The 122,802-nt window shown below is 46.4% G+C and overlaps 2 protein-coding genes across 6 annotated transcripts; one reads left to right on the plus strand and one right to left on the minus strand.

Moving 5' to 3' along the window:
- Positions 1-6,877: 6,877 nt before the first annotated feature.
- Positions 6,878-69,767, minus strand: LOC146352818 (stimulated by retinoic acid gene 6 protein-like). Its single transcript, XM_084834936.1, has 19 exons — positions 69,433-69,767; positions 57,025-57,106; positions 54,218-54,318; positions 52,659-52,789; positions 50,831-50,951; positions 44,552-44,597; positions 42,175-42,303; positions 40,773-40,843; positions 39,793-39,904; positions 38,363-38,504; positions 32,116-32,191; positions 29,332-29,413; positions 16,739-16,787; positions 16,521-16,638; positions 15,710-15,829; positions 13,632-13,795; positions 13,296-13,448; positions 12,349-12,432; positions 6,878-8,885 (listed from the first exon to the last, which is right to left on the minus strand). Exons 1-19 carry the CDS (start codon positions 69,456-69,458, stop codon positions 8,776-8,778), a joined length of 1,917 nt encoding a protein of 638 aa, XP_084691062.1. The 5' UTR covers positions 69,459-69,767; the 3' UTR covers positions 6,878-8,775.
- Positions 69,768-80,683: 10,916 nt separating this feature from the next.
- On the plus strand, positions 80,684-114,092 carry LOC146352819 (perilipin-3-like). 5 transcript variants are annotated; one of them, XM_084834942.1, is made up of 9 exons: positions 80,684-80,715; positions 82,033-82,122; positions 83,336-83,531; positions 86,121-86,182; positions 86,863-87,136; positions 90,166-90,371; positions 92,364-92,492; positions 101,028-101,217; positions 113,995-114,092. In XM_084834942.1, the coding sequence occupies exons 2-8, from the start codon at positions 82,057-82,059 to the stop codon at positions 101,169-101,171; spliced, it is 1,077 nt and encodes a 358-aa protein (XP_084691068.1). In that variant the 5' UTR covers positions 80,684-80,715; positions 82,033-82,056; the 3' UTR covers positions 101,172-101,217; positions 113,995-114,092. The 5 variants fall into 5 exon arrangements, with proteins under 5 accessions (XP_084691068.1, XP_084691065.1, XP_084691066.1 ...); XM_084834939.1 differs by lacking the exons at positions 101,028-101,217; positions 113,995-114,092 and adding an exon at positions 93,293-98,877 and having other exon boundaries at positions 80,684-80,733; XM_084834940.1 differs by lacking the exons at positions 101,028-101,217; positions 113,995-114,092 and adding an exon at positions 93,293-98,877 and having other exon boundaries at positions 80,684-80,733; positions 82,036-82,122.
- Positions 114,093-122,802: the final 8,710 nt, after the last annotated feature.

The following is a 122,802-nucleotide window of genomic DNA, read 5'->3' on the forward strand; positions in this document are numbered from 1 at the left end:
GCACACCTGGAACAAGGGCAAGAAGACGTCTAGGTCCATAACAATAATAAAGGCTGGACACCAGGACAAAGAAGTGCATCTGATTGGGCCAAAACATTGCACACACTCAACCTTTTCTGCTTCTGCCATCCCGTCTCTTCCTTTGCTGTTGGCATGCTTGCTTGAGTTACAGCCTAGGATTAATTCTCACACTAAAACAGGGTTCAGAGGAGGGCAACAAAGGTGATCAGGGAAACAAAGCCCTATGAAGAGAGACTGAAGGAACTGGCCATGTTTAGCCTTGAGAAGACTGAGGGGAGATATGATAGCGCTCTTCAAGTACTTGAAAGGTTGTCACAGAGAGGAAGGCCAGGATCTCTTCTCAATCATCCCAGAGTGCAGGGCACGGAATAATGGGCTCAAGTTACAGGAAGCCAGATTCCGGCTGAACATCAGGAAAAACTTCCTGACTCTTAGAGCAATACAACAATGGAACCACTTACCTAGGGAGGTGGTGGGCTCTCCCACACTGGGGGCGTTCAAGGCGAGGCTGGACAGCCATCTGTCAGCCACCTCTGACTTGGATTCCTGCATTGAGCAGGGTGTTGGACTCGATGGCCTTGTAGGCCCCTTCCAACCCCACTATTTTATGATTCTAGGATTCTACTGCTATCCATCACACAAACTCGGTGGGGGGGGGCTAGCCACTCAGTCTGCGTAGCAAAATCTGCAAAGTCATGTGGCACATTTTAAGATGCCACAGACCTCCTGGCTGCTTTTTCTATCACAGAGACAATCAGGTTCATATCAGAACAAAGCATGTCAAGTAGGTGTTTGTTTCAGTGTTCCCTAAACTTTTGATTACTGGCCTACTTTTTTCTAAACTAAACTGGGGGGCACACTTCACATTTACTGCTTCCAAAATTAGTTTACTGTTAGATGCCTCAATCTAGATCCAGCTACATGCATGAGTAGTTGTGTCAGAGCATGGAGGGGGAGGCGTATCTGGATGTGTGTATAATTGAAAGCAAAGCAGTGCGAACAGATGACACCAGATATGCAACTTATGCCTCTGGTTCCCAACCCAGGGAAGACAATCCATTTACTGTCTCCTTTCCTTCTGTTTTGGGGCACACACACACACACACACACACACACGTGTGTGAGAGAATAAAACTTACTGGGGTTCAGAAGAATCTACTCACTTTGTTTTTGCATAAATAACTGATCGATCTGGGAGAACCTCCTGAGACTACAAGGAGACAAGCTCAGATAAGTAACATGCAGAGTTAAGAATCAAGTGGCACCTGCAACAAAAGGTTGCAGTGTGGAGTGCCCCTGTTCAGTGTTTCAGACAGACAGACTGACAGACAGACAGGCCTTCTTCCAGGATACTTGCTTTCCTTTCCCTCCCCCCTCCCCACCAACAGACAAGGTGGCCACTGATCATGCAGTTCTAGTTGGGTGATGGGGGGGGGGGCAGTTGCCCCTAAAGATTTTTTTTCTGCTTCTGCAAACCTCAGGGTTCCCCTGAATAAAAATACCAAAAATCAAAAAAGGAACAGCTGCACCAAATGAATTCCCAATGTGTTTTGATACAGGTCTTTATCAAGGGAACTGAAGAATACAAAATATAAAATACATGATAAATGATATATACTGTACAACAAAGCATTTAAAATATAATTTTACATGTTTCCAAAAAAATTCTTGAATAATATGTATTAACTAATTAAAATCTTCAGAGCATGCTAAACTATCCTAAAAATATTAAAATCCTCTATATATAAATACATAGGTTTTATAATCTAACAAGTATTAAAAACATAATAAATGATTATACACAGAGACACACACACACGGCATTTAAAATACAAATTTATATGTTTCAACAAACTCTCTGGATACCCTAAAATGACTAGTTAAAAACTGCAAAACATATAAATTAGCTTAAAAATGACGAGATTCTCTGTATTCAGATACCAAATGCCCTCCTGCCATTCACCATTCCATTTGCCAGCAAGAAATTGGGGGGGGTAGCAATTTGGGGTACCCCTTCATGGATCACTGCCTTGTTGTGGTGAAGGGGTTGCTCAGTGAAGCCATAAGCTATGCTGTGCAGGGCCACCCAAGATGGACAGGTCATGGCGGAGGGTTCTGACAAAATGTGGTCCACTGGAGAAGGAAATGGCAACCCACTCCAGTATTCTTGCCAAGAAAACCCCATGAAACGTCTCACAAGGCTAAAAGATATGACGCCGGAAGATGAGCCCCTCAGGTCGGAAGGTGTCCAATATACTACTGGGAAGAGCAGAGGGAATTTCCAAGTAGCGCCAGAAAGAGTGAAGTGGCTGGGCCAAAGCCGAAAGGACACTCAGCTGTGGATGTGTCTGCGGGTGAAAAGAAAGTCTGATGCTGTAAAGAACAATATTGTTTAGGAACCTGGAATGTAAGATCAATGAATCAAGGTAAGCTGGAGGTGGTCAAACATGAGATGGCAAGATTGAACATCAACATCTTGGGAATCAGCGAACTAAAATGGACAAGCATGGGCGAATTTAATTCAGGTGACCATTATATCTACTACTGTGGGCAAGAATCCCTCAGAAGAAACGGAGTAGCACTCACAATCAACAAAAGGGTGGGAAAAGCAGTACTGGAGTACAATTTCAAAAACGATAAAATGATCTCAGTACGAATCCAAGGCAAACCATTCAACATCACAGTAATTCAAGTCTATGCCCCAACCACTGAGGCTGAAGAAACTGAGGTTGATCAGTTCTATGAAGACCTACAACACCTTCTAGAACTAACACCAAAAAAAGATGTCCTTTTCATCATAGGGGATTGGAATGCTAAAGTAGGAAGTCAAGAAAACACCGGGATAACAGGCAAGCATGGCCTTGGTGTACAAAATGAAGCAGGACAAAGGCTAATAGAGCTTTGCCAAGAGAACACGCTGATCATAGCAAACACTCTTTTCCAACAGCACAAGAGGCGACTCTACACGTGGACATCACCAGATGGTCAATATTGAAATCAGATTGATGATGTCCTTTGCAGCCAAAGATGGAGAAGCTCTATACAGTCAGTAAAAACAAGACCTGGAGCTGACTGTGGCTCAGATCATGAGCTTCTTACCGCAAAATTTCGGCTTAAATTGAAGAACATAGGGAAAACCACAAAACCATTCAGGTATGACCTAAATCATATCCCTTATGAATATACAGTGGAGGTGACAAACAGATTTAAGGGATTAGACCTGATAGACAGAGTGCCTGAGGAACTATGGATGGAGGTCCGTAACATTGTTCAGGAGGCAGCAACGAAATCCATCCCAAAGAAAAAGAAATGCAAGAAAGCCAAGTGGCTTTCTGATGAGGCTTTACAAGTAGCTGACGAAAGAAGGGAAGCGAAAAGCAAGGGAGAAAGGGCAAGATATATCCAACTGAATGCAGAGTTCCAGAGAATAGCAAGGAGAGACAAGAAGGCCTTCTTAAATGAACAATGCAAAGAAATCAAGGAAAACAATAGAATGGGGAAGACTAGAGATCTTCTCAAGAAAATGGGAGATATCAAGGGAACGTTTTGTGCAAAGATGGGCATGATAAAGGACAAAGAAGGCAGGGACTTAACAGAAGCAGATGAGATTAAGAAGAGGTGGCAAGAAGACACAGAAGAACTATACAGGAAAGATCTGAATGTCCCTGATAGCCATGATAGTGTGGTCACTGAACTTGAGCTGGACATCCTCGAGAGTGAAGTCAAGTGGGCCTTAGGAAGCATTACTGACAACAAAGCTAGCGGAGATGACAGTATTCCAGCTGAGCTATTTAAAATCCTAAAAGATGATACTGTTAAAGTGCTGCACTCAATATGCCAACACATTTGGAACACTCAACAGTGGCCACAAGACTGGAAAAGGTCAGTTTACATTCCAATACCAAAGAAGGGCAATGCCAAAGAGTGTTCAGACTACCGTACAATTGTGCTCATTTCACATGCCAGCAAGGTGATGCTCAAAATCCTACAAGCTAGGCTTCAGCAGCATGTGAACCGAGAACTACCAGAAGTACAAGCTGGGTTTCGAAGAGGCAGAGGAACTAGAGATCAAATGGCCAACATTCGCTGGATCATGGAGAAAGCATGAGAATTCCAGAAAAACGTCTATTTCTGCTTCATTGACTACGCTAAAGCCTTTGATTGTGTGGATCACAACAAACTATGGCAAATTCTTAAAGAGATGGGAGTACCAGACCAGCTTACCTGACTCCTGAGAAACCTCTACGAGGGTCAAGAAGCAACAGTAAGAACCGGACATGGAACAACCAATTGGTTCAAAATTGGGAAAGGAGTACGACAAGACTGTATATTGTCGCTCTGCTTATTTAACTTATATGCAGAGTACATCATGAGAAACGCCGGGTTGGATGAATCACAGGTCGGAATTAAGATTGCCGGGAGAATTATCAACAACCTCTGATATGCAGACGATACCACCCTAATGGCAGAAAGCAAAGAGGATTTAAGGAGCCTCTTGTTGAGGGTGAAAGTGGAGAGTGCAAAAGCTGGTTTGAAACTCAACATTAAAAAAAACTAAGATCACGGCATCTGGCCCCATCACTTCCTGGCATATAGAAGGGGAAGAAATGGAAGCAGTGACAGATTTTACCTTCTTGGGCTCCAAGATCACCGCAGACGGTGACTGTAGCCATGACATTACAAGATGCTTGCTCCTTGGGAGGAAAGCTATGGCAAACCTAGACAGCATAGTAAGAAGCAGAGACATCACCTTGCCGACAAAGGTTTGTATAATCAAAGCTATGGTTTTCCCAGTAGCAATGTATGGCTGTGAGAGCTGGACTATAAGGAAAGCTGAGCGCCGAAGAATGAATGCTTTCGAACCGTGGTGCTGGAGAAGACTCTTACGAGTCCCCTGGACTGCAAGGAGGTCAAATCAGTCAACCCTAAAGGAAATCAACCCTGACTGCTCATTGGAAGGATGAAGCTGAAGCTCAAATATTTTGGCCACCTAATGTGAAGAGAAAACTCCCTGGAAAAGACCCTGATGCTGGGAAGGATTGAAGGCAAAAGGAGGGGGGGACGGCAGAGGATGAGATGGCTACATAGCATCACCGATGCAATGAATATGAACTTGAGCACACTCCGGGAGAGAGCGGAGGACAGGAAGGCCTGGCGTGCTATGGTCCATGTGGTCACGAAGAGTCGGACACGACTTAACAACTGAACAACAACAAGCAATTTGGGGTAGCAGCAGTTTGAAAATCTGTTTTAAACTTTAAAGCAAAGCACCTTTCAACAGCCACTTCTTGACAGATGCCTCCATTTCCACACACACACACACACACTGCCCCACTCTGAATGGAGCTACTTCATGATGTTGCATGAGCTCTATTCCGATCTTCAACTGGGCCCATGTTATCTGGTCCCTCTGCTGTATCCCTGTGGGCTGTATCCCTGCCACCCATGCATTGCGAGGGGAAGGTCTGAAGAGATTACCTCTTCTACATGTGTAGCCAGCCCACATATGGTTGGGATGCGTGAGTTGGAACACTGTACACCTGGAGAGCAGGATCTCCTCTTCACACCTTCTACCCCAGTGCATGAACAGTGGTGGGCAGGGCTTATGGCCAAAGGGGCAGGGACAAAAATGCTAGAGTTACTAAGCAAAAATGCTTAGTTACTGGCAGTAGAGCTCTTACTGCCAGTAACTAAGGGCTCCCTTACACAGAGGCTTTTTATCCTGCAACTTTACTGGAGCTTCTGCTTCCAAATTCTTTGTGGGATTAAGGTCGGCCCTTTACATGCACTTCCCCCTTTCCCCCCAAGGATTTCCTTTATCTGCAAGTTCTATATATTTCATTATGCAGCCACTTGATGGCACTGTGGTATTGCTGCTGTTATATTGCAATTTCCTCTTTACATGGAGAAATTCCACTTGCGATATTTAAATAGCTCATAATCCCCGATCTTTTTTTAAAAAAACAGGATAACAGTGAGAAAGCATGGGAGAGGCTCTGGAGGTTGATGTAGAGAAGCCCTAAGTCTTAGGAGAGGCGTGTCAACCATTTGGGGGGGGCGGGAGAGAAACTGCACAAAAGTCAAGAAGCCACCAAACAGGGGAAAGGCAGTGGGGCCAGGGGAAGGGGGTGTAGCCAACTGGGGAACCCTGGAGGGCCATATTGGTACTCCAGGCGGGCTGAATTTGGCCCCCAAGCTTGCGGTAGGTATCTATCGATCAGCTATTATGTCACTATTACTATCTTTAGATGGTTAAGCCAGTATCAGTTTTATACACAATAGGAAAACATCTTGAATGTACCAAGCTCAGAAATGACCTGGCAGAGAAAATGTTTTTGGGGTTTTTTTTTTACAGAAGGGTCTGCATTTCCTCCATCCCTGAATATAAAGAAAAACCCAGTATAAAATGCTATTTTGTAGGGGTGTTTTTTTACACCTTCTCAACTTAGCAAAATCTGTAAGAAAGAAAATATGTCCCTGAGATGTTTTCAGCCTAAATACTGTTTTAAAAAATTGTGAGAATTTCCCCAAATTAAAATTTCTTGTAAAAAGTTGAATATACTTCTGAGTTAATGGCTCTAGAGCATGGTTTTATTTTGCTCAGATATTTTGAAATATTAAGTTGCATATTCTGTAACATTTGGCTGTGGTAACAATACTAATAGCAAGCAAATTGCATGATCAGATTGGGGAAGGCAGATCCAAAGCAACAGCCTTGCATCTCCTCCCTCTCCCTGTCTCATAACATCCAATAAACTAAAATGCACTATGTGATCCATTGCGCTGTAACGTTCCCTGCCCCTGCAAATGGTATCTCATGAAGTGGAAGGCTTTGTAGGGTTTTCTTTTTATTATTAATTGAATTCCAATATAATCAAAGAACAAAAGAATAGCAAAATATGAGAAATCCCCAGAAGTCAGACACCATTTGCTCCCCAAGCCAAACCTCCACCTCCAGTAATTCAATCTTTGGTAGTTACAAAAATAAGTGGAAAATGTCTGTGCATCCATATACCAGTTTAAATATGTCAGTTAAGAGAAGTAGAAGGAAGCATTTCCACTTGCAAAACAGATATTGCTTGGTCCTGTTTTATGGGAACGTTAGAGCCCTTAAATACTGTTTGCTCTCCAGGGGTGACTAAGGAGGATTGTTGAGGGCAGGAAACTTGAACTGGTTTTCCCCAAAAGGGCCTTTTCCTTTCAGAGAAACAACATTGCCCACAGTTTAGCAGGATATTATAAATGTTTCCTTGTCTGGATCCAGTCCTTTTATTATCCAGTCTTAACATTTGATCACGCAATCCAGAAAGGGTGAGGAGGAGGCCAGACTGGAACCCAGGACTTTAAAAGATACCAGAGATTAATTTCACTGCTCTTCCTAGTTCAGCTCCTGTTGGCCTTCTTTGATTCTGCAAACACAGGCCAGCTTCAAACCTACTTTGTCTCTTTCCCCCCAAACCTCCCAATATGGTGTTTTCCACTTATTTCCTCCTCCCTTTAACCCTCACTTTCCCCTTCCCTTTTCCCCAGCTTTCAACTTCCTCCCTGTTCTGCATTTCACATTCCTCCTGCTCGCTCTTTCTTTGGGAAGTACATGTTACCAAGGGAATCTTTCAGTCTACTATGCTGCCATCATCCATAAAAATCCCATATGCTGGGGCAGGACAGGGGGAATAAGCAGCCCTCCAGATTTGTTGGACGACAATCCCCATAATCCCTGACCACTGGCATGCTGGCTGGGGCTGATGGGATTTAGAGCACAACCACATCTGGAGGGCCAGTGGGTTCCCCGCCCCTGCTGTCAGCCTTTGCAAGATGGGCATATAAAATACACTTGCAAAGTATATAGACACCCAGAGTGTATTTGCTTTGCCTGCCCACCACCACCAATACATTGTTTTGATTGACAACAAAAATGATGTCATTTTTATTTTGTATTAAACAGAATGCAGAATAAGAAAGTGCCAGTGAAAAATCTGAAAGTGCTTTCTCACACACGCCAGCAATGAACATGGCAAAAAGATGCCAACTCGCATCCCATTTCAGTGAAATGTGCAGCAGCAGAACAGACAAGATGGTCATTCTCGTAAGGTCAGCTACACCAGTGCAGCAAGACCGGCTGCAGAGGCACCTGCTAACTAAGGCAGACATTTTGAGAACAACTGGCCTGAAGGAACCTTTGGAGCCCTGCAAATTCCAGCTCCAGATCACGGGTTTGGGAAGCCAATATGCCAATTTGGAACTCTTTGGAAAGCTTGCCAGTGCAATGCACTCTAACTTAGCTGCCCACATCAGGTGTGCTTTCATGCCAGATCAGTGTAGCCTGGGCAGGAGAAAACTCCCAAGTGTAGGAGGGGGAAAAAGAGCACATACTCATGTGATCTTCAGAGACTGTCTAAGTCTACCCAAGGACAATGGCTTGTACACGATTCGTTAGCAATTCCAGCAGCCAGACAGCCAAAATGTCTGGGGACCGGGGAGTGGGGGGTGGGGTTATGGCTTATAAGATACTGGAAATACATCAACTTAGAAAACAATGTGAAGAATAGGTCAGCAGGTAGCCCGCAATAAGTATAACTTGGGCATCTTTGTCATCATGCACACCTCATAACATCAGGGCTAGCATCTCCACAGGTCATGTCCCACCATCAGTCATTGTTTGCTGAGCCCAGGGAGGCTACTGTGTGTGCTCTGTGGACTTATTGTATGGCTCCACTTCAGCAGCAGAGAAAGTCAGGCAAATTAGTGCTGTCGCTAATCCATTGAATTAGGTCTTAGCTTCCTGATTTTCTGGAGAGTGGGGTTGTTCAAAAGTGTGTAGAGCAGCAGCCATCTTGTCCTGGCTTTGCCTGATGGCCTGGAATCTATAAGAAAACACCAGCATTTAATTTCTAACATATAGAGCACCTATATTACCCAAATGTCTTCCCTTGTTCATTACAGAACAACCAAGTAACTGAACACCCAGAGAATGTATTTGAAATTAGTGTCATGTGGTTGTTCCAACTAGCAAGCTCAATCAGGTACCAAGCCCCCTCAAAGTTAGAATATGGACAGGATAAGGGACAGGATAATTTCAGGATAATATGGACAGGATAATTTCTCTTTGTTTTTAAACCAGGATGGAATTTGGCTGAATATGTAGGTTGTCTGACTGGCCGGGGGAGGGGGGGGACTATCCTGGCCTGCACTGAACAGAATTTTAATCTGTGCAAATCAGTAGGTGACGCTTTTCATGGCACAGAAATAAGCATAATTGCCTAATAATGTTTACAAATCAAACTGCTATGAAAGACATTGGGCAGGAGGCTGATAAAAAAGTTGGCCGCCCTAAGAGTATGCAGCGGCCCAAAGACTCTTTGAACTGTATTTCAGTTTGTTTTAGATATGTGTCTCTGTGCGTGCTGTCTGTTCCTATCTTTGTATGTAAACGGTTTTTATAATGTATTTTTAAGGTTTTAATCTTTGTAAACCACACAGAGAGCTTCGGCTATTGGGCAGTATAGGAATGGAATAAATGAGTGGGTTTGTCTCTTGCTGTCCCAGAATTAATATTAGTGCATTTTTTAATTTCCTGTTCTTAGAATTGTGGGCTTGGGTTGTTGTTGTTGTTGTTATTTTAAAAATCTGGTGCAGAATTTGGGAAGGAATCGCAAACAGATGTGAAGCGGGGTCTCTAAGACAGACACCCCTCAGACCCAGTGAGAGTGCTGCGAGGAGACAGCCAGTCGGGAAGCAGGCCCCTCTAGGCCCAGCCACCGTCCACTGAGGAGGGAGATGCAGAGAGGAGCTCCCGGTCGGCCTTTCAGGATCTGTCCGGGCCCCATGACGGCTCGGGAACACGAGGGTGAGTGAGCCAGGCTGGAGAAAGCCCAGCTCTGTTTTCTCCTCCAGCTGGGGGCACGGTCAGACTAGCCTTCCCCCTCGCTATTGGCATTACCGTTCTTTCTGAGGATACAGGTGACATGTCTCCCAAGCTGTCAGAAAAGAGGCCTACAAGGCCCAGCCTGCCCCAGCCAGCATCTCTAACTGGAGCATTCTGGGTGTTGTAAGCCTTCTTCTGCCTAAACATGCATAGGATTGTGCCCCTAAGGCCTGAACTGATATAGTGCTGTTGCCTCACCTGCTTGGGAAGTGTTTTGTGACATCGCTGGTGACGGTGTGGAACCTTCCTCTCACCCATTACCTGTATCAACCCTCTCCAACCTGGTGACCTCCAGATGCTTTGGACTACAGCTCCCATAACCCCTCAGCCAGTACCCCTGCTAGCTCTACATTATTTTAACCACTTGCTTTATGTGCTGAAGCATACGTGCAAAGACCTTTCCTGTTTCCTCTCAAGATAGCAAATAGTTAATAATTCCTCCCTCTCCCCCACCCAGCCTCACCATGACTACCCTCCATCCACCAAGGCTACTCCTTCCCCACTGCAAAACTTGGACTTGGGATATTACGGCACCATTGCAGATTTCTGCTAGCGCTGTTTTTCTTTCCTGACAGGAACAGATGAGGACATTTCAGGGATGGGTCAGACACCACTTGAAATTGGATGTGTCATTTTCTCCTGGGCGAAGAAGCAGACCCACACTCCTTAACTTTATTCAGGCCTGCTGTCAGGCAAGGTTTTATTTTGTTACACGTTAACTCAACCTTTGGGAAATTGTTTTATATGTCTATGTGCATTGTTGTTGTTGTTCAGTTCTTAAGTCGTGTCCGACTCTTCGTGACCCCATGGACCATAGCACACCAGGCCTTCCTGTCCTTTATGTGCATTACTAATATAAATGAATTATAGTGTATCTAGTACTAGTCAATGGGAGAGCAATCCTAGACCAGGCCCCCCCAGCATTTTTGGACCCGTGGGGGCATTTGGGAATTTGAAAGCATGCTGTGGGCACCACCACAAAATGCCTAATCAGGGGGTCACTGCCTTTCGTGTCTGTGGATCTTAGGCTGCATCTTATTCAGCAAAAAAGTTTGCTTTGTGTCTACTGGACACCACATCGACTCTTTAATAAGGGGTTGTTTAATTCAGCTAATTGCTGCCAGTGCAATACAGCTATGCTTGTTTTAAACATATGTTTTGGCAATGTTCAGTCGTTACTTCTTTTTGCAGGGAGGTTATTACACAGAAAAAATTTGTACTGGAACAGTTTTTAATATTCATGGAGGTGCACACCCTTTTAAATTTTTTACCTGCTTCATGGAAATTAACAATGGTCAACGTGAATGGATTCTCTGCACCCTTTGGACAGCTAAAAGACTAATATTGCAACATTGAAAGGATAAAAACTCACCTCCTATAATACAATGGATTGAGAACCTTACAACACTTTCAATATTTGAATGGGTGGCATATAGACATCACCTTCAAATGGATACTTATTTGGATATCAGTGGGCCTTACTTCTAATTAGACATGCAAAGGATTGTGTTGTTACCTTTACAGTCCCACTAACAGGAACCTGGCATGGTTTTGAGACAGTTCAAAATCTGGCTACTAGGGAAACTAATATCCTTTCATCTTCTACAAAGGAGGTTACTCCTTTACCTCACTCAGAGCTTGATTTGCAGGTTGGCTGTGGTAGCTCATCCTAACGCCTCCATGGTCAGGAGAACGTGTCACCAACAATAGTAGATTACAAGTTTCTTCACATGACAGTGAGATGAAGCCCTGTAAGTCCACCCACATTCTCCATTAGTGGTAGAATGTGTACAGTTTTACTGCCCGTTAATGCTGTTGCTTTATAAAAGTAGCAGGGAACCTTCTCCATGTAAGAATGCCAAGCACCCCTGCACTTGTATTCCTGACCCTGGTTCTGCTTCTATGGCTGATTCACCTCTGCCTTATGAATGTCGTAGTAGCAACAAGCCCCTAAAAACAATCTACCAATGTCCTGGCATTATGATCATGGCAGGAACACACTAAATCTTACATAAAATTCTTATGGAAATTGTTATGTATGTATGTATGTAGTACTCAGCCAAGAGGCTTGGAATGGAACCATTAGCAGAGTGGTAGAGCACAGGCTTTGCTTGCAGAAAGTCCCAGATTCAATCTATGGCAACTCCACTAATGGAACTCAGGTAGTAGAACTGGGAAAGTCCAGGATCTTAGGTTGACTCTGACCCAATACTGGGCTCAATGGATCAATGGTCTAACTCAGTATAAGGCAGCTTTATATGTTCCCCTCAGAATATACTATTCAGTCAGCTTCTTTTATTAATTCAACAAGTTGTTTATACTTTACCCAAAGACTTAATATTTAACAATAAATATTCATTCCCCAACAAAGATGTAAATCAGAGGGTTGAAATTTTCTTTACCAGTTGTGGCATTTGGCAGGCACTCTGGAATATAAAGGGTCTCTTCACACCAAGGCGATTCATGTGTCTTGAAATTTCTGAGCTCTGTTTTAATGTAAAAGAGGTGTGGAATGTTAAGGGCAAGTTTAGACAAACGCAGGGTACTGTATGACCAGCTAATAGATACAGATAGACATAGACATATTTAATTCTGCTAATGGAAATCACACATCCATGTCTGACTCAACTTTGCAGAGGTTTCAGTTGTCTAAAATAGCCTTCACTGCACCCTGTTTAACGGAAGACACATACAAATGCCAGTTTAAAAAAGACACACACAAAACCTAGAAAACTGAAGACATGACAATGTTTTCACCCCAGAGAACTGGAAGTGATAAGAGTAAGGCATTGCTGCCTGTGGTGACTGACCAAAGGCAACAGTGAGACAAAAGAAATGTGTCTGAACATCAGAGGGAATGATCCCTCTCTTATACCAGTTACAACTCTCCTAAAAATTGTGCTTCTTCTCAAGCTGAAGTGTCTTGAACTACATCTGTACCAAGTTTCAGGTTTCTGTGGGAGGGAGAATTTGTAAGTCAAAAAAGGGCCATGAAGTATAGTCCAAAAGTAGTAAGGTTCTTCCACACAGTCTTGAGACACCACATTTGGTAAGCATGTAGCCCTCATTCTGGATACTACTCATGCCTGCAATTGGGACATCTAATGATCGAAGTGTAGGACATAAGCTTATCTTTAAAATGGAGGCCAGCACTTAGGGCCGGAACAAGCCGAGCTGTACATGTGAGGGAGCTGGAAGTGTCCCGTTGCCCCTTCACACACTTGAGTCAGCTTTGGACTGGAGGAGACCTGCAGTGAGTTGACTTCGTCACCAACAGTGGAGCTCCACTCCTACACTGCCCAGCATCCCAGTTTGCCTCCTGACTGCTAGCATCTCTGGTACCATTTACCTGTTCCCTTCAGCTCAATTATGGCAAGGTCTGCCGTGGCTATCTGCAGTTTTCTTTTCCTGTTTGCACTGTCAAGGATGTAGCAGAAGCAGACAAGGATGGGGTTTGTGTGGTAGTGGTCCAGGAACAGCATTTGAACCCAAGTACGGAATCCTGCAGTGAAATAGGGATCATTACCTTGTGCAGATCAAGTGCAGTTTTCTGTCTCTGCAGGGTTGAAGCCAGAGTCATTTTGTGGCCAGTGGATAGAAATGACCGGCTGTTCTGTCTGGAAAGCTCCCCGCAAAGCTTTTGAGAACTGCCCCTGTAAACCCTTATGAGATCCCAGGCACTTACCATTATCGCACAATTCAAAGCCCATTGGCATTACTGGCCTGTCTATCCGTCCCACCAGCCAGGCTCCCAGGACAATGCTGCGGAACAGTCTCATCAGACAGGACATCAGGCCCACCACCACAGAGTGGAAGAACAAAAAGTAGTTGAAGTTCATGAAGGCTTTCCTGCAAGGAGGAGAGGTCCCTGTTGAAACATTTCACCGTCATCTCCCCCTCCGCCGCGAATGTGGAGGCAACCCCCCCCCCCCAGGTGAATTTGTTTTTGGCCTGAACGAAACATAGTTGTGGGTGAAGTATAAGTCTTCATTAAGTTTAGATTTGAAGACAGATGCCTCTGCAGTCCAACTGTGCTAAAATATTCTGGAATGCTTAGCGATTGTTCCTGAAAGTAGTTTAAGGAGATCTATAACACAAGGTGTAAAGTACAGTATTGACTGGAGCTTCAACTTCTCTAAGTTGAAGAAGCTTTTTTGCATTTCTCCAGAGATAAAGAACTAAACTTGGGTGGGAGGCCGGATGACCTGACCCCCATCCAGCCCCCCATGGGCAGAATGATGCCACCCAGCACATCGGCCAAGGCAGCTTCACCCACTGGGTAGAGGAAGTCCCGATTGGAAAGCAAGTACAAGGGATTCAGCTGGCACTTGCAACAGTGTGCAGCTGGCTTCGCTCCTGTTTGTCATTCTCCATGTAGGGAACAAGAAAGAGGAAAGAGCACTTGGCCGGCACTTGCAGGAGCTACTGCAAGCAATGGCTGAATCTCCAGAGATAACAAGGGGATTCCTCTCCCTGCCTCCTTCCCAAGCTCCCAGTAGCCCCCAGGCCAGGGGGCTGGAGCTTGGGGAAGGGAGTGGGTGGGGCCCATGGATCTCCCTGATCTTAGTCTCCCACTCTAACCACTACACCACACTACTTGGTTTTATTGCCACCTGGTTTACAGTTCAGTGCTGCATCGTGGACAGTGGGTGTTTTCAAAGTAGCATGTATTTATCTGCCATTCAGGTTTATAGCCTGACTCTCAACTAAGAGATTCCTGGGGCAGCTAACAACAAAACCCAATACGAAACAAAACAATTATAGGCAAGAAAACCACACAAATCAGTAAAGGAGCTGCTTCTGTGGGCTGGCATCTTTCCCATGAGCCAGTTTCTGAGTCCACCTGCAGCTCCTTCATTCCCCTCTGCCTGAAGGGATGAGCCTGGAACCTGGACTATATCCCTGTTTCAAGGTCAGGGAACTCATGGCCCTACAAATATTGTTGGACTACACCTCCCATCATCCATGGCCATGCTGGCTGGGGTTGATGGGAGTTGGGAGTCCAACAACATCTGGAGGTCCACAGGTCCACCACGCTTGCTTTCTTATCAAAGGCGCTGCTGGGGCCAGACCATCAGGCACAGGTCTGGGCCCCACAGCCCCGAGTGCCTCCAAACAGCACCCAGAGCACATTTATTTTTTAAAACTCAGAACACAGGAGAGGTGAAGAACGCTGTGGAGTGAAGCCCCAGTTGCGCCCGGCACCTCCATGTCCCCAGAGGGCCTCCTCACGTGGACCCAGAGGCGCTCTGGGAAATAAAGGGGCCGGGTGCAACTGCGGCTTCACTGTGCAGCGTGCCCAAACTCTTCCTCAGCTGGAGCGGGGAGAAGGTGCTTCTGGCTCTGCTGCTGTATGGCAAGGGGCGGAGAGCGAGCTGGGGGCGAGTGGGCACGGGTGCAGGAGAAGACACTCGCTACAGAGCTTCCGGAAGATCTTAAAGTGCAGAGATGGAAATGTGGGAGTGGTGGGGCTCTTCCAGGTAACCAAGGCCCAAATCGTTTTGGGTTTTAAAAGGTTAAGACCAACATGTTGGACAGGGCGATGCTCTGCACACTTACCTGCGAGTAAATTCCATTAAACACCTTGGAGCTTACTTCTGAGTGAACACGCATAGGATTGTTTTGTAAAGGAATGCATGTGCAAATGAGTAATGCTAGCCTTTCAAGGGTGGCAAATCTTCCCAGCCTGCACAGTTTTGCTGGGTGGGAAAACATCATTCAAGGAACTGAAGAGCAGGAGGAGTATCACTTCCAGGCACTAACCTGTTGTCAAGCGCCAAAGGCTTCTGCTTGTCGTTTGGTGAAATCTTTGGCTGAAGAAAAAACCTGGCAGCAGCAATAACCTGCAGCTTCCTGATAACCATGACGATAACGAACGAAAGGCTGAGGAACAGAGGGCAAAGAAAAATAACTATTTTGTAGCCAAAATAAAAGGAAGGGGAGGGAAAGCCTATTGAAAGCTATATAAAGAGAATTGCATTGAGCTGCCAGCTCCTTACTCTGGGTCCCCAAAGTCCTGCACTGGTGCAACTTGTGGCAGGTTCCTTCTATCAATGATCAATTTCTTTAAAAAGCTAGGGCTGAAAGGGAGACTATCTGGAAATGGTAGAGAACTGTGGATTCAGCCAGAGCCTTCCATGCTTTTCTCCTTACAGGATTTCCTGCTGCCAAAGAGACAAGCTGATTTGAACTATGGGAACTTCTGAAGTGGGCAACTGGAGTTGTGTACACAGTTGTTTCCTGGACATGCACGTTCCTTCTTTGTATCCTGGCCTGCAAGCTTATCTTAGAAAATCTCGTCTGCTCTACATACCACACAAGGGATTTGCAATCACAGCCCATCCACATCCACAAGGCAGTGTTAAAAGGCAGGCGGATGATGGGGACAATTTTCCAGTGCTCCGCAGTCCACAATGACTGTGCAGTTGGTCTCTAGGCAGGCTGCCTTGCAGGAAAGGACAGTTGTGTGACTGGCTGCCATGGGCCTGTCTTGTGGCTGTGCCCAAAATGATCAGCCTAGTAGCTTCTTAGGGGTAGGGAGAGCAAAGCTGTTCTTATGATAGCTGGCACTTACACCACAGTTCCCCACTTGTCAAGAAGTTCCTTCCACTGACCATGCACCATGGGCAAGATCAAAATATACATAAGGATCATCCCAATCACCCATTGCACCAGATGCATGATCAGGTACCCTAGAAAAGGAGAAAAAAACGTTGTCAACCAAAGGGGGGGAAAGGGACACACACCCCCAATAACTTAAGCCAAATGCCCAGAATACAGGTATTCACATACCCCATAATATGTATGCAACTTGCCAAGAAATGAATTTTCCTAGTGCTACCTGTTGGTGTAAAACAATCAGAACAGAATTTTTAATGCAGGAATCCCAGAAACATAATGCAAAAACAAAACATACTCATAGGAAATCTAAGGGGTAAACTCAGCATGACAGCAGCATACCTGTACATCAGAACTGGGTCAATGTACAATGTTTTTCAATGCAAGAGGATGGAATTTAACGAGCAGGAGAAGATGGGGTACTGAACCCATCCTCCCATGAAATCGCTTTTCCACAGATGTTTTTTTCCAAACGAGGCTCTAGAAAGGTCTGCAGCAGAGAAAAATGGCTGGGTAGAAGCAGTTCCATGGAGGGGAGGGTTCAGTACCCAAGTTTGCTGCATCCAAATTCTGCCCCACTAGTCAGCTTTATAGGAAAAAAATTGCACAACCCACATTGATTCATTTTATTTATTTACTTGCTATATTCATATCCAGTGTGGGCAACTTGTGGCCCTCCAGATGTGGTTGGACTGCAACTCCCATTATCTCTCACCATTGGCTATGCTGGTTAGGGCACGCCAACACATCTGGAGGACCACAAGCTGCCCACCCCAATTTCTGCCAAAGTATTCAAGGCATGTGGGTCATGCCAGCGGAATATGTACTCTGCCCCCGCCCAGCTTTTTCACAAGACCGGCTGCTTCTTGCTTTCATTTCAGAAGCGACTGATATCCATATTAGTTGCTTACAAAATGCCACCATCTGGGGATCAGAAATACTCCGCATACTCTCAGTCCTAGCAGAACACACCTTCTGACTCTGTAGCGCAGGGGCAGGCCGAAGGTAGAACTAGATCTAGGCTGAATCTACACATAGTAGTTATACTGTTATCATAACTATTGGTACAAATGACACCAATGGGCACCAATAGTTATGATAACGGTATAACTGCTTTGTGTGGATTCAGCCCTAATGGCAGATTGCTTTTGATGGGCAAGGATTTCTGACTCCCAGTTGCTTAGCAATAGCAACAACAAAATGACCCTCCTCATACACACACCCCATCAACCCCAGCAAGCATAGCCAAGGGTCAGGGCTGATGGGAGTTGTAGTCCAACACATCTGGAGGGCACCAGGTTGGGAAAGGCTGCTCAACATCATCCCAAAGGCCAGATGGCAGCCCTTCACAGATCGGATTTTGCTTGGGGGTCGGCAGTTGCTGATCCCTAAATGAACATATTCTGCTAGAGGAACTTTTTCACCAGGAGAGTTGCCTTGTCTTGCCAAAAGCATGTCGGGGATGCATTTTAGCAGTTGGCAGAGCCAGAGCCCAAGTGGGCCACCCGCACTCTCTCACACAAGCTCTCCATTCACACTCACACACATCTAAGCACCCACTCTCCGCAGCTGATTCATGCAGGTCAGCTGGGGGGGAAGTATTTTCATCCCCTCGTGGCATGCTGAGTGGGAAGCATCACCCTCGCCATCCAATGCTCCACGAGGATGAAGATCAGGCCCTCTCCCCTCCTCTGCTGATCTGCACTGGATAAGCTAAGGAGCGGAGAGGGTCCAATATTCATCTCCATCACAGCGTGCTGGATGGGCAGTTTTAAACCTCTCCGTCCTGTGCACCAGGGAGTGAAGAGCTGGCCCTGACAGCAGGGAGGGAAGGGTTCATGGCCTGGGGGCCAGACTGGGGAGCCTCGCAGGCTGCAGTGGGCCTGAAGACCAGAGCTTCCCATCCCTGGTTCTAGAGGGCAGAGAGTTGTCTCCCAGCTGATACTACTTCTATTTACAAATGCAGGATGCCAGCTTACTCACATCCAGACGTCTTTGTGCACAGGAAATATACCTACAATGGATCTGCGTGTGTGTTGGGGAGTGGATATTAATATCCCAGATGACTGCTGACCAAGAAGTAAATCCAGCCTTCAAGTTAAATCCATATTGGGCCTAGGGGCTGTTCCAAGCCTCAGTCAAAACCGGTAGTTCTTGGCACAAGGCACTGTTGTCAGTGGCTGTGTTCACATGTCACACTAGCCTGTGGTGGGTGGCTAGACAAGCAGAGTGGGTTGTTTTGCGAACAACCCACCCTGAATTATTAGCACATCCACCAGACAATCAGGCAAACAACCCACTGTGGGTGGGTTGTTTGCCTGATCATCCCCCTCCCTCCCTCCCTCCCTCCCTCCCTCCCTCCCTCCCACCGCATCCCAGAGGACCTGGCAGCAGACCCATCTTGTCCACTGCCAAGTCCCCCTTCCCAGATCCCATTGTAACTGCGATCGGAACCCCTTTAAAAAATTTTCTGGCCCCATTTTGCACAAAAGCAGAGCTGGGAAAATAAAAAAATAATGTGCCCCTCCCCAAAATCAGAGGGCAGGGAATTTCCCCACACACACCATGGGACCTTGGGGCAACAGGACCCATGCTGGTGGGGGGGGATTCTCCCCCCTCGTCCGATTTTCAGGATGGGCACTGTTTTTTTTCATTTCCCTGGTCCCGTTTTGTGCAAAAACAGGGCTGGAGAATTTTTCTTTTAAGTGCCCCTCCTGAAAATCGGATGTGGGGGGGATCCCATCCCACCCCTCACCATGTGACCTCGGGGCAACAGGATGCATGGGGAGATTCCCCCCCCCCCGATTTCTAGGAGGGGCACTTTGAAACTCCAATGAAAGTCAACGGAGATTGTTCCCCATTAGATTCTATTAGAGTTTCCAAGTGCCCCATCCATGCCAGGGTGGTGGAGCACCCTGAGGTGCTCCCACACTTGGGCACACCTTCCCCTGCCCCACCCCACATCTCATTCACCCCCCAAAAAGCCATTTTACCCCAGTTTGAGGGAATGTTCCTTCCCATGGCTCGACTTCTTAAAGGCAAACCACGTGAAGGATAATTGGGGGGGAAATGTTTTTTTGGGGGGTGGAGGGGAGGTGTGCCCAAGTTTGGGACCTCCCTAGGGTGCTGGCCCATCCTGACACATAGGGGGATCCCACAGGTAAGTGGGTGTTTAAGACCCTTACCCTTTCTCCTATCTCGCTGGGATGGGAGAAAGGGTCTTAAACACCCACCTACCCGCAGGTTCCCCTTTCGTGCCAGGATGGGCCAGCACCCCAGGGGGGCCACACTTGAGCACCTATTCCTCCTTCTGCGTCACGCCTCCCCCCACTCAAAACACCATTTCCCCCCAGTCTGGGGGAGGGTTTCTTCTCACGGCTTGAGTTTTAAAAGTCAAGCCGCAAGAGGAAACCTTCCCCCACACTGGTGGGAAAAGGCTTTTTTAGGGGAAGGGAGGTGTGGTGTGGGGGGAGTAGCTGCCCAAGTGGGGGCAGCTTGGGGTGTCCCCCCACCCCGGCACAAAGGGAGGTCCCACTGGTAAGTGGGTGTTTAAGTCTGGGGTGGAAGGAAAACAGAAGGCGTCTTAAATACCCACTTCTGCTTTCCTTCTGCCCTGATCTTAAACACTCACTTACCAGCAGGATCCCCCTTTGTGCTGTGGTGGGGGGACACCCCAAGGTGTCCCCCTTGGAAACCCACTCCTCTCCCCCCACACCTCCCTCTCCCCAAAAAACCAATTTCCCCCCAGTCCGGGGAGGACTCCCTGAGGGTGCTTGGGAATCCACTCCCCCCCTGCCCACCCCTCCTTTACATTTTTTAATGTCTTCATTCTGATCTTGTGAAAGATCAGAATGAAGACATTAAATTTTTTTGTTGTGCCCCGTTTTTTCTGAAGAAGCGGGGGTGCCCATGTTGGACACCCTGCCTCCTCATTAGAAATAGGGTGCTTTCCCACTTCCACATAGGGATCGCTGCTGTCTCTGCCTTGCTTCTGACAGCTGTCAAAACTGACAGCTGACGGCAGCAAAGCAAAGATATTCACGATTGCTACGAGGTGGATAGCAGCTGTCCCTGTCTGTACCCCTGAATGTCTGGGCATCATGCAGGGGTGCTGGGGAGGGGGGCAGCCGGTTTCCTTCCATTTCCTGCTGCTGCACACATGCGCAGCAGCAGGAAACCAAAGAGAAAGAAATACCATTTTCTCCATGTGCGCAAACGAGGCTTCCCATTTGTGGACATTGAGAGAATACCCTTTTTTCCATGTGCACAAATGGGAAGCACGATTTGTGCACATGGGAAAAATTATGGGGAAATATAGGAAAGTTTCTCAGTCCTGTTTTTGCGCAAAAATGGTACTAGGAACATTAAAAAACAGAAATTCTTTACTCACCGATGAATTTCTGTTCTACTTGAGTGAAGGAGACCAGCTAGCTTGGGGAAGGCCCCACCTCCAGGGCCAGGAAGGCAGACTCCAAATTTGGTCTTCCAAGGAGGAGGGGCCTCCCCCTGTCTCGCAGTTGAGTTTTTCAAGCCGCTGCATCACATCAGAAGCCCCTGTTCCTGTCAACTCTCCATCAGTAGTTCAATTGACAAGCAAGCTGTGAAAGCAGCGTTAGTGCAGCTGCCTAGCCTGTGAGTCACCTAGAAGGAGGCTGGCCTGTGTGGGCCTAGCTGGCCTCCTTCACTCGAGTAGAACAAAAATTCACCAGTGAAGAAAGAATTTCCGTTTCTCTCCTTGAGTGCAGGAGTCCAGTTAGCTTGGGGATTTTAAAAAGCAGTTCATCCCCGGGTGGGCCAACAGACCCTCTAGCCAGCCCCTGCTAGGATTGTAGTGCTCTCTGAAGGACATGCCTGCCAAAGGCGCCATCTGCTGAGGCAAATAAGTTGATCTTATAGTGTTGTGTGAATGGGTACACTGACAACCATGTGGCTGCTTTGCAGACCTCCTCCATAGGGGCCCTCCCCGAGAAGGCTGCTGAGCTGGCCACTGTCAGGTCAGGTCCGGGACGTGAGTGGCAGGTGTCCTTGACTAGAACACTGGGCTGGGGTGATGGAGCTGAGCAGAGAACCAAGGCTCCTTGGGCAAGGATCAGACACTGGCAAGGTGTGGCAAGGCCAGAGGCAAGAGCAGGGTCCAGAGCAGGCTAAGGTCAATTTTAATAAATAAAATTACAGGCAAGGTGCTATAGGGCCAGAGGCAAAGGAGGCATCAGGAACAAGCAAGGGTCAAGTATCAGCAAGGCGTTGCACGATCGGGAACAAGAGGCAACTTGTTTGTGCTATCACCACAAAGACTCACGTTGCTGTGGCAAAGCTTGGAGGGAAGTCTGTGCTAGAGGACCTGCAAGCACCCACAGCCCCAGTGCTTAATCCTGTAAGTACCGCAGAGTGGACCAGGCCTCCTTCTGTATCTGGCCAGCAGGTGGCGCTGCAGAATTTCCCAGGTCGAGCAGATCCTGACAGCTATCCCTCCCACTGAGTGGGCTAATATCCCCTCTGGAACTGTTAAATTGCTGGAGGAATATGCCAGTATGATGCATTCGCATAGCCAGCAGGCAAGAGAGGCTACAGAAACCTTCTTACCGATGGAGGATGATCTAAAGGACACAAACGGGGCACTATGCTGCCTGTGGGGCTTGGTTCTGTCGAGGTAGAACTTGAGAGCCCGCCTGGCATTCAGCGTGCGCTACTCCCTTTCTTGGGGGTTGGATCGGTGTGGGCAGAAGGATGGGATGACTAATTCCTGGGCCCTATGGAAGTTAATCTTGGGGATGAAGGTAGGGTCCGGATGGAGGACTGCTTTGTCTCTATGGAAGGCACAAAGCTCCTTTTCAGCAGACAGAGCCCCCAACTCGGAGACCCTCTTGATGGAGGTGATGGCCAGGAGGAAAGCAGTTTTGGGGGTTAACACTTGAAGGGTGGCTGCCCCCAGAGGTAGAAACAGAGCCTTGGTTAATGCCTTGAGGATGACGCTGATTCTCCACATGGGGCACCTTCTGTCTGGGGGAGGATTCCTCAAGGAGGCAACCCTGAGAAATGTCCTAACGTGGAGGTGAGACCCCATGGATCCCCTGTCCAATTCCCCAAGGATGGACCCCAGGGCAGAAACCTGTCTCCTCAAGGTATTGGTTTTGAGGCCCACAGAAAGCCCTCCTGGTAGAACTCCAGGATATTCCCTATGTTAGTGGATAGCAGGCCCCTCCCCAATGACTGAGCCCATCTGAGTAAGGCCCGCCAGGTGTGCTCATACGACCTGTTAGTGAAGTCCCTCCTGGAGGTGAGAAGGGTGGAGACCACCCTGGTCAAGTAACTTCAGCCATCTAGTAGGTCCTGCTCAATTTCCAGGCGGTCAGTTTCAGGATGCCTGGGTCTTGGTGTATGATCAGATTCTGAGTCAGCAGGTTGTGTCGAAAAGGGAGACCACCAGGACAGGGAGTGAATGGCCTTCGGCAGGAGCATCACTGATGGGTTGTGACTGCACGCTATCTCTGTCTAGAAGGCCAATAGGAAGGATTGTAGCGGCCTTGCATAAAATCTTGCCCACTGGACAGAGTCTTGACACGAAACCATCATGCCCATCAGTTTTGCCAACTCCTGGAGACAGACCCTCTTCCTGGATTGAATCAGGGTTGCCAGTCTGCTCACCAAAGTCTGTCTGTCGATAGAGTTACGGTGTCCTTGGTGATGTCCAGGGTCAGTCCCAGGTGGAGCAGGGACTGTGAGGGCGAAAGAAAGCTCTTTCCCTTGTTGATGACAAACCCCAGGGTTGCTAGAGTCTCACTGATGTCCTGGATGCATCATTCCCTTGGTGGGGAGCAAATTACAATGTCGTCCAGATAGGGGTAGAGCTGGACTCCCTTTGCCTTCAGGTGGGCCACTGAAGCTAGAATGATCTTTGTGAACACTCTGGGTGCTGTGGCTAGGTCGAAGGGGAGGGCCTTGAACTGAAACTGTTTTGTTCCATAACTGACATGCAGAAACTTGTGATGAGAGGGTTTAAAAAGCAGTTCATCCCCGGGTGGGCCAACAGACCCTCTAGCCAGGATGGGGATGTGTAGGTAGGCTTCTGACAAATCCACCAAAGCCAGGAAGTCTTCTTTCCTGAGACTCTCTTTTATGGATTTGAGTGTCTCCATTAGGAACTTCTGTTTCTTTAGAAAGCAATTGAGTCTTTTAAAATCCAGAATTGGTCTGGTCCCACCATTCCTCTTTGGGTTTGTGAAGAAGACAGAGAAGACACCCTGTCCCCTCTCTCTTCCGGGTACTTTCTTGATGGCCTGAATCCATCGTAAGTGTTGAATTGCTGCAAGAGTCCTCAAATGTTTGGTGGGGTCCCTTAGGTGGGGAGATCTGAAGAAACACTCTCTAGGTGTCCGCTGGAACTCTATGGAATAGCCCCCTTCCACAATCTCCAATACCCAGCTGTCCATGGAGAGCTGCCTCCAAGTATTTGAGAAGTCTCGCAGCTGCCCTCCCACAGGAGGTGTTGGTGAGCCATGCCAGGCTGGGCTTCTTCCCCTGCCAGTGTTGCCCTCTGTGGTTTCCCAGCTTGGGCCATTTGGATTTGCCCTCTCTGGGTACGTAAGTGGAGGGGAAGGATGGCCTGTAGGGACAAAAAAGACTTGGGCTTCGACATTAAGTGCTTTGTCTCCTTCTTCAGTGGGTTTGGCAATGCTGTCTTCTTATCCTTTGTCTCCATCAGGATCTTGTCCAAGGCCTCCCCGAACAGGAGCTTTCCTGAGAAAGGAATGCTCACCAGGTTAGACTTAGTCTTGGCATCAACTCCCCAGTTGCACAGCCAAATATTTCTTCTTGCCACAACATTTGCTGCTGTGGTTCTTGCCTCCAGTTGAAAGGAGTCTAAAGAGGTGTCAGCCAGGAACGCTGCTGCCGGGGCTATTGGTTTATGCACCTCTTTTCCCAAGGTTCTTTCTTGAAGTAAGCCGTGCACCTTCATGGAGATCCCATGAGCAATGTCAGTTGACGTGACTGCGGTCTTGAAGCCTCTGTGGAATGCTGACTCAGCCCTCCAGTCGTGCTGGTCCGCAGGGAGCTTGTCATGTTCTGAAGTCAGAAGCGCTTTGGAGTTGTGTGGTGATGGGTCATCCACCCTTGGGGTAACCAGGGTTGCATGGCATCCTCCTGCAGACGGTAGAACCTTTCGCAGTGATGATGGTTCATCTTCGTCTTGGCTGGCTTTGACCGTTCCTTGCAAAGGATCCCTTCAAGGCTAAGTGGGAGTGGTGCAGCCGGATGTGAAAGGGGGGCTGCCGGGAAGGCCACTGCTGCTCACGCTGTCTTCGCCCGGGGCTGCATGGGTGGCGGGGCCTCTCCTAACCCATCAGCTCCAAGATGGCTTCTGGGGAGAAAAAGTAGCCTTGGGAGGGGTTTTCCCTGTGTTTGCCTCCTTCTGAGGTTTCCTCCTCGGTCTCCAATGTGCTCGAGATCCTAAAGGAAAGGGATCGAGACCTCTGGAAATCACAGCAGTAGGCGGGAGATGAAGAAGGAGATCTGTCCCTTTGTCTCTCCCCCTTTCGCCTCTTTTGACCTGGTGTGCTTCTTCTGGGAAGTGCCCCTCTCTCTTCCCCTTTGTTTGCTTTCCTTGGCATGGGCCCGAGGGGTGGGGGAGTGGCTATGCCCCTGTCTGGAATGTGTTCTGCTGTGTCTGTTGTTCCTGGAACTGGACGAGTGAGAATGCACGCGGATGCATGTGCAGGTGCGCCGCCTACGATGGGCCCTTCCCCTGGATGTACTCCTGTGGGAGCATCCTTTGGGCCCAGTCCCCGCTTGAGGCGAGTCCCCTGATCTAATCTGGCAAATCGCCTCTTCCAACAATTGCAGCATGGACTTTCCTTGCTCTAGAGCAGTGGTCTCCAAAGTGGGGATGCGTGCATCCCAAGGGGTGCGCAAGACAATCCATTGGGGTGAGTGAGCCGCCTGATAATTGAGCAGCCTCCTGCTGCCCCGATGAGCTGCCATTGTGTGCAGTGATGGTGGCAGCGGAGGCAGCAGGATGGGACGGGAGCCGAGAGGGAAGCTCCATGGCATTTCTCTCTTGGCTCCAGTCCTATCCTGCCTCTGCCACAGCCACGGAGAACAACTGCGCCAGTCTCTGCCAGGCACGGCAGACAAAGGCACAGTCGCTTCCTCGGCTGTGGCACTAGCGTAGCTGCCATCCTGCCAAAGGGGAGCAAATTTGCTCCAAATTTGCTGACCTTTTCTGTGATGACAAGCGGCTGTGAGTAGTATGCTACCTAGCAGATATTTTTGAAAAAATAAACACACTTAATCTGTCCCTTCAAGGTCAAAGTGACGTTTTAACAATGAGTGAGAAAGTAACTGCTTTTCAAAAGAAACTTGTGCTATGGAAAGAGCATTTTGAAAATGGATGTTTGGAAATGTTTCCATTGGTATGTGATTTTGTTGCCAAAAATTATGTGTGTCAGCTATAAAAACTCTAATATCTGCACAGTTTAAGGAATTGGAATTTTCTAATGTGTTTAAAAATCTTCCAAACAAAGATTTTCATTAGGTTTGAAACCCATTTGTTAAAAATATAAAAATGCAACACTTTCCAATTAGTTTGCAAGAACAACCGATTGACATCAGGGACGATGAAAGTTTACTAGCTGAATGTCAACAAAAACCTTTGCATACTTAGTGGATGGGATTGAAAAATGAGTATCATGATTTAGTAAGCACAGCCAACGATGCGCTTCTTCTATTTGGATCTACACATCTTTGTAAAGTGCCTTTTTCAGCTATGACAGCCATTAAAACCAAGTATCGAAATAAACTGAACTTAGAACCAGACCTTCGAATCGCTGTATCACAAAATGTTAAACTAAGATTTTCAAAAATAATGAAGCATATCGAATCACATTGCACTCACTAAAAAATATTACTAGTGAAAACAAAAGGGTTCTTTGTACCGTTAATAATTAAAAATTATTTTTAAAATATTGTTTATTTCATCTTTATCTTGTCCTTTTTTAATTTCTATTTTTTGTGTATGTTTTATAATGTACATTATATATTAGTACAGTAGTACACATATATCATTTATAAATAAATATACATATATTGGGGTGCGTGCTCAAAATTTTTTTCCTGATACAGATGCGTGATCAAAAAAGTTTGGAGACCACTGCTCTAGAGGAGTGGATGGAAGCTGGCCCTCTGGACTGGGCCTGTGGCTGGATCCCGACTGGGGAGCGCCCCCTGCCCCTGGTGAAAGCTCTGTGATGGAGAGCATGTGGGACTGGGAGAATCCATCCCCCAACCCCCTATTCCTTGATGGACCCACTGAGGAGGGTATTGCGCCTTGAGACCCAGCCCTAGCAATTGTGGGAGGGGCTGTACTGGCCGCTGGACTCACCCACGCAGCCTCTCCGCACTGCTCCGGTTCTCTTAGGAGAAAGGGGGGCCATTCAGAGCTGCTGCCGATCACAACGGCTCCACCACTGTTTGAGCCTCACTCTGCCTGCTTATGCGGCTACGGGCAGGAGGCCAATGTTACCACTGCCGGGGAACTCACACCTGTGCAACTATGGGGAAGAGGCCAGGAAGTTGGGGCTTCCTCGGTGCCTGGGTGGTGGCAGACGGAAAGCCTGGACAGGGGGGTCCTGGATCCTCAGCCCCTTTGCGATCCAGCACCCTGTGTGCCAAGGGAGTGGTCTCCTCCCGTTTTCTTTCTTCTCTGCTGTCTGTCTGTCTTTCTTTTCTTTTCTTTCTTTCTTTCTTTCTCTCTCTCTCTCTCTTTTTTTTTTTTTTTGCTCTCGCTAAGCAAGAGCTTGGAGAAAGCTGCCTCCCACCACAAGGCAGAAAATCAAACTGGTGAGCAGGAGGGAGGCCCTGCCTCCTCTGGAAGACTAAATTTGGAGACTGACTTCCCAGCCCCGGAGGAAGGGCCTTCTCCAAGCTAGAAGACCTGCTGCAGTCGAGGTGAGAAACCCGATTCCAATCAGTCCTGCCTTCAATTTTAAAAAAATTGTGGGGAGGAATTCTTCTGCTGATAGTAAAAAGACATACGAAGCATGCTTTCTAAAAATCCCAGGCTAATATGGGTAGTTCCCTTATTACCAGTTCTATATTAATGTAATACATAGCACTATTTTGCTTGTCACACCCACTGTGAATAGTTGTGTAGGAAGACAGCTATTAAGTACTAGAGACCAGTTTCCAGCTCTAAATTTAATAACTTAAAATGGTGTGACTGTCATCATATAAGCCCTCTGATGTCTTATTTGTTTTGCCCCACTGAAGTGATAACAAACCAGACTGTTCATAATCTTTCATTTTATTTCAGGTGTATCCCTAAATGCACAGGTGTAAAGGGTCCATGAAGCCTACAGCTAGACTATATCAGGTCTTCCTGGCTGCCCCTTCCACCCGTGGAAAGCAATGCAAAATGAGTGGGTGGGTGAACCACAATAAGCCTCTTGCCCTGGCACCCAGTGATATCATCAGGTGCAGACCCATTTTTGATTAGAAGCTCTATCCAGGGGGTCTGGAGAACTATCTCAAATTAGTCAACTTTTCCAGACCCCCCAGAATGTGACAAAATATCAAATATATCTTGCAGTTTCCCAGCATCTTTTTCATTTTGTTAACATCTTAATTGTAAACTCTCAATAAAACACTGTTTTAAAAATCAACATACATAAAATCATAATCTTTGGTACATTTCAGCTGGAAGTGATTTCTAGTTTCAAAATGCATATGCCAGAGCACCATTTCCAATATCAGTGCCACGTGGAGATCCCGGGAGGAAGGGAAATTTAGAGGACACTTCAAAGACCATCTCTTGAATATATTCAAGATTAAATTGCAAAGAAAAGCTGTGCATGTTATTGTTCTTTCTTATACTACATAATAACCAAAGATATAGATAGGGACCTTCTCATTGGCACCTCATATGTTCCTAGATGAAGGCCTGAATAGGGCTACTGGTGCACTTAATCGCATGTGTTCTAAACAGTTCACACAACTGCAAATTCACCCATATGTTGTGGAATATATGAGAGTCTTATCTGTACACCTGCTTATTCCCTTGCAGAAAGTGAACACACATATTTTGTAATTCTGTTATCTGTAAAGCACCTCTCAGAATTATAGCTTTCACCGTAAGCTACAGAGCAAATTCTAAAGGCTTTCAGAAAATCATAACTTATCTTATGAAGTGAAACTACTCCACAATGAACTCCATGCTTTCTGTCCATAGATAATCATATTTTTCTACATCGCCTTCATTGCTATTAATCTTGATTCCAACTCTAATACAGGGGTGGGGATCTTTATTGGTCCTGGGGCCAGATTGCCCCCTCTGGACCAATATGGTGGGCTGGATGACGTCAGGAGGGGCAGGGGCCCCTCCACTGATGTCATCTGCCCCCACCTCACCCGCTTACTGTTCTCTGTGCAGAGAGAGGGTCAGAGGAGTGGCTCCGCCAGGTGCCTGGCAAGTCGGGTGCCTTCTTACCTGGTGCAGGCTGTCCTGATGGGAATGGCATGCAGTGTGCAAAGGGGCACTTGGCCGGTGCTTGGAGGAGTGGCTGTGTATCTCCTTAGGAATCCCTGCAGGAGGGGTGGGGCTTGGGAGGGAAGCCTCTGTGGGCTGGATGGGGAACTCCATGGACCACATTAGGTCCTCAGGCTGGAGGTTCCCTATCCATGCTCTGGTGAAAGGAATGCAAACTGATGGTTGACTGGAACAGAATCCAGGTCAGCAGTGGGGCATTTTTCACGGACGAGGAGTGAGAACTCACCACACTTTGAGAAGATGACACTGTAGAAGATTCTGGCAGAAGGAAGTGCTTCTTGCCTGACTGCAATGACTTCATGTGTTTCCTAGGGTGGAAAGCAGTTAAATTGTTTTTAAAAGATCTTGGTTGCACTGGGACACATCAAAGCCCTCAGACCCTTCATGGCCTCCATCCTGTTTCCTCTACATCTGTAAGGCACTGGATGGTGTGTGAGTCTCAAACTTAGTATCAGCAGTCAGATACCTTAAAAAAGGGGGAGGTGCCCTGGTGCCCTCCAGATGTTTTGCACTAGAAGTCAAAACCCCACCCCCTGCCAACATGGGTTAGGGATTGTGGAAGTTGTTCAAAACATCTGGAGGACACCAGAACGCCCGTTTTAAAACATTACGGAACATTGAAAGATGGAAGTGGATCTTCCTTGCCTAGGACCCTTTTGCTGTGTTGTGAGAAAAACACTTTAAAAAATTGTTACATTGGTACCTATCAAAACCCTCCATGGCCTCCATCTCACTTTACCTTGAGCTCTACTGCTCTTGGGGCAATAGCTGTGTGTGTGTGCGCGCGCACACGCGTGCATGGGACCAATTGCATCGTGAGACCAATTGCATCGTGAGACCAATTGCATCGTGAGACATGGGACCAATTGCAACATGAGACCACATGAAAATCATCATCCATTTGCTGAGATAGCAAAGGTCTTGAACCACAGGGCGGCAGAAAAGGCCACTCTGTTGAATGGTCCTTTGCAGGAAGTTTCTCCTGTGTTGAGATGAAGGTTTATTGTGGAATCACCATGGCTCATTCTCTCACATTTTACGAAGTTCTACAAAACACTGACATCCATTTGTAATCCTCCTGTGTTTTCCCAGTGCTGCTTCTGTCTTTTTTCTTAATGAAGAAAGTTTTACTTTTTTGAGAAGTACGGAAAAGTAACTCAGTCTCCACAGGTATAGATGCCCTTAGCACTATTCTTCCATCTTTTTAAAGGGGCATTCTTTTGAGGTGGGCAGTGACTCTCGGCCAGACGAACCTATCATAACTTAGCACACATTCAGCATAATCTTTCCAGTGGATGCTACTTTTATCACATTTTTTAAATCGATCTTTTAAGTAGGGCAGCTATTGAGTTATTTTCCAAAAGAATTTCAAGATAAGAGTGAAATAGCACTTAATGAAAGAGTATCATAGCAATACAGCCCTATAATGCCGTGTGTGTGTGTGTGTGTGTGTGTGTGTGTGTGTGTGTAATGGTTAAATAAATACACCTTTCCAGCCACCAACATTTTAGCAAGGTAATTAATGGTGGTGACCAGAAGTAATTTTCTCATCATTTTTTAAAATTCCCATTATAAGTATATAGCGCTATACCTGTATAACACTATTTGAAAGTGTTTTAGCAATATTTAAAAGATTGATTAAAATCATAAACAGGTGAGAAAAATGGCACCCATTGCAAAGGCTATAGTTAATGTGTTCTGCGCTGTGATAGGTTCAGCTGTCTGATAAGTCACTACCAACATCAAAACGATGCCCTTAAAAAAGACAGAGGAGTAGCACTAACAGCACTGGTGTGGAGAGAACATAGTGGAATATCCGTACTATGTGGATTCTCTGATACTGTGGAAAGTCAATTGCAATTCTGCATGTAGTTTACAGCAGAAGTGAGAAGACGGTAGATGTCCAGATGTTTTGGACTTCAACTCCCAGAAGCCCCTGCTAGCATGGCCAATAGTCAGGAATTGACTATTGGCTGGGAGTTGAAGTCCAAAACATCTGGAGATCTACTTTTTTGCCCACACCTGGCTTACAGCAGAAGAGCAATGATTTCTTAGTGCCAGGTGGTATCTGGAAGCACCCATTTAGCTGAACAGTGTAGTTCTGTAAAGGAAGAGAGTGATCAGCATGGGAAACAGCTTGGTGTACTGATTTCGCAAAAGCAGGGAGTACCCTACCCCATAGCACATGGCTTGGAAGCTCTTAAAAACTCAGCACAACATTGGAGGCAGGAGCAGCCCAAGATGTTTTGCTGCCTGAGGAAAAGCACAAATTGTCGCCCCTTCCCATTTCATGTACAAAAGCTGACTGGACTGGCAGTTTAATCTTTCTTCAATCCTGGCAATGGGACAGTGACAATGGGGTAGCTTAGGGGTCACAGGGCAAGGTGTGCAGCACACAGCTCTCTCTTCCAATACCTTGCTGCCACCTCCCAGCATCTGCCGCCTAAGGCGACCAACTTACTCTGCCTAATGGTAGGGCCGGCCCTCATTGGAGGAAATTGAGAGAATGCGACGGAAAATAAAGAGTCAGAATGAAAACAGAAGAAAAAGCCAACATACAAGTTGTTGGCAGATGGAGCAAAATGAAGTATCAGCTAAGAATCATAGTTACTTCCGAAACTGAAATGGAGGAGGGAATCCCCATCCAAATGGGAAGGAGCAAGAGGAGTGTACAAGCTCACAGGGTACTCCCAATCACCCAAACATGGTTAGGCAATAATCAGTTTTAATTCTGCATGGGGCCTCTATAATCCAAAGAGAGCCAGTGTGGTTTAGTGGTGAGAGTGTTGGAGTGGGAGCCGGGAGATCTGGGTTCTAGTCCCCACTCGGCCATGGAAGCTCACGGGGTGACTTTGGGCCAGTCACAGACTCCCAGCCCAACCTACCTCACAGGGGTGTTGTTGTGAGGATAAAATGGAGAGGAGGAGGAGGATAATGTAAGCCACCTTGGGTTCCTCGCAAGAGGAAAAAAGGCGGGATATAAATGTAATAATAATAAATATATCCATACCTGTAGCAGACTAAGATGTTAAACACATAACTGGTGCATGTAACAGAGGAAACAACAGTGGTGACAATCCAAACACCTGTGGAACAAGCAACCATCACATGTATTTAGAGATCTTTTTCTCTAGCCTCCACAATACCACCCTAGCAGTATTCTAACCTCATAGTCATTAGAAAATATAAAATGATCTACACGCTCCACAAATATTTTTTCAGACTTTTTAAAACAAATGTGCATGGTAAATATTACTAAATGGTCTTCTAAATGTTGCTACTGTCTGGCCACCCTGAAATGCTGCAATCTCTTATATTTAATCATTCAATTAAAATTCTGCATGGGGTCTCTATAAGGACATTCCCAAACTTCAACACGGGCTTGATTCTTCAGGACAATCTGCTCAGGGAATATTTAGATGCCCCCCCCCCCGCCCCCAGGCCACATCATATGCCTTGGGATTTGGCCATGCTAAAGCAGTAGGGGTTGTCAACATTCGAAGAAAGAACTTGCCTTTCTAAACATGCAACACCCCCACCAGCAAAAGCAGCAGCACGTGCATAACTGAGAATGAGAATGGTTCCACATCCCAGTGGTCATGACAGTTCACGTAGAACAGAACTGGGAAACTCAGGCCCATAAACCAAATCTCACACTCTTTCCATCTGGCCCCCAGAAAATCTTCCTCAGCTACACATACTGTGTCATCTCTTGATTTGGCCTCTTAATTTACTTTTAGCCTGGCCTTTGACTGAGATATTAGGTTTATAAGGCATACATGCCGAATCAGGGTCATGGGCAATCTAGCACAATTGGGAGCAGTATGTAGGAGAAATGCAGTATTCCTGCTCTGTTCATTTTCCACTGGACACTTCCTCATTGGTGCCAGTAAAGGAGGAAGGAAGGGGACAAGACAGAAAACATGTGAACATGTCTACTAAGAAAATACCTGCATGCATATCTGTGAGAAAGAGAAAAGGAGAAATGTTGGACTTATCTGTGAATTTCTCTTCTTCTTGAGGGAAGGAGGGCAGCTAGCATGGTGAAAGGTCCCTCCTCCAGGGCCAGGAAGGCAGTATCCTGGCTTGAACTGCAGGAGGAGGAGCTTGACCCCTAACTCACCAGATAACAGATGACTGAGATGAGATCCACTGCTAACACTGAACTAAAATGGGGTTGGGGGAGGGGGACGACTGCAGAGAGAAAAATGCTGAGAATCAACATGAAACATACAATGGTCATGTTCACATGACACCCCAACCCATGTGGGTGACTTGCCATGCACTGTGGGTTGTTTTGTGAACAAACCACAATGTGTGGTTGGTGGGTCTGCCAGACAATCGGACGCACTGATCACAGGGAGTTGGTTGTTCCCTCCCCTCTTCCCCCTCAGTTCTCCAGCTGGCTCCACCTGGCATCGCAGGGGACCCGGTGGCAGAACCCATCTTGTCTGCCACCAAGTCCCCTGCTCCACCCACAATCTGGATTGCAGTTGGAGCCCCTTTCCCGTTGCCAGGGGCAGCCCCTTCAAAGTGCCCAAACTGAAGTGCTGTTTGGCTGCCGCTGCCACCTCAGCTCCCGCCAAGCCCCCCGTTCCCACTCAAGGATGACTTTCTGAATGAGATGGACTAGTGGATTTAGCCTTGTCTGCATAGCACTTGATGGCCCTGCAGACTTCCAGGGCATGCCATTCTTTCATGGGACAAGATGGTCATGGGCAAAATGAGGTTAGGACAAGCTCTTGCACTCCATGGAAGAATAGACTGATTCTTGGAATAAAAGATTGATCAGGCTGGAGAATATGCTTTTCTTGTTGAAAGATGCATAGCTCTTTTTCAACTGACAGTGACCCAATCTGGGTACACAACATGCCAAGGTGACCACTATCAGGTCAACCATCATCAAGGGGCCCATCTACATGGGAGGTTTTCTCTCATGCTGCTGTGACCAATCCACAGCCCACCAGTTGCATCCCTGTTGAAAAGCCACATTTTGTGAAAGGCCCTTTACTCATGCATATCTGTGAGATATGCTGCCCCTTCCCACCCCTCCCCATTCCCTCTTTCCCCCCATTTGCAACAGGGCTGTTTTCACAATAAGTGCCCTCCTTTTCCCGTTCATAATATCAGCAGCCCTGTTTCATACACAATAGTGGAGTACCCAGTTTGTACGTAGCGCACAATAAAAAATAAACCGAGCAGAAGGAGAAAGAGCAGACAGCCTGTATTTCGCAGTGGCGATACACCTACAACTTTGCAGTCGCACGATACACCTTCAACTAAGGAATACACAGATAGGAAGGGGAAAGGGTGGCCAGTAAAGCAAGGGAACATGGGCAGGGCTGGGAACAAGCGTCCCCGATCACGGAATCACGCTGAGTCACCCCTTCAGAGTAATGCAGCAGTTTGCTTTTTCCGTTCACAAATAGCAGCCTCTGATTCATTCATGTCTTCCCTTCAGAACAGTCCCATGTGTGTGATTTTCCTGTATGTTTGTGGGGAGGAGGAGGAAGCTTAGTTCCAGTCGGGGGAGGCAGCAGCCACAGTAGCCCCCACTGCTGACTCCAGAGCACTAGCAGAGGGAGGCAATTCCAGCCCTTTCCCTCCGTGCAGGACCTAGGTGCTTCTTGTCTGCCCGCCCATTGGCCTGTCCCCAGGCTTCAATTCTGCTGGTTCACAGTCGGTGGATGCGAGGGGGAGAGGTGTAGGGTAAACTATCCGGCATTACTCATCTCTTCCATTAAACTTCCCTGAGCAATGGAGCATGGAGAGGGGTGGGGAGCAAGCCTCTCTCATTGATTGAGCAGCATCTGTGGGGTCGATGATGTTCACTTCTACTATGGGACTCTGCCCATTCAACTGCAAAGTAAGGTGGATTACAATGCAGTTTGACCTGTGAAAAGCAGGTTTTAAAGTTGTGCTTACTCCACATTTTTTGCTTCGTGTGCTCCTGACAGACCAAAGCCCTGTTCCTAAGATGTTCTGTTAGGATAGGAGAAAGACTCGTTCCAAAGAAGCACTGAGGGCCACGCCTACATGGAGAATTGACTGAGAACGACTAATGAGCTCTTTGTCCATGTGACCGGAAATCCATCTCTTTGAAAGATGGAGATAGTGACCTCCATATCCTTGAGACAATGGAGTTGGGAGAGAGAGCAGATAAAGGTTGGCATCCAGCTAAGGATACACATACGCTCCCTCTCTTCCTGGGGAAGGTGACTGGAGCTACCAAAATCTTGGTGAAGACCCTGAGAGCTGTTGAGAGGCTAAAGGACAAGTCACAGAACTAAAACTGTTGGTCCCCGTTACTAAAATAGAGGAACTTGCAAAAATTCCGTAAGATGGGGATAAGCTTTGATGAGATCTACTGAAGCCAAGTGGTTCCCTTTTCGGAGACAGAACTGACCTGACCAGAGGGTCTACATGTGAAATGTATGCTTAACTAGGTTATGGTTGACATGTTATTGATCAAGACTCCCCATTCACTTTTCAATGAAAAATATGGTAGAATCCAGGATCCTTCTCTTCAGCAACCAGTTTAATTAACCTGATTTCCTGAAGGTGGAGATCCACTCTTGTTTAGCAACATTGCTTGCCACGGATACCGGTAATTCCCTTTGGTAATTTCTGGAAGTCCATGGATACCATTTGCTGGATCTCTTGATCACTGGTCAGGATCCTCCAAGCATCTGTGGATTCTGTGAAGTGACTGTGGACTACGATGCCCATGTTGGTGGGGAGAAGACAGGCACGAGGAGTTGGGTTTTTTGCTGGAGCACTGAGAGAGTGAACCGAATTTGGGCTTGTATTTCTCAGTCTTGAGCATGAAGTTTCTCAGGGGATTGTGAAAGATGAAGAGGGCTCAACAGATTGAAAGGAATGGGAGTGCTTAGCCTTCTTTCCCTCTTCCTTTACTGCACTGGGCTAAGCTTTTTTTATCTTCTGTTTCCACCAAACCACGTCCACAAGTCTCCAGAGCTTAAAGCCCCCAAAAGGAGCATGTGCCAGGTGCGGTTTTGGCTTGACATCCACTCCCCAGCTGTGGAATCAGTGTCCATTTAGTGGTGTCAGAAGCCAAGGAGCACACCTCACCCTGTGGAGGCTCCAACGAGGCCTGTGGCAGAAAAGCTGTGATGAGGGAGACCCGGCAGAGATTGTCCCTGATTGTCTCAAGGTTACCCTTTTCCAAATCCTTGTTAGCCCGAGTGAAAGCAGCCCTGGCAAGGATGGAGGCAGCGAATGCGGCTCCAAGAGGCATAGCCTTGAAGCAGCTTTCCCCAACTTGGCTGGGAAAGGCTACCTTAAAGTCTCTGTGGAGTGCTGGTCCTGAGGTTGTGTCAATCAGTAGGGAGCTCATCTGCATCTGAGGGAAAAGTGCACTCTCTAGGGCATCCGCCTTAGGGATAGACAAGTCTTGCATGGTATCCTCTGGAGAGAGCTGAGATCTGGCCCAGGAGCAATGGGGGGACTCGGCTTTAGAGAGGTTTAGCCATTCCTTTGGAGGAAGCTGTTCAAAGCATCTCTGGAATGGAAGCGAGGGAGTTCGGGGAGAGGCCACTGGAAAGGCAGGTGCAGTCCTGGTGGGGTTTCCCCATTTTGCGATTAACTGCCTGCTGTCTCCACTGTGCTGGCCAGGGGAAGGGTGTGATCTAGACTGAACAGTGCTGGAAGAGAGAAACCCAGGGGGAAAATGTTTGATTGCTTGCTCCCTGTAGGTTCTTTTGCCTTTGGGCTTCAAACCCAAGAAACCCTCTTCAAAGAGGGATCGCTGGGGCGTGTGGGACGTCGCTGGGCCCAAGGGAGAGAGGACCATCCTTGCCACGTGCTGCAGCCTCCCCATTCCTGAGTCGGTCCAATGGCATATGATGGATACCCTCTCTAGAGTGTAAACTAGACTGGCGCCGAGAGTAGCTGGAGCATCTGGGCCTGCTTCATTAGTTATGTTTATGGGAAGAGGGAAAGTAGTGCTTCTGCTCCTATTCCTTGAGTCGCCATGGGAACGGGACACTGAAAAATGTATCCCCTCAGGCCATGGAGCCACCAAGCTTGTGACCAGGATGGAAAGGGGAGAGCTTCTCCCCAGATTCCATAGGAGGAAGCGGGAAGGATGTGGCTGAGTAAAGAGCCTTGGAAAGGCAGTGGTCTATAACAGAGCTTGGTTAAGTCTATAACAGAGCTTGGTTAAATGGATTCCCCCTCCATAATCCAGAGGAGTGGGAAAGTGATAGGTCCCCTTGTTACCCTCTTGATGGATACAGCTTGTGCCATGGGCAATCTGGAGGGGCAACCATGACAAGGGCTCCCTGTGTCTTCTGCATTGTTGGGACTCTTGGTCCACCTCTGACCAGAGCATTCAGCCACAGGATCGGTAGCTGCCAGCTCCTCTTCTGAGCCAGGACAGGGCTGAGGTGAATTAGCTTGAGTCCCAGGAGCCGACCCAAAGAGCCAGTGCGATGGTCAAGGTTGCTGGGAGCAAAATGGGGAAGGTGCCCTGCAGGGCCATTCTGAATTGCCTCTCCATTGCCCTAAGGCTGGGGGGGTGGGGGGAGAGAGAGAGAGAGAGCGCTGAGACAGGCCAAGAAATTCCCCTCAGGGTAAGGCTGAGAGATGGGGAGACTGGGTGGGGGTTGCCTCTGTGCTCCTGGTGAACAAGTAAAGGTTTCCTCTCTTTTTCGTCTTTTGTGGGCCTAAAGGGGCAGGCTCAGCATAGAAAAAAGGCAAGCTGGGCTGAAGCCGCTGTGACGAAGGCAGGAAGTTGTCTATGGAGCAAGGGGGGAAGATCCTCCTCCTCTGGCTCACGCTTGGAGACTGCCTTCCTGGCCCTGGAGCAGGGGGCCTTGCCAGTTGCCCTCCTTCCCTCAAGGAGAAAAAGGGAGGGTGTCCAAGAGCTACTGTGCGCTATTCACTAACTAGCAATGTCACATTTCTGTCCAGGGCAAGCACGGGGAATGTGCGGTCCTCTAGATGTTGTTGGACAACTCCCATAATCCCTCACCATTTTCTGTGCTGCCTAGGGCTGATGGGAGTTGCAGTCCCAGACATCTAGAGCAGCCTTCCCCAACCTGGCACCCTCCAGATGTGTTGGGACTGCAACTCGTATAATTCCCAGCCAGCAACGCCATTGGCCACAAGTTCCCCCTCCCTGGCCTAGGGACTCCGTTGCTGAATGCCTTCTCACCCTTCTTCCTATCCCAGCATACCTCCCACACATAACAACATTATTTCAGATTTAGAACAACATAAAATCATGTTTCTACCTTCTGTGACATTAACAAATTCTATCAGAGCACTGACAAGTTTCTTCATGCTGTCAGATAAATTAGGTCCTTCAAAGAATGAGATCATTCTGAGTGATGGTAAAAGGAAAACCTTGAAAAGAAGGAATTCGGTTGCAACAAACTGAGGACAAAGGGAAGACAACAACAATGTCAGGTTTGAATATCACAAAGGACCATGATAGGATAAAACAACGTATTAAGATTGCCTGGGCTAAAAGTACAGTGAAACAGCTAGGTATTTGTATATCTGGAAGTAACAAAGAAATTATTCAGAAATAATGTTGTCCCTCTTTTGAATGATATAAAGGAAGATATTTACAGCCTTCCCCAACTTGATGCCCTCCAGAAGTTTTGGACTTCCCATCTCCATCAGCCAGCCATCACCAATAGCTTATGGTCAGGCATGATGGAAGCTGTAGTCCAAAACATCTGGAGGATACCAAGCTGGGGATGGCTGTATCATGGGATAGACTCTCAGCTGACACTGTCTTTAATGGCTACAATCAATACCGCTAGAGCAGCAATTTAATGCTTTCAGTGAGAATCAATATAGTTTGGTTTAAGGAGAACAAGGGCATATTGCAGCAGTGGTCTTTTTGTTCTGGATACATCATTATAAACTTGGGAGAAGTTAAAGACTAGAAGTATTCCAGGCACATCCCCCTTAACTTCAGTGATCAGGCCTCCAGTATTGAATCTGGCCTCCATCACATTGATACTAGGTTCTAGCCAAGCTGCAGATCTGAGACCAGTGTCCAGTAGACGGTGCTTAGGCCAGCTGACTCCCAGTTCAGTCAAAGCAACAATTAGAATGCTTTCACTTCAGCAGCAGATATACTAGCAGTTGTTTTGGCCCAGAACTCCCATCAGCCCTAGCTAGCATAGACAATGGTGAGCGATGATGGGAGTTGTAGGCCAAAACATCTGCAGGGCCACAAGCCTCCCACCTCCTGCTATATGACAAGCAACAATCATTTCCCTGCCAGAGAATGATGCCATGCAGATCCTTTACTTACCACTGGGGTCTCTTGGCACTTGCCAGGCTCCCTGCCCCTCCCGGTGGTTATTTTATTTCTTAAGATTCGTTTTAATTACATTTTACAAAACACAGCGGGAGAAAGGTTTCTGCAAAGTGAACTGCTGCCCTCTGGCACCATCTTCATTTGGGTTCAAAAGAGTGGTTTTGTGGTTTGGAGCTCTGACCCCACCTCTGCCTTGTCTTGGGAAAGTTACTTTTATTTTCGTCTCACCAGTTTACTTCTGAAAAATTGGTGTTTTGTGACCAAGCACAGCAGCCATTTATGAATGAGCAAGCTGCCCCCGTGGCATCATTTTGTGAGAGTGCCCACAGCACTCTCAAAATTCCAAATGTGCCCACAAACCCAAAATGTTTAGGGACCCCGACTTACCATATAAAGGCACATGATGACAAGCACAACTGTGCTGATTATTCCACTTGGGAATTTAAAGTAAGGGTCCCATTCATACAACTTCCTCCGAATCCAGGATTTCTGAGATGGCCTGTTGGTAGACAAAAATATATAGCAGCTGTGTGACAATAAAAAGGGATACTGCAAAGCCATGTTGATTGCCGTGAATGGTCGTGGAAAGGAGCCCTTCTCCCTTCCTTCCTCAAAATTTCAGAACAGAGAGGACTGCCATCCCTGTGTTTCAATGGTTGGGTTCACACAACATGACAACCCACACTCAAGGTTGAGTGTGGGTTGTAGCTGAACCATGAATTGTTGAAATGTGGCTTGTTGTGTTGTGTGAACTCAGCTCGGCTAACAAACCATGATTTGTTAACCACAAATAACCCACAAAGAGGACCCATAGCTCGTTGTTGGGTTGTGAACTGTTGTTCATGGTTAATAAACCATGATTTGTTAGTGCTGCTGGGTTCCCACAACACAACCCACAGTTCAGTAACAACCCACACTCAACTCATACTCAACCTTGAGTGAGGGTTGTTGTATGAATCCAGTCATTGTGTGAACTTAGCCTCTTTGTTGTGGGTGCCTTTCATTCTCTGTATAAAGGGTGGCATATGAAAGGGTAGCTATTCGTCAGGAAACACAGACTGGGGATGGGGGAAGGATATTAAGGGTCAATGTGCTCCATTGTTTTATAAAATGACTTCTGCATAGATTCTTCAGAGCAAGTAGAGCTGGCCCAGCGTTCACAAGCAATGAAAACTCCTGCACCCGACCTTGTCGTTCCACAGTGAATGAGTCTAAGGACTCTTCCCTGTTGCGTGTGTGTGTGGCCAGAGGGTAGCTTGCTCAGTTGGGGATTGTCATCAGATCTGACATGAAAACATTCGGCAGTGCTCTTTTTCAGTTGGAACAGTTTGAAAGAAAAAATGCCCCAAGAACGGAACGATCCTCACTGCAAAGGGGGCTTCCTCAACAGGTGCTGGACATGTTGCGCCTGATGTCCCTCCATAAAGGAAGTCTCCTCCTGTGTGGGGGAGAAGAGAACAGTCAGGTACGATCCCAGGAGTTCCACCTCACAGTTGCAAGACTCGACACTCGCTCAGCCACACAGTTCTAATTTAGGGAAACAGATGGACTATATTTATTTATTATTTATGTATTTGATTGTATTTCTAGAAGGGGGGAAAACATACTTGGGTGCATCTGCCACGCACAGCACAAACCTGCAAATTCTGTTAGTCTTTGCTGGTCACATAGCTGACGGGACGCACTGTGGGACCAGCGCAAGCAGCGCAGTTTGTCTGGCTGGCTTCTTGCTCAGGGCACAGCAGTGATCTGGGACAGGTCTCACACTCTCACTGGTGCACTGTGGCACGCGACCACACTGGGAACTTGAGAAACTGTCATGTGGATGTGCACTAAAACAGGGGTGGGCAGAAGGTAGATCGCCAGATGTTTTGGACTTCAACTCCCATCAGCCCCTGCCAGCATGGCCAATGGTGAGGAATGCTGGGAGTTGAAGTCCAAAACATCTGGAGATCTTTCTGCCGACGCCTGCCCTAAGATAAGGGAAACCAAGCCAAACAAGGGACAGTAAGGATGGCACAGTTTGACAAGAAGGAAACAACGGGTGTGTCCGGATGAGGCTTTTATTATGCCATCGTCCTGCCTTGTTCACAGAATTTTATGGGAGAGCCCAGATGACCTCGTCTTCCATGCAGCACCCTCTCTCGTTTTCCCACTGCTTCCTCCATCTATTTTGGTGGAAAGACTGAATTGCTGCATAGTGCCTTAGTATTGGTAGTGCTAAATAAGTAGAGTCCTTTTAAAAATTAATAGCAGTTATACAAAAGGTATATTTTATATAGCAATTGTAGTTCTCTGTGTAATCAGGAAGTCTTTGGGGAAACTTGCAAAGAAGCTTCCAGGAAACTCTGCTGGGGGGTTAAAAACTGGAGGAAGCATGAAGGAGTCAGGGACTGATGACATTTGATTTTGGAAATTTGGCTGCTAAATCTTCCAAAAATTATTTTATGCCAGATTTGGAATGTTACCATTTTGTTCCTAAACTGGCAGACTTTAAACAGAAAAGCCAAATAAGCAGGTGAGAAATGGATAACATTGTTGGAGCTGTACTTGTTTCTTATAACAGTGTTGTTAATCTTCAGATTCCTCACTGTCCTTTTTAGGTCAGTCATTGAGGTCCAATTTTATTCACTGGATTTCAACATCCAGTCTTCTTTCATCTTTTTTTTACAGTAACTAGATATATTTCCGCTTTGAAATATAGTACAGAATCTAGAAGGTCTGAAAAAGAGGCCTAATAGGAACAAACCCTTATCACGAAATACTCACATTTACAGAATCCAGCCCATATCGAACTCGTAGAGCTTTCACAAAAATGAAAAAGAATCGTCCCAACAGGAAAAGCTGGCACACCAGGGAAGGCCATTTCAGAATGATATTGTTATATTCTCCCACAATCTACAAACATGAAAGTAAATTTATCCAAGGCACTTGCACACTATCCACCGTACTCCCTGATACTCTGCAAACTACGCTTCTATAATAATGACAGAGCATGTGTGCCTATGAGTCTGTCTACCACCATAGCGCCAAGACCATGAAACCGAGACACATTGGCATGCGTACTAATGGAACCCTAGGGGTGTGCACCTCTGGGTTATTTTGTTTTTTTATGTATTAATTAATTTGAATGTGTCCATGTGGTTGAAGGCTGCAGTAACATCTTCAGCCATTAGGAGCAAACACCTGTAACTCGCACACAGCTCTGCTGTGCTTGCAGCTTGAAGTCAGGGGAGATGAGTAGGCTGAAGGGCAGAGTTATACAGCTGCTCCCTGCTGTGGGGCAGCCCCCCCCCGGGGAATGGAGTGGGGAGACCCCTTTCTCAGGAGGCTATAGGGGTGCGCCATGGCAGGGCCATGCCCAGGGGTGCCAGCTGCCATGGCTTCGCTCCGATGGGGCGAGCACCATGTGTCCAACTCTGACAGCTGTGTAACTTTGCTTGAAGGCTTCACTGCGTCGAACTAAGGGCTATTCCAGCCTGCGCAAACCCTGCTATTAATATTCCAGCGCACAGATTTCACAGCTGGCAGTGGCACTGAAAAGAGGTTCCAGGGCTAATGAGCCTTGGGGATAAACTGCATATTACAGTGAAGCTTCACGTTAACTAGATGGCTACTTCTCCACTGGCAAAGAGTCCTCAGGAGGGGGCCACTCACAGCAGAGAAATGGGGGGGGGCTTAACTCTCTCCCTCAAGCCTCGTTTATTCCCAGCAGGGGGTTATGTGTTTGGGATGTGTCACAGAGAAGGAAACTGTAAGAATTAGATAAGATGCACTGATCAGGCTGGATATAAATGGGCGAATGTCCCTCCACTTCTAAGGAGCATTGTCCCATGTAGACACCATTTAGTGATCTTCAGTTCAACCCAGACACTAAATGTGCATCAGCAAGGTCAAATTCAGATTTGCCCTACCATCTCTCCCGCTAAGAGCAAACTCAGCTGGTGTGTGCTGACATGAATGTAGCCAAAATGGGACTACTAAGGAATAAGAGGGAGGTATCACCACGCGTGGAAGAGCTCCATGGTTTGTAGAAGTACAAAAAGGCAGGGAGGGAAACCTACAGCAGCCAAAGTAGGCAACCTGAGCAAGCAACTCCACCATAAAAAGTCCGATCAGTCCGATGAGGACTGAGCATGCTCAGTGGCCATGAATGCTGGTGCTGTGGGGAGCCAAATGGAGGGAACAGAATGGAGTATTCCGGAAGATGACATGGAACCCGGAACAGGAGCACTCCACACAGCAAGTTTGGATTCTGTATTAGTGTACTGCATCTACTGACACGAGGGCAGAAAGGGACTTGTATTCGTGACTCAGGGGAAGGGCTGTAGCTCAGTGGTAGAGCACGTGCTTTACGTGCAAAAGGTCCCCAGCTGAATCCCTGGCATCTTGAGGGAGTACTCAGAAAGACCCTTGCCTGAAACCCTGGAGAGTCAGTGTAGACAGTACTGAGCCAAATGGACCAATACTCTTTTTTTAGTACAAGGCAGCCTTCGCCAACCTGGCCCCCTCCAGATGTGTTGCACTGCAACTCCCATCGTCCCCAAAGGATAATGGGAGATGTAGTCCAGCACATCTGGAGGGGGCAGGCTGGGGAAGGCTAGTACAAGGTAAACTGTGGGGAGCAAAGCTGTAAGCTGGAATCAGGTAGGTGCACACGCAACTGTACACACCGCACATATTAACAGTGCCCATACGGCCAGCAGCCAGGCGTAGCCAGCAGCTGCATTTGGGGCAGGGCAGAACCAGCAGGGACCAGCCTGCCCCCTCTGTGCTCGATGAAGCTGCGTGTGCGTGTGCAGGTGGGGCCATGGGTGCAGCCCTCTACATTGGCCCTATCCACAGCCAGCTCCCTTGTGCCCTGCCTGTACTTCCAGAAGCAAAGGAGCTCTCCGTGGTGCTCTCTCTTGCTCATGACACACAAGGCAACAGTTCTTCCACAGGCTGCAACCTTACATTTATTTCATGCTTTTCTTATGGGGAGCTTAAGGCCACATACATAGGGGTTCACAGGTGGTTCCACCATCTAGGCATGGACCAGACCCAGATCGGTTAAGATTTCTGTATCTTGCATCTACCGACTAGGCCTTGAAGCCAAAATATCCATGATGAAACTACTGTAACAATCACATATATATGCACTTACGTCTCCTTTAGGGCACTGTACAATGTCTGTGACCATGACTGCCAACCTGCCAAAAAAAAAATGCTGGAGTTACTAGGTTCCTAAGACATTCGTAGGAGCCACAGGATATGTGCTTGTCCTTTTGTGATGCCAGACCTGTGGTGCAAAATCACCACCCCACAGTCCTCTAACTGGATCCACAGTGGCATCTCTGCCACCCACGCAGTGTCCTCTCCACATTCTACACCAGAGATGCACAACTTTTTTGGCCTCAAGGGCTGCATGCAATGCTGGCTCAGGGCCACATGCACATCTGCAGACACAGCTTAGCAATCCTGCTACAGATCACTTTTTCCTTACTGCTAGCAAAGAAATCTCCCATCAGACTCACCAGCAGCAGCACTCAGAGGGAAGGAGTCACAGAGCCCTGGAATACACTTCCATTTTCACAGGGATAGAGCATCCTCTCAGAAGGGAAGTCAGCGCAGCGACTTCCGTTCTAAGAGGATGCTCAGTGGGAAAGTGGATGATCACTGGGGCGGGGGGGGGAGAATTTATTTTATTTATTATATTTATATCCCACCTTTTCCTCCAAGGCGCCCAAGGTAGAGTATATGATCCTCCTCATCTCCATTTCATCCTCACAACAACCCTGCAAGGTAGCTTAGACTGAGAGCCAGTGAGCTTCACAGATGAGTGAGGACTAGAACCCGGATCTCCACATTGGCTCTCAGTTGGCAGCGGCAGGACTGGCAACAGTAGAACTTGCAGTGGGTACAACTACTACTGCAGTAATTTAGCGGGGGCAGGGTGATCAGCAGAGGTAGTGGAAGGGTCATGAAGGGCACACATGCAGGCTATGGGTTGTCCATTCCTGTTCTATGTGAAAGCAAGTCTTTACTAGCAACAATAAAGTTACAAAAGTGGGGCTGAGCATCAATTTCCCCACCTGTCCCCCTTTCCCAGGGATTTCCTTCCAATGCTACCCTCAACTCACTGCGCCCCTTAGCCAAGCCTCTTTCCATGGGGTCCCTAACAATCCACATTCAAGACTTTCCATCCGTGTCCGCAAGAGGGGAGGGAGGGGGAGAGGCTACATGATTCCTCCTTCCTGCCCCCGCCTCCCCCTCCAATGCTCCCAGAAAGATTTTTTTATCCCACTACATGGTCTTTCCATTTGACAAGGCCTCAGGCCATGGCCTTGCCTTTCCCCATTTGTGTGTGCGCGCACACGTGATAAGGGAGGCATTTCTAAAGGGATGCGCGTATGATGAGGGAGGCATTTCTAAAGGGATTTGTACAAATGCTTCCAGTTTTCCAGCAATAGCCAAAACTTCAACCTTAATTGACAGTGCATGAAACATTGTGTAGGAAACACTGCACCAACCAAAAAAGCAAGGAATGAAGGTCTATTTATTTACCAGTTTACCCAACTGCCTTTCAGATTGTGGTTTACTGTTGCAGTAAAAACCTAGTTCACTAATGCAATGAACAAATATGTATGAGGTACACCTAAAACAAGCAAATTGAGATGCATACAGTTGATATAATTAAAAGTTATACAAAGAAAACAGTTCCCAACCAATATGGGCCAAACCAAAAATTTCTATCATGTAAGGTGGCAAAAATTCATTGATTTTTTGAAAGGTCTATGTTTTTGGATTGTATTTTCATATCATAGCCCATTCTGACAAGTTGCTTAAGCTTTTTATGATGTCATCAAGATGGCCAAAGCCATCTTTTCCTAACTTTTTAAATTTAAGCTGTAATGTGTGAACAAAGTGTCTGATTTAAAATTTTAAAAATTTTGTTGTAAAGCTACTGAATTATCTTACAAATAACTAATTGTAATAATGGCTTTATCTGTTACCATTTTGTAGTATATGCCATATATCAAGGAAAAAGTTACATTTTCCCTCATTTTTATAGTTTACTGCATATGATACATTACCTGATTGAGATATGCACCTAAAGGGTATTACATAACTGTAAGGTACTCTTTTACTTTTCTGACAAGCCATAGCTTGAGTACATTCATTTTGATATACCATCATTAGATGCATATGAGCAGATCCACATTTCATGTAGTTTTACCCAGTGTATGGGCAACAGGTAACTTAGTGCTACTGCAAAGAAACAGCTAGTAGTTTTGTGAGTCCAGCAACTGTCAATATGCATATGTTTTTATTTACAAATGTTACAAACTGCTACCATTTAATCTTTAATTCAATTTAATTTTAATGTTCATCACCACTGCAGTCATCTTCTGAGACCTCAAGCTCAACTGTAAAGTCACATCTATTTTTTTCTGGTTGCTACATGACTGTAATTTGCATGTAGTGACGTAAGAAAGTCCATTGGATGGGCATAAACAGTTTGGCAGTTGACAGGAATGCACACACTTACATGACAACATCTCCAAAACTGCAACTGGTGCTGCTGGTTCATGCATCCAATCAATGACAAAATTGACATCTCTGTCATCCATCCATAATCTTTTGGGCTAGGTTAATGTGGCTGGTATTTAAACTGCACCTCCAAATTCCTGCCTGGAAACCGGCCCTAGGAGTGTGCGTGAATAGGCAGTCATTGAATGGTGGAAGCTGACTGGACTCCACCTCTACTCGGCACAGTATGCTACTCGGCATAGCGTAGGTCATTTACAGAATTGGTGCAGATGGCTGGAACACACAGTTGACATGCGAATTGCTATAACTACTCAAACACCTCTGTAGAGATTTCCTATGACTTCCCTAACTGACTGAACATCTCCTGGTAGGAGTAGCTCCTGTCCAATTGAACTTGTGAGTTTGCTTATATCAATGAATCTTGTGCAACTCCTTGTTCCACCTTTCACAAATACCCCCAAATTCTGCTGATCTGGGAAGATGTGGCCTGTATCTGGATGGGGACTAAGGGTTTGTTGGTCTTGGAGAAAGGCAGAAAAGCAGGTCCCATGGGATATTGAGGCCTTGCACAATGCAAGAGGAGCTGCAGACTTCTTTCTGGCAAGCCACTGTACTCTAATTGCCTTAATTCCTCTGTGTTAACACTTTCAGATTTCAGATCTTGCCTCAGGACAACAACCACTGAAGCCCCGACCATGAAAATATTTTATGCTGATTTCTAATCTCCCTGTTTAAACCAAATGGAAGGAAAAATAAAGAATTCAATGTCTTTTAAAGACCCTGAAAACCCAGTATTGTGTAAGCAAGCATGCCTACATGACCCTTTTGTCACCTTTGTTTAAGACCTTCACCAAAATCCCCCTGGCTATCTTGCTCACTTGGACCTGTAAAAGCCAGAAATATGCACCCATCCACTCCCATATTTTCCTCACATCAGGAAAGAAAGAGAATCACATTGTCTTATTTCTTCCCTTAATGTCTGACACCTAAAGATCCATTTTCCAACTTCCATGAATAATCTTGGAAGAAAGACTTGTTTTATTCTGCCTATTAAATCATAGAATAGTAGGGTTGGAAGGGGCCCACAAGGCCATGGAGTCCAACCCCCTGCTCAATACAGGAATCCAAGTCAGAGCATCCCTAACAGGTGGCTGTCCAGCCTCGTCTTGAATGCCTCCAGTGTAGGAGAGCCCACCACCTCCCTAGGTAAGTGGTTCCATTGTTGTACTGCTCTAACAGTCAGGAAGATGTTCCTGATGTTCAGCCGGGATCTGGCTTCCTGTAAGTTGAGCCCATGATTCCGTGTCCTGCACTCTGGGATGATCAAGAAGAGATCCTGGCCTTCCTCTCTGTGACAACCTTTCAAGTACTTGAAGAGCGCCATCATATCTCCCCTCAGTCTTCTCTTCTCAAGGCTAAACATGCCCAGTTCTTTCAGTCTCTCTTCACAGGGCTTTGTTTCCAGTCCCCTGATCATCTTTGTTGCCCTCCTGATCATCTTTGTTGCCCTCTGAACCCTCTCCAGTTTGTCTGCATCCTTCTTAAAATATGGTTTTAATGTGGTTAAAATGTGAGAGAAGAAGGATAAAAACAGCAACCCAAATTCGTAGAACAGGCAGTGAGAAAAAGAAGGAAAGAGGACTCCTTCCATCCTTTCTGCTCAGAAGAGCAATCCCCCTTTTTCTTCCCTCCTTTCTCCCCTTTTTTCCCAGAGAAGGAACTCAACAGAGCTTCCCATCCCTTCACAAGTCAGCAGATAAGGGGAGGTAAATCTTTGCATCATTTTCTATTCCCCTTCTCCTCCCTTTCCCTAATATTCCACCCAATACCAAACTCCAGAACTCCTCGACTTCAGCTCTTTCTCCATCCACTTTCTCCCAAAACTGTGCATTTGCTCTAAAACTCTCTCTCAACCCCCCCAAAACAGTCTGTTACTCCCCCATTAAAAAAATATCAAGCTGAAAGTTCCTTCTCCCCCCCCCACTCCATTTTCTCTCCCTTCCTCCATGATCAGCTACACATACGATTTTCTATGCATCCCAGTGTACCTCCCTTCCCTGTTGACTTTAAATGCTTACCTTTAACCTTCTGAGTGTTAAATGTATGATTCTAATTCCCCAGATGTATGTATAGTTCTAATTCCCCTGATGTATGATTTTAATTCATTTTAAATCCTTCTTTAATAAATCAAATAATTGCTTTCAAAGACCTTGTTGTGGTCTCTAACTCTCAGCTTTTGGGGGTATCAGGTTTTCCTAACCGCCCAGAGTTCAACTCCAAAAGATCCCTCATGTATGTGTTTGGTTTACATGTATGTGATATGCATGTCCATGTAAATGAAAGCATACTTCATAACAATGGTATTCACCTGCAAAGCCAGTACATAGAACCAATACATCAGTGTCTTCTGAAATGATAGTTGTTGTTACTGATGATAGTCAGCAGTACTACCACTAGCAGCCTGTGAAGTCTGACTGCATGGTTGTACATGTGACCTTCTATTACCCCTTCCATTGTGCTGGCCTGCCCCCACCCCCAATCATGGCTCCCCATTAAAAGGGGAACTCGATTTGTTGTCATTTCAGAAGACACCAGAGACATACACCTTTAAAAAAAAAACATAATGAAATGTTGCCACCTTACATGATACTGATATGTCAATTTTCAGCTCTTGGCCTATGGGCTAATATCAGATAGATATTAGTGGAGAATTATGAGGTCAGACTCTCTTGCCTTAGGTCATTTGCTCTGGCTTCTTCCCAATGTTCTTCCTGACTCTCTGCCTTTTTATATACATATTGTCTCTTCACTTTCTTCTTTTAAAAAGCTTCTATAAAACCTACATATTCTGTATTGTCTGTTCTTTATTGCCTTTTCTTCTATAAAATATTTAATTCAGAATCCATTTTTCCATAATTCCTTTTGTTTGCTTTCCTTCTTCCTTTTTTGCTTCTGTCCCCTTACCTTCCTATTGTATTGGTTGACTTTTGATTGTGAGCTTGTGACCTGGGAATCATCTTTTATTGTTCAATCCTCATAATTATTTGTGCTTTATAAATAAAATGTGACACATAAAATATGACAGTACATGTGTTAATTTGCTTACCAATGCCAGGATCACTGTGTTATCCCCCACACTGCTTTCTTAATGGTCACTGTAACTATTTTGCTTTTATGTAATTGTCACTGTCTGTGGATTTCACTTCCCTCTCACCTCACTACTCTCCTTTCCCCACCCCCCAAACCATGTGTACATATGCCTGCCACTTTAGGATTACACTAATGAAGTGGACTCTAGTTCACCAAGGTTTACACCACAATAAATGTGTTGGTCCTTTGGATGCCACAGGACTCTTGCTTGATTTCACCACCAAGCGATTACCCATTCACCTCATCATGGGCTACTATCTGCTTTTAAGCAGTAGCACATTGCTTATTCTATCAACATCTGCTCTTCCCATATAATAATAAATGGAGGTTCTTATTAACTAAGTGCTGTCAACACAAACAAGGATGATTCTGTATGTGATGGTGTCTTCTCATCACCAAAAGTGTGGAGAAAGCAGAGGGTAAATTGTCCTGCTGCAAGTGCTGCCTGACCAACATATTTTTGGGCTCATTGTGTTCTTATCTCTGGCAACTGTGATCTAGCAGGAAGTGCAATGCAACTGTGATCCACAGTGCAATGCAAACCTCCTGAGAAGTTGCAGTCATAACCACACAATACTGTGAACCCTGAACCATTCCAACGTAATTTCTTCTCTGGCCACGATTGCTACGATGATCACTACGATGCCCTTTCGTTCTCTTGTGATGAGATGCCTCCTGCAATCCCTGCCATGCCCATGAGTATCATTATCAGACCAGAATCCCCGATTAATGTTCTGCTCACCAGATCGCTGTGTAAAGAAAGCCTAACATGGCTCCAGTAATCACATAAGTTGTCGAAAGGCAGACAAAGAAAGGGTACGAGGAAACGCCGACTTCGATGGCTATGAGGAGAACCCAAAACACTGCAAAAAGATAACATGTGTTTATTCTGTTCTCTGACAGTTTTAAATAAACCAAAGTTACTCCATATTGAGGCCTAGCATTTTCCATAGGATAGCTTACTGCCAGTCACTTGAAAAAGTTATGCCCTGAAAACTGATAAATGCTGTTTCACCTTCAAGGCTTTATTCTCACAGTGGCTAGGGAGAAGAAATATACAACCAATTACCAATAAGAAATGGCCATACACTTGTGATAAACTGGTTTTGGCTACAATTACACTCACTCAAAAGGATCAGACATTCCTAGTCAGCCCAAGCTCCTGGTTCTTGCCCAAACACAACACCAATGGAAGCGCACCCCAGGGTATGAACCTGCCCTAACACTATGATTGTCAACTGAGGCCCTCCTCCAGGTGCCTCCCCAGAGGGAAGTTCGGAGATTGGCAACAAAGGAGAGGGCCTTCTCACTGGCAACCCCCCAATTGTGGAACTCTCTCCCCATTGAGGTCTGCCTGGCACCAACATTGTCATCCTTTTGGTGCCAGATTAAAACTTTCCTCTACTCCAAGGCATTTGACTGCATATGATAAGGTTTTAGCCGGTCCTGAGATTTTTATTGTTGAGTGTTTTAAATTGTTTTGTAAATGGTTTTTTTATATTATGTTTTAGATTGTGTTTTTAGGGTTTTAATCTTTTGTGAACCTTTGGTAAAATCTTTTGTAATAATAATAATAATAATAATATTTATTATCATCAATAATATGCGTTATTAATACAAGAATGATGATGATAATAATGATAATTTCTCCCCCCTCTCCCTTCAAAATGGCAGTCACAATTTCCAAGGCTGAAAGTTTGGGGCTTCTGCACTAGCACAGACACACAAGTGTAGCGTTCAGGGTGTTCTCCACATTGCTCCTTCGAGAAGGCTTCAGAGTGCCAAATGAGCTCCTGCACTGTCTGGTCAGATAATGGAGGAGGAGGAGGAGAAGGAGGGAGCGGAGAAAGTAGCTCATCCTCGTCTGTGCTGCTGTTGGAAGGATGGCTGCTGAGCGGCCAGGTGCCTGTACTGAACCTGCGGCTGCCACCTCTGGGAGGCCACAGCTGGCCAAACCCTCAGCTGCTTTGTAAACGCAGGTAAGAGTTCAGAGCTGGCTGCATCTGTGGCATGGATAAGGGAGAGGGGATCATTCTTCCTCTCTGGGGCAGGAAACGGGGGGCGGGATTGAGGAAGAGGTGTGTGTGCTAGATTAATTGAGGGGTGGAAATGAACTGAAAAGATAGGGTTTGGGGAGGATCTGGATGTTAAATTAATTGGGGGTGGTTAAATCAGTCAAAGAGGAATTTATTTGGGGTGGGATCTGTGTGGGAAATTAACTGGTTTGATTTCTGTAAAGTGGCTGTTGTGTGGTAGCAGCAAATGTGGGAACAAAAAGGTTGTTTGCAGCCCTGGCACCACCTCTGACCTTGGGCAGTTCACTCAACTTTATTTAGTCCCATGGTGGGCAACATTTTGAGATTGGGGTTTCATTGGCCCTCGCAGAACCCTTCAGGGCCACAGAAGTGAGGTCACAACAGACACCCCCCCGTCTCTTACACACACACACACACACACACACACACACACACAGTATTTCTGAGAGGGGGGAAAGGTTTTAAACTCCACCCCCACCTGCCACCGCCAGCGATCTAGATTGCTGTTTCCCTGCTGCTATGAGCTACACTTACCCTTAGCCCAGGCAGGAAGTTCCTCTGGGAGGTAGTCTTGATCGAACAGGAACATCACTTTATCTGCAATAACTCCGAATGCAAATCCAAGTGACCAGCGGTTGCTGAATGAGCTGACAAAATCAAAAGGTCTGTAAAGAAATAAATGAATCCTTAAGACTCTGGGGAACAACAGTGAATTCATTAGAGTGGTTATGGGCAACCTGCAGCCACCCAGAAGTCGTTGGACTACAATTCCCATGATTCCTTACCACTGGCCATGCTGGGTACAGCTGATGGGAGTTGTAGTTCAGGATCATCTGGAGAGCCACATGTTCCCCACCCTTGCCTGAGAGAGTACGTTCCCCTTGCTTCAGAATGATTAAAATCGTCTTTCATCAGTAAACCTGGAAGAATAGATGGTGATGGGAACTCTTTGACTCCACCCCTTTGCTACTTCCAGGCAAAACCCCACACTTCAGCTTATGTATTGTTACGTATTGCTGCTCACGCTTCAAGGGGCTACAACTGCTGAAGCTGAAACCAAGGAGGAGCTACTTGATTAGGGAGACAAGCAGCAAGCCGTTTGAGAACTGCTGTGTTGAGGGGCCCAAAGAGTGCTCCGGCTAAGGCTGATCCAGATGACGGCCTTGCGCCAGCCAAAACAGCACTGTGCATGGACACGGGCCGAAAGATGTCAGCGCCGCCCCCTTCCTGTTCCTCCAGAGTGGGTTCTTCCAAGCTACGCACACACACGTTTCATGCATAGCAAGGACTGCGCTGGATCCATGTGGCCCTGAGTTGGAGGGAGGCACGCTCTGGCCTCTGTCTCTGGCCCAGGGACCAAACGCCCCTGGGCGGTCGCAGCCCCTGCCTCCCAGGAAGAACTTCATGGCAAGAGGGGGCCAGACCAGCCTTGTCCACGGGCCGGAGAAGGAGCTGCTGCTCCAGTGCTTGCGTTTCTCTCCTCTCCCCAGTCCTACACAAGCGTCCCCTTCCACAGCTCTCACCCTCCTGGGTCGATCCAGAGTCCGGCCATGATGGAACCACACACCCTCGGGCCTTTCACAGATTAAGGTATGGGCTTGGAACAGCTCTACTGTCACACCAAGGGTGTCTGCCCGAGTCGGATGCGCCACGCACACACACCACACCTTAGGGTGCTGGTGGTTCTTTGTGCCAGAACGGCGTTGCATTTACTCTACAACATCCTGGCGTCAGCATCTTGGGCCGGATGGCAACTTGGACAGCCCACTGGAGGAGCCCTACCCAGGACCATCTTGGAAGCACTCTCCCCACCAGGCCTTTGCCACGACAGGATCCTGCAGCCTGCACACAAAGACCGTACCCAGGGCCAGTGTGGAGGTTTATCCTTCCCTGACACAGCAGAAGGAGATGGCCCTGTTTGGGTGGGAAGGGCAGCACCTTATGCAGGATGCTCAGTCTGTCCCTCCTGGAAGCACAGAGGCAGATCTGGAAAGGTGACTACTTTCACCCAGGGGTGGCCCTTGCTGGACTGGTGCATTTGTCTTTTTAGAAGTGACTTAAAGCTGCAGCAGGAAAGGTATTCTCCAACTCACGTCAACACCCCGACACATCCAGTGAGGCCGGGCAATTTTTCATCTAAACAACACCTTCTTGCTCTCCTTTCAAGACAGGCCAGGATTATAATGATGATGATCTGCAAGTACAGAAGAAGTACCAAGAGGGGAGTGAAGGTATCAAAGATTTTTCAGAAACCAATGCAGAATAACGAGACCCAACAGTTCAGATCTGGAAATCTCCCACTAGCCCAGAACTTCCCCCAACCCCCTGTCCTCCAGGTGTGTTTGACTACAATGCCCATCATCCCCAGTTTCACACATTTTTGTCTGGAAAATATAGGGGATCATATTACAGTGGTATAATTTTGCATCTGCACAAACTCCACAGCACTGTAGAATGGGTAATGGTGGAGGGCCCAGTAGGTAATGGATTATACACCCCACCTTTAAATCAGGTGAGATTAGTGCTGCAACAGGCTAAACCAGAAGTGTGCTACAGTTATTATGGAAGCCCCAGAAATTGCTAAAACGCACCATTAAAATACACATCCACACACAATGGCCAGATTTGGACAATCAGTGGGGAAAAGAAACCACCGTGGCTTCTTCTCTCCGCCCCACACATGCCACTCACGTGCCTGCCAATTCCCTAATTACTCTTGCATGGCAGGTTATCATGGCGTTTGAACCCGGTGAGGTGGGCTTCCAAACCACCCAGCAACCTATGGCTTGTTGTAGGAGTTACAGGGTGGTTTGGAAGCACCTTGCCGGGTTCGGATGATATGATAATCCGCACCGCAGTGAGGGTAATTAGGGAAATGGCGGACATGCAGCAGCACACACAGGGCAGAGAAAAGAAGCCACGGTGGCTTCTTTTCCTCTGCTGATCATGCGAACTCAGTCAGTGGCTGGATTCAGACAACATGATAACCCACACTTAAGGGTTATCATTGAACGGTGTGGGTTGATCTTGAAACATGGGTTATCGTGTTGTCTGAACCCAGCATAATATAAAACTATGGTGAACAACCCAAAGTTCACTACCCAACAATAAACCATAGGTTGTCTTCATGGGTTGTTCATGGTTAACAAATCATGGTTTGTTAGCGCAGCTGGGTTCAAACAACCCAATAACTCATGTTACAACAACAACCTACAGACAACCCACACTCAACACTTATTGTGTTGTCGGAATCCAGTCAATGACCTGTCTCGCATGATGAAACAATCCATGGTTTGTTAACTGTGGGTTGTTAGGGAGCACATGAGAGTGAGCGAGCATGCAGGCTCCTGACTGCTCATCCACTTATGTTGCACTAAATAATTCAGGAATGTTCCATCTCTGGGTTGTTCTCCATGATGTCTGAACCCAGAAATCTGGGTTGTTAAGGAAGAAACAACCCAGAATTTGAAGCAATAACATCCAAGAAGAAACAGGAATGCAACTCTTTGGAAAAACATCTGGAGTCTCAGGAATAAATGAGGAAGCAAATGGCATTGGTATCAGAAACAGAGACTAATCTGGGAGCATCACAAGTGTGCAGCAGGGCGGGCACGGGAATGGGAAACTGAAGTAAGGTCCTCTCCATCTTGTAAGTAATACACTGTTTTACACATGTAATTTAGTACTCCAATGAAGTGCCTTTATACAGATGGGATTATGTATAAAGTCATATTCTATACTATTCCTTTCTATAGTAAACCTTTCCACACAGCTACATAATATGTTACATGGAAGGCTCAATATTTTTCATTGCCAACGTCCCTTTAAAAGTCTATGCATATTAATTTTATGATTCATTATCAATAAATAAAACTTGCATTTTGCAAGCATAGATACATGTTTAGTCTGCGATTCAAACTCACTCACCCCTACTCAAAATATAGAAAGGGAGGTGAACACCACTTCAGACTAGCTGGATTATACCCTCCACCCATGGGGTCATTCGCACCAATTGCCCTGCGGGAAGGATCCCAGAAGAGACAGGGAGGCAGGCAGGACAAAACCACCTCAGAACCTGGCCCAGCAAGGCCATCTTTCACCATCTACACTATGGGAAGGATCCTGATCACTCTGGGGTGGGGGTGGGGATATCACTTATTTTTAACAAATATTGTTTGTGATTATATTAAAGAATGTTAATGTTACTTGAAAGCTGCCTTAGGATTTGTATCCTGAAAGGCAGAATATAAACACTTTTAATTAATAATAAATGAATGAATGAATAAAACCAAGCCTAACTGAAGCACGTGAAGAGACACCAAACTTCCACTGCCCAGCACAGCATTCCACTTTAAGGTTGGCTTGTTCTGTGGTAGAACGCTGGCATCTTTTATGAGGTAAACTTCATGCCCCACATTTCTACTGTTAGATGCAAGTAAGTCTCATTTTTAGATGTTTCTTGTCATCAGAGTGTGTGGGACTATGGGTGAACCATGATGCAGCATTCTAACTAATGGTGAAGGAACCACTGCAAGTAAAATTTAACACCTCTCATTTCCTAGGAAAGATGCAGAAATCTCCTGGCTTTTTGGATTTTCCTAGTAATTCAGGGACTTAGACTATGCATATATAAAATTACTAGGAGATGTGGAAGGACCGTAATAATTTTAATAATCACATCAGTTTCTCATAGTGCCATTTTGGGCTTGTGGTAATCAGAAGTTCAGAAAAGCAGAAGCGTCATTTTCTCTGTGTGACAGAGATGTGGGGGAAGCATCCAGTGAATCTGAATAACAGCAAGTTTCCCCTTATCCCAAATGGGGTTCCTATGTCTAGAGGTGCATGCTTTAATTGGGAAACACTAAATAGCTAATGATTATGAGACAGTTGGCCTACTTACTGAGGGAGCAAGTGAATAATGTAGAAAAGACTCCATTTCTATTGCACTGCTACAAGTGAAATTTTTCAAGTTGTCACTGTCCCTGTTAAAAGAAACACAATGGCCAATAACAGATTTATGCGGTAGTTATAGATAGGTTTTGACACCCTCAAAACTGTTCACAAAAAACTGTTCTTTCTCTGCTGTGAACCTCTAGACGGGCCTTCCCCAACCTGGTGCCCTCCAGATGTGTTGGACTATAACTCCCAGGATGCCTCAACACATCTGAAGTGTACCAGGTTGGGGAAGGCCCTTCTAGAGCAAACTTCTAATAGCTGAAGCACGCTGGGTGAGTTCGCACAACACGACAACCCACCCTGGTGAAAAAACTACGCAGGGTGGGTTGTTCACAGAACCCACAGTGAGCATGACAGAAGATTGGGCTTACCATGGATTGTTCTCCCCTCCTTCCCCCTTGGTCCTCCAGCTGGCTCCAACACATATTCCAGGGGACTTTGTGGCAGAACCCTTCTTTTCTGCCCATCCCATCCCCCTCTTCACACAGATCGCCACCCCAGTTGTGCTCGCTGGCTTTCTTTTTTTAAAAGTTTCAGGTCCTGACATCTGCAGGAATGGGGCCGAGATATAATTTCGTTGGTCCTGGGAATTTGTGCAAAGTTCTTCATTTTATTGTTATTATTGCCACTTTTTCTCAGTTGCACAAGTGCACACTTGTGGCTGTCAAAAACACATAGGCTTGCCTTGTCTATTGCCTTGTGTGTTTCTGCTGTCAATGGCTATCAAATCAGCCTATATGCAGTCTCTTGTTGTCAGCTACCTTGTATGTTTCATACTGTGGTTTGTTCCCTTTGACAGATGAAACACACAAGGCAATAGACAAGGCAAGCCTATACATTTTTGACAGCTGCAAGTGTGCACTTGCACAACTGTGAAAAAGTGGCAAACAAACCAATAATGAATACATTTGCACAAATTCCTGGGGCCGAAATACACACACACACACAGGCCCCATTTGCGCAAATGTTGCGGCCCAAAAAAATAAAGAAAAAGGAGTTGGCAAAGGAGTGACATTTGGGCACCATTGGAGGGGCTGTAACTGTTGAGGGCGGCCTGAGGTGACTCAGTTGAAATCACGAAGAGTGACTGTAGCGGCAATTAGAAAGAGCTGCGGGGGGTTTTGACTGTCTCGTTGAGCAGCTCACCTGCCACTTCCCTCAACCTGCTGTTCCAGATTCAGATGACACATCAACCCATTGTGGGTTGAACAACCTGTACAACAAGCAGTGGGTTATCAGGGTGGCTTGTTGCCCCAAAATTAGCCACCCTGCAGGAAACCATCTAAATTTGCATGACACAACAACTCACCATGGCTTGTTATGCATGATGGTTTGCCATGTCATACGAACCCAGTCACTTTCTCCCACTAAAATAGCAAGCTCCTTAGAGACAAAAGGGCTTACATTTAGCATCTATAAGGATTATTTCTTTATTTCAAAAGGCATTGAGGGCACTGTACAAGGCATAAAAATTTATTATAGCAAATACAATGCCGTGGAAAAAACAAAACCAACCATCACACAAACAGTAAAATTGAGAGGCAATGAATTATAAAGGAGTGCTTTTTACCAGCTTAGGCTGGTATGCCACCTGCAGCCCTATCTGGAGAGGATGAACCTTGCCTCAGTTATCCACGCACTAGACACGTCCAGGCTGGACTACTGTAATGCGCTATACATGGGGCTGCCTTTGAAGATGGTTCAGAAACTCTAGCTAGTGCAGAATGCAGCTGCCTGAATATTGGTGGGGGTGAGGCGATTCGATCAAATAACGCCTATACTGTGTCAGCTGCACTGGTTACCAGTGTGTTTCCGAGCCCAATTCAAAGTGCTGGTTTTGACTTTTAAAGCCTTAAATGGTTTGGGACCAAGCTCCTTGAAGGACTACCTTCACCCATATCAGCCTGGCCACACTTTAAGATTAGAAAGAGAGGCCCTTCTCATTTGCCCATCTGTGAAAGCAGTCAGGTGGGTGATCACATGTGAGAGGGCCTTCTCTGCAGCGGCCCCACACCTTCGGAACAAGCTGCCATTGGAGGTTCGCCGTTCTCTGTCATTGCAGACTTTTAAGAAAGCCTTGAAAACATATTATTTTACCTTCTCTTAATATGACTATTTTTGCTGTTACTGCTGTTAACATTGTTGCTGGTTTTATTGTTGGCTTTTATTGTTGTTTTTATCACTTTTAATATTTAGCTGTTTTTATCTATGTTATTGTTGTAAGCCGCCTTGGGAGGGCTTCTGCCCTGAAAGGCAGCCAAGAAATATTTATATAATAAATAAAATAATAATAATATAAAAACAAGCAGAGGCAATATAATCGGGTAAAATGCCTGGACAAATAAAAACATGTCAAAAAGTGCGAAAAGATTGCAATGTTGAGGCCAGTTAACCTCCCTTAGATTTCCAAAAGTTTGGATTCTGGAGTCAGAAATCTGTCCATGGGCAGCCTTGGTGGATTGTGAAATACCTCCTCCCTTCTCAACGTAAGACCTGTTCCAAGAAGTGGGCGGGCAGGCAGGCAGGCAGGGACACAGAGAAAGTGGACAATGGGCCAGCAGAACCCCATCTCTTGTGGGCCCAAGAAACCAGAATACACTTTTCCTCAATGTCCAGCAGGGGCGAGGAATGTGTGGCCCTCCAGATGTTGTTGCGCTGCAGCTCCTCTCAGCCCTAGCCAGCATAGCCAATGGTGAAGGGAGGTGCAGTCCAATGACATCTGGATGGCCAGACGTTCCTTATCCCTGATACACAGGAACATGGAGGTAAACACGTCTTTAACATGACACGCAGTTGGTCCCTTAGTCTGAGCACTGAACCAGCAGCCAGGTGCCACAGAGTTGAAGCCAGAAGCAGAGCAAGAAGCTCCAGCAAGCAAGAGTTTGGCTAAAACCAAAACTCTGGGACCAGCAGGGAATGCCAACTTCCCTATGGAGAAAGCTCTGCACCACCTCTGGCCTGGCCTGCTGATGAGGTTCAGGGGGCCAAGAGGGAGAGCCTGAAGCAGAGATCCTGGGCTTGATCCTGCTGGCCACGGGTGATGCCTCCAGGCTCACGGCGGATGACGCCTTCACTGCCCCTGATGGGCCTGAGGACCAGCGACTGCTCCTCATTCTGTAAGAGGGACTCTTAAAGTGCCCAGATTGGACACAACTTGGCCCCCTCCAGCAGTGTTGGACTACAACTCACTCCATCCCCAAATGTCTAGGGATGATGGGAGTTGTAGTCCAACCCCAATGGGGCGCAACGCTGGGGAAGGCTGCTATACATCCAGTCAGAATACAAGAGCCGCCTTCTCCTTCGGGTCTGGCCATTCCCATCAGCCGTCTACAGTGCTCTAAGGCGTACTTTCCGCCCCCGAGGACATTTTCAACACGGGGGCTCCCGCCCCTCGCTTCAGCACTATTTACTAACCCTGGCCAACGACTCGTCACACACCAGGTACAAACGAACGGCAGCAAGGCTACGGTGGTTTCTGTATACCCATCTGTGTCCTCCTTCTTCCTTTACTTTCAGGCCTGTTTTACCTAGGATCTGAGTGCCTCAGCCAACAGCAGTCAGCAAAGTGCAAACACAGCCACTATCCATCCTCATGACACACTCCCAACTGGGAATCAAACATGAGCACGTTGGAGGCCAGGGACGCAGGCTGAATTAAGGCCCAGCCCCAAACAACCCGCATTGTTGCAGCTTTGCTATTCACACTAGCCACGTCTCTATGGAGACCATCGAGGATGTCCTCAGAAGGGGTTTAATCGTGGCTCATATGCAGTGACTCTCCAGACATACCAAGCAGGCGATTTTGGTGATATTCTGGTGCTTACCTCAGGAACACCAAGGCTGCAATCCTATACTCATTTACTGGGGAGTACGTCTATTTCTGCTTCATTGACTATGCTAAAGCCTTCGATTGTGTGGATCACAACAAACTCTGGCAAATCCTTAAAGAGACGGGAGTACCAGACCACCTTACCTGTCTCCTGAGAAACCTGTACGAGGGTCAAGAAGCAACAGTAAGAACCAAACATGGAACAACCAATTGGTTCAAAATTGGGAAAGGAGTATGACAAGGCTGTATATTGTCGCCCTGCTTATTTAATTTATATGCAGAGTACCTCATGAGAAACGCCAGGTTGGATGAATCACAGGTCGGAATTAAGATTGCCGGGAGAATTATCAACAACCTCAGATACGCAGATGATACCACCCGAATGGCAGAAAGCGAAGAGGATCTCAAGAGCCTCTTGTTGAGGGTGAAAGTGGAGAGTGCAAAAGCTGGCTTGAAACTCAACATTAAAAAAACGAAGATCATGGCATCTGGCCCCATCACTTCCTGGCATATAGAAGGGGAAGAAATGGAAGCAGTGACAGATTTTACTTTCTTGGGCTCCAAGATCACCACAGACGGTGACTGTAGCCATGACATTAAAAGACGCTTGCTCCTTGGGAGGAAAGCTACGGCAAACCTAGACGGCATAGTAAGAAGCAGAGACATCACCTTGTCGACAAAGGTTTGTATAATCAAAGCTATGGTTTTCCCAGTAGCAACGTATGGCTGTGAGAGCTGGACTATAAGGAAGGCTAAGCGCCGAAGAATCGATGCCTTCGAACTGTGGTGCTGGAGAAGACTCTTACGAGTCCCCTGGACTGCAAGGAGGTCTGTCAAATCAGTCAATTCTAAAGGAAATCAACCCTGACTGCTCACTGGAAGAACAGATACTGAAGCTGAAGCTCAAATATTTTGGCCACCTAATGCGAAGAGAGAAGTCACTGGAAAAGACCCTGATGCTGGGAAAGACTGAAGGCAAAAGGAGAAGGGGACGGCAGAGGATGAGATGGCTAGATAGCATCACCGATGCAATGAATATGAACCTGAGCACACTCTGGGAGAGAGCGGAGGACAGGAGGGCCTGGCGTGCTGTGGTCCACGGGGTCACGAAGAGTCAGACACAACTGAACAACTGAACAACAACGCCCTGTTGTATTCAATGGGACTTACTGCTGCATTGATATGTATAGGATTGCCCAGAAAGAGGTATGAGTTCCTACCATATTTATTTATCACATTTCTAATCTGACCAATAACTAGCGTTCTCTGGGTGGATTACAAACAGTAAAAAACATAAAATGCTGTAAAACTTAAAAATATAAAATACAATACAAATATTTAAAAGCATAAAATGCAAAAACAAACAAACCCATCACAGGAATTGATAAAACAGCCATAAATATCTAGAATTAGGTCTCTAAAATGCCTGGGGGACAAGAAAGGTCCTCGCCTGGTGCCAAAAAGGTAACATAAGCACCAGGTGAACCCTCTTTGGGGAATTTATTCCATAAATGGGGTGCCATCACTGAGAAGGCCCCATGGGTCATGAATGCAACCAAAATAAGAATATTCATGGCTGTATATTTCAGTACAGTGATCTCTGCATCAACTAGCCATATAATGGGACAAACCTAGTGTTTCTCATAGATCACCAATCTGCTTTTTTCTGAATTAAAAGTGGAGATACACTTCACTCAGATAGCCTAAACGCTTTACTTTTAGAGCAGGGTTGGGGAACCTGGGGCCCTCCAGATATTTGTTGCATTCTAATTCCCGTCACTCCCAGGCAATGGTCAAGGATGATGGGACTTGTAGTACAATATCTGGAGGGTCACAGGTGCTCCCCACCCCATTTTAGAGTGTGTAAGAGTAAGAACTGCCATTCTAGCTGAATGGAATCTCTACATTCAGGGTCGGCCTATCTGAGATTATGCTAGAGACAAACACCAGGGAGAGCTACGCCCTTCTTCAAGCCATGACTGTAAGCTCCCCAGAAGCATCTCAATTGCCAGTGCTGGATACAGACACTCGACTAGATGGACCTCAGTCAAGGTACAGTCCAAATCTGGTCCACACTCTCACTCAGTGCCTGAGCTGTACTGCTTGAAAAGCCAAGGGAGAAAGGGTGGGCTGTCCCCAGGGTAAATCTGGCAGCGGAGGCACTCATCCAAAAATGCAGGTGGCTGTGTTGATCCCAACAAATAACAGTTTTGCTCTCCACCAGGAGCAGGTCTTTTGCAATGCTAATGACTCTTCATTGCCCGCTCAAGCCACTCCAAAATACTTTGCATTACATCACAGAACAAAATATTGTTGCTGGGAAAATTCATTTCTCCCCAGCTAATGTGAGGATTGCAGCCAAGCACAGAGGGAACAGGGAATCTGAGGCGGGTGGCAGATGCTGCTAATGAACAAGTCCTGGTGCTGCGTCTCTCCATGACCTGACTCCACTCCACCTCTGCCGGCCCCCCACAGTAACATGACATCTCTTTGCGTTTTGTTTGTAATGTCCCATAAATGTTTGAGCACACGTGGTCCATCCAGGGCTGGCATCAGGGGTCAGCTCATTATATGAAATGATTTTTTAAAAAAAAGAGTAGCCTTGGCCCGCATCCTGTGCACATGTTTTGCTCAAAGGGACTTAATTCTGAGCAGTGCTACACTCTAGGCAAGACTTGGGGGCCCACCTCCCAGAGTGAGCAGGAGGGCCCCCACAAACAACACAGAACAGGCTGCTTCACCCCATTCTGAACTACATGCACAGTACTGCCTAAAGGGCGGGGAGGAAGCATAAGGCCATTTGAAGGAAGTGATACACATTGCAACACTCACCGCGATCAAAACAGCCCCATGTTGTAAGATGGTTCAGTCCAGGGCCTAAAATTACTTAAACGCACCAGTGAACCTGAGCCAATGTGCATCACTCATGGGATTTGCAAGTAGCTAGAAAGCTATTTTAAAAGAGGTGGAAACTAGATTGGTTTTCTTGACTAATTTCCTTAAAGGAAATATATATATATAGAGAGAGAGAGAGAGAGAGAGAGAATACCACCCCGCCTTATGTTTGGAATGCACGAGAATGGATTTTCTTTTTCGCTCTGGAAAGATAGACTCATTGATTCCCATAAAAACAAAAACCTGAACTACACATTTATGCAGATTGCTCTCTTGAAAGCCCAACCTGGGCCCTGGGAAAGAGGAACAAGCTATATTGTTCTCTGGGGAGTTGTGGGCAATGAAGCAGGCCAGATGCCAGTTAGAGAGCAGGTGGCTGATGTCTTGCTCTGAAGCCAAGCGAACACTGCTCAGAGCACATAATCATGCTTTCCACATGGCAGTGTGGGCTGTGAAAAACATTCATTTTGCAGCCCCCATCACAGACTCAGGTAGCCACCCAGACAAGCTCTTCAGAGCGGTTCAGAGGTTACTAAATGCAGAGGCAGCTTCTTCAGAGCCCTCAGAGGCTTGCTGTGATGCTTTTTCATCGCACTTTGAAGATAAGGTCATCCAGCTCTGAAGCAATTTAGATGCCGCTGTTATGGCAGATCCAGTTGAGGTGTCCAGTGCCCCATCTAGCCACATTTGTGGGATCCATTTCAGTCAGTGCGGCCTGATGACATGACAATGTGCTTGCAGTCATGCGACCAACCACATGCCCTCTTGACCCCTGTCCCTCATGGCTAATTAAGCCTAGTTGGCAGGGCTTGGCTGGGTGGGCCCTGGGTGTGGGTGATGCCCCAGTGTGTGAAGAAGTGGTGCCCGTTGCTTTGAAGGAGGCCTTTCACCAGCTTTGGCTGGTACACTAGATGCTCTGACTTGGATTCCTGCATTGAGCAGGGGGTTGGACTCGATGGCCTTATAGGCCCCTTCCAACCCTACTATTCTATGATTCTATGACCAACTACAGCCTCTGCTGGACCGTGATAGATTAGCCACAGTGGAACAGGCATTGGTAACCTCCAGATTGGATTACTGCAATGCGCTCTATGTGGGGCTACCTTGGGCTTCATCCAGATCAGCTGGTGCAAAATGCAGCAGTGAAGCTGCTAACTGGGGTCTCTTTCCAACAGCAAGCTACATCCTTGCTAAAAGAACTGCACTTCTTAAAACTCATCTCTTCACACAGGCTTTCCCTGAAGTGTGATCCAACCAGTTATGGTTTGTATCACACTGTAGAGTGTTCGGTTTTATTGCTGATTAATTGGTATTGTGTTGTTTTTATTGTTATATTTATTGCTGTTTTGATGCCATTGCATCTTATGTCCACTGCTTTGATACTTCTGTGGAAAGCTGTGGAATAATAAATCAATAAATAACCAGATTACAAAGACCTGGACCACAATCTTAGACAGCTGTATGCATGGGTGGGGATGAATCTTGGAAATAACAGGAGGTGTTTTGACTTTTTTCTCCTTTTTCTTTACTGCCAACAAGCACCTGGCTGAACTGACTGAAAAGAAAAGCAGCTTGGCTCTTCAATCAGGTGACTGGCTACAGTAAAAACACTTGAAACAACTTGGGTTGCATGTATGCTCCTCTCAGCTGTGACTATGATTATTTCCTGTTTTCAGAAATGGGGATCCGCCATTGCTTCTTTGTCCCAGAATCCTTGGCATGATCTGATACTTGCAGTACCTAGTGGTGACTAATCCATTCAGTCCACAACAGCCTTCCCCACTCTGGTGCCCTCCAGTTGTGCTGAACTACAACTCCCACAATCCCCAGCCAGCATGAGGACAATCTCCACCGTAAGACTGGGCTGGGGGTGGGATGCTTGCAAATTAAACTTTTCTCGTGCTATAGCATTGCCTCATTTTTGGAATGTTACCAGGAGAGGAAGGGGGAAGTCTAGATGGCAGTGGCTGGGTTTGCACATAATGACAACCCAAAGTATGAGTTGAGTACGGGTTGCTGTTGAATCATGCGTTGTCATTATGTGAGAACCTTGTACTATGGTCTAACTATGGGTTGCTAGCCATGAACAACCCAGGGAGAACCCATGGTTTGTTGTTGGGTTGTGAACTCTAATAAAGATATTACCCACCTGTGGAATTTCGATTCTTTTTCCTCGTGGAGCAATGTGGCTATCTTTGCTTTTTCAGTACAATAAATGATATACATAATGGTACCTAACAATTTTATAAGTAAAATGTCCATTTAGAGATATCCTTAAAACACAACATGAAAGGCGTATCAATTTATTTTGAAAGTATTTAAAGGTGTGTCTAGCCTCTTAAAAAGGAATGTGAAGCCCACTTCTTAAAAAAAAATCTGTATATTGGGACAACAACAAAACAACAACACACTCATTTAAGTTATTTCAGTATTTTCTTCTAACTGACAAGAGGAAAATTAAGTATTTGGATTTAATCAGTCTGTAATTGAAAGGTGTTGTTAAACAATGGTATTTTGAAAAAATGAGAAACTCATCAGATTGTTATGCCTAAAGTTAACTGAGAACTGAAAGCAACTTAGAGTAACTTTGATTTTTAAAGGTTGATGTGGGACAATCACAAAAGCACCCAAATAAATGTAGCATTAGTTTTGTTGCTCTTTAGAAATTGTGCCTCCAGAAAAAGTGACATTCATGAAGAGTTCTTCCAATATTAAAACTCCAACATTGTCAAAAGAACTTATGAAAGACTAATCTCTCCAGAGGGGTTGCTCTGTTTTTGCTCTTCCTGCAAAAATAACAGTCTTGTAGCAATTTAAAGTCCAACAAATTTAAAATGGCATAAGGTTGCGCACCAGTTGCTAAGCAGGAAGTTAAGTAGACCAGGTATGGGCAGAAAGTAGAGCTCCAGATGTTTGGAACTTCAACTCCCAGAAGCCCCTGCTGGCATGGCCAATGGACAGGAATGTGGGGAGTTGAAGCCTCAGTCTCTGGAGATCTACTGCCCATTCCTGAAGTAGACCAGCAAAATAAGTGAGGATGTAATCTTAACTACAGTGCGATTTACATCTGAATAAACACGCATAGGATTGTGCTGTAAAAACACAGGATAAAAACACAGGATTAATGAAATTCCTCCCAATTTAACAGTTCTTTGAACTACCATCTGAATTAATATAAAATACGAGTTATTTGGAATGAGGTTAACATAGCAGCTTGGGAATATGCATTTGCCAAAGTGCTACATGGTTCTACACCTCTTTGGTCTTTTTGGTGAACTGATTTCATTAATATTCTCTGCTTGAATATCAATGTGTGATCTTTTTTGTCTCTCTGTGTTTTGGTTGTAGTAATCAAAATTAAGGATAGCTGAATGATTAGGGGGATTAAATGTAAGAATATAGAATAGTTAAAACTATAGATAGTATTGCTATTCTATTTTTGGATCTTTGACTCTCTAAGAAAACATTGACTATCACAGTTTCATGTGAATAAATGAATCTACATCCAAATGGTAGACCTGAATAGTGGTAAACATTTTGAAAAAATAGAGGTGTTGATCAATGATTATCATGTATTAATTACATCCCACTCTTCTACGTATTCTTCTATAGCATAATCAGAAAACCTTATCATATAATAACAATACAAACAATTTCTAAAGGAAATAACAAAAACATACAACTCAATCACTAGTAAAATAACAAAACAAAATGACTGTATCTACTATAATATTATCACATATATTATATATTACTGTAAGAAAACATAATTAGTTTATAATTATGCTGCAAATTATTTTTCAGAAATTAGAATGTGCACTTGAGCCACGGGATTCCACTCCTCCCTGCCCACCCCCAGGCCCCCGCACGTAGAATCCAAGTTTCAGTTATAACTTGGAAAGCCCTAATATGCCTAGAGACTGCCTTATCCTAAACCCTCCCTTCTCCCTGGTCATTCCCTCAGGCAAACCATGGTTTGCCACCAAACCAGTACTGGAAACTCATTGCAGACCATGGTCTCCAATTCGGGCTTGGAGGAGAACTATGGGTTGCAGGAACCATTGTTTCCCCAATCTGGATGCCTGCACACCTTTTGAGAGGTTGTAAGACCTGCTTGTTTCAGTTGGCTCTGGAGCCTCAGAGTGAAGCCGAGGAAAGCTGGGGAAGTTCCAGATGACTTGGGGCAATCTACATTACAACTTTAAACTGCTTTCAAACCAGTTTATCTAAAGGGATCCTGCAGTTTCATGAGGGTATTGAGAATTCTTTGCTTGAGACCCCTGCCCAAGCGGCCCCTCTCCCTGGAGCTACAGTTCCCAAAATTCCTGTATTTGGTAGCTGTAATCGCTAAAAACAGGTATGAAACCAGTTTAAAGTTGTAATGTAGATTGCCCCTTGGTTACGTTTTATCCTGTTCAGCTTTTGGGGTGGGAGGTTGTTATGCACCCAAAGCCGTCCGGATCAGACTGCCTAAATAACTTGAGCCACCCCTGTAGCTCAAAGCGCAACTGCCAAAGGGTATATCCAACAAAATACTTCCATAGGTCTACTGGGAATTGTTTTGTAAGCAGGCACCATGCTTCAGAGCAACTTGTGCAAAAGCAAAACTTTGGGCTGGTCATGATGCTCCTAAGGGGCAGTAACCTCGTTGCGGGGTATATTGTATTTTCCCCTTTTGGCCAAGTGCTCCCGACGAGGGCTCCTATCACGACCAGTCAAAAGGCAGCTATTCTGCCTTTTTCTGTTTAACAGGCTTTCTGCGGTAAGAAAAAAGACGGAAGAAGCAATGGGAAAACATGGGAGGATTATGAGCTGATAGGCGTCTAGCCCGGACGCCCTGCAACACTCCGCGAAGGAGGCCGGGCGATGGCAGAATGAAAGCAGCACAGGCTCCTTGTCCCCCGCTCTCGCCTGCGGGGCGCTTCCGGATGAGCCTTTCATTATGCCGTCGCCCTGCCCCGTTCGGGGAATGTTATGGGGGCGCCTAGGGGGGGCAGTGGGGACAACATCATCTCCCAGGAATAACCCTCCCGTGTTTTTCCGTCAGTTTTTCCCTCTTTTTTTCTTATCTGGGAAAAAAAGCCCCTGTCAAGGAAAAGGAGACCGCTGCCCTGTGCCTTCCGAGTGTCCCTCCGCCTGGAAGGGCCCCCTCCTCTCCGGGCACCCCTAGATGGAGTTCTTCTTGCGGGGGGAGGAGAACAGTGCGCGTGCGCGTGCAGAAACGGCGCGCGAGGACAGGGCGGCGCGCTCCCCGCCCCGCCGTCGGACCGCCGCGCGGCGCGCCCTCCGGCCAACGCCGCGGGAGGTCGCCCAGGGGCCGGCCGCGTCGGGCCCCAGATCACGCCCCTTTCGCGGGGAGCCCCCGGGACCGCGCCTCCCCCGGCAGCTTCCCTCCCTCGCGGCCCGCGCGTGCCTGGACCCGCGCCCCGGCCCGGCCCGGCCCGGCCCCGCGTTTCGTGAGCCCGGCGGCGCCGCGCGACCCGGCCGGCCTCGCGTCGCCCCAGCTCCGCCCGTCTCCGGCCCTCCTGGCACGCCGCCCCAGCCGCCCCAGCCCGGGCGGGCGGGCCGGTCCCGCGGGTTCGCGCGCAGCAGCCCCCGCCCCGCCACAGCCCGCCGGCGGCCACTTACTCGTGGTCTCCCCCGGAGCCCTCCATGGTTCTGCTGCCCCAGCTGGGACTCAGCGCAGGACACGATCGGGGTGCTGCTGGAGGGGCGGAGGGGGGAGGCGCCGCCGGCCGCCCCCTTACTGTGGGGACGGAGCCCAGCCCAGCCCGCGCGCAAAGTCGGCGCGCTCGGCGCCCGCCCGGCTTCCCGCTGCCTTCCTCGCCGTCCAGGTTGCGAGCGGGCTCTCGCCCGGGCGCTCCCAGCGGGAGGAATCAACGGGGAGGCGCCGCATCCTCCCGGGCGAAAGCGAACAAGGCGGCGGCGCGCCCTTGGCGAACGCGGTGTCGCCTCTTTCCTCCGCCCGCGGGGTTGTTTACGAAGCGCTTCTATTCCCCGACCGGGCAGCCGGCGAAGTCTTTGGTCGGTTCCACCTCCCGGGGGGGCGGGCGGTGTCCGCGGGCTGCCAGCCCTCCTCTGTTTGAGATTTCACGGTGCAGTTATTGATTGGCATCTTGATTTTTATCAAACGATACGCAGGAGTAACTCTCAAGAATAAAATCCTCCTGTCTCATTAATATTATAAGCCACACTGTGCTCCTTTTGGAGTAGAAGATCTTGAAATAAATACTTAAAGGGCAGCTCAACATATTACAATGTGTTGTACGTAACACCGGGGTTACACAGGGTTTCCCACAGCTAACACATAACCCAAACACTAATGATGTTTAAAGATGTGAAGCTATCATATATGGATACGCTAACATTGTGTGTGCTACAGGAAACAGGCTTGACACCCATGTTGTCTGCAACAACGTAATATGTAGAGCTGTCCCCACATACATACTGTATACTAGTATATGCTCTTGTGTGACATCCCCATGCTATGTGGTTGCTGTGGAATGTGTGGTGCTGCTCAAGAAAATGTAAATTTAAGGACTACCCAAGCAACAGCCCCTTGCATATTTCTGCATGATTCACTTCCCTGAGCATGCCTTCTGACTGCCTCATGCAGAGATGCAAGTGACAGCACAGCAAAGGTGTAAGCTGGTAAGCCAGGGCTGGGCAGATCTCTGGGCGATCTGCCCTAGACCAGCAAGGATTTCTGACTCCCAGTTGATTAACAATAGCAGCAGCAACCCCTTCATGGATCACTGCCTTGTTGTGGCAAAGGGGCTTGCGTAACTCAGTGAAGCCATAAGCTATGCCGTGCAGGGCCACCCAAGACGGACAGGTCATGGCAGAGAGTTCTGACAAAATGTGGTCCACTGGAGAAGGAAATGGCAACCCACTCCAGTATTCTTGCCAAGAAAACCCCATGGAACGTATCACAAGGCCAAAAGAGATGACGCCGGAAGATGAGCCCCTCAGGTCGGAAGGTGTCCAATATGCTACTGGGGAAGAGCAGAGGGTATTTCCAAGTAGTGCCAGAAAGAGTGAAGCGGCTGGGCCAAACCCGAAAGGACACTCAGCTGTGGATGTGTCTGGTGGTGAAAAGAAAATCCAATGCTGTAAAGAACAATATTGCTTAGGAACCTGGAATGTCAGATCAATGAATCGAGGTAAGCTGGAGGTGGTCAAACATGAGATGGCAAGATTGAACATCGACATCTTGGGAATCAGCGAACTAAAATGGACAGGCATGGACGAATTTAATTCAGGTGACCATCATATCTACTATTGTGGGCAAGAATCCCTTAGAAGAAATGGAGTAGCACTCATAGTCAACAAAAGGGTGGGAAAAGCAGTACTGGGGTACAATCTTAAAAATGATAGAATGATCTCAGTACGAATCCAAGGCAAACCATTCAACATCACAGTAATTCAAGTCTATGCCCCAACCACTGATGCCGAAGAAGCTGAGGTTGATCAGTTCTATGAAGACCTACAACACCTTCTAGAACTAACACCAAAAAAAGATGTCCTCTTCATCATAGGGAATTGGAATGCTAAAGTAGGAAGTCAAGAAATCACTGGGATAACAGGCAGGCATGGCCTTGGTGTACAAAATGAAGCAGGACAAAAGCTAATAGAGTTTTGCCAAGAGAACATGCTGATCATAGCAAACACTCTTTTCCAACAGCACAAGAGGCGACTCTACACATGGACGTCACCAGATGGTCAATATCGAAATCAGATTGATGATGTCCTTTGCAGCCAAAGATGGAGAAGCTCCATACAGTCAGTAAAAACAAGACCTGGAGCTGACTGTGGCTCAGATCATGAGCTGCTTCTTACAAAATTTCGGCTTAAATTGAAGAACGTCGGGAAAACCACTAAACCTTTCAGGTATGACCTAAATCATATCCCTGATGAATATACAGTGGAGGTGAGGAATAGATTTCAGGGATTAGACCTGATAGACAGAGTGCCTGAGGAACTATGGACGGAGGTCCGTAACATTGTTCAGGAGGCAGCAACGAAATCCATCCCAAAGAAAAAGAAATGCAAGAAAGCAAAGTGGCTGTCTGAGGAGGCTTTACAAGTAGTTGAGGAAAGAAGGGAAGCGAAAAGCAAGGGAGAAAGGGGAAGATATACCCAACTGAATGCAGAGTTCCAGAGAATAGCAAGGAGAGACAAGAAGGCCTTCTTAAATGAACAATGCAAAGAAATCGAGGAAAACAACAGAATGGGAAAGACTAGAGATCTCTTCAAGAAAATTGGAGATCTCAAGGGAACGTTTTGTGCAAAGACGGGCATGATAAAGGACAAAGAAGGCAGGGACCTAACAGAAGCAGATGAGATTAAGAAGAGGTGGCAAGAATACACAGAAGAACTATACAGGAAAGATCTGAAGGTCCCTGATAGCCATGATAGTGCGGTCACTGAACTTGAGCCGGACATCCTAGAGAGTGAAGTCAAGTGGGCCTTAGGAAGTATTAGTAACAACAAAGCTAGCGGAGATGACAGTATTCCAGCCGAGCTATTTAAAATCCTAAAAGATGATGCTGTTAAAGTGCTGCATTCAATATGCCAACAAATCTGGAACACTCAACAGTGGCCACAAGAGTGGAAAAGGTCAGTTTACATTCCAATTCCAAAGAAGGGCAACGCCAAAGAGTGTTCAAACTACCGCACCATTGCGCTCATTTCACATGCCAGCAAGGTGATGCTCAAAATCCTACAAGCTACGCTTCAGCAGTATGCGAACCGAGAACTACCGGAAGTACAAGCTGGGTTTCGAAGAGGCAGAGGAACTAGAGATCAAATTGCCAACATTCGCTGCATCATGGAGAAAGCAAGAGAATTCCAGAAAAACGTCTATTTCTGCTTCATTGACTACGCTAAAGCCTTTGATTGTGTGGATCACAACAAACTGTGGCAAATTCTTAAAGTGATGGGAGTACCAGACCACCTTACCTGTCTCCTGAGAAACCTGTACGAGGGTCAAGAAGCAACAGTAAGAACCAGACATGGAACAACCGATTGGTTCAAAATTGGGAAAGGAGTAAGACAAGGCTGCATATTGTCACCCTGCTTATTTAACTTATATGCAGAGTACATCATGAGAAATGCCGGGTTGGATGAATCAGAGGTCGGAATTAAGATTGCTGGGAGAATTATCAACAACCTCCGATATGCAGACGATTCCACCCTAATGGCAGAAAGTGAAGAGGATCTCAAGAGCCTCTTGTTGAGGGTGAAAGTGTAGAGTGCAAAAGCTGGTTTGAAACTCAACATTAAAAAAATGAAGATCATGGCATCTGGCCCCATCACTTCCTGGCATATAGAAGGGGAAGAAATGGAAGCAGTGACAGATTTTACTTTCTTGGGCTCCAAGATCACCGCAGACGGTGACTGTAGCCATGAAATTAAAAGACGCTTGCTCCTTGGGAGGAAAGCTATGGCCAACCTAGACAGCATAGTAAGAAGCAGAGACATCACCTTGCCGACAAAGGTCCGTCTAATCAAAGCTATGGTTTTCCCAGTAGTAATGTATGGCTGTGAGAGCTGGACTATAAGGAAGGCTGAGCGCTGAAGAATTGATGCTTTCGAACTGTGGTGCTGGAGAAGACTCTTACGAGTCCCCTGGACTGCAAGGAGGTCAAATCAGTCCATCCTAAAGGAAATCAACCCTGAGTGCTCATTGGAAGGACAGATAATGAAGCTGAAGCTCCAATATTTTGGCCACCTAATGCGAAGAGAAAACTCCCTGGAAAAGACCCTGATGCTGGGAAAGACTGAAGGCAAAAGGAGAAGGGGACGGCAGAGGATGAGATGGCTAGATAGCATCACGGATGCAATGAATATGAACTTGAGCACGCTCCGGGAGAGAGCGCAGGACAGGAAGGCCTGGCGTGCTATGGTCCATGGGGTCACGAAGAGTCGGACACGACTGAACAACAACAACAACAACAAGCAGCAGCAAATGATACTGCTGAAATTAAATGTAGGGGTAACCAGGAGTGTATTTTTGTGCAAAAGTGCTCTGTGCTCTGTTCAGTTCTGGTACTCAAAACAAATTCCTGGGTTCAGAATTCTTTAATTCTAAGCGCACATCTCTTGTACCAGGCTTCCAGCTGGTGAATCTCAAACTTCTAGTAAAAAACAAAATACATCCCACAAGCCTGCAGGTGGCCAGTCCTTTTATGAGCTAAACTTGTCCCAAGCTTCCCTGAAGCTGGGTCATCATACAGAGATTACTAAAAGCTGGGTGTATTACATGTTCCACGCACTGAAAGCCAGTGTGGTATAGCGGTTAGAGCATTGGACTAGGGAGAGCAGGATTCAAATCCCCACTCAGCCATGAAGACCACTGGGTGACTTTAGGACAGTCACTGTCTCTCAGCCTAACCTACCCCACAAGGCTGTTGTGAGCATAAAATGGAGAGGAGGATCATGTATGCCACCTTGGGCTCCTTAGATGAAAAGGCAGGATATAAAATGAGAAAATAAATATTCCAAAAGCGGTGCTACTACAGCAGTATTTCCTTTGGACGAGAGAGGACACTGGAGACATTTTGATATTTGTTTTATTTACAAATGTACAAACGAAGAGCAGTGGAAGTAGACAATTCAAACCCCACATCGGACCCAAGAAGCGACAGACAGCAAGACAAGTATGCTTCACCTTTTGCCTACTCAAGGGTTATGTCTCACTTTCCCTGGATTCATACCAGAAAGAGCTGAAAAGGCTATCCATGTCTGCTAATCCCAATGGCTCTATGCTACCTCCAGTTTCAGAGGCAGTATGCCTGTCTACCCCAGTTGCTGGGGAACATGGGCAGGAGGGTGCTGTTGCATTCATGTCATGCTTGTGGGTTTCCCATAGGTAGCTGATTGACCACTGTGTAAACAATGCTGGACTAGATGGACCCTTGGTCTGATCCAGCAGGCCTCTTCTTATGTTCTTCAACCTTACAACTCCACCCTTTCCCCACCCCCTGCAGAGCACCAATCTCAAACCCCACCCCTTGCAGGTAGATTACCCACGGGGGAGATCATCCACAACTATTCAAGAGATGTTGAGGCCTTTTGTTTAATACCTTGACAGTTGATCCTTCTTATTCACAGTAATCAAGAAAGCCAAATAGTTTCCTGACAAAAGGCTGCTGTTAGTGGTATGGGAAGGGTGGAGGCAAGCCAGTTGAATAGAAATTTTTGCAGCTCGAGGCTGCTAATGCTGGTGCCTTTGTCAAGGATTTCCTCCCAACATCTTCCTAGTGATCTTGTGGCAACTTTCTAGTTGTGGTGTGCCAGCCATTCTCATTGTCATGCTTGCTGAAATGCATCCTTAATGACATTATGGTTCACCCACAAGTACAACCCATCCCCACCTCAGGCTACATCAGGTGAAGAAAGTGGTTTTACATCATGATGATATGTCGCAGAACTTGGCATTGGACTTGACTACACTCCAAAGCTGCTACTGTGTGGTCCCACAATCAGCAGAACAACTTTCTTTTTAGTAGAGCAGAACAAAAGCACAGCACACCCAGGAGGAAAGTTTATGTAAACACTAATGAAATGTCATTTAATTCAAATAAGCAGATGGGGCTCCAATAGGGCAGAAAAACCAAGAACACTGCTAAAGAACATACATTTATGCCTACAGCACTGGAGTGAAGCACCTCATCAGAAATGGACAACTGAAAATGTATTTTTAACATTCCTGTAATGGGAGGGGAGGGGTAAACCAAATTGTCTACCAAAAACTGAGATCTGGGTTCAAATCTCCACTCAGCAATAGACAACCTCACTCTACAAACAATGGACATCATAATCACTACTCTAGTACACAGAGAAACAACTAAATGTTGGGGGCACAATTCACTGAGAAGTTATCCTGTGCAAACCCCATTGAACTCTGTATTCTTGTAGAGGTGCCCTTCATTTTGAGGGGATTGTGAAGGAGAACTTCCTAGTGCATTTTGTCCTAAAACAATTTTATAACAAGCACACACACATAAAATAGCCCCCCCCCCCCGAAAAAAAACAAGGGTTAAGTTTAGGGTGGGACATGCAGCAGAAAAACCATTTCAATCAACAATTTAATTATTGTTAATGCTGGAATGCATTCTGTTACCAAGTAGGTATGTGTAACTATCAATAGATTTCTGATATAGGGTGGCACTTGTATGTCTGTTATGTAGCGGCACGGTAGTGTCCATAAAGTGAACCTGTTGGATGGAATGGCCTAGGCACAGGGTATCTGAAACCTGCTGACCATTAAACATACTTATATGCTTCTTGCTTCCACCCAGAACACACCACAAAATCCATTGTCTACTACTAAGCCCTATGATACAACCGTATCTGTTCAGACTCATCAGACAGAAACACGTAAGGATTTACATCTGGCATTTCTCAAACTACAATACCCACTCGATGAAGTAGGTAGAAAAAGATCAACAGAGCAAGAGTGGTACTACCCAATACAGACACAAGAGAAACAACAGGACACCACTTGTTGGCACCTCTGGTTGCCAGCTAAACCACTCCAATGCATCCGTGATCTCCAGCCCATCCTGAGCAATTATGCTTCCCTCTCTCAGGCCTTGGGGACTGGGCTTGTGCGTGCATATGGAGAGCTGCCCAGCTGAGGACAGCTGCTCACTAGCACCAGACCGTGCGTGACGGCCATACGGGCACAGGCGCCAGGCCCTGTGGCTAACCCAGAAGCCTGCTCTGCCCCCATGCCTACTCTGGTGACACTACTGCAAGACCCAAGGATGCCACCCACAACATCAGGGGCGCATATCCACCTGCACAGCTCCCTGTCTAACGTGCGCCATCCTTTGCCAGCAATGCCCTGCATTCTGCCCAGGACAAACAGGTCAGGCCAGTCTCTGTGCAACAGAACAGAGACAAATCTGACTGCAGAAACAGCACTATTCAAAAGCGGGGGGGGGGGGGAGAGATGACATTGCAGCTCCCCAGGACACTGGATCACTGACATTAAAGTGGCCATTCTTGAACAAAGGAACGTCAAATAAAGATTTCAATGGGAAACAGCTGAACCAAGATTCATCACCTCCCTCTCCTGCTGCTTGAACAAAGACTTTTTTTGAAAATCACACTACATGTGTTAATCAGCTGAGTGATGTCTGTATGCTCACCCAACAGCTGTTTTGTGAATGGCCACTGCTCGTAAGGTAATAATCACTATCTATACTTCCCTCTGGCCTCACTTGATACAATGCTTTCCTCTCCCCACATCCATGTGTGGGTGTATATACATTTGTAACTCAACTTCACACTTCACACATCTGATGAAGTGGGCTCTACTCCACAGAAGCTCATGCCAGAATAAATGTGTAAGTCTTTAAGGTGCCGCAAGACCCTGGCCCTGTTTGCACAGAAGACAATCCTTCAGTTTAAAACCCAATAGGCCCACACCTGCAGCACACCTGCCTCTTCTCCTTTTACTGCACAACCCATGACTGGCTCCTTCATAGGTTGTGGAGCATGACGTATGAACCCATAGTGCTGGGTTGTTTAGGACTGGTAACCCATGGTCTGTTGCTGGATTCACTTGGTGAAGTTACTTTTCTTTTTCATCTCACCTGTTTGCCTTCTGGGAAATTAGCATTTGGGACTGGCCAGACCCACAATGGCAGCCATTTTGTGAAAGCACTCATGACACTCAAAATTCCAAATGTGCCCACTGTCCCAATCGGGGACACCTAATTTAATAAAACAATCATACCTAAAGCCATTTAAACTGTAAGAGCAAGACAGCCATCATCAGACACACCAGCCAAACAGATCTGTAAAAACAGCAGTTCGTTACCCCAGGCCAAACGCCTTCTTGGAAAGCCGTGTTTTTGCTGTTTGTCAAAATGCAAGCAGTGGGCTGGACAGGCAGACCCCTCTAGGGAGCGTGTCCCAGTTTAGGAAACACAGCCAGCGTCAGCTCCAGGTTCCTGAGGGCCCTTGCGCAAGGCACACTCAGTGGGGCCCCTCCCGGAGCGAGCCCGCCTTCTCACCAGCTGCTCTTGCTCCTCATCCGCTCTCTCATCACTGCCACTGCTTGCTTGCTGGACAGGCAGAGAGCCAGCGAGCGAGCGAGCGGTGGCATCTGCTGCTCCTCCTCCTCACCACCCCCATTGCATTGATGAGATTTTCATTGAGGTATTTTCTTCCAGCCACCTAGAAAACTACAGACTATAGAATAATATAAAGAACACAGTCCCCAAAATACACCCTCGTAGCCTCCCAGAAAGACGTGCCCAGTGCCATCTTTATGGTCTTTTCCACACCAGATGAAAACCTTTTTATTCACCCAGGCCTTTTAAACTTAATGCTTATACAATCTGGGCTTCTCTAGTTGTGTTTTGTTCTGTATCTGCATTAACCATTGTTTTATTTCTTCCTACACTGGCCAGAAACATTTTAATGCTGCTTTCCACTGTTTTGATATTATGTTTTCATATAGTATTTAGCAGGGCAAACATAACCCCCGGATCCACTGTCTGGCTGGAGTTAGGATAATGTCCGATGCCAGGAGCATCTACTGTGGGTAGGCTTCAAAATGAAGCATTCTGGGAGAAGGGCAGGGCAGAGGCTGCCTGAGATTTCCTGCTTCCAAAGCCACTGCATTCCCCCAATGGGCCCCAGGATTGGACCCCTCAGCTATATCAGCCTAGAGATACTCCAGCCAATTTCTCCCCATTGATTTCATGGGATGGGGAGGGGAGGGGAGGGGAGGGGAGGGGAGGGTTTTAAAAAATCTACCAGCTGAAAAATCCACCAGGTAAAATGACCCCTGCCAGCACTCCCTGTCCTTGTGTACCCCCTCCCCCCAGGATTCCTCTCTTATTCTTTTAATAAGAAGCACAGAGAACATATGTTACTAAGCAGCCATAGCAATTTAGTAAAATAAATTTTAAATAGTAGTACAGGTATTAGATATTTGCACAGTTTCACAAAGGAAAATACTCATGTGTAAAACAACTCACACAAAAAAGTACACAGGAGCATTAAAGGACAGAAGGGGAAACTAAGAACAACGTACAAAAGCTAAGCCACAAAACACCAAGCACAAGAAGAAGCACCTAACATAAACACAAACCTGCAGCATCCTCATAAATGGTCTCCTTTATGTATCTGGATGCAAAACACCCACTAGGAAACTCAACACTGTGCCTAAGACAGAGTTGCAAAAACAAAGTTGAGTGTGGACTAGTAAGCAAATGACAGTGAGAGAAATAGATGGGAGAGAAAGAAAAAACCCCTTCCACTTTGTAATATCCACTCTTCCCCATTTAGCAGATCATCATAGCAACAAATTACTGCCACTGCCAAGCAAGGTGATAAAGATTCCCAAGTCAACTCCTGCTAGGGTGGCCACATGTAAAAGAGGACACCTTTAATAGTTGTGCAGAAGAAGGAATTTCGGCAGGTGTAGCTTGTCGCACAAAGTGAAATCCCCTCTCCTGGAGTTCTACACCTGCTGAAATTCCCTTTCCTGCCCAACTGTTAAAAGTGCAGGAGTCCTTATTTGCATCTGGCCACCCTACACTGGGGTAAAATGGAAAACACAGGTAGCTACAGAACAGGGCATCAGTACCTTCTCCCATGGGTGCTGTGGGCTCAGAATTGTCACCATTTTGTTGTGGAAACTCTGAGCCTTTAGCAGCTTCATGAAAGGTGGAAATTCAACAGATGCAGCATATCCATGCAAGAACAAGGAATGCTTCATCTAGTGAATATTGGCCTGCCAGGTGGCTATTAAAGGCACAGGAGCCCCATGGCTACCCTATGATGGCCAAAACTCTCCCCGGTGAAGCACTCCTCCTCACAGAAACTCCATTAGAGAACAAGCGGCAGGCAGGGCTGGCCAATCACTGGGCTGAGTGTCAGCCACCATAGGGAACACATTTGAGACAATGACATAATAATATTGATTATTTATAAAGCACCTCAAACATTTAGGCTCTATCCATAAAAGTCTCCCAGCATTACAGGGAGCCAACATTACAGGGCAGGGTAACTGTTTAATTTATGTCATATTTGTCCTGTAAGGGGGGGGGGGGGCATCATTTGGATTTTCTGCCTCCAGCATCATAATGCCCCCCCCCCGGCAACATTTAGATCAGTTTTCCCAAACCTGGCAACCTCCAGAGGCGATGGACTACAAACCCCATCATTCCCAGCCAGCAGGCTGTCGAGGGATGATGGGAGTTGCAGTCCAGCGCTTCTGGAAGGTGCTGCGTTGGAGGAAGGCTGACTTAGATTGCAAGCTCCCAGGGGCAGGGCGGGGCAGGGCGACTGTCTGTTGGCTGATATTATTCGGCAAAGTGCCATGTCCAGCGATGTGACTGCATAAATAAACCGCACCAATGATGACTGATGACGAGGAGAGCCCAGGCAGGCCCTGGCTCCAGATCAAGCAGGCGCTGAGCACGTTTCAAGGGCACAGCCACCAGTGGGATGTCCACGGTCACACGCTGGCACGATCCATTCTGCAAACGCGGTTGGCACCTCCACACCTTTAACAGGGCAACCCGGGAAGACACGGAGAGCGCAGGCAAGCCGAGAAAACTACCAGCCACAAATGTCTCCATCCACAGCGTGATCCTATAAATGCTTGCTCGGAAGTAAGCCCCTCTGAGATCAGTGGGCCTTACTCCCAGGAAAAGAGGCATAGGACTGCTGTTGTTGTTGTTCTGTAGGCATATCCTTTTCCCAGAGCAGCCCTTGACACGCCCACTTCTCTCCCCTTGAGCACGGTAGAATGTGTCCGATTGCTCTTCTGAACAGTCCATCAAGGCTGGCCTGCCTCTTCATGACATCATCACTGGTATATAAGACCACAGTGAGCGGGCTGGGCTTTGTGCTGCACGTGTCGTTGGTCAGTGGGGCGTGGTGAGTAGGCGCTCAGCTGTAGGTGACTCTTAAAATTTGATACTTTGTTTGGTGTGGAGCGTGTGTAGTGGTGTGCATGGCTCCATTTTATTTAGTACCCTTTCAAATGAACTTCATTTTAGGCTCCGAGAGTTCTTGTCCGAAGCTGCTTTGCTTTTACGGAGGGTAGGTCTGACAGCCATGCAAGCTGAAATGGAGCCTCCCTGTTCCGGGGTAGTATACCTCTGAATACCTGACACTGAGGAGAAGTAGGGGAGAGGGCTGTTCTTGTGGGCTTGCTGGAGGCATTTGGCTGGCCATTGCTGGAAGAAGGCTGCTGAGTAAGGGGGACCCAAGCTCCTGTCCAGCAGGGCCTCAGTTCTAACTGTACTGTGATAAGGTGTCGCTAAAAACATCATGCAAATCTTGGTCTTAATATTACTTTCAGTAGGACCTTCCTCACAGAGATGAGCTTTCTTCTAAGGACTTGGTCTTAAAAAGATGCGTGACATGAATGTTAAGTGGGAGTAGGAAGCCCTCTCTAGCTAGTTTCTAATACTGCGGTCTACACAAAAGTTCCGTCTCTAGTCAATGCTGGCTGCAAGGGAGCTAGGAGTTGGGAAGCCATTCTTCCAAGGACGCTTCCTCTGGGCCTGGAACTCACCAGGCAGGCCTGAGCAAACCTCTCTCTGCCTCGGCTCCTATCTGCAGCCAGGAGATCATATCGGTCTGCTTTACATTGGGGGAGGGGGCTGTTCGGCTTCCAACACAATGGACGGCTGAGGCTTCTGAAAGTGCTCTTTAGGGAAGTCTTGTCTCTGGCCCCTGGGGCAGCCCCAGGCCCCTTTGAGGATACTGGGGTGGGGGGAGGAAGGAGCTGTTCTTTGAGCCTGTGTTTTATCTTCAGGGTTGCTTTCCCTGGGGGCGGGGGGTGATCTCTCAGGGGCTGCTTCCCCCCCCCCCAGCCGAAGTTGGCCAACCCCCACCTAGCATGAGGCTGCTGGGGGAGGGACAGACATTCCCTGCCAGGGGCCTGAAGGATCCCTTCTAGAGGGCGTTGGCCACATCTCCTTTAAAGTAATGGTGGTCGCTGTTTGTTTTTTTTAAGATGGCTTCCTTGGGCTGTTCATTTGATCTTCTTTTTTTAATTTCCAGAGGCTCAGCTGTGTTAGTCCGTTGCGGCAAAAACAGCAAATTCTTGTGTTACTTTCAAGACTAGCAAAGTTATTCTTGCATAATCTTTTGTGGCAGCTTTGAGGTGGGGGGGTGCACATGCATAAGTAAGTAATATACCTCGATGTGCTAAAGTTGTCTGACACTGCTCTTGACTTTCTGCAGTAGCAGCTCCTCTTTCTCCTAGTTATGATGTCCTCTACTGAAGAGGAGACAATGGCTGCAAGCCCTGAAAGCACAGAACAGGAGAATTGGGTAGGTGGTCAGTGATGCACAGCTTAAGCTGAGAGTGGAAGAACAGATGGAACACCGTGGCAGGGTCTCTAGGCCAAACTACATGCAAGAGGGTGGAGATGCAATTATGAATCACCTGCCCTTTCCGTCCCTACTCCTCAGTTGCTGCAGGCAGTTGGGCTTCAAATGTGGCCAGAGAGGAGCTCCTACACCTTTAAGATGGAAGATTTGTGTGTGCTGCCCATAACTCTGTTCTGAGTTGTGGGGGCTCTTGAGAACCCAGCCCAAAGAATTGGATAGGTGTTCGGTTTGCATGGCCAGTGTTCCAAAACGTATGCCATGCTGGAAGCCTTATGCTGTTAACTACTTATGTATTGCATTACAATTATGTATTTGCTGCTTTTCAGGATCCAAATCCCACCAAACCAACTTTCAAAAACATAAAAAATAATAATCACAGTAAACAATATTAACCAATTAAGGGCATAATCCTGTGGCTGCTAGATAGTGTCTAGACAGCCATGGGATTTTTTGGTTTCTGGGAACTGAGCTCGGAGCCAGGGCACCAAAGTTGCTTCTCAGAAATCCAACTCCCTGCCACCTTGTAGGAGGTGCAGTTTGTCCCTGGCTCCAAGCTCAGGAGAACAGTGTGGAGCAGCTGAAAAGGGGGTGTTACTGGGGGTGGGGAGGGGACCACAGAAGCACTGTTCCAATGCTTCCTATGCCCTGTCCAGCCTCCCACCCCTTGCTCCATGGAGCCCTGGTTAGACACCCAAAAACATCTGTCTAGCTGCAAATGCAGAGCGTGGAGGAGACAATCCCTCTGTGCTCCACCTGCCCTGCAATGGATAGTTGGCCACCTCTGAGTTCAGAGGGATTGTATCCTAAAAAAATAGGATCTATCTCTGGGGGTAATTGATGGAGGTGGGGAGTCCAGCTGTGTCAGGCCCTGAGATCCTCTCTCTCTCCTGGAATTTTTCCCACAGGGCAGATGATGGTAAATGCTTATAATCAAAACACTGTTGATTGGAGGAAATTATAGTACCAAACTAGAGTTCACACACACACACACACCCAGCTAGACGTAGCTCTAAGTACAGGTGTGAGCCCCACCTTCACTGATGAACTCCAGTTTTACTGACAATGCTCCCTGACTGGAACCTAGGAAGGTACCAGTCTAGAACCTCCTTTAGGAGCCAACAAGATGGTAATTCAATATGGTATCTCTTCCTAGTGTGTCATGAAACGGGTAGCTGAGCTGCCCTTGGTCAGCTCTACATACGAGATGGTTTCTGCTACTTATACATCTGCTAAGGAGTCCCATCCAGCTCTCCAAGCAGTCTGTGATATGGCAGAGGTAGGAGTGAAGACTATTGCTACTTCAGCAGCAAATGGGGCACAGCCTCTACTGGATAAATTTGAACCTCAAAGTAAGTCAATATGGCAAAGTAAGTACATAACCCACATCCCTAGGTGTGGGTCTAAGCTCTTGCTCCTTCCTACGCTTGTCCTTCTGGCTTGGATCGGCTTTTCCCAACCTGTGGCTCTCCAAATGATGGACTACAGCTCCCACCATCCCCAACTAGCATGGCAAATGGTTGGGGATTATGGTAGTCGAGCAGCATCTGGGGAGCCATGGGTTGGGAAAGACTGGCTCCGAAGTTAAAGGAGCCTTAATTCCAGCCATTCAAGCCCTAGGAATTCAGGGTTGATTCCTCCAGTGTTGTTTTTTTTCCCAAACTAAAGCTAGGACGGAGGTGGATGCTTCCGTTCTGGGGCAGTGGGGCTCCTCTGGAAGTGCCTGGGCAGTTTCTGCCTGTGTCAGTCCTGTGGGGCTTAGTTGGATGGGGGTTACAACTTCATTACATCCAAACATGTTGGGCTGTATCCAATATTAATCTTACTTAGAGTAACCCATTGAAATGAGTGAGACATAAGTTAGGCCAATATGGATGCAACCCTGCCTCTTTGGGGTTGAATTCTCAGCGGAGGGAGGGATGCAGTTCTGCAGGCTTGCAGCAGGAGTCAGCTTCACAGGGCACCAAATGGCTTCCCCTCCAAGGGATGTTACCAAGACATCTTCTCTCCTTACCACCCTGAACCAAATCCCTGGAGCAATGTCGTGCTTAAAAATAAAGGTAGGTGGCCCACCTGAAACATGAGAGGCAGGGGACAGATGGACGGCCCAGCCAGCGTTTTATCCGAGCGTCTTGCATCTTGGCTGCAAATTAATTAATTAATTACATTTATATCCCGCCTTTTTTTCCTCCTTAAGGAACCCAAGGTGGCGTACATAGTCCTCCTTCACCTCCATTTTTTCCTCACAACAGCAACCCTGTGAGGTGGGTCGGGCTGAGAGTCTGTGACTGGCCCAAAGTCACCCAGTGAGCTTCCATGGCTGAGCAGGGACTAGAACCCAGATCTCTCCAGTCCCAGTCCAACACTCTAACCACTGCACCACACTGGCTCTCAGCAACTCAGGGGCCTGCGTTGCTGAGGCTGGTGCACAAAACATCTCATTTAGGATTGAATTGTAGTGTTTGAGCATAGAGACCATGAGGTAGACCAGGCTTTCCCAAGCAGGCATTCTCCAGATGTGAACTACAATGCCCATAATCCCCAGCCAGGTAGGAGATTCTGGGTATTGTTGTCCAACACATCTGGGGGGCACCAGGCTGGAGAAGGCTGATCTAAGCTACTAATGGTGCTAGAATTTGCATTGTAGTCTTGCCTGTGCGCCTTCCTTCTACCTCTTTAGAGAAGGGGACACGAGTTCTCAAAGGTGGTGTTATGTTGGGTGCCTGTCTGCTAGGGCTTCTCAGCCAGTGCTTCCAGCCTTTAAAAATTTTTTTCTGAAGCACTACAAAATTCTGCAAAATACAACAAAAGGAACAAGCGTGCGCACCATAAGCAACAGAACTGAAATGGTACAACAACTGCTATGGGGAAGGGCTGCAGCAGAGTGGCAGAGCCCCTGCTTTGCATGCAGGTGGTGCCAGGTTCAGTCCCCTGCATCTCCAGGCAGCACTGGGAAAGACCCACGTCTGAAACCCTAGAGAGCTGCTGCCGATTGGTGTAGAGCAGGGGTGGGGAACCTTGGGCCCAGGGGCCAAAACTGGCCCTCCTGGGGTCCCATGCCAGCCCTCTGGAGTTTGCCAAGTGGCCACTCCCCATTCCCCTGTCGCCATCCCTTTTCCCCCAACCATCAGTCAGTCATTTGGTAGTTTCCTGGCTTGCGTGCAGTTTTTCCCCATTCTAAAAGGTTAAAATGCATTTTCGTACCTAAGCTACAATAAGCTGGTCCTTTTTTGTGTTTTTGGCCCCACTTGCCATTGGAATGCAGCCCCCAAGAGTGTTTCCAAAATTGAATTCAGCTCTTGGGCGGAAAGAGGTTCCTCACCCCTGCTGTAGACCAACCTTCCCCTGCCTGATATCCTCCAGAAGTTTTAGACTGCAGTTCCCAGCATTCCTGACCATTGGCCGTGCTGGCAGGGGCTTCTGGGAGGTGGTCCAATAGATGTAGAGATCTACCTTCTCCCCACCCCTGGTGTAGACAATACTGAGCTAGATGAACCAGAGGTCTCGCTCTGCATAAGACCACTTCCTGTGTACACACTAGTTATAACTAGAGTAAAGAACTAACGTGGAATAAGCCGGTTAATACAATACTTACCTTGATACAGCTGGATGTGTGGAGGGGAGTGAATGTGCATAACTTCCTTGCCCGTGTGACATGGGATCCTTGTCTGTACACATGGGGCAGACTGTCTTGTCACGTACATGCATATAAGTCACATGGCTGAATATGTATTGCTAACTCTGCTTACTCGTGTCATAGTAACATGACACAAAATACAGTCTTGACAAAGGGAAACAAAATATTTCCCTTTGTCAGACTTTCAATAAGTAACTGTGTAAACCAAATACAAATATATTTTGTATAATACATGCCGATGCTGACCACAACAAGATGGCTAGCAAGAAACTGCTCCTTTTTAAATTATTTATTTTTTTTACAGTTGCTGCAGCCAACAACATTGCTTGTAAGGGACTTGACAAGCTACAAGAAACTGTGGAAAAGGTAATGGCTCAACCTTGACTCCTTCGGCCTCGTCAGCCTGTACAAAAGTTGGATGGACCAATCATCTCGCTAGTCTAAGGCAGTTTCCTGTTTGGACTTGGGACATGATTGCTGGTATTTTCTAGTACAGTTACACTTCTAGGCTAGAACTAGAAGTTGGATAAGAACATCAGTAATACTTAAGAGGATTTGTATGTGTCTATGGCATTTCTGTTTGATCTTGGATATTTCTCTCCCTTGCTGATACCTAACCTCCTATCTGTATTACATTGGGAACTGCTAGAAGAGCACTCTAGTGAATATTTCCCCTTATGTAAACCCAGGTGGGCAGAAAGTAGATCTCCAGATGTTTGGACTTCAACTCCCAGCATTCCTGACTATTGACCATACTGGCAGGGGCTCCTGGGAGTTGAAGCCCCACACACCTGGAGATCTGCCTTCTGCTCACCCCGGTGCAAACATTACTGCAGTGAGGACTCTAATCCAGCTATTGGCCATGATGGGAGTAGTAGTCCAATACTTCTGGAGGGTGCCAGGTTAGGGAAGGTTGGGCTAATCCAAATGAGCATTTGGGAACTAGTGATTGTCCAAATCTACTTGAGATTTGAGAGGGACCGTCCACTGGATCTTGCTTTTGTGGGTTTTCACCATTTTCTTCTTCCCTTGGACCTTTCCCCCAGGTGGTCTCAGATGCCAAAGGCTTCGTCACAGAGTCCTTGTCACCTGTTTACACTACAGTCACCGGAGCCAAGGATGCCGTGTCAAGTATGGTAGACGTGGCCAAAGAGGCTGCCCAGGAGAGCCTGGAGATGGCCAGGTCTGCGGTGATGAGTGGAATGAGCACTGTTATGGAGACTAGTATGGGGCAGATGGTGGCTGATGGTGTTGACAACATGATAGAAAAATCAGATGAGTTCATAGACAACTACCTCCCAATAACAGATGCAGAGCTAGGTAAGTATATTGCAGTTCTTCTCCGGGATTCTCCAGATGAGAATTTACTTGGCCTCTAAGGGTGTACACACTGAGAATATTTATCCCTCTTGCTGACTGCATCTGGTCTACTGGAGCTGTAAATGTTTGGTATCATTTTGAAGCAGGCTGCATGCATTGCACTGGTTGAAGAGGATTGTGAAATGAGTTGGATGGAACATCTAAACTAGTCTCTCCCAACCTGTTGCCTGCCAGATGTGTTGGACTGCAACTCCAAGCATGCCCCAGCCAACATGGGCACCAGGTTTAGGAAAGCTGGTCTAAAGCTAGAGGTGGATGGCATCTTAAGCAGTATGCTGTAACTTTTATTTTTTATTTTTATTTATTAAATTTCTTAATCGCCCATCTGGCTGGTCACCCAGCCACTCTGGGCGATGTACATCAATTACAAACAGTTTTAAAACAAAATTTTACATTAAAACATATCTCTAAAAATACCCTAACCCACCCCAAAAGCCTGCCTGAACAACCATGTTTTTAATGTGTGGCAGAAGCTCATTAAAGAGGGGGCATGGTGGAGTTCCCTAGGGAGGGAGTTCCACAGAGTGGGGGCCACCACAGAGAAGGCCGTCTCCCTTGTCCTCACCAGCCAACTGTCCTGGCTGATGGGACAGAGAGAAGGCTATCCGAGGCTGATCTTGTTAAGCGGCCTGTCTGGTGCTGCTGGAGGTGCTCCTTGAGATAGGCTGGGCCGGAACCATATAGGGTTTAGGTCAAAACCAACACCTTGAATTTGGCCCGGAAAAGAACTGGTAACCAGTGCAACTTCTTCAGCACCGGAGTGATGTGATCACACCAGCGGCTGCCCTTAAATCAGGTGAGCCACTGCGTTCTGTACCAGCTGCAGCTTCCAAACCGTCTTCAAGGGTAACCCCACGTAGAGCGCATTACAGTAGTCTAGATGAGAGGAGACCAGGGCACGTAATACTGATGGGAGCAGATGGTTGGGAAGGTAGGGGTGCAGCTGCCGTATCAGATAGAGTTGGTACAGTGCTGTCTTGCTCACAGCTGACACCTGAGCCTCCATGGACAGCTGGGAATCTAAAATGACCCCCAGGCTGCGGACCTGGTCTTTCAAGGGTAGCCATACCCCCTTCAACACCAGGTTAACATCCCCCAACCTCCTCTTGAACATTTCTAGAACACCATCTTGGATTTTTATTTTAGGAGGTATCTCCAGGTAGGATTAGGAAAGGTACTTGTCTGAAACCCTGGAGAGTTGCTTCCAGTCAGTGTAAACCAGGAATAGGCAGCCTGGTCCCCTCCAGATGTATTGGGACTACAACTCCCATAAGTCTCAGCCAGCATGGCCAATGATTGGGGATTATGGGAGATGTAGTCAAAAGCATCTGGGGGTCACCTGATTGCTTGCCCCTGGTTTAAACAGTACTGAGCTAGACAGATCAAAGGTCTGACTTGGTATAAAGCTGCTCTGTATTTTAAAAACTTGCTGTTGCATCTCTATATAATACTGTCCACGTACATGATGCTTTTCAACATAAGCCTTTAATGGTTTGGGCCCAAGTTACTTGAAGGTCAGCCTACCCACACTTTGAGATCATCAACAGAGGCCCTCCTCACTTGCCTGCTGCCACGGCCGGTTAGGCTGGTGAGTACAAGGGAGAATACAGCCTGTTCTGTTACTCCATTAACAGCTCAGCTGGAAGACTGTGGCTAAACTCTTTCTGACATGACCAAGTTAAATAAGGGAATAGATATTTTCCCCAAGATCTAATCCAATGCTCATTTTCTGGTTCATCTTGATAAAAAGGCCCGTCAGCTGCTAATCCATCCTCTTGGCTGCATATGACATGTATTGGCAGCTGGTATGTGTGCATAAACCTGGATCTGCTTCAAATGCCTATAAAGTTTGTGGCAGTGTCCCAAGTGCGAGGCAAAAGGGCCCCTCTTGCTGCTTATGCTCTCAAAGGGTTGCCAGTCACATCTGTTTTATTGGAACTGAGCAGAAGGGAAAGTACTATTGGGAAAGACCACAGTGCATCAGCACTAAGAACATAAGAGTTCTGCTGGGTCAGACCATGGTCCGTGTCGTCCAGCATTCTGTTCCCACCTTGGCCAGCCAGGTGCCCAAGGGAAACCCACAAGTAGGGCAAGAGTGTAACAGCACCCTCCTGCCCATGTTCCCCAGCAACTGGTGTACATAGGCACCCTGCCTCTGATACTGGCAGTAGCATATAGCCATCTAACCTCCTTGTAAAGCCGTCCAAATTGGTGGCCGTTGCTACTTGTGGTAGCAAAGTTTATCACATAGCTTAACTGTGCGCTGTGTGAAGAAGTACTTCCTTTTATCTGTCCTGAATCTCCTCTATCAGTCAGCTTCATGGGATGACCCCGGGTTCTAGTATTTTGAGAAAGGGAGAAAAATGTCTTCCTATCTACATTCTCCACACCATGCACGGTTTTGTGCACCTCTACCATGTCTCCCCAAACCCTCCTTTTTTTCCAAGCTAAACAATCCCAGCCATTGTAACTTTCCCTCATAGGGGAGATGCTCCAGCCCCTCTTATTTGCCCTTTTCTGCACTTTCTCCAGCTCTGCAGTATCTTCTCTTGTTTTTAGGTGTGGTGTCCAGGACTGTGCACAGTATTCTGTGGAGGGGCTAAAATCTGAACACCAACCTACCCTCCCTTTATACAGGACTGGGGCAGATCCAGGTTGGCTTTAGCTTGCACTTAGGCTGATCAGGTGTAGAAACTGTCATAGTCTAAACTATTTTCCGGGACATGACCTTTTGACTCACTAAGGCTGAATTGGTTATGTTGGCCAGTCAGTCATAGAACCTATTTGATGCCCCTCTGAGCTGCAAAGCTAGTCGAACGTCCTGTAGTTTTCTCCACGTTCTGTTCTCCTAGCCAAGGCTTCCCAGCTGCTCGGTAAAGGGGATGTATCTAGTAACAGTAGTGATAATCACTGGCCCACGCTGAGTTGCTGAGCCGGGGGGCTTCCTTTGACCGAGTTCTCTTCTCCAGCTGCCCTTGCAGCCTCTGTGACGTTTGATGACTCTGAAGTCGCTCCCCTTGAAGAACAGAGAGAGGAGCAGAGTTACTATGTGCGCCTGGGTTCCCTCTCGGCCAAGCTCCGTCACCGAGCCTACCAGCACTCCCTGGAGAAGGTGCAGATAGTCAAGCAAACTGCCCAGGATATACTCTTCCACCTTCAGCAAACCATGTATTTGGTAAGAACTAAAGGCTTCTTTTGACTGTTCCATGGTCTCTGTAGGGGATTATAGAAGGACTGAGTGGCTGGACAGATGACCTGTTGGGGCGGGATAGAATGCAAATGGTCGTAATAGCATTTGTTTTTCATATAAGCTAATGATCCAAGTCTTTATAGGTTTCTGATCCATGTTTAAAGCAAGCCCAAAGCCAGAAAGCTTCCTATGGAGTGACTTTGGGGGTGATCAACACAATGCACAATAGCAAAAACCTTCAAGCATACCAGGCAGTGGATGGATAAATGTTGTTACAATTGCTTAAATCCTTTCAGCACGTGCTCTAGTACTTATTCACTGCCCTAGTGCCTCTGTATGCTCATTGCTGGAAGTGCTAGAAGGCCACAGCAGCTCTATTTCTCATTGAGCATCTGGCTAAAAGTGCTTAAGAGCAACTCAGCTTTTTTTTTTTAGCTTCAGTCCTGGTCTAAAGGGAAGGGGGAAGGAAAGGTTCCTCCTGTGCAAGCACCGAGTCATTGCTGACTCCTAGAGGGATGCCGCTTGCGCTGGCGTTTTCATGGCAGACTGTAGCGGGGTGGTTCGCCATTGCCTTCCCCAGTCGTGACTACCTTTCCCCCAGCAAGCTGAGTGCTCATTTTACCGACCTTGGAAGGATGGAGGGCTGAGTCGACCTGAGCCGGCTACCTGGGACCCAGCTTCCGCTGGGATTGAACTCAGGTCGTGGGGAGAGTTTCAGCTGCAATACTGCCACCAGCACGCTGCGCCACACGAGGCTCTAAAGGGAAGGGGAGCTCTGTGCTATTAGAGCATAGAGTCCATTATATGTGTGATGGAACTGACAAAGGGGTGCTCTTCAGGGTATAGGCCGGCCAGCCAGCCATGCCCCTTTTCAGGATACTCTGTTAGCCCCACCTCCAGTTTTGCCCTCCCCCCCCAAATGTCAGTATTCTGTGCCCACCAATCACGCTCTGAACTTATTGAGCTGTGTTTGGAGTTTTCCCCTTGGTGGGTGGGGGAACTAAATATTATTTTGTACTGCGGCAAACCTTTGGGTTCCCCCAAGCCTGCTTACGCCTCCTTCTTTCTTGTGCATAGATAGTGCCTTTTTGGGCTGTCAAACAAGGAAACTTGTTTGACTTCCATCTTCTTGTCTCCAAGACATCCATACTTGGAGAATGACTTTTGATAGTGTAAGAATCCTCATTGTTCTGAACAAGAAGATGAGACAGCGGTAGTCAATGTAAATGGCAAGAGCTATGACCTGTACTTAAAACTGAACAGGAAGAATACCTGTTTGTCTTCCCACAGCAGGACAAATGGGGGCTTCTGGCAGGTGACTCTTTGATCAGGAAAATAGCACTGGCATGGAGTTCCACTCCCTTCTTTGTCACTGTGGCCCTGACGCACAGTGTTCTGAACTGCTAGTGTAACTCTGGGAGTTCCTTATCCGCCGTCTGCATTGTCTTTCGTTAGCCTCCATCAGTAGTATTGGAGGAAGCTTTTGAGAGTTTCTAGTAGTCCTCCTAAGAACTTGAACTCTAGTCCAATACTGTCAAGAAGTGTGGGTGCTACTCAATTCCAAGAGGCTTACTGAGGGGTGTGGCCCATGTGGGTGTCCTGCTTCTTGAGTCTAAGTCTCCCAGGCTGCCTTTCTCTCTGCCTAGAGTTTGGAGGAGGGATGGGACACTCAGTCCTGTCCATTGAAGCCACTACCACAGGCAGAACAGTACTGGTTCCTTAGAATTTGATGGAAGTCCTTAAGAACTGCCCTGGCTTCAGTTCCCTTGCTGTGCTGAAGTGTGTGGTGGAATGTTGGGAAGTTCCTTTTGTGGAAAACTGCTGAAAGAGGGGCGGTAGCCAAGGATGGGATGGGTGTGGCCAAATGAGGCTGAGGGTGTGGCTCCAGAGCCGAGAGCAACAGGGGTTGTAAGACTCTGCGTTGCCGTCTTCTTCTTTTTGTATCAAAAAACCACCGTTTTCAAAATGCTCCTCCAGATGAAGTATCTCAAGGGGAGACTCGACTGGAAAGTTCATCATGGCCAGGAGAAGCTGTGGCAGATGTGGCAGCAGTGGAGCAACAGTCAACCAGGGGAGATCCAGACCAGTGAACTGAGTCGGGTGGAGGTATGTTGGCAGTACTACATGGGAAAGTGTTGCCTAGAGCCGGGAAGGACAGAAAATAGATCTCCAGTTGTTTTGGACTTCAACTCCCAGCATTCCTGAGCATTGGCCATCCTGGCAGTCTTCTGGAAGTTGAAGTCCAAAACATCTGGAGATCTATCTTCTACCAACCCCTAGCCTAGTGAAGGGGAAAGGCCACAGATCAGTGGCAGCGCACATTGTTTGCGTGCAGAGGCTCCCGGGTTCAGACCTGGACTGGCAATGAGTGGCTGTCCAGTGTAAATAGAACTGAGTTAGATGGACCAGTGGTCTGGCTCTGTATATAAGACAGGTTCCTAGATTGCATCGTTGAAACTCAGCATCTCTAGACCTGCTCAGTGTCTGGACGGGAGCCCCGTGGAGGCTTCCTGAAGAGTGAAATAGTTATTTTTAAAAACTTTGGTGTGTTACTCAGTAAAGATGAATGAAGAAAAGCCAACACCAAGAGCTAGAGCAAAGATCCTTGACATGAGCAAAAAGCACTTTGCCTCACACGGTTGGGTGGTGGAGTGTGCCTTGGATCCACCAGGCTGCAGCCTCCCAGGGCAGCTCCAGAGAGCTGGAGTGGCATCTCATGTAGCATGGAAATGCAAAACCTGAGTTGGGAATGGGGAGGAGGGAGAGAATCGGCAATGTGCCCCAGTGCATGAGCAGATCCAGCTTGTGCTGGGCATCTCTGGATCCAGCCAAGTGTTGCGCATCTTTTGAAATGGGATGTTGTACAATAAACATGTCATCCTAACGAAGTCTCATCTCTGTGATAGATGGAATCCCAGGCTCTAAACATGTCCCAGAATGTTGCTCAGCAGATGCAGGCTGTCTGCAAGAATCTCCTGTCTAACATGCAGGGCCTCCCTGATGCTCTCAAAGAAAAGGTCCAGATAGCTCATAGTGACATGAAGGAGCTGCAGGCGGCACTCTCCAGTGTCAAATCCATCCAGGATCTTCCTGGTGGTGTCCTGAAGCAGAGCCCGGAGAAGATTGACAAGGCCCAGGAGGCTGTGCATGAGGTCATGGAGTATGTGACAAAGAACACTCCCCTCAACTGGGTGGTTGGACCCTTCACTCCTGTTGGAACCTCTGCAGTGGAGTTACCAGAAATGGAGGAGGAGGCCAAGGTGGATGTCTAAAGGAATGCCACCTCCAAACCTAGGGTTCTGTTTGGGGCTCTAGGTAATACCTGTCTACCTCTCATGAAGCCACATCTGTAGCTTGTAAGGATTCTAATGAATAAAAGGTGTAGTAACTAAATATTCATTGATAATGGTAAAGGAGACACAGCGACTCATTAGAGATGGGTGGTGCACATTCCTTGGACAAACTCAGTGGCAATGGTCTTTCTAGAGAAGCTTCCAAATGGACCAGCCTGTTCAAAAACTGTAGGCTGCTTATGGAACACACATACAGGGTTTGTTCAGTGTTTTATCATTATACCAGGCAGAACCATGTATCTGCTAGTCAAAGTCTCTGCTGACCTTGTCTGGCCTGAGTTGTAGCCTACAGAAATCGAAAGGGCCTGGTGTCTGGAAGGCAAGTTCAGATGGAATATGTAGCTGTATCTGAGGCTTTTGTATGTTTTTTGAATCTATGCAAATAAAACATTAACTGCAGTGGAAAAAGCTGTGTTGTGGTCGTCATAGGTCCTGCACAAATGGTCTTTGAAACTTGAGCTACCATTTTGAAGTAGTCCTAGGGTTTAATTAGTATCTGTTGATATGGCTCAGTCCCTTTAGAGTAGGAGAATTGGCTCCATGCGCAGTACCTATAGAATAGGCACAAAACACTACAAGGAGGTATGTCTTTCTGTGGAAGTAATTCTAACTATTCATTCAGAGAACAGCAGTTTAGTCTCCCTCTTACAGGTGGCTGGGCCAAGGGCTTTTGTGGAGCCTCTTTTTTGCAACACAGCCAACCACTGTAATGTGCCCTCATGAGATGGAAAATACCTCAGTATTCAATAACTAGGAATTACTACTCACTAACCAGTTCCCTCGCTATCCTTAAGCATGTACTGCATCTTCTGTGCCTCACTTCCCTGAGTGCAAACAAGTTCCAAAGGCAGCCTTTTACAGGATCAGTTTCCTTAATGCATGAGCATGCAGGCCCACCAAGGCTAACCTGTAAAACACAGCTGGATAATTTCAGTTGACTGACTTTCTTTCCCAGCCCTGCAAGCAAGCTATAACACCGGTCTTGTCCCCTATCCTGGCTGGTAGGTGCCAATACAAGCAACTGGAGTTTGCAGGTTGCCTCTCAACTATCAAGGAGGTATATAAAACCTAAAGATGTCCACTTCATACATTGCTATTCCTGTAACAAATAGTACAGAAACTATTCTTTGCGGAGTGGCTGGGTACACTACATGTCATTGCTACTTGAGACTATGTGGTGGGAGTGATGTGCTGGAGCCAGAGCACAAAGATGCTGATGTCATCCTCCACCTGCATAATTCCCCCTAGCTTAGCTGCAATCCTCTGTAGCTGGGAAAAAGTGGGAATGAATTTTCCCAGCAACAATAGATGGTTCCTTGTGAGGCAAAATATTCTGGAGTTACATGGTCTTGAGCTTTACAAAAGATCTGTTCCTAGCTGATGAAAACTCTTAGATCTGGTTTGTTATGGATCAATGCAGCTGCCTGCAATTTTAAGCTCTTTGGAGTGGTTATGGGGACTCATGATGAGCACCTGTGTTTCACCACTGCATGCTAGTCAAGAGGACACACCTGTATTTGGTCCTCATTGTCACATCCTAGTCTAGATTAACAGCATTCCCATCTCAACTGCTCTTCAGTGAGCATCCTTGTAAAGTCGTCCCATCACTACTGTGTTGGCTTAAATCTGGTGTCCCCAACGTGGTACCCATGGATATGTAAACAAAGAGAAGGGCAACAGTTGCTGAACAACACCAAGAAATGCTATAACGCACCCAACTCTTAGGTATAACAATTTCAAAAAGAGCATTTTATTAGACAATAAGCTAAAAAAAATTGTGCCTAATAAAGTGCAATAAGCCCATAAAAGAGGAGGATAAATTAAACCAGGACTGAGTTTACAGAATACACAGAAGGAGACACATTCTAAGAATAAACAAGCCTAAGAAGATACAGGAACAGGCTTCTAGTGCAGTGTCTGTTTTGCCTGTCTTAATCAGATGTTATCCAGTAGTAATGTGCATTTGTCCTCCGTTAAGCAAGTTCCCATTCCATCAAGGCCGAACACAGTTTGAAAAACCTCATATGTTATTGGTCATTTCCTTTTTTATGCCAAAACGCTGCTGTTCTTAAGGACAGTAGATCATCCCTGAGGACTGCAGCCTGCTGCTTGATCAAACTAACTGGGTATATTCAACCTTATATATGAGGTGGTCCATTTTCCCATCTAGCTCAGTATTGTCTACTACTCTGATAGTGGCTCCCAGCATCTAGGCCAGAAGAGAGATTTTTCCCAAGATTAATTGCCATGAAGGGGGGGATTGGGGGGGATGCAGCATGTAGGGAGGGGAGGGTTGACCCTTCCCCAGCTGTAATCCCCCTTGAAAATTGCCCTGTGTATGTCAATTAAGCTGGGCGGGGGACCTTCCATTGGTACCAATTGATACTTAGGGCTCTGAGAAATGGATCAGGGGTCCAGCCCTAGCACTGCCCTTGGTGGGGAGCCTCTTTCCTATGAAGGCCTGTTGACCCATGGGAAATGAAACTTGGGGCTGCAGCCAAAGATGGGTGGAGCCAGAGCCAATAGTAGGTGCCTGTTGGATGGCTGGAGCTTTAATTGCAGCCAAAAGGGTGGAAGTAGGAGATTAGAGAAATAATGGGGGAGACAGAGGAGGGAGGAAAACAACTGAGATTAATGCATGCTTTCAGACTTAAGTACTTGCCCAGAAAAGGGAGCAGAAGGAACCATATACATGATTGTGCAGCTAGTGGATTTTGATCACAGCTGTCGTTAGTGAATACTTGAGCTGCATGTATGCACACTTTGTCCAGGTAGGTCTCAAATGCTACAGCCCTCCCCACCCCCTGCCCAAAGTTGTGGAGAATCCATCACTGGGAGTGCCAGAAAGTAAGCTGAATAATTGTTTCTCAGGGTTGGATTGGAGGGAAGAAATGGACCAGATGACCATGCCATTCTATCATCTCATGAACTAATCTGGCCTGCTTGTAGGTCACTAAAGACCCAGTGCCTCCTTTCAGCAGGATAAAAGCACTGGGAAGCACTACAGTGTCCTGAGGAAGCCCCAATTTGTGTTCACTTCTGGCTGCCTGCATACGTTTTCCTTGGCTGTGCCTTATGCTTATACTCCCAAAGCGAGCCATGTATGTTTCTGTATTCTGTTGAACAGCTGCTGTTGTATTCCCAAAGCAGGTGTAATGGAAGATGCTGTGCTACTGATGTAAAGCAGTCCATTAGCTCTCCAGTGGATTAAAGGGCCGTGGCTCCCACTAAAGGCAGTGGGCACAAGCCCTGTTGCACTCAATGGGAGCCGCGCAACCACATGGCAGGGGTGTTGCTACTTAAAGGATTCCAGGCCCAGACCCAAGGGATGCAAATCTGCACATGCTAATTTATATCTATATATGCACATGTAGAAATAATTACTAGCATTTCTTTAAATTTCACAGGAAGCAAAGCCAGCCAATTAATTTCTCATCCAAAGCATCTCAAACAAAAAAAACGTTCAATTAATTTGCACCCTGACCCAGATAATCCAAAACTAATGGAAGCAAGGTTTTTCTCAGCTTAATTGCCATGTAGAGGAATGGGGGGGGGGGGATGTGGGAAGGATAGAGTTAATCCTTTTCTCCCCAGCTGTAATCCCCCTTGAAAATTGCCCCTTGTGTGGCAGTTAAGAAAAAAACTTCAGTTGGCACCAATGGACACTCAAGGCTCTGTGGAATAGATCCAGGGCCCTGGGAAATAGATTCAGGGCCAGAGACTCATGAGGCCAGGCCTAGCAACACCCCTGCAGCATGATGCAGATGTTGGTTGCATGTAGGCATGAATCTGGAGCTGGTGCATGTACCAATATGGGAAGAGCTCTGCTGGATTGGGCCCACCTAAACCAGCATTCTGTTTCCAAACGTGGCCACCCAGATGCTTCTTGGGGGCATCAGGTGCCAGCATGCCCCTGTTCATATTCAGTGGCGTGGTGCCTCTGAGGTTCTATTTAACTATAATGGCTAGTAATAGTCATTGAGAGATCTCCATAAACCTTAACAAATATTTGATTTGCAGAGCAAATATTTGTAAATCCACCTGTGAAACTGATGTTGAAGGGTGCTATAGAAATAAATTAATTGAGTAATAGAATGATACAGGTGTAATATGTTCTGATTGTCCCATTCCAGATAGCCTAGCAGCAGCATTTTATACCAGCTGACCCCTCTTAAGGGCAGCCCCACATAGGGAATGTTATAATAATCCAGTGTAAAAGTTACTAAAGTATGACTGTCTGATGGGTTTGGGGTTAGTCTGAATGACCTCTGAGGGACCCCTTACACCCAGTGCCTACGACAGCAAAGAGTTTCAGGATCTCTTCTGACTCTGTTGACCTGACAAAGGACAGTTGATCGCCAATGTTGATGTATTTCAGTGGGAGCTACGATGGCCCAAGAAGGCATTGGTAATAGGCAGAGATGGTTCATCTTTCTTCCCCCACTAGACAAGGGGAGGGGGCAAGTGAGAGGTGTGCGTGTCAAGCAGGAAGCTAGTCTGTGCAGGAAATGGGTCTGAAACTGAGGCAGAGAGCTGACTTGTTTCCCTGCAGGAAACGCTATGGGACTATGGGTTTCCCTGGAAGTTTGATGGGGAACAGAAGTCTGGAGTATTAATGCCTCATCTTATGTTCAGCCTCTATTATATGTGGAAATAAACTTTGTATCACAGAAATGCCATTAGTCTCCTGTGACATCCTCCTAAAGAAACTGAACCCCCAGTAAATGCTGGAATCCCTGGAACTTCTCACTGCTCAGAAATGGGGTGCACACATGTAATACATTTCTGTGGCTAGATCTGCTTTCTCCAGGAAAGCCCCTGCTGTGCACATTCATAGTGCAGTAATTCATTAAACAATTAAGAGAGCAGTCCTACAGTCCCTAGGTATTGTCCAGGTTTGGCCAATCACTGGGGGAAAAGAAGCCATCATGGCTTGTCCCTTCATCCCCGTGTGTGCTGTGCACGCACCTGCTGTTTACATAATTACTTCGTGCTGCAGCATGGGTTGGCGTGTCATGCAAACTCCCCGTGCAGTGCTACAGGGGTGGCTTCATACCCACCCTATAAGCCACAACGTGCAGTAGGGGTTGTAGGGTGGGTATGAAGCCATCTCCACCACGCCACATGCCGAGTTTGCACGACGCACCAACCCACGCTGCAGTGCGGGTAATTATGTAAAAAGTGGGTGTGTGCACAGCACACATGGGGACGGGAGGAGAAGCTATGATGGCTTCTTTTCCCCCTATGATTGTCTGAACACCCCCCAATGTCTGTGGGGCCCTAGGATAGTGAGGATTCCCCAACCTTGGAAGAGGGAGTCGGAGATCCACCCCCTCCCTCACTCCCTTGCAGCCAGCTGGCTGCCCTCTGAGGTCAGGAAAGCAATCTCGGGGGGGGGGGGGGAAGGGGAGCGTTTCAGTGGGTGGGGAGGGGAGGAGACAGGAGAGCCCAGGATACGAGCTATCCTGACGCCTCCCCCGCCTCCTTCCCTCCCCCTCTGAAACACTATTGCAAAAAAGCCCGTCTAGTGAAAAATGCAGGATGGGAGGATGGGGAGGCAAAGAGCGCCTCCGCCACTCCTCCTGCCCTCTACTGGATGTTCGGAAGCCTCCAAGTTTGGGGGCTTCCAATCATCGAGGGTGCAACTGATAGGATTGTGCCCCAAAAGTGCTTATTACAAGATGCAAAATCAGAGTGCAAAACACTGTTTGGTCACCTTCCTTTATTGGGAAGAATTAATCTCATGTTTTCTTGTCCTCTTAAACATTCTATAGTCATTCACTCTGTCGTTCCAGAAACGTTTGAGAAAACATACATGCACTTATGTCTGGCAAAATATCTAACAGATGTTCTAGACAGTTATGGCCTGTTAGCCCAACATCTGCAGTGTTCAAGCAGCCGGGTGGGGGGAGAAAGAGAGAGGCACATTCCTGCAGAACGTTCAGAGGCTTTATTTAAAGTATTTTGGTCATTCATTAGGGCTCTGCCCTGACAAAGCAACATACAAACAAGATCAGCATTAAAGAGCATACAGAGTACAATGAGAAGCCGTACTGAAATACATACATTAATTATGATCTTAGTGAAAGGAAGCATTGAAGAGGAAGATCGTCAAGGTTCGTCTGAATGCCTGGTCAGAGGGGGGGAAGGCACAAGTCAATACGAAGGGAGTACCACAGTCTGGGGGCCATCACCCAGAAGGCCCTATCTTGTGTGCATGCTAACCTAATCAGCCTTAATGGTTGATAATAGAGAAGGACCCAGAGGCAAATCTTAATGTACAGGTAGCTTTATATGGGTGATGGTGGTACCTCAACATGGTCCCAATTTGCTGGGTCAGGTGCTGCTGCCACTTTACATAATCAACCTCCAATTGGTCTGATTGGACATGGCCACGTGACATGCAAATGGGGACACTATGGGTTATTCATGGGTTAAGCAACCCAAAGTTAACTTAAGAACTAATTGTAGGTTAACTTTGGGTGGTTTAACCCACAAATTAATTAACCCACAATGTGCCACCCTTATGTGTGAACCAGGTCCATGAGTCTAGGAGCACCCCCAAGTTCTGCACCTGATCCTTTAATGGGAGTATAGACCCATGCAGAACAGATTTCACATTGCTATCCAGATCTGCTGACTTCCCAACCTGCAGAACCTCTGTCTTTTCTGGATTACGTTTCAGAGTTGTGTAAGTTATTTGCTAATACTCCAACAATTCTAGGCAGACATAAACAAAAGAAGATGGAATTATTGCACAATGCCTTCCGATTGCTAGGGTTAGGAGTCCTCTGTCTGGAAGTACCATGGTTTCCAGCACCCTGACCATCTTTGTTGCCCTCCTCTGGACATGTTCCTATTTGCCAATATCATTCTTAAGCTGCGGTGCCCAGAACTGGATACAGTACTCCCGGTGAGACCCCTGACCTTTATTGCCACCCCTCCCATATAGTAAAAGCTATCAGGGCAGCCTGATGCCCTCCAGACGTGTTGATCTACAGCTCCCATAATCCAGCATGGATGATAGGGGTTGTAGCCCAACACATCTGGAGGGCACCAGGTTGGGGAAGGCTTTATTAGGGGTTTGATCAGGCCAATTTCCTGGCTGTCTTTTCTCCGCCCCTTCAACTGACACTCACCTGCACTGCCTTTTCTGTGACTTCTGAAGGGCATTGAGCATGCTCAGACCTTGTTGGGCTTTGGTTCTGTTTGATTTTCACTTTGTTTAAATTACAAAACTGGTTCACAAGTGAGGAGGATTATTTATTTATCGCTTTGTATCTGCCAGCCTTTCTCCAGGAAACACCCAGTTCATGGAGCGCCCAGAAAGACATGCAGTCTCACATGGGGCCAAGACCTGCTTCACTTCAAAGGCAAACTACATGAAGAACCTTTTCAGACTGGTACTCTTTGGCTGATACTTCCTGTTTAATGTGTTATATAAAGCCTGGAGTCATATTTCACTGAAGGCCATCAAGGTACATTCAAAAGACTTTGACAATTGAGATGATATTTGAATGATTTCCCAGTCTGTTTGCCAGGGAAACTCCCATACTAACAGCTGCTAAGGGAAATGCAAGTACAGGCCACACAAACGCACAAAAAGGTAGAAAATGTTTTAAAAGCACTTGCTGGCCATACGATAAAATAATGGAAACGGAAATAAGAAAACATGCCCATTCTGAGGAGACTGTATTTATGCTAAATTAATTTAGTAAGTATTTTAGCTTGAGGAAGAGCAGGATTCCATTTGCTACAAAATATGGGGTACTTATATGGTTAAGTTAAAGAATTCATGGTTGCAAGAGGTGTTTGCTATCAATTAAGAGTCAGTCAGGAGAGTAAACACAAACTATTCTGATGACACCAACCTGCTTTGATGCCTCTTCTCTAGGGGCGTCCGCTCACACACTCTTGGTCTTTCATAGGACACATGGGGGGGGGGGTTTCCACAGGGCCCTGCCGCATAGCTCAGACCCTGATGCTGACTGTCACACTGGTCAGTCTCCCCCTGGGCACTCCTTCAGCATGTCATATGAAGAGCCTAACACTGACTTAGGCCTCCACACTAGCGGGGCAGAACCCCAGGCCTAGGCTCCCTCACCTAGCTGTAGCTGGCATGTGCTTTGGTGGTGGGGAAGACCCTGCAGCACAACCCCTTCACCTGCTCCTGCAGTGCGTGTGTGGGTTCAAGTGTGTAACCCCCTTCTGTGTCCTTTCTATGCTCTCGGAGTTGGTCATGTGCCCTAATTTACAGAGGACATTTGAAGGGCTATCTGTCAGTCTAGTTTAAAGACAGAACCATAAGAAAAGTGAGAGCAGCAGGGGCCTGGAAGCTGCCCATCACCACTTAGCACCTGGACTGCAAATGGCACAGGTCAACTGGTCATATTTTTCCCCACTGTGGTTTCCCGCTGTATTGTATTTCTGTTTGCATTATAGTAATTTCTAAATTTCCATTGTATACATTTAAGAATACGCCAATATTATGCCAATTGGTATCCTTTTTTGTCCTCTTTTTTTATGAGTAAATGGCTACCCTACTGTCTAGGCACCTTTACACACACACACATACCCTGTTCATGGGTGCAAAACAGCTATGAGGGGGAAGCAGGATCACACTCACTGGCCATTCCCCCCAAACCAATGCTCCTGCTGGCCATGCGCCCAGCAGCTGTGTGTTTGACGTGAGAAAGAAGCCTTACATGTGTGTACAGTTATACACATGTAGGACCCCTTCCTCATAAATCCTGAATGCACAGATCACCAAGACGTGTAGCCAGTGGGAGTGGTACCGGAGAAGGGCTGGATTAAAACACACTGAGGCCCCAAGCCATGTCAAGATTCAGAGGCCCCATTCCGTAAAAAATAAAGAGAAAAACATGTATTACATTATAATAGAAGGTAAACCATTATATTTGTGTGTGTGTATGTGTGTGTGTGTGTGTGTGTATATATATATATATATATATATATATACATATACACACACACACACACACATACATACATACATACATAGGCAAAGTTGCAATGAGAAACAACGAAATAAAACATACTTCTTGCAAAAAGCTTTCGTTGCATTATCAAATACCTTATGATTTCTTAATTACCATATACGAAACTGAAGACTTTTAACTGATAGAAACACAAGAACAATGACAGAGATCAGAACTTAGTTAATGGAAGTAGCAATGTAGCTTGTAATGAAAAATTAATACTGGCATTCTAAACAAAACACATACAGACTTGCAGTAATCCTGTATGTATTATTATATACCTTTAAATGATCCAAGACTTTGAACATAACGGAACACATTACACAGATTAGCACTTGGTAACTGGAAACAGCGAAGTAACTTACACAGTTACTTCTCTTTCCACATCAAATTTAAACATTTTCTTTTGCAATTTTAAAAGAGCAAAGTTATGGATGATGTCATCAAAGATAAGCTATGAAGCTTATTTTCTATGGACATAATATTTAGTGCAGACAGCTTTTTTTGCAACATTGATGTCTGCAGTTTATTCTTAATCCATTTCAGCTTTGAAAATGACCTTTCCAACATTATTGTATAGGACTGCTCTTTTCTTCAAGTTGACTTGATTGGAATAAAGGATTTTACCCGAAATTAGTCTCTTGGGGATAGCCTTTCATCAGTGAAAGGTATTTGATAATGCAACGAAAGCTTTTTGCAAGAAGTATGTTTTATTTCATTGTTTCTCATTGCAACTTTGCCTATGTATGTATGTGCACCACCATCATTGACTTGCTTGTTTTTCACTTTTTCTTTTATTTACACACTTGTAATCTACATCATGCAGCCTTTGCTTTGAGTTCAGTTTCATCAAAACTCTTTCTGGTTTCTTCCATGAAGTGATAGAGCGATGTGTAAAGCTTTGCATGTGTGTTAAGGCCAATCTGTGGATCCTGTAGGGCCTTGCTGGTTTTGTGGAACTAATCTAACAAACGATTCCAAAGTTCTAACATGAATACAAGCTCTAATTCTTCCATTTTCTCCAAAAGAATGTAAGCTTCTCTTCTTGTATAATGTTTTTCACTGTCATTAGTGTGGATATGAGTAAAAGCATCAGTAACTGAATTATAACCCCTGCCTATAGCTGAAGTATCCTTTGCATGTGCTTCACATCTAGTGTCAGAGAGATGTTTTGGTACTGTGGATTCTGTACCCAAGATTTATTTGAGTACTGCCCAGTGTTAAGTAGAGGCTGAGAAAAAAGTGTATATTGATTGCACAACAGCAAAAAATAAAAAATAAAAATACTGCATCTAGGTAGCAATCAACTGCTGCACGACCAACAAGAATCAGTAAATGTCCAGCACATGGAAAATATACAGCATACTTATTTTTCTCTAGAAGTTTTTGAATAACCACTTCCATTTCTCAGATGAATTATTCCAGTGTTGACACCCTGAAGGACCTTTCCAGACTGAAATTGGATGGATAAGATGTTTTTTGTTGTTCAGTCGTTAAGTCGTGTCCGACTCTTCGTGACTCCATGGACCATAGCACGCCAGGCCTTCCTGTCCTGTGCTCTCTCCTGGAGTGTGCTCAAGTTCATATTCATTGCATGCTACCTAGCCATCTCATCCTCTGCCGTCCCCTTCTCCTTTTGCCTTCAATCCTTCCCAGCATCAGGGTCTTTTCCAGTGAGTTTTCTCTTCGCATTAGGTGGCCAAAATATTTGAGCTTCAGCTTCAGTATCTGTCCTTCCAATGAGCAGTCAGGGTTGATTTCCTTTAGGATTGACTGATTTGACCTCCTTGCAGTCCAGGGGACTCATAAGAGTCTTCTCCAGCACCACAGTTCAGAAGCATCAATTCTTCAGCGCTCAGCCTTCCTTATAGTCCAGCTCTCACAGCCATACGTTGCTAGTGGGAAAACCATAGCTTTGATTATACGAACTTTTGTCGGCAAGGATATGTCTCTGCTTCTTACTATGCTGTCTAGGTTGGCCATAGCTTTCCTCCCAAGGAGCAAGTGTCTTTTAATTTCATGGTTACAGTCACCATCTGCGGTGATCTTGGAGCCCAAGAAAGTAAAATCTGTCACTGCTTCCATTTCTTCCCATTCTATAAGCCAGGAAGTGATGGGGCCAGATGCTGTGATCTTAGTTTTTGTAATGTTGAATTTCAAACCAGCTTTTGCACTCTCCACTTTCACCCTCAACAAGAGGATCTTTAGATCCTCTTCGCTTTCTGCCATTCGGATGGTATCGTCTGCGTGTCTGAAGTTGTTGATAATTCTCCTGGCAATCTTAATTCCGACCTGTGATTCATCCAACCCGGCATTTCTCATGATGTACTCTGCATATAAGTACCTTGGATCAATTATTGGGTCTGGACGATGAGTTTCTGTGATTCTCTGATCTGCGAGCTAAGTATGATTTATTCATTACCCCTGAATGGCAATACCACCTATTGCAACACTTGCTGAAGTCTAGGTTTGGTGAGGATGCTTTTACAGCTTTAGAGTCTCCATTGTTATTGGAAACACTGATAGCAGCTGATCAGTTATATCGACCCACGATTCATGTATATACTTTTTATCAGTAAATAAATATGATACTCAGAGTATAAGACAGGAATGGAGTAGAGAATTGGAGCACCCCATTTTGCCTAATCAATAGATCGTTTTAGCAGCTGAATCTGAAGTATCTATGGACCTTAGGCTATGCTTTATTCAGCAAAAAATCTTGTTTCGAGCTTATTGTTCTCCACAATGTCTTCTTAATAAAGGTTTGTCTAATTTGCATAACTGTTGGAGATGTAATACACCGAATGCTTCTCTTATTCATATGTTTTGGCAATACCCACAATAGCCCCTGCCTTTTGGGAGGAGGTCATAATATGGATAAACTTTGTACTGGAATACTCTTTAATATTGAGTGAAGTACAGGTCCTCCTAAATTATTTACCAGTTTCTTGGAAGTTAACATATGGTCAGCGCAAATGGATTTTCCAAGCCCTCTTGACAGCCAAAAGATTGATATTACAACATTGGAAGGATAAATCTTCACCTCCTATACTGCAATGGATTGAAGATGTAGCAACACTATCAACATTTGAATGGGTGGTATATAGGCGCCACTTGCAAATGGATAAATATATGGATCTTTGGTCTGCTTTTCTTGAAGCTTATGCAAAAACCCTTGTTTTGTTTTCTAGACTGTTGTATGTAATGGAATATTGATATTTCTACGCATGTAATTTCTTGTCTTTTTCCTTTTCCTGCATGATTTTTGTTTTGTTAAAATCACAATAAAAGTTTAATATCAGAATGAAATTGCACCCTCAGTCAAGACACTTCCAAAAGTTCTCTTCATTGTTAGAATTAATTAGTTAGCTTAGCCAATGATATTGTTGCTTTTCAAATAGTCCTCGTATTAGATGAATAGGCCACTGCCCCTATGAGGTGTTGTAGTGGGTGAGTTGCATGCTGGGAGTTGTAGTTAGAGGCATGGAAGGGAGCTGGGAGGGATGTAAGAGGGGGGAGCCTGACTTGTTGGAGTGTTGCCTGATTGATTAGTTTTCAGTTTTGCTAAACTCCTTGAAATAAGTCCTTATCTCTGGTAGGTTGTAATTCCTACAACACACCCCCCCCATATTTTTGTGGCTCCCCAGAACACTGTGTGGTGGTATATGGAGGGGTGGGGGTAGGAAAGTGGCAAGGAGGGGTTAGCGCAGCTGATGCCTGGTCTGGCATGGGACTTTAGAATGTGTAGCCCAAGCCAGCTTCCACTGTCTCCTCGGAGGTCAGGTGAGGCAACCTGTGGATGATGCAGGTTCTCCAGCAGCCCTGGAAGCCCTGGAAGGGAAGTTGATGTGACTGGGATGCAGAGGTCAGGGTTCGGAATTTTGGTGGTGGATTTTATATGAAAAGTTACTTAAGCCAAAGCAATTGCAATTATAATAAATCTTGGTTATCTCCAAAGTATTTAGAGGCCCCTCATAATATGAGGCCTTAAGCCATGGCTTACTTGGCTTGTTCCTAAATCTGGCACTGAGGGCGTCACCAGCAGCTGCAATCCAACACTCCCCTCGCATGTTCACTGAATATATGGGAAGGGGTAACGTGAAGACCTCTGCTGTTTGCTGTTGTGCTGAGTCTGCCCTCTGTGTCTTGAGTTATTTCTCCTGTCTGCTTCCTTGACTCTAATTTAATTCCTCCTACATTGATATATTTGATACATTTACTGCACACATACACACACTTTAAATTTATTTTGTAATTCAAGCAAGTGCAATAACAACTATGACTTCCCTACCTTGTTTTGTTTTAGGATGTCTGCACAGAATGCTTTTAGATCTCAGTGGATCGGGTGCATATTGGGAAGCTAGGAAGCAACCTTACAGGTGTGGAACATCAGATTATAGACTAAAGGTGCTTCCAGATAAAACATTCAACATACCATCTCACTGCTTCATTTGTGGAATTTTACAAGGGTTCTAGATGGTGCCGTCTACCACTTGTAACCTACCCATGTTTTCTCATTGCTGCCTCTATCTTTTCTCTTCTGGCAGAAAATCTGTTAAGGAGAAAGAAATGGAATAGCTGCATAATGCCTTCTAAGTAGTAGTGCTAGGAGCTCTCCATCTGGAAGCAACCTAAGTGTATTCTCAACAAAGGGGTACAGACAGGAGAAGGGCAGGGGATGTTATTGCAAATTAAGGCCAGAAGGTAGTATGGTGAAGTACGGCAAGGTTTAAGCCTATTATCTCCCAGGACATTCAATAACAGATGTGAAAGTTCTTGTTGTTGTTGTTGTTCAGTCGTTCAGTCGTGTCCGACTCTTCGTGACCCCATGGACCATAGCACGCCAGGCCTTCCTGTCCTGCGCTCTCTCCCGGAGCGTGCTCAAGTTCATATTCATTGCATCGGTGATGCTATCTAGCCATCTCATCCTCTGCCGTCCCCTTCTCCTTTTGCCTTCAGTCTTTCCCAGCATCAGGGTCTTTTCCAGAGAGTTTTCTCTTCGCATTAGGTGGCCAAAATATTTCAGCTTCAGCTTCATTATCTGTCCTTCCAATGAGCACTCAGGGTTGATTTCCTTTAGGATGGACTGATTTGACCTCCTTGCAGTCCAGGGGACTCGTAAGAGTCTTCTCCAGCACCACAGTTCGAAAGCATCAATTCTTCGGCGCTCAGCCTTCCTTATAGTCCAGCTCTCACAGCCATACATTACTACTGGGAAAACCATAGCTTTGATTAGACGGACCTTTGTCGGCAAGGTGATGTCTCTGCTTCTTACTATGCTGTCAAGGTTGGCCATAGCTTTCCTCCCAAGGAGCAAGCGTCTTTTAATTTCATGGCTACAGTCACCGTCTGCGGTGATCTTGGAGCCCAAGAAAGTAAAATCTGTCACTGCTTCCATTTCTTCCCCTTCTATATGCCAGGAAGTGATGGGGCCAGATGCCATGATCTTAGTTTTTTTAATGTTGAGTTTCAAACCAGCTTTTGCACTCTCCTCTTTCACCCTCAACAAGAGGCTCTTGAGATCCTCTTCGCTTTCTGCCATTAGGGTGGTATCGTCTGCATATCGGAGGTTGTTGATAATTCTCCCAGCAATCTTAATTCCGACCTCTGATTCATCCAACCCGGCATTTCTCATGATGTACTCTGCATATAAGTTAAATAAGCAGGGTGACAATATGCAGCCTTGTCATACTCCTTTCCCAATTTTGAACCAATCGGTTGTTCCATGTCTGGTTCTTACTGTTGCTTCTTGACCCTCGTACGGGTTTCTCAGGAGACGGGTAAGGTGGTCTGGTACTCCCATCACTTTAAGAATTTGCCACAGTTTGTTGTGATCCACACAATCAAAGGCTTTAGCGTAGTCAATGAAGCAGAAATAGACGTTTTTCTGGAATTCTCTTGCTTTCTCCATGATGCAGCGAATGTTGGCGATTTGATCTCTAGTTCCTCTGCCTCTTCGAAACCCAGCTTGTACTTCCGGTAGTTCTCGGTTGGCATACTGCTGAAGCCTAGCTTGTAGGATTTTGAGCATCACCTTGCTGGCATGTGAAATGAGCGCAATTGTGCGGTAGTTTGAACACTCTTTGGCATTGCCCTTCTTTGGAATTGGAATGTAAACTGACCTTTTCCAGTGTTGTGGCCACTGTTGAGTGTTCCAGATTTGTTGGCATATTGAATGCAGCACTTTAACAGCATCATCTTTTAGGATTTTAAATAGCTCGGCTGGAATACTGTCATCTCCGCTAGCTTTATTGTTACTAATGCTTCCTAAGGCCCACTTGACTTCACTCTCTAGGATGTCCGGCTCAAGTTCAGTGACCGCACTATCATGGCTATCAGGGACATTCAGATCTTTCCTGTATAGTTCTTCTGTGTATTCTTGCCACCTCTTCTTAATCTCATCTGCTTCTGTTAGGTCCCTGCCTTCTTTGTCCTTTATCATGCCTGTCTTTGCACAAAACGTTCCCTTGAGATCTCCAATTTTCTTGAAGAGGTCTCTAGTCTTTCCCATTCTGTTGTTTTCCTCGATTTCTTTGCATTGTTCACTTAAGAAGGCCTTCTTGTCTCTCCTTGCTATTCTCTGGAACTCTGCATTCAGTTGGGTATATCTTCCCCTTTCTCCCTTGCTTTTCGCTTCCCTTCTTTCGTCAGCTACTTGTAAAGCCTCCTCAGACAGCCACTTTGCTTTCTTGCATTTCTTTTTCTTTGGGATGGATTTCGTTGCTGCCTCCTGAACAATGTTACGGACCTCCGTCCATAGTTCCTCAGGCACTCTGTCTATCAGGTCTAATCCCTGAAATCTATTCCTCACCTCCACTGTATATTCATCAGGGATATGATTGAGGTCATACCTGAAAGGTTTAGTGGTTTTCCCAACGTTCTTCAATTTAAGCCGAAATTTTGCAAGAAGCAGCTCATGATCTGAGCCACAGTCAGCTCCAGGTCTTGTTTTTACTGACTGTATGGAGCTTCTCCATCTTTGGCTGCAAAGGACATAATCAATCTGATTTCGATATTGACCATCTGGTGACGTCCATGTGTAGAGTCGTCTCTTGTGCTGTTGGAAAAGAGTGTTTGCTATGATCAGCATGTTCTCTTGGCAAAACTCTATTAGCTTTTGTCCTGCTTCATTTTGTACACCAAGGCCATGCCTGCCTGTTATCCCGGTGATTTCTTGACTTCCTACTTTAGCATTCCAATCCCCTATGATGAAGAGGACGTCTTTTTTTGGTGTTAGTTCTAGAAGGTGTTGTAGGTCTTCATAGAACCGATCAACCTCAGCTTCTTCGGCCTCAGTGGTTGGGGCATAGACTTGAATTACTGTGATGTTGAATGGTTTGCCTTGGATTCGTACTGAGATCATTCTATCATTTTTAAGATTGTACCCCAGTACTGCTTTTCCCACCCTTTTGTTGACTATGAGTGCTACTCCATTTCTTCTAAGGGATTCTTGCCCACAATAGTAGATATGATGGTCACCTGAATTAAATTCGCCCATGCCTGTCCATTTTAGTTCGCTGATTCCCAAGATGTCGATGTTCAATCTTGCCATCTCATGTTTGACCACCTCCAGCTTACCTTGATTCATTGATCTGACATTCCAGGTTCCTAAACAATATTGTTCTTTACAGCATCGGATTTTCTTTTCACCACCAGACACATCCACAGCTGAGTGTCCTTTCGGGTTTGGCCCAGCCGCTTCACTCTTTCTGGCGCTACTTGGAAATACCCTCTGCTCTTCCCCAGTAGTATATTGGACACCTTCCGACCTGAGGGGCTCATCTTCCGGCGTCATATCTTTTAGCCTTGTGATACGTTCCATGGGGTTTTCTTGGCAAGAATACTGGAGTGGGTTGCCATTTCCTTCTCCAGTGGACCACATTTTGTCAGAACTCTCTGCCATGACCTGTCCGTCTTGGGTGGCCCTGCACGGCATAGCTTATGGCTTCACTGAGTTACGCAAGCCCCTTCGCCACAACAAGGCAGTGATCCATGAAGGGGGTGAAAGTTCTATCCTTCAGCAAAAAAAGTTTAGAAGGGAGCCTCCAGTGTGAAGCTGCTAAATCAGATTTGATATTATCAAATTTAGATGGAACTGATAATGGCTAGCTAACTACGGAAAATAATTGTCCCGTCTTATGTACACTATTAATCATGTTTTGTCAATTAATTAACAGTTGGGAGTGGGTCGGATCGACTGTTATTAAATCTTTTACCCTTTTCACTGGACTTTTTAAAAATCTGCTTAGTGCTGGGACACACCTGCCTCATCTATTGTAGGGCCTTTTTCTGGTCTCACTTTGTAATCGTATTTCTCACCTACCTCGCCCCCTATTCTGTGTCTGACCTGTGTGCATGTACAGTCAGGGCCAGAAATATTGGAGCAAGGATAACTGTTTTGGCAGTTGGCCTCTGTACACCACCACATTGAAGTTGAAACGAAACACACCCAGATGGGAATGAAGTCAGGACTTTCAGCTGTAATTCAAGGGGTTTGACAAAAGTGGGGCACTACCCATTCAGGAAGGACAACCAGTGGCGTACACACACACACATCATTGGTGGCTCATAAGTAATGGAACGAATGGCTGACAAGCAGCTGCATGGCCAGGTGTGGCCTGTTTCCTGGGTACCCCATGACCAAGCAAGCAGATAAAAGGCCTGGAGGTGGTTCTGAGTGTTACATTTCCATTTGGTAGCTGTTCACTGGAAGTCCCAACATGAGGTCCAAAGAGGTGTCCATGCGAGTGAAGGAGGCCATCATTAGGCTGAGGAAACAACATAAACCCATCAGAGAGATAGCAAAAACATTGGGAGTGGCCAACACAACAGTTTGGAACATCCTGAAAAAGAAGGAAATAACTGGCAAGCTCAGCAACAGCAAAAGGCCTGGCAGACCACGGAAGGCATCTAAAGTGGATGACCACAGAATGCTGCTCATGGTGAGGAGGAACCCTTTCACAACATCCAGCCAGGTCAAGAACACTCTTGCGGAGGTAGGCATGTCATTGTCAACATCTACAGTCAAGAGACAGCTTTATGACTGTAAATACAGAGGCTTCACAACAAGGTGCAAACCACTGGTAATGCTCAAGAACAGACAGGCCAGAGCAGCCTTTGCCAGCAAACACCTAAAAAAGCCTGCCCAGTTCTGGAATAAGATTCTTTGGACTGATGAAACCAAGAGTAACTTGTACCAGAATGATGGGAAGAGAAAAGTATGGAGAAGGAAAGGAACAGCTCATGATCCAAAGCATACCACATCATCTGTCAAACCTGGTGGAGGCAGTGTTATGTCATGGGCATGTATGGCTGCCAACGGAACCGGGTCACTGGTGTTTATGGATGACCTGACTGCTGATAAAGGCAGCAGGATGAATTCTGAAGTGTATAGGGCTGTACTTTCTGCTCAGATTCAGCCGAATGCTGCCAAACTGATAGGACGCTGCTTCATATTGCAGATGGATACTGACACAAAACATACAGCAAAAGCTCCCCTAGAGTTTCTGAAGGCAAAGAAGTGGGATGTTCTTCAATGGCCAAGTAAGTCGCCTGCTCTCAACCCAATAGAGAATGCTTTTCACTTCCTGAAGACAAGACTGAAGGCAGAAAGACCCACAGACAAACAGCAGCTGAAGGCAGCTGCAGTAAAGGCCTGGCAAAGCATCTCGAGGGAGGAAACTCCGCATTGGGTCATGTCCATGGGTTCCAGACTTCAGGCAGTCATTGACTGCAAAGGATTTTCATCCAGGTATTAAAGGCGACCCTTAAGTTTGAAATGATGTTGGTTTGTTCCATTACTTATGAGCCACCAACGATGGGTGTGTGTGTATGCCACTGGCTGTCCTTCCTGAATGGTTAGTGCCCCACTTTTGTCAAATGCCTTGAATTACAGCTGAAAGTCCTGACTTCACTCCCATCTGGGTGTGTTTCCTTTCAGCTTCAATGTGGTGGTGCACAGAGGCCAATGGCCAAAACAGTTATCCTTGCTCCAATATTTCTGGCCCTGACTGTATATGTGAGTGTGCAACCTTCCACCTGCAGTTTGAATTGGTATATGAAGAAAATATTTACCACTAGATTCTGCTGATTATATTAACTGCAGCTACCTCATCTCCCTCATTAGTGCATTTAAAGGTAAACACAAGTTTTCCAGGTTGCATTCTGGCAACACTATTAATTTGTACTATTTAGGGAGCAATCCTAACTAGATAGGCGGCCGCCTCTGACCTCGGAGGCAACTGCCTATCCAAAGCAAGGCAGGAGAAGTGTGGGGGGATTGTTCCTTCTGCGCCTCTCCTGACTCGCTATTTTTCACTAGGCAGCCATTTTCGACTGTCTAGTGGCAGGGGGGCTGACTGGGAGAGGAAGCTGCCATACAACACATTAGATGTGTCGTACGTGCAGCTCCGCTCTCCCTGCCCCAGAATGCCCCCAGCCCTACACCTTTTCAGTCTCTCCGCACTCCTCTTGCGAGGACAGAGCTTCTCCGCTCTGCCTCCGAGGCAGCATGGATGAGAAGGGCGGTCAGTCTTTCAGGAACCGACCTTGGAGCACAGGCTCAGAGGTCAGTTCCCGGACATGAGCATATCCTATGGTCCGCTAGACAGTGTCTAGAGGCCATAGGGTTGCTCTCTTAGCTGGAACCCTATATACACTTAACTGGGACCTACTTCTTATACTCTTAACTGGGACTTACTTCTGAGTCGACACATATAGAAGTGTGCAGTTAGTCTCTTGCATACAGACTGACTTGCTTTCAGCTATGTAAGCAGCATTACAGAACCTGTTCTTTTACCTACTTTCTTTGTATCAGACTGATGTTAAGGGCATAAAGGCAACACCAATTTAAAAACACCCAACAATTGATAATCCTATATGTGATGCTTTGAGTTTTACATTTTTTGGAGCTTTTTTATATAAAAGTAGAAATATAAAATAGGCAAAATATAGCACTTTCTGAATTGTGATGGGAATCTTATGACATTTCCAAAACAGATATTATTTGGAGAGATCAATACAGAGTATTCGAAAGAACTGAGTATGTGTAAAGGTTTTAAGTATAATCAAGTTCTACATAACTGTGGAACATCAATCCCTGGGAATCTGACATCAATCCCTGGGAAAATTCTGGAGCAGATTATAAAGCAATCAGCCTGTAAGCACCTTAAAAACAATGCAGTGATTGCTCGAAGCCAACATGGATTTGTCAAGAACAAATCCTGCCAGACTAATCTGATCTCATTTTTTGATCAGGTAACCTCCCTTGTGGACTGTGAGAATGCTGCGGACATCATATACCTCGACTTCAGCAAAGCTTTCGACAAAGTGCCCCATGATATCCTGATGAGCAAACTAGCTCAAAGTGGGCTAGATGAAACAATGATCAGGTGGATCCACAGTTGGCTACAGAATCGGACTCAAAGAGTGCTTATCAATGGGATCTTTTCACACTGGGGAGAGGTAACAAGCGGGGTACCACAGGGCTCAGTCCTGGGCCCAATTCTCTTCAACATTTTTATTAATGACTTGGATGAGCAGGTGCAGGGAACGCTGATCAGATTTGCAGATATCACAAAATTGGGTAGGTTAGCTAATACCCTGGGAGACAGAAACAAAATTCAAAGTGATCTGGATAGTTTGGAGCGTTGAGCAGAAAACAACAGAATGACATTTAACAGGGATAAATGCCAAGTTCTGCACCTAGGAAAAAGAAACCAAATGCAGTTACAAGATGGGGGATATGTGGCTCAACAACACTACAAGCGAGAAGGAACTTGGAATTGTTGTTGATCACAAGCGGAATATGGGCCAACAATGTGATGTGGCTGCAAAAAAGGCAAATGCTATTTGGGCTGTATTAATAGAAATGTAGCTTCCAAATCAGATGAAGTACTAGTGCCCCTCTACTCAGCACTGGTTAGGCCTCTTTTGGAGTACTGTGTCCAGTTCTGGGCACCGCACTTTAAGACGGATGCAGACAAACTGGAAAGGGTTCAGAGGAGGGCAACAAAGATGATCAGGGGACTGGAAACAAAACCCTATGAGGAGAGACTGAAAGAACTGGGCATGTTTAGCCTTGAGAAGACTGGAGGAGATATGACAGCACTCTTCAAGTATTTGAAAGGTTGTCACAGAGAGGAAGGCCAGGATCTTTTCTCAATCATCCCAGAGTGCAGGATACGGAATAATGGGCTCAAGTTACAGGAAGCCAGATTCCAGCTGAACATCAGGGAAAACTTCCTAACCGTTAAAGCAATATGACAGCAGAACCACTTACCTAGGGAGGTGGTGGGCTCTCCCAGACTGGTGGCATTCAAGATGAGGCTGGACAGCCATCTGTCAGGGAAGCTCTGACTTGGATTCCTGCATTGAGCAGGGGGTTGGACTCCATGGCCTTATAGGCCCCTTCCAAACCTATGATTCTAACTAGTGGTAAGAAAAGCTATGTTTTGTTATACACATATTGCATTTATGGATATCACACAGGTCACCTGGTCACATTCTTACCCACTATGGTAAGATGCATTTGTATTTATATTTAAATGATAGGAATCATTTATACATATATATTAACATATGTGTGTTTTATGCAAATTTGTGCCCTCTTTTGTCCTTTTTTTGGTGATGAAGTTCCTCTTTTTTTAGCAATGTGTAAGTGGCCATTATGCTCTTTAGGCATTACATTCTGGCCAGGGGGCAACTCTAATCTGTGCTGGATTATGACACGCTGAGGCCCTAAACTATGTCAAGCTTAAAACGCCTCATAGAATTACAAATATATGCAGACCATGACTTGATATGAACCCTGATGGCACAGATGTCCTTAATGTGAAAAATTGCTTAATTGCATGGGAACTTAGTCATTTTTTTTTTTTTTTTTGTATTCAGAGGCCCTTCATAATGTTGGAATGCTGATCAAATTTGCAGATGACACAAAATTGGGTGGGATAGCTAATACTTTGGAAGACAGAAACAAAATTCAAAGTGATCTTGATAGATTGGAGCACTGGGCAGAAAACAACAGAATGACATTTAATAGGGATAAATGCCAAGTTCTGCGCCTAGGAAAAAGAAACCAAATGCAGTTACAAAATGGGGGATACGTGGCTCAACAACACTACAAGCGAGAAGGATCGCGCAATTGTTGTCGATCACAAGCTGAATATGAGCCATCAATGTGATGTGGCTGCTAAAAAGGCAAATGCTATTTTGGGCTGCATTAATAGAAGCATAACTTCCAAATCCTGGGAAGTACTAGTTCCCCTCTACTCAGCACTGGTTAGGCCTCATCTGGAGTACTGTGTCCAGTTCTGTGCACCACATTTTAAGAAGGATGCAGACAAGCTGGAGAAGGTGATGTCAGGGTGGACACTGAGCCCATAGAATCCCAGAGTAGTTCTGATTCTGAGGAAGAGGAGCCGCTCCTGGGAGAGGAGCGCGCTCATCCTTCCCAGGGCCAACAGCTGACAGAGATTCCTCCCACCGGCATTCCTAGCATAGATAGCAGTCCTGGGAGTGACAGAGCGCAGGAAGCAGACTTGCTGGACGCATGACGCCAATGCAGGGAGCGGTGCCAAATGGAGGACGCGGAAAGGAGGCGTAGTGCCCGGTTGGCGTGCAAACAATGGTTGCGCCCAGAGGATCCAAGGGAAAAGGGGAGGGACTCTCCCTAGCCCCTAAGTTCAGGGTCTGCCAGTGATTCCCTTTCAAACGGGGACCAACTGTTCCAACTTAGGGCCTAGGTACTCTGCTGTTCATATCTAGTTGCTAACAGTAGAGTTGTTAAGTTGTAAAAGAGGAATAAAGCTTTGAAAAGAATCCCTTTGTCTGTATCTGGACTTGGCTACTGGATTAGACTGAGAGAGGCCTCCAAGGAGCCCTTGACAGGTTCAGAGGAGGGTGTCAGGGTAGAAACTGAGCTGATAGAACCCCAGAGCAGTTCTGATTCTGAGGAGGATCAGCAATCCGTGGGAGAGGAGCCAGCTCATCCCTCACAGGCACAGCAGCTGGCAGAGGTTCCTCCTGCCGGCATTCCTGAGATAGATAGTGATGCTAGCAGTGAGAAAGTGCGGGAACGGGGCTTGCTAGGTGCTCGATGCAGACGCAAGGAGCGACGAGTGATGGAGGGCGCAGAAAGGAGGCGTAGCGCCCATTTGGCGCGCAAGCAACAGCCGCCTCCCGTGGATCCAAGGGAAAGAGGGAGGATCTCTCCCTAGCCCATCAGTTCAGGGTCTTCAAGTGACTCTCCTTCAAACGGGGATCAACTGCCTACTCGGAGCATAGGCTACTCTGCTGTTCCTTGTTTAGTCGCTGGTGATTAGCATCTGAAAGAGTCATTATGTTGTAAAAGGATTAAAGCCTTGAAAAGAATCCTTTCGTCTGTGTCTTGAGTTGGCTACTGGAGTCTACTGAAAGAGGCCGCTAGGGCGCTCCTGACAGAGGGCAACAAAGATGATCAGGGGACTGGAAACAAAGCCCTATGAAGAGAGACTGAAAGAACTGGGCATGTTTAGCCTTGAGAAGAGAAGACTGAGGGGAGATATGATAGAGCTCTTCAAGTACTTGAAAGGCTGTTGCAGAGAGGAAGGCCAGGATCTCTTCTCGATCATCCCAGAGTGCAGGACACGGAATAATGGGCTCAAGTTACAGGAAGCCAGATCCCGGCTGAACATCAGGAAAAACCTCCTGACTGTTGGAGCAATACGACAATGGAACCTCTTACCAAGGGAGGTGGTGGGCTCTCCCACACTGGTGGTGTTCAAGACGAGGCTGGACAGCCATCTGTCAGGGATGCTCTGACTTGGGATTCCTGCATTGAGCAGTGGGTTGGACTCGATGTCCTTGTAGGCCCCTTCCAACCCTACTATTCTATGATTCTATGTGAGACCATAAGCTGTAGTTTACTTAGTTTATGCTTAAATCTGGCCCTGACCCTAGTGTTTTGTATGTGGTTGTGCATTTTTAGCTAGCCTGATTGGTGGTTTTGAGTAGGTCAGTTTAAATTGCCATGTGGCATATGCTCCAACTGCCCCTGTTTACCAGCAACCCCCTTTCTGGAACTTGTCCCTGATAAATCAGTGAGCTGGTTCGGATGTCACGACATCTGTTCCTGGATTGTTCAACCCAGGAATTGCTGTGGATGATCCACTTCCAATTATAATCAACAATCTGGGAACATCCATTCCTGGATTGTTTCGTGATATCCAAACCTGGAAACTTTGGGCTGTTTAGGGTTAAACAACTCAGAGTTAACCCAACAACAAACCATGTGTAATTGTTGGGTTAACTCTGGGTAGTTCAGCCATAAACCCAGAATTTCCAGGTTCAGACATCATGAAAGAACCCAGGAATGGGGCTAAACAACCCAGGAATTGCTACTGTGATATCTGAACCGGGTCAGTCTCTGAGTGTGGGTGGGGTGAGGTTAATGCATCTTATCTCTAACATGTATGCATGTAACAAATAGCACACTCATGTCATATAGCACATAGCCTGGCATTTCACATGTTGGAGAGGCTCATTTTGAACTGCTGAAAACCGACTGCAGGATTATTGTATTTGTCTAGTGTATCTTTAATCTAAAGAACAAACACTTTCTTGGTTTTCAAAACATGCTGTTGACTATTAAATTCATGGAGGATAAGCTATTACAGAATAAACAAATATAGCATAGAATGGGGTAGAGCCTTCAGCAATGTGTAATTAGAGGGAGGCTTGAGCAAATAATGCTTGTTATGAAAATAGGGGTGACAAGTGGGACCTGCATACAATGTTATATTGTGGTATTCTCCCTCTTCAGAATTCCAGCCACTGCATTTTCACACACACACACCCGCCCCCAACAATCAGTTAGCATTTTATGGCCACTAAGCATGCTCAGTCCCCATTGGGATGTTTATGGGCTTACCCCCTTAACATTTTTCCCCTAAAGATTTTTTCATACTGCTACAAACCTTGGGGTTCCCCCAAGCCTGGTGATACTTGTGCATGGCTGGTGCCGTTTTGGCTACATATGCAACGACACTCACAACCTGAACATGACAATCTGAACAACCAGAAGCTTCTTCCTTCTGATGAAGTGGACAAGGTGCTTTCATCTGTAAGGCCGACCACCTGCTTACTTGATCCCTGCCCATCTTGGCTCATTATGAGCTGCAGGGAGAGGCTGGGTGAGGGGATCAGGGTGGTGGTAATCACCTCCCTTGAGGAGGGAGTGATGCCATCAGCTGTCAAGGAGGCAGTGATAAGACCGCTTTTAAAAAAATCCCTCCTTGGATCCCCACGTTCTGAACAACGTTTGCCCAGTTTCGAATCTGCCATTTTTGGGCAATGTGATTGAGCGGGTGGTGGCGATGCATTTGAAGGCACACTTGGAAGAAGCCAATTATCTAGATCCATTTCAATTGGGCTTCAGGCCTGGGCATGGGACAGAAACGGCCTTGGTCGCCTTGGTGGATGATATGAGGAGGGCTCTGGATAGGGGCGAATGCTCCTTCCTTGTTCTCCTCGACCTCTCAGCAGCTTTTGATACCAATGACCATGGTATCCTCCTGGACCACCTGGAGGGGTTGGGCATTGAAGACACCGTATTGCAGTGGTTCCGGTCCTTCCTCTCTGCCAGGTACCAGAGGGTAGCACTGGGAGAGGAGGTTTCGGACCCGTGGTCGCTCACTTGTGGGGTGCCACAGGGTCCCATCCTCCCCTGGATGCTATTTAACATCTATGTGAAGCCGCTGGGGGCTATCCCCAGGAGATTTGGGGTGCAGTGTCATCAATATGTGGATGACACGCAGCTCTGTTGTTGTTCAGTCGTGTCCAACTCTTTGTGACCCCATGGACCATAGCATGCCAGGCCTTCCTGTCCCGTGCTCTCTCCCAGAGTGTGCTCAAGTTCATATTCATTGCATCGGTGATGCTATCTAGCCATCTCATCCTCTGCTGTCCCCTTCTCCTTTTGCCTTCAGTCTTTCCCAGCATCAGGGTCTTTTCCAGAGAGTTTTCTCTTCGCATTAGGTGGCCACAATATTTCAGCTTCAGCTTCAGTATCTGTCCTTCCAATGAGCACTCAGGGTTGATTTCCTTTAGGATTGACTGATTTGACCTCCTTGCAGTCCAGGGGACTCGTAAGAGTCTTCTCCAGCACCACAGTTCAAAAGCATCAATTCTTCGGCACTCAGCTTTCCTTATAGTCCAGCTCTCACAGCCATACATTACTACTGGGAAAACCATAGCTTTGATTATACAGACCTTTGTCGGCAAGGTGATGTCTCTGCTTCTGACTATGCTGTCTAGGTTTGCCATAGCTTTCCTCCCAAGGAGCAAGCGTCTTTTAATTTCATGGCTACAGTCACCGTCTGCCGTGATCTTGGAGCCCAAGAAAGTAAAATCTGTCACTGCTTCCATTTCTTCCCCTCCTATAAGCCAGGAAGTGATGGGGCCAGATGCCATGATCTTCATTTTTTTAATGTTGAGTTTCAAACCAGCTTTTGCACTCTCCTCTTTCACCCTCAACAAGAGGCTCTTGAGATCCTCTTCGCTTTCTGCCATTAGGGTGGTATCGTCTGCATATCGGAGGTTGTTGATAATTCTCCCAGCAATCTTAATTCCGACCTCTGATTCATCCAACCCGGCGTTTCTCATGATGTACTCTGCATATAAGTTAAATAAGCAGGGTGACAATATGCAGCCTTGTCGTACTCCTTTCCCAATTTTGAACCACTTGGTTGTTCCATGTCTGGTTCTTACTGTTGCTTCTTGACCCTCGTACAGGTTTCTCAGGAGACAGGTAAGCTGGTCTGGTACTCCCATCACTTTAAGAATTTGCCACAGTTTGTTGTGATCCACACAATCAAAGGCTTTAGCATAGTCAATGAAGCAGAAATAGACGTTTTTCTGGAATTCTCTTGCTTTCTCCATGATCCAGCGAATGTTGGCGATTTGACCTCTAGTTCCTCTGCCTCTTCGAAACCCAACTTGTACTTCTGGTAGTTCTCGGTTCGCATACTGCTGAAGCCTAGCTTGTAGGATTTTGAGCATCACCTTGCTGGCATGTGAAATGAGCGCAATTGTGCAGTAGTTTGAACACTCTTTGGCGTTGCCCTTCTTTGGAACTGGAATGTAAACTGACCTTTTCCAGTCTTGCGGCCATTGCTGAGTGTTCCAAATTTGTTGGCATATTGAATGCAGCACTTTAATAGCATCATCCTTTAGGATTTTAAATAGCTCAGCTGGAATACTGTCATCTCCGCTAGCTTTGTTGTTACTAATGCTTCCTAAGGCCCACTTGACTTCACTCTCGAGGATGTCCGGCTCAAGTTCAGTGACCGCACTATCATGGCTATCAGGGACATTAAGATCTTTCCTGTATAGTTCTTCTGTGCATTCTTTCCACCTCTTCTTAATCTCATCTGCTTCTGTTAGGTCCCTGCCTTCATTGTCCTTTATCATGCCTGTCTTTGCACAAAACGTTCCCTTGAGATCTCCAATTTTCTTGAAGAGATCTCTAGTCTTTCCCATTCTGTTGTTTTCCTCGATTTCTTTACATTGTTCATTTAAGAAGGCCTTCTTGTCTCTCCTTGCTATTCTCTGGAACTCTGCATTCAGTTGGATATATCTTCCCCTTTCTCCCTTGCTTTTCGCTTCCCTTCTTTCGTCAGCTACTTGTAAAGCCTCATCAGATAGCCACTTGGCTTTCTTGCATTTCTTTTTCTTTGGGATGGATTTCGTTGCTGCCTCCTGAACAATGTTACGGACCTCCGTCCATAGTTCCTCAGGCACTCTGTCTGTCAGGACTAATCCCTGAAATCTATTCCTCACCTCCACTGTATATTCATAAGGGATATGATTTAGGTCATACCTGAATGGTTTAGTGGTTTTCCCTATGTTCTTCAATTTAAGCCAAAATTTTGCAACAAGAAGCTCATGATCTGAGCCACAGTCAGCTCCAGGTCTTGTTTTGACTGACTGTATAGAGCTTCTCCATCTTTGGCTGCAAAGGACATAATCAATCTGATTTCGATATTGACCATCTGGTGATGTCCACGTGTAGAGTCGCCTCTTGTGCTGTTGGAAAAGAGTGTTTGCTATGATCAGCGTGTTCTCTTGGCAAAACTCTATTAGCTTTTGTCCTGCTTCATTTTGTACACCAAGGCCATGCCTGCCTGTTATCCCGGTGTTTTCTTGACTTCCTACTTTAGCATTCCAATCCCCTATGATGAAGAGGACATCTTTTTTTGGTGTTAGTTCTAGAAGGTGTTGTAGGTCTTCATAGAACTGATCAACCTCAGCTTCTTCGGCCTCAGTGGTTGGGGCATAGACTTGAATTACTGTGATATTGAATGGTTTGCCTTGGATTCGTACTGAGATCATTCTATCGTTTTTGAGATTGTACCCCAGTACTGCTTTTCCCACCCTTTTGTTGACTATGAGTGCTACTCCATTTCTTCTAAGGGATTCTTGCCCACAGTAGTAGATATGATGGTCACCTGAATTAAATTCGCCCATGCCTGTCCATTTTAGTTCGCTGATTCCCAAGATGTCGATGTTCAGTCTTGTCATCTCATGTTTGACCACCTCCAGCTTACCTGGATTCATTGATCTTACATTCCAGGTTCCTAAACAATATTGTTCTTTACAGCATCGGATTTTCTTTTCACCACCAGACACATCCACAGCTGAGTGTCCTTTCGGGTTTGGCCCAGCCGCTTCACTCTTTCTGGCGCTACTTGGAAATACCCTCTGCTCTTCCCCAGTAGTATATTGGACACCTTCCGACCTGAGGGGCTCATCTTCCAGCGTCATCTCTTTTAGCCTTGTGATATGTTCCATGGGGTTTTCTTGGCAAGAATACTGGAGTGGGTTGCCATTTCGTTCTTCAGTGGACCACATTTTGTCAGAACTCTCTGCCATGACCTGTCCGTCTTGGGTGGCCCTGCACGGCAGAGCTTATGGCTTCACTGAGTTACGCAAGCCCCTTCGCCACAACAAGGCAGTGATCCATGAGACACGCAGCTCTACCTCTCGTTTAAATCTTCACCAAGGTTGGCCGTGGAATCCTTGTCC

Source organism: Heloderma suspectum, chromosome 2, assembly GCF_057233095.1.
Source record: "Heloderma suspectum isolate Gila_16-S chromosome 2, 16-S_ref, whole genome shotgun sequence".
NCBI lineage: Eukaryota > Metazoa > Chordata > Lepidosauria > Squamata > Helodermatidae > Heloderma > Heloderma suspectum.

Coding starts and splice junctions, on each gene's coding strand:
- LOC146352818 (XM_084834936.1), bottom strand. CDS start 69,458: ATGGAGGGCTCCGGGGGAGACCACGA. Junction 32,192..38,362: donor ATTTGTTAATGTCACAGAAG/GTAGAAACATGA, acceptor CTTGTTCCACAG/GTGTTTGGATTGTCACCACT. Junction 8,886..12,348: donor CCTGCCAAATGCCACAACTG/GTAAAGAAAATT, acceptor GTTTTCTTATAG/ATTCCAGGCCATCAGGCAAA.
- LOC146352819 (XM_084834939.1), top strand. CDS start 82,057: ATGATGTCCTCTACTGAAGAGGAGACAATGGCTGCAAGCCCTGAAAGC. Junction 87,137..90,165: donor AATAACAGATGCAGAGCTAG/GTAAGTATATTG, acceptor TCTCTTCTCCAG/CTGCCCTTGCAGCCTCTGTG. Junction 90,372..92,363: donor TTCAGCAAACCATGTATTTG/GTAAGAACTAAA, acceptor ATGCTCCTCCAG/ATGAAGTATCTCAAGGGGAG.